The sequence below is a fragment of the Ovis canadensis genome, chromosome 3 (assembly GCF_042477335.2).
Source record: "Ovis canadensis isolate MfBH-ARS-UI-01 breed Bighorn chromosome 3, ARS-UI_OviCan_v2, whole genome shotgun sequence".
Lineage (NCBI taxonomy): Eukaryota > Metazoa > Chordata > Mammalia > Artiodactyla > Bovidae > Ovis > Ovis canadensis.
In genome coordinates this window covers 204,967,738-205,111,916 of record NC_091247.1, presented here as the reverse complement: position 1 = coordinate 205,111,916, position 144,179 = coordinate 204,967,738, and the positions used below count along the sequence as shown (strand labels likewise).

The window sequence follows — 144,179 nt, the reverse complement described above, 5'->3', positions numbered from 1 at the left end:
TCTGGTCTCTTGGTCCTCAGTCTTTCTAAAGCAATCCTGCAGTATAACCCTGAATTATGCATTGCACTGATGAACCTCAGAAAGGAAATACATTCTAAAAAAATTATCAAGGGATGAACTGTCTATGTGAGCTTTGTACTCAAGGTGAATGTGAATGACAGTAGGGTTAAGTACCACACATGCAACATATGATTTGTGGTTGTCAAGCAAAATTTAGTATTTTGAATGCCAGGATGTAAGTCTTCATTTTTTCTGATTAATTTTAATGGTTAAGAGTTAGGATTGGACTTTTTTTTGGTGGGGAGCACACCACATGGTTTGTGGGATTGCGATTTCCTGACTAGGGATCGAACCTGCGCCCCCTGCAGTGGAAGGGCAGAGTCCTAACCACTGGACAATTAGGGAAGTCCCAGGATTGCTTTTATCTGTAGCTGCGAGTGTATAAAACTCTGAGCTGGACAGTTAAACTCTTGGATGAAATTCCAATATTGGAAGCTATTTCTTTGTGATCAGGCATTGTCTTCTATGGGGAGAAAATTCTTCTGGAGGAATAATACTGGCAACCAGCATCTGTCTTTCATCTTTACATTTCTAAAGTGTTATCAGCTTCCCTTCTTATTAGGAACACTGGCCTGGGAGCAGAGTCCTGTGACTGCGCCGTGGTTAGTTTTGGTAGTGGATGGAAAGGTTAAGTAAGGTTGGAGAATGGCCCACAGGGCAAGTGTGTTGAGACCTGCAATGAGTGTTGTAGAAAACAAGGGTTTGGACCAAGACTGAGAAATCTGACATACCTATTAGACATACCTACTCACAACTTGTTTGAGGCCGGTTGCCCCTGAGTAAAGCAACTTTCAGAGCAGATACAACAATGTATGTTCCAAAGATTCCATGATGGGAATTCCCTGGTCCTTGATCTGTTTGTCTTGTTCTCTACCTTGAGCTGTTCTATTCAGTTACAAATCTGAATGCTGAGTTTTAAATGGTTTTAGAATTTGCCATGTGATGAGAAGAAAAAAAAAAAGGGCATAGTCATTAAACTGCATTCTAGAACAATATCATGTGCTTTTTTAAAAATTGGCCAAACTATTTCATCACATGGCAGAACAACATCAATGCCTTTCAATAATATTATTCTAGGGAGGTTAAAAGACACATATTCTGGACTTCCTTGGTGGTCCAGTGGTTAATAATCTGCCTGCTAATGCAGGGGACACGGGTTTCCCTGGTCCAGGAAGATTCCCCATGCTGATGGGCCACTGAGCCCCATGCACCACAACTATTAAAGCCCGCGTGCCGTAGAGCCTGTGCTCCACAACAAGAGAAGCCATCACAGTGAGAAGGCCAAGCATCACAATTAGAGAGTAGGCTCTGCTCACCACAACCAGAGAAAGCCTGTGCAAAACAATGAAGACCCAGTGCAGCCAAAAAGAAATTAACTAATGAATTTTTAAAAAACACGTGTTCCTTCCTCACTAAAAAACTTCAGTTTCAAAATTGCACTAGCTGAACACTGAAATGTCTTGCTCCCTCGAACTGTTTCATTTCCCTTCATACGGAAAGGAAGACTGCATCCAATGTTTGTGTACAATGCCTACGCTGAGGCCAGGCGGTCATCCATGTAAATGGACCGAGTCAAAGAGTCTATTGAGTGCTCAGTTGTGTCGGATTCTTTGTGACCCTATGGGCTGTAGCCCGCCAGGCTCCTCTGTCTATGGGATTTTCCAGGCAAGAATCCTGGAGTGGGTTGCCATTTCTTCCTCCAGGGTATCTTCCTGACCCAGGGATCGAACCTGAGTCTCCTGCATTGGCAGGCGGATTCTTTACCACTGCACCATCTGGAAAGCCCCAAAATTCAGATATTTTGGGAGAAGAGTTAAGATCATCATGTACTTTGGTTCGATGTGGTTGATAATTTTGAGCAGTAAACTATGACCTAGGCATCTGAAAAATAAGATTATTTGGGGAGATGTACTTGTCAATTGAACTCTAAATACAAGTTTGAGGGCTACCAAAATGTCCCTTTTGCAGTAATTTAAATTTGTTGAAAACAAAAATCTTTAAGAGCTTTTGCAGTTCTAGAGTTTGTATCAAGTCAGAAGATATCACTGTAGTGATAATTCAGTTGTTATCAACCGACATGGCCACTGGATGTCCCCACTCTTCCTCAAATGCAGTTGAGGTATCATTTAACTGGCAGTTATAAAAGCAATACATTTTGCAGGGAACTTTTAGAAAGATCCTACAAGAGTTCTGGTGTGCTTAGCAGTACTGCTTGCCCCTGGCAACAGCAGGATGTACTAGAAATGGGAGACTTAGAGACTGGGTTCGGTGGGAAAAATTATTGGGTTCATGTCACTCTGTGTCATTACATATTTACTTCTGTAATCCTCTATAATGGCCAGTTTTCCCAAAAAGTTCTAAAAAGAAAGTAACTCAAGATCCAGCTATTATAATTCCTGCAGGGGAAATAAGTATGAGCTGGAAAGGGTGAGAATATGGGAGCATGCCAGTGTTACAGAACATGTGAGAACTTTCCTCACCAGAGTTAAAAATACAAAGTACAAGGGATTCTTTAGAAAGATAGAAGCTCTGAATTTTGGTCACTTGGGTTTTTTTTTTCTCATCCATTGTACCTACCTTGGTAATAGCTGTAGGACAACTAGCCTGACATTGGACTGAGAGTTAAGAGACCAGAATTTGAATCTTATTTCTATTTCTTACTTGCTCTGTGACATTAGACACATATGCTTTGCTTTTCTAAACCTCAGGCTCTTGTGTGTAAGATGGGTATCACAGTCCTGTCCTCAGATTTGTTGAGAAACTCAAGTGATATTTGAAAGAACCGAGGACACAGTGGTTACAGAATAAATGTCAAATATATTAGAAATTTAGGAAGCAATTAAAAGCCAAAAAAAAAAAAAAACCTTCCAGAGATCTTTGGTCTAGTTAAAATGGAAAATAGAAGGATTTAGTTTTATTCACAATATATTTTATTATCTACTCAGAGGTGATGAAAATGTATTTAACCACATCAGCTCCCTCTTTGCAACTGTCAGGAACAATGCACAGCTCCTGAAGTCTTCACCAAAAAAAAAAAGAAAAAGAAAAGAAAAGAAAAGAAAAAAACCTAGGAAAGTGGAACAGTCTGAAAAGAAAGGTGCTACAGATACTTACTTAGTCCTTAGGGTTTATGAAGGGACTCTTTGTGACTCCATGGACTGTAGCCCTCCAGGCTCCTCTGTCTATGGGATTTCCCAGGCAAGAGAACTAGAGTAGGTTGCCATGCCTTCCTCCAGGGATTCCTGGTTGGATCTCCTTGCAGTCCAAAGGACTCTCAAGAATCTTCTCCAACACGACAGTTCAAAAGCATCAGTTCTTTGGTGCTCAGTTTTCTTTATAGTTCAACTCTCGTATCCATACATGACTACTGGAAAAACCATAGACTTGACTAGATGGACCTTTGTTGACAAAGCAATGTCTCTGCTTTTTAATATGCTGTCTGGGTTGGTCATAACTTTTCTTCCAAGGAGTAAGAGTCTTTTAATTTCAGGGTTGAAGTCACCATCTGCAGTGATTTTGGAGCCCCCCCAAAAGATGTGAGAGTTGGACTATGAAGAAAGCTGAGCGCTGAAGAATTGATGCTTTTGAACTGTGGTGTTGGAGAAGACTCTTGAATGTCCCTTGGACTGCAAGGAGATCCAACCAGTCCATCCTAAAGGAGACCAGTCCTAGGTGTTCATTGGAAGGACTGATGTTGAAGCTGAAACTCCAGTAATTTGGCCACCTACTGGAAAGAGCTGACTCATTTGAAAAGACCCTGATGATGGGAAAGATTGAGGGCAAGAGGAGAAGGGGATGACCGAGGATGAGACGGGTGGATGGCATCACCGACTCAATGGATATGGGTTTGGGTGGACTCCGGGAGTTGGTGATGGACAGGGAGGCCTGGTGTGCTGCAGTTCATGGGATCGCAAAAAGTCGGACATGACTAAGTGACTGAACTGACTGACTGACTGAAAATAAAGTCTGCCACTGTTTCCATTGTTTCCCCATCTATTTCCCATGAAGTGATGGGACCGGATGCCATGATCTTAGTTTTCTGAATGTTAAGCTTTAAGCCAACTTTTTCACTCTCCTCTTTCACTTTCATCAAGAGGCTCTTTAGTTCTTCTCTTTCTACCATAAGCGTGGTGTCATTTGCATATCTGAGGTTATTGATATTTCTCCTGACAATCTTGATTCCAGCTTGTGCTTCTTCCAGCCCAGCGTTTCTCATGATGTACTCGACATAGAAGTTAAATAAGCAGGGTGACAATATACAGCCTTGACATACTCCTTTTCCTATTTGGAACCAGTCTATTGTTCCATGTCCAGTTCTAACTGTTGCTTCCTGACCTGTATACAGATTTCTCAAGAGGCAGGTCAGGTGGTCTGCTATTCCCATCTCTTTTAGAATTTTCCACAGTTTCTTGTGATCCACACAGTCAAAGGCTTTGGCATAGTCAATAAAGCAGAAGTAGGTGTTTCTCTGGAACTCTCTTGCTTTTTCAATGACCCAGCAAATGTTGGCTATTTGATCTCTGGTTCCTCTGCCTTTTCTAAATCCAGCTTTAATGTCTGGAAGTTCATGGTTCAGGTACTGTTGAAGCCTGGCTTGGAGAATTTTGAGCATTACTTTGCTAGCGTGTGAGATGAGTGCAATTGTGTGGTAGTTTGAGCATTCTTTAACGTTGCCTTTTTTGGGGATTGGAGTGAAAACTGACCTTTTCCGGTCCTGTGGCCACTGCTGGGTTTTTCAAATTTGCTGGCTATTTGAGTGCAGCACTTTCACAGCATCATCTGTTCGGATATGAAATAGCTCAGCTGGAATTCCCTCACCTCCACTAGCTTTGTTCGTAGTGATACTTCCTAATGCCCACTTGACTTCACATTCCAGGATGCCTGGCTCTAGATGAGTGATCACACCATCATGATTATCGGGGTCATGAAGATCTCTTTTGTATAGTTCTTCTGTATATTCTTGCCACCTCTTCTTAATATCTTCTGCTTTTGTTAGATCCATACTTTTTTGTCCTTTATTGAGCCCATCTTTGCATGAATTTTTCCCTTATTATCTCTAGTTTTCATGAAGAGATCTCTAGTCTTTCCCATTCTATTGTTTTCCTCTGTTTCTTTGTATTGATCACTGAGGAAGGCTTTCTTATCTTTCCTTGCTATCCTTTGGAACTCTGCATTCATATGAGTATATCTTTCCTTTTCTCCTTTGCTTTTCACTTCCCTTCTTTTCACAACTATTTGTAAGGCCTCCTCAGACAGCCATTTTTCTTTTTTGCATTTCTTTTTCTTGGGGGTAGTCTTGATCCCTGTCTCCTATACAGTGTCATGAACCTCTGTCCATAGTTCATCAGGCTATCAGATATAGCATAGTTTACACTGTCTATCACATCTAGTCCCTTAAATCTATTTCTCACTTCCACTGTTAGGGGTTTGATTTAGGTCCAGTGAATAGTCCTGAATAGTCCAGTGGTTTTCCCTACTTTCTTCAATTTAAGTCTGAATTTGGCAATAAGGAGTTTATGATCTGAGCCATAGTCAGCTCCTGGTCTTGTTTTTGCTGACTGTACAGAGCTTCTCCATCTTTGGCTGCAAAGAATATAATCAATCTGATTTTGGTGTTGACCATCTGGTGATATCCATGTGTAGTCTTCTCTTGTGTTGTTGGAAGAAAGTGTTTGCTATGACCAGTGTGTTCTCTTGGCAAAACTCTATTAGCCTTTGCCCTACTTCATTCTGTACTCCAAGGTCAGATTTGCCTGTTACTCCAGGTGTTTCTTGACTTCCTACTTGTGCATTCCAATCTTCATAGAACCGTTCAACTTCAGCTTCTTCCGCATTACTGGTCAGGGTATAGACTTGGATTACCGTGATATTGAATTGCTTGCCTTACAAAGTTGAGGAAAAGTTACTTTGCACCATCAACCCCATGGCTGTGCAGAAATCAAATACAGGACAAAGTGCCAAAGGAGTTACATCACTGGTTCTGGAACCTCTGTCTGAAACATTCATCAAATATGGAAAACAGGCCTCTCCTCAGTCTCCAACAGTTTCCATCAAGCTCCCAAATGGAGTCTCGTATCTCTAATTCCATGCTACCAGGAGACTATGTTATTTTCACTTAGGGGAAAAAAAAAAAAAAAAAGCTTGCAGGTAACTAAAGAGCATTCATGGCACATGGTTCCTGCTGGACAAATGATATTGGTGCTCATCTGCTAGGAGAACGTGCATGTGCACTTCTGAGCATAGACCACCAGGCTGCCAATTAGTTTTTCTGCAAGGAAGAGGCTGACTCCCTTTTTTGTTATGTAGCCTTTGCAATAACACCAATGTTTCTATGCAGTTTATAGTATTATCATTTTATTTTGAATGGGTAGAAAGGTTATTTTTATTTTATTTTTAATATAATTTTTATTTTATCTTGAGGTATAATTGGTTTACAAGGCTGTCTTACTTTCAGGTGTACAGTGAAGTGATTCAGTTATATATATATATATATATATATATATATATATATACATACATATATATATATATGTATATACTCTGTTTCAGATTTTTTCCTCATATAGGTTATTGCAGAATATTGAGTAGAGTTCCCTACTACTCTACTACTCTGAGTTCCCTCAGAATATTGAGTAGGTCCTTGTTGATTATCTGTTTTATATATAGTAGTGTGTCTATGTTAACCCCAAACTCCTAATTTATCCTTCTCCCACCCATATCTTTCCCCATTGTGGTTTAGTATTTCTGTCGTTAGTGTTGGTTCAGAGACACTCCTAATATGAATGACTGAGTAAGAGTCAGAAGTTTTTATGAGCTTTATCTTGGTGGAGAGTGATTCTAAACTGTTGAGAGGTTTGATGGTACAGGAGTTGTGTTGATGAAGTTATCTAATCAGGGTCCACGGCCAAGACTCAACTCTTGTCCATTGGTTTCGCCTAGCCCACTTAAAGCCTTTATTGTCCTTACTTTGTAAACATAAATCTACCCACAGTGTAACCTTGCAAGATGCTGGATGCAGCAAATTACAGGTTATGCTCTTTAAGATCCCTGGATCTAAGAAGCAGATATGTCAAGCAAGAATTGGAGTATAACTTATGTTTTCCTTTTTCAGAAACTATTATTGTATCTCCATTGAAAATTAGGCATTGTATTCATTCAAGAAATTGAGGGAGAGGGTGGGATGATTTGGGAGAATGGCATTGTAACATGTATACTATCATGTAAGAATCGAATCGCCAGTCTATGTCCGACGCAGGATACAGCATGCTTGGGGCTGTGATGCACGGTGATGACCCAGAGAGATGTTATGGGGAGGGAGGTGGGAGGGGGTTCATGTTTGGGAATGCATGTACACCCGTGGTGGATTCATGTCAAGGTATGGCAAAACCAATAGAGTATTGTAAAGTAAAATAAAGTAAAAATAAAAATTAAAAAAATAAAAAATATTGTCCATTTTGGATCAAAATAACACCCTTGAAATTAGTAGTTTCAGTTTTGGTAATAAGTTTGACTTTATCTAGACTATTTCCCCACGTTCCCATGTTGTTCAGCTGTTTGTAGTTTGGAAGAACATTAAATAAATAAGGAAAGGGTAAGAGTAAAACTGCCAAGCAAAGTTGACTCTTCTGTCTGACAACTGAACAGCCTCGATATTAGCTATAACTTGCTGAGCTAGCCAGTCACAGAAATCTACATGGAACTGACTCATTGGAAAAGACCCTGAGGCTGGGAAAGATTGAGGGCAGGAGGAGAAGGGGGTGACAGAGGATGAGATGGTTGGATGGCATCATCAACTCAATGGGGCATGAGTTTGAGCAAACTCTGGGAGATAGTGAAGGCCAAGGAAACCTGGTGTGCTGCAGTCCATGGGGTCGCAAAGAGTCAGACTTGACTTAAGGACTGATTAACAACACATGGAGCTCAGCCTTTGTGTTCATCAGAATCCTCTGAGCAACTTGCTTAGAGACTTGTGCTCTAAGGCAGTTTTAATTTTGGTCGAGATTCTATCTTTATTTATTTATTATTTATTTTATTTTTGGCTGTGCTGGGTCTTCACTGTGGTGTTCAGTCTTTAGTTGCTGCGAGGGGGGCTGCTGTTTGTTGTGGTACACAGGCTTCTCATTGCAGTGGCTTCTCTTGTTGCGGAGCATGAGCTCTAGGGCTCATGGACTTCAGTAGTTGCAGCAGGTGGGCTCAGTAGTTGTGGCACATGGGCTTAGTTGCTCCTTGGCATGTGGAATCTTCCCAGACCAGGGACTGACCCTGTGTTCACTGTGTGGGCAGGTGGGTTCTTATCCAGGGAAGAATTAATTACGTGGTACCACCTAGGAAAGTGTCTGTCTACAATGCAGGAGACCTGGGTTCAATCCCTGGGTCGGGAAGATCCGCTGGAGAAGGAAACGGCAATCCACTCCAGTACTATTGCCTGGAAAATCCCATGGACAGATAAGCCTGATAAGTTGCAGTCCATGGGGTCGCAAAGAGTCGGACAAGACTGAGCGACCTCACTTTCATTTTCTTTCACTTTCACCTTCTTTCACTTTCACCACCAGGGAAGTCCTTTAATCAAGACTTTAATTCAGTGGATCTATGGTAGGACCCAAGAATCTGCCATTTTAATAAGTACTACTGGTGATTCATCCTCGGATGGTTCTTTGGCCAAACTTTGAGAACTAATAGTAAGTGATACCTGAATCATCTGAATTCACAGGAGATTAGTCAGGATGCTATGAGGAAACAAAGCTTTACTCTCTTAGGGGAAGAGAGGTGATAAGAAGCAGAGAAATTGTAGGAGAAGCGAGGGGTAAGGAATAAAAGAAGTTGGCCAGGTGTTGTAAGTGTTGATTGCTATGGCAATATAACCTAGGAAAATATATGAAGATCTTGTCTCACCATATATAACTGCTTCCCATTGTCCACTTAGGACTGTGGACCACACATTGTTTGGAGGACAGGGAGGCCAAAAACATGGACTCTGGGACTGGTCTACGATTAACTTTTGCTTCTGCCACTTATTAGCTGAGTGACTTTGGGAAAGCTACTTAATCTCTAAGTTTCCTTATCTGTAAAATGGAAATAATCATAGAATTTATGCCATGGAGTTGTTGTGAGGATGACATGAGCAAATATAAGTAAAAGTACTCCGAACGTGCCTGGCCTTAGTAAGTTAATGGTGGCGATTGTGTTAGTCACTCAGTTGTGCCTGACCCTTTATGACCTGATGGACTGTAGTCTGCTAGGCCCCTCTGTCCTTGGAATTCTCCAGGCAAAAATACTGATAAGTGGGTAGCCATTCCCTCCTGCAGGGGATCTTCCTGACCAAGGGATTGAACCCCAGTTTCCTGCAATGCAGGAAAATTCTTTACTGTCTGGGCCACCAGGAAGCCCCTAAGGTCTTTAGTAAGTTATAGGTAAAAGTGAAAATCATTCAGTCATGTCTGACTCTTTGTGATCCCATGGACTGAGGCTTGCCAGACTCCTCTGCCATTGGGTTTTCCAGGCAAGAATACTGGAGTGGGTAGCCATTCTCTCCTCCAGAGGATCTTCCTGGCCCAGGGACTGAACCTGTCTCCTGCACTGCAGGCTAATTCTTTACTGTGTGAACCACTGAGGATGGTGGTTATAAGCAAAAGTTATCTATTACTACTCTTACTTCTAACTCCATGCTTGTCTGGGAAGGAAGGGGAGAGCTGAAAAAAAGCAATGAGATGAGATCACTCAGAATAGAAGGAAAAACGTAGAGCTTGTGAGTCCTTAAATTGTTCCAAGCCTTTTGTAAGGTGACTTTAATTATTTTAAGATATCTCTTTCTTGTAAAACTTGTCTGTCTTTGAACGTCTACATTTTTAGTACTTTCCTTTTATTTTCTTTTTGCTTGGCTTCTTGGGAAAGTCTTGTATGAAAAACTCCAGTGTCGATGTAAAGAAAAGGGTGCCCTAGAGCATTAATTTTTCAGCTGGAGGGAGTTTTTGAAGTAAAATTTGACCATATGTACTTAAGTGTATTTGTGGATATGAGATGAAAGAGTTCCTCACTGGATTCTGTGCGAGTACTGAGATGCCAAAAAGGTTAACAATCATCTTCTGAGAGCCAGCTTACCTGTGACCTCTTCCTGACCCATTTCTATGACCCTAGATAAGTGGTTTTCAACTCAGAGTAGTTTTATCCCCTTCCCCTCTGGGGGCATATGGCAATGTCTTCAGATATATTTTCTGTTGATGGGCAGGGCTGTGTCTTCTCCCTGTTGTTTGACCTGAGACCAAACTATGGTGGAGGTAATGAAGATAATGGTGACCTCCTTCAAAATGTCCCATGCATGCACTGCCACACTCAATGCCCCCAACCCTGCAGCAGGCCACTGCCAACCCACGCCACTGCTGGAGACTCCTGGCCACTCACAGGCAAATCTGGGTCAGTGTCTTGTGGGGTCACTCCTTTCTCCTGGGTCCTGGTGAGCACAAGGTTTTGTTTCTGTTCTCCAAGAGTCTGTTTCCTCAGTCCTGTGTAAGTTCTGGTGGATCATTGGTTGGGTTAATGGCGACCATCCCCAAGAGGGCTTATGGCACACCCAGGTCTGAAACACCCAGAGGCCCGGCCACTGCTGACCCGTACCTTTGCAGGAGACACTCAAAGGCAGGTCTGTCTTAGTCTCTGTGGGGTCTCCTGGTGTGCACAAGGCTTTGTTTGAGCCCTCTGAGAGTCTCTGGTGAGTATGGGATTTGATTCTAAATGTGATTTTGCCCCCCTTATCATGGAGGACATGGAGAACATGGAACAACAGAATGGTTCCAAATAGGAAAAGGAGTACGTCAAGGCTGTATATTTAACTTACATGCAGAGCACATCATGCAAAATGCTGGGCTGGAGGAAGCACAAGCTGGAATCAAGATGGCTGGGAGAAATAATAACCTCAGATGTGTAGACGACACCACCCTTATGGCAGAAAGTGAAGAGGAACTAAAGAGCCTCTTGATGAAAGTGAAAGAGGAGAGTGAAAAAGCTGGCTTAAAACTCAACATTCAGAAAACTAAGATCATGGCATCTGGTCCCATCATTTCATGGCAAATAGATGGGGAAACAATGGAAACAGTGAGAGAAATTATTTTTTGGGGGCTCCAAAATCACTGCAGATGGTGACTATAGCCATGAAATGAAAGGATGTTTGCTCCTTAGAAGAAAAGCTATGACCAAACTGGATAGTGTATTAAAAAGCAGAGATATTACTCTGCCAACAAAGGTCTGTCTAGTCAAAGCTATGGTTTTTCCAGTGGTCATGTATGGATGTGAGAGTTGGACTATAAAGAAAGCGGAGTGCCAAAGAATTGATGTTTTTGAACTGTGGTGTTGGAGAAGACTCTTGAGAGTCTCTTGGACTACAAGATCAAACCAGTCAATCCTAAAGGAACTCAGTCCTGAATATTCTTTGGAAGGACTGATGCTGAATCTGAAACGCCAATACTGTGGCCACATGATGCGAAGAGCTGCCTCATTTGAAAAGACCCTGATGCTTGGAGGGATTGAAAGTAGGAGAAAAAGGGGATGACAGAGGATGAGATGGTTGGATGGCATCACCGACTTGATGGACATGAGTTTGAGCAAGCTTCAGGAGTTGGTGATGGGCAGGGAAGCCTGGCGTGCTGCAGTCCATGGAGTCTCAAAGTGTTGGACATGACTGAGTGACTGAACTGAACTGAACTGAGATATATTTGGTATATAATCTCAGGAGTGGTTCTACTGGCATCCAGTAAGTAGAGGCCAGGGATGCTGCAAACTATCCTACAATGCTCGGGGCAGCCACTTAGACCATTGTTGTTGTTCAGTTACTAAGTCTCATCCTACTCTGTAACCCCGTGGACTGCAGCACACCAGGCTTCCCTGTCCATGGGATTCTCCAGACAATAATACTGGAGTGGGTTGCCATTTCCTACTCCAGAGGACTTTCCCAACCTAGGGATTAAACCAACATCTCTTGCATCTCCTGCATTGCAGGCAGATTCTTTACCGCTAGCACCACCTGGCAAGCCCCCAGGGTTGGGTATTAGGCACACTTAGAATTTGGATGCTTGACTGGAAGCAGGCAAATTTGAATTTCTTTTTCTGTAGCATTGACTTTATCAGGGGAGACATTTCCTCACTTGGGTAATGGAGTCCCTATAATAATTAGCATTAATTGAAATCCAGGTAGGCAGCTTTACTGGAAAGGCTGACAACTAAATCACTCATGGTGGTGATGACCTAGGGGACTAGTCCTGTAGGTCCTTGTTTATTTGCATAAATAAAAAAGTGGGAGGAAGGACTGGGTGAGGTTATTAAGTTCATTTTCATGAAGCGTATTCATTATAAATAGTCAGCAAATGATTTGGGCTAAATGCCATGAACCAAACACACACACACACACACACACTTCTCTCAAGGTATATCTGATCTCTATCTAATTGTGGACAGGGATCAGAGTCAGCAAGATTATTCTTTGAATAATATATAGATCCTATCTAGTAGCCCAGGGTCAAGATCGCATGTGTCCCAGTCGTGTCCCTAGAGTGTCTTTGTGTGACTCTGAACTTTTCTTTTATTTTTCCATCATGAAAGTGACCCAAGCCTTTATTGTTTTCTGTTCTGTGAAAACTCTTTCTTACCTCTGGAGAACTAGTTTCGGAGCTGAGGCCAACTTCAGAGAGAGCTATGATATTTCAAAGAGATCTGAGTTCCTTAGCTTTCTAGAGTTGTATCCTCATTTTAGGGGGAAATAGAGTGGGTGTCTGAGAGCCAAAGTCATTTCGATGACATCATTCCTTTTAGATGGGTCACTGATGAGAAAAAAATCATGGAAAAACTGGAAGAGTCAGGATACCTGCTACGGAACATAAAATGGAAAATAAGATATAAGACTCTGGCTTTGTCGTACAGACCTTGGAAATAGATGCCACTTAAAGTCCATTGGACAGTTTCTAAGTTTGACAGTTTATCTCTATTCTTTCTCATGAAAGTACAGAATAAGAAGTGGTCTGGATTATATGAGGGTATATTCTCTATGGAAAGAAAGAAAGTGAAGTCGCTCAGTCGTGCCCAACTCTTGGCGGCTCCACTGTCTGTAGCCTACCAGGCTCCTCTGTCCATGGAATTTTCCAGGCAAGGATACTAGAGAGGGTTGCCATTTCCTTCTCCAGGGCATCTTCCCAACCCGGGGATCGAACCCAGGTCTCCTACATTGCAGGCAGACACTTAACCATCTGAGCCACCAGGGAAGCCCACATATTCTCCATGATCCAGGACAAATGTGGCGGATGCCAAAGCTTTAAGAATACCTGAAATCTTTTCCCTGTTGTCCTTGTGATTTTTCTGTGAGGAAAGAAAACAAAGAAATCTCTGGATTCTAGTTCCAGCTTTGTCACTCACCAGCTGAAAAAAAAAGTTTCCTCAAATGCCAAAAAGAAGGAATTGTATTAGATGATATCAAAATTCCCCCTCAGAGCTAAGTTCCTATGAAATCTGTCTCTATGATGTGTCAAGAACACTACATTCAATTTCAAGCAACACTCAATCATAGAAGTTTCTGTGAGAAACAGAATAACATTTCTGTAATCTGTACCCCCCAGAACTCCCTAGTTATGGACAAGTTGTCAGGCTCAGACTTTATCCTGACCAAATTCATAATCAGACTGAATTTACTGCTTGTGAGTTCCACACTTGAGTTTAAGCTGCTGTCACTCCAGACAGCTGGACACATTTACTCCTTTGGACAAAACCAAGACAGTGAGGTTACCCACCAGGAGCCTGTTTGCCCAAAGGACTTGTCAACTCCATGTCAACTCTACTTGTCAACTCTCTGTTCAGGAGAGAAATTCTTGGAGACGAGAGCTCCAGGCACCCAAGCTTGCTCTAACTACTACTAGCCTTGTAGCTGAAAGGGTTTAGAATACATGACGGTGTCTATTATTTCCATTTGGCTGTTGCCACTAAGATGTTCACAAGACCTAAAGGTGCCTGGCTACTCTGCTTTGGTATTTGTGTGACAGAGTGGAGCTCTAAATGGGAAAACCCTTTGGTAGGGGAAGAAAATGTGGCTTCATTAAATTGAGGGCTTCAACATGTGGAGTCTAAGAGACTGTAGCAGAGTTACAGTGTCAGGGGCTGTCAAGATACGTATAAGCTCTGACAAGGATAATGGCAGTGGTGGTACCTGGGGGGTCTTGGGAGTCCTGGCATGCAGAACCTTTGTGATTGGTAGCCTCATTGTAGGGACACACTACAGCTGTGCCACTGCTATCCTCCTGAGTGACTCTTTAGGGAGTATGCATGTGAGGGGAGGTGTGACACAGCAGAGGCTACTTATGCACACAGGGTGGAGAAGGCTCTTCCAGGAGACCTTGTGAGCCCCTTGGGGTGAGGTTTTGAGTATGGCAGAAGCTCCAACAATCTCAGGTCCACCTAAATGATCTCGTTTAACTTTACTTACAACTTCAAAGACACTATTTCCGAATATAGTCACATTCAAAGATACTAGGGGTTAAGGATTCAGCCTATACATTTGATGTAATCCAAGTCAGTCTAAATTCAGCCAGTAACTAGACTTTTCAATGGCATTAAGCCCATAAATTTCTGTTTCCTTTGTGTAATCTGGGCTTCCCTGCTGGCACAGCTGGTAAAGAATCCACCTACAATTGGAGACCTGTGTTCAATCCCTGCATTGAGAAGATCCCCTGGAGAAGGCAATGGCTACCCACTCCAGTATTCTGGCCTGGAGAATTTCATGGACAAGTCCATGGGGTCACAGAAAGTCAGACACAACTGAGCGACTTTCGCTTTCTTTTGTGTAGTTTAGGTTGACTTTTTTCGTCACTTAGAACTTAAAAATTTAAACAAGATGGCTTCCCAATGCAACGTCTCAGCTCTTGCTTCTCAATAGGCTTTCTCTCCATAGACAAAATATTTTTAGTGCTCTTAAGAAACTTGGAAATGAGGGAAGAGAGACAGATAAGGTTGCCACGAAGTGCAATCAGATGCTTATGAAAATATATCCTCATACCTTGCCCATGAAGCCTGAAAATATTAGTGATATTGAAGATCAGGTGTCAGCCCCTTCATGTTCACACATAAAAGGAGCTTGGGGAAGTCTTAAACCCACATAGCTTGGGAGCAAATACATAGGCCTATCACCTATCCCTAGATCAGAGTTCTTTCTATCCTTCTCTTTGGTATTAACTCCAGTTGTCCATAGTTCAGAGATAAAGAGCCTAAGTTTGATTCCCAAACTGACTCAACTGTGTGATAAAAAGATTCACTTCCTAGGTGATCTGTGACTACAAAAATTTTAAAACAAAGTATTATTTATATGAAATATGTACCATTACACCAAGGTCCCTGACTAAATTTAAACTGGCAAAACATATGTGATAAAAGACCATTTTCTCACTTGCAAACAAATTCTTTTATAGAAATAATGCAAATAAATGTACTTCTCATTCAGGAAAGATTCACAAATGCTACAATCTAAACTGAGATCTTTGTAGATGTGACTTCAATTCCAGTATGTGAGTAATCAATAATTATAGAAGGAAACTTCTCTAAGGCAATATTGGGCTTCAGAACCAGGACTGAGATTTGAAATTTAGAACACCCTCTACCTATTCCTGGAGTCAATTCCACATTCAGGGCATAGGCTTTGGTCTCAGCAATGAACAGGGAGCAGAAAAATGCTATTTTATTGATACTTGCACAGTTTTCTAAAGAGGAATCACGTTCAGGGTGGATGGATATTTTTTATTTATTGAATGTTCTCAGCATTTCTCATTGGTGTCTCTAAGCAGCAGAACTAAGATCAATAGGAAGGCATAAAGTTGCAAGATGGGAATGAAAAATGAGATTAAGAGTAATGCTTGTAAAAATGCAAAGATACCTGTGTGAGAGACAGCAGAGGAAGTGTGACTCAGACTCTCACAAGCTCTCTTCTCTCCTTGTGTGGCAGCATTGATGTTGTGGCCCCCTTGAGAAAGCTCTTTCTAAAGTGTTGAGAAATTTGAGGCATGTGGAGCTTGAGACAGTGACAGAGAATGTGGTATTTCAAGGGGAAAGACCATTCAGTCAAAGTTGAGTTTTTCATCACTGCTGTTAATACCCAGGACTATAATGAAGTGTAGCTGTTTTCTAGGGGTTGGATCTTGTCTTCCGCAAATATACTAATACATTCAAATGAATGTTTTCATTGGAAAGAGTCACCTTGATAGAACATGTATTACAACACAGTAGCCATTGCTCAAAGTATCTTTGCCATTGCTTATATTTGTGAATATTCAGAGCCAATAAACATATATCTGTTGAATTTTGAAAACTGCCAGAAGCCTGCAAGTGCCAAGATTGGGAAATAAAACCTTGATTTAACTGGATTTTTTTTTCTTTCTTTCTTTTACAATTGGTAATCAAACAAGGAAAGTCAATATGAAGTAATGGAATTGATTTTCTTGTATGGTTTATAAAATGATCCTGAAGGCTTAAGAAAGGGTTGAACAATGACAATACCATAAATAGAACCTCCCAAGGTGGCTATTCTGAAAGGTCCAATGTTCAAGTGCATTTGGTTTGTGTGTAAACACACATGTACACAAACATACACACACACACACACGAAGCTTGTGTATATGTTGCCATATTTTCAAGTGTCTCAGTTGTGTAGAAAATAAAACTTTATATAATTCAGCTAAGTACACATTCAAAGACACTATCACTCTCTGGTTATAAACCACATGCTCTAAGTCAGTTCTGAGTTTTCCCTGTTTCTGGTTTAAATTCCATCAAATCATGAAAGACGAAAATGAAAGTGTTAGTCACTTGGTCATGTCCAACTCTTTGCAATCCCATAGCCGGTAGTCTTGTCAGGCTTCTCTGTCCATGAAATTCTCCAAGCAAGAATAATGGAGTGGATTGCTATTTCCTTCTCCAGGGGATCTTCCTAACCCAGGGATTGAACCTGGGTCTTCAGTGTTGCAGGCAGATTTGTTTACTGTCTGAGTCACCAGGGACTTAAGTCATAGTTTCTGCTTTTTCTGGGTGCTCACAGGAGCTCACAAGACCTTTTAGAACTAACACCCAAAATAGATGTCCTTTTCATTATAGGGGACTGGAATGCAAAAGTAGGAAGTCAAGAAACACCTGGAGTAACAGGCAAATTTGGCCTTGGAATGCGGAATGAAGCAGGGCAAAGACTAATAGAGTTTTGTCAAGAAAATACACTGGTCATAGCAAACACCCTCTTCCAACAACACAAGAGAAGACTCTACACATGGACATCACCAGATGGTCAACACCGAAATCAGATTGATGATATTCTATGCAGCCAAAGATGGAGAAGCTCTATACAGTCAGCAAAAACAAGACCGGGAGCTGATTGTGGCTCAGATCATGAACTCCTTATTGCCAAATTCAGACTTAAATTGAAGAAAGTAGGGAAAACCACTAGACCATTCAGGTATGACCTATATCAAATCCCTTATGATTATACAGTGGAAGTGAGAAATAGATTTAAGGGCCTAGATCTGACAGATAGAGTGCCTGAGGAACTATGGACTGAGGTTCATGACATTGTACAGGAGACAGGGATCAAGACCATCCCCATGGAAAAGAAATGCAAAAAAGCAAAATGGCTGTCTGGGGAGGCCTTACAAATAGCTGTGAAGAGAAGAGAGGTGAAAAGCAAAGGAGAAAAGGAAAGATATAGGCATCTAAATGCAGAGTTCCAGAGAATAGCAAAAAGAGATAAGAAAGCCTTCTTCAGCGATCAATGCAAAGAAATAGAGGAAAAAAACAGATTGGGAAAGACTAGAGATCTCTTCAAGAAAATTAGAGATACCAAGGGAACATTTCATGCAAAGATGGGCTAAAGGACAGAAATGGTCTGGACATAACAGAAGCAGAAGATATTAAGAGGTGGCAAGAATACACGGAAGAACTGTACAAAAAAGATCTTCATGACCCAGATAGTCATGATGATGTGATCACTAATCTAGAACCAGACATCTCGGAATGTGAAGTCAAGTGGGCGGTAGGAAGTATCACTACGAATGAAGCTAGTAAGAGGTGATGGAATTCCAATTGAGCTGTTTCAAATCCTGAAAGATGATGCTGTGAAAGTGCTGCACTCAATATGCCAGCAAATTTGGAAAACTCAGCAGTGGTCACAGGACTGGAAAAGGTCAGTTTTCATTCCAATTCCAAAGAAAGGCAATGCCAAAGAATGCTCAAACTACCGCACAATTGCATTCATCTCACATGCTAGTAAAGTAATGCTCAAAATTCTCCAAGCCAGGCTTCAGCAATACGTGAACTGTGAACTTCCAGATGTTCAAGCTGGTTTTAGAAAAGGCAGAGGAACCAGAGATCAAATTGCCAACATCTGCTGGATCATGGAAAAAGCAAGAGAGTTCCAGAAAAACATCTACTTCTGCTTTATTAACTATGCCAAAGCCTTTGACTGTGGATCACAATAAACTGTGGAAAATTCAGAAAGAGATGGGAATACCAGACCACCTGACCTGCCTCTTGAAAAATCTGTATGCAGGTCAGGAAGCAACAGTTAGAACTGGACATGGAACAACAGACTGGTTCCAAATAGGAAAAGGAGTACGTCAAGGCTGTATATTGTCACCCTGCTTATTTAACTTCTATGCAGAGTACATCATGAGAAACGCTGGACTGGAAGAAGCACAGGCTGGAATCAAGATTGCTGGGAGAAATATCAATAAGCTCAGATATGCAGATGACACCACCCTTATGGCAGAAAGTGAAGAGGAGCTAAAAAGCCTCTTGATGAAAGTGAAAGAGGAGAGCAAAAAAGTTGGCTTAAAGCTCAACATTCAGAAAACGAAGACCATGGCATCTGTTCCCATCACTTCATGGGAAATAGATGGGGAAACAGTAGAAATGGTGTCAGAGTTTATATTTTTGGGCTCCAGAATCACTGCAGATGGTGACCTCAGCCTTGAAATTAAAAGACAGTTACTCCTTGGAAGAAAAGTTATGACCAACCTAAATAGCATAGTCAAAAGCAGAGATGTTATTTTGCCGACTAAGGTCCGTCTAGTCAAGGCTATGGTTTTTCCTGTGGTCATGTATGGATGTGAGAGTTGGACTGTGAAGAAGGCTGAGCGCCGAAGAATTGATGCTTTTGAGCTGTGGTGTTGAAGACTCTTGAGAGTCCTTTGGACTACAAGGAGATCCAACCAGTCCATTCTGAAGGAGATCAGCCCTGGGATTTCTTTGGAAGGAATGATGCTAAAGCTGAAACTCTAGTACTTTGGCCACCTCATGTGAAGAGTTGACTCATTGGAAAAGACTCTGATGCTGGGAGGGATTGGGGGCAGGAGGAGAAGGGGACGACTGAGGATGAGATGGCTAGATAGCATCATGGACTCGTTGGATGTGAGTCTGAGTGAACTCCAGGTGATGGTGATGAACAGGGAGGCCTGGCGTGCTGTAATTCATGGGGTCGCAAAGAATCGGACATGACTGAGCTACTGAACTGAACTGAACAGGAGCTCATAACACAGTCTCATAGCAATGCTAATGAGGCAGTACCTACTCCCTGGTCTTCACCTGTCCTGCACTGGTTGATCCTGAGATAGATAATTCTCCCATTTGGTCCACCATGGTGTTTTATGCTTCTGTGACCCCTCATCATGACCTCAAAACACATTCAAGGGGCACTTGTTTGTTCCCTGTCTTTCTCTCCTCTTTTTCAGAGTTATAACTTCTGTATCCTGAAGAGGGCAAGTGGGAGTGCAGGAGACTTGGACATGCTGTGGACTCTCTGCCCTAGGCATCCCATGAAGCGATTCATCTCTACTACTGCCTTGCTTTAGTGATATAAGCAACAATGAAAGCCCTGTGGAGATATGTCTGGCACAGAACAAGGATCACTATGAATGTTTGTTGATTGAGTGACTGGAGTGAACATGGATGCTGTCTTCCTGACTTCCAGAAGAACTCGGAGTTCTTTTGGATTCCCCCAATCATCCCAGGATTCTATTCCCTTCTTCACTTTCTTTGAAACTAATCCTAGAATGAGAGTGGAGAGAAGAACATGAGGCCCCTTCTAAGAGACTTTATAAAAATAATGCTAGGTCTCCAAGGACTTCCTGTATGAACACTATCACTTGAGGGCTGCCAAGTGTCCCCCTTGTTTGATTAAGTTATATTCATCTTTCAGCTTCCCTGATAGCTCAGTTGGTAAAGAATCTATTTGCAATGCTGGAGATGCTGGTTCAATTCCTGGGTCAGGAAGATCCCCTGGAGGAGGGATAGGCTACCCCACCCCAGTATTCTTGGGCTTCCCTTGTGGCTCAGCTGGTAAAGGATCCTCCTGCAGTGTGGGAGACCTGGTTTTAATCCCTGGGTTGGGAAGATGCCCTGGAGGAGGGAAAGGCTACCCACTTCAGTATTCTGGCCTGGAGAATTCCATGGACTCTATAGTCCATGGGGTTGCAAAGAGTTGGACACAACTGAGCAACTTTCATTTCACTGTATGTCTTTCAGCATTTAGATGAAACCTACGTCTTGATTCTTCCCTAGACTGTCCCATGAGGAATCTTCTCTGTCTTCCTCACCTTTGTATTAGTAGGTACTATATGGGCAGGGCAGCAGTCAGTACGTATCTTTGAAATAATTAATGTGAGCATGAAAAGTTGAACAATTTGAACCAGGCTATTTTGGCATTTCAGAGGGTTGCTGGTGTTTTCTAGATTTTGCTAGTTGTTATCTCAGAAGAATTAGAAGTATTCTTTTAATCCTGGCTGCACTTTTGCAGATCTGGATATAGTGGGTTAAGAGGGAAAGGGTACTAATCTCAAGTAAACATCCCTTACACAGCCACAAATTTAAGGAAATAGTTGGCTTTTAAAATGTCATTTATCTAACTTTTCAGATAGTTGGTTAAATTTTTTTTTTTTACACATTCTTTAAGCACACTAAAGTGTGCTTTCGTGTCCCAAAGCACACTATTAGAGTGCCTTGGGACAACTTGAGATCTGACAAAGTCAGTTATGACATGTAAAATTTTGGTTATATGATGAACAGTCCATTTCATACCGTTCAGACTCTTCAGTGAACATAAATGACTTTGAAAGGAAGAATAATTCTCACCAACTAGTACAGGGAAATCTTCCAAGGACACTTTGCATAGCTGGGAAATGGCTGGTAAATCTTTAATGGACAATTGGCTCCACTTTTCATGGGTTTATGAGAACAGCTGCACCAAACTTACTAAATTGAAATGTTCTGCACTCTAAGGAGAAGGGTCAACTTCTCTCTTCCTTCCTTCCTTCCTTCCTTCCTTCCTTCCTTCCTTCCTTCCTTCCTTCCTTCCTTCCTTCCTTCCTTCCTTCCTTCCTCTCTCTCCCTCCCCTTCCCTTTTCTCCTTATTTCATTTCACCCTTTCTTCCCTCCTTCCCTCTCTTCCTTCCTTCCTTCTTTTCATTTTTCCCATTACATTTATAGCTACCATGTCTTTAGTTAACTAGTTCTGCTCGGAAGTAACTTTACTTGTGATTGACACATGTGAGGGTGAGAAGAGTGCTCCTTTTCATTTTTTTTTTTCTCATTCATATCCAATTCAGCTGTACATAGGAGCTAAATTGTTTCTAGGGATGAATAATAAAGTCCAAGGTAGATACTAGTTGTCTGGGATTTTCTTTGGACATATGTCTTCTTATAACGGATACCAAAGACAGAGAGTTATTATATACCCTCAAAGTCAAGACAAAAATTTAGCATGTCTGTGATATTTGATCTTTATTAACTTGGGTTCATCACAAGGAGTGGCACAGTCAATGGGAAGGTGGGAATTAGAAGATGTTAGTCCTTTTCTTAGATTTAGGGCAAACTGTTTAACCATAGCTTTGAAATTTGAAATTTTAGATAGATTGCCTTTTCATCTTGTTGTTAGTTCCTTTGGTGTGCAGACACTTTTTAGTTTTATTTAGTCTTACTTGTATATTTATGTGTTTGTTGCTTGTGCTTTTGATGTTGTATCCATACAATTATTGCCAAAAGCAATGTCATGAAGCATTTTTTTGTTTTATGCTAGGAATTTTACAGATTCAGGTCTTATGTTTAAAATGTTTAATCCATTTTGAGTTGATATTTGTGGATAGGGTAAGACAAGGGTCCTGCTTCATTCTTTTCTATGTGGAGGTCCAGTTTTCCCAACACTGTTTTCTGAACAGACTATCTTTTATCCATTGTGTATTCTTGGCATCTTTATTGAGGATCAGTTAACCCAATATGTGTGAGTTTATTTCTGGGCTCTCTACTCCACTTCATTGGTCTCTTTGTCTTTATGCCAAAACCATACTGTTTTGGATACTATAGCTTTATAGTATATTTTGAAATCAGGAGATTTGATTCCTTCAGGTTTGTTCTTTCTCAAGATTGATTTGGCTATTCATGGCATTTTGTGGTTTCAATGAATTTTAGGTTTTTAAAAATTTCTGTAAAAATTGCTGTTGGGAATTTGACATGGGTGACATTGAATCTGCAGATCACTTTGGGCAGGCAGTATGTATGGGTATTTTAAAAATATTAAATCTTTCTATTCATGAACATGGGATGTCTTTAATTTGACTTTTTTGTAATAAATAAATGAATTTGTCTCTTTAAAAAAATTTCTTCCATCAATGATTTGTAGTTTTAAGTGTGCAAATTTTTCACCCCTTTGGTTATTCCCAAGTATTTTATTCTTTTCCATGCCAGACAGTAAATCGATTGTCTTAATTTTGGATAGTCCATTCTTTTTGTATAGAAATGCAGCTGGTTTTTATAGGTTGATTGTATATCCTGAAATTTAGTGAATTTGCTTATTAGTTCTAACATCAGAAAAAATGGAGTCTCTGGGTTTTTCCATATGAAAGATCATACTATTTGCAAAGAAGGACAGTTTCACTTTTTTCTGATTGGGATGCCTTTTGTTTTTTCTTATCAGTTTGTTCTGGTGAAGATGTCCAATATCATGTTGAATAGAAATGGTGAGACTGGACATCCTTGCTTTGTTCTGATCTTAGAGGAAAAGCTTTCAGTTTTTCACCATTGAGTTGATGTTATCTGTGGGCTTTTCGTAAATAGTCTAGGGCTTCACTGATAGCTCAGTTGGTAAAGAATCAGTCTGCAATGCAGAAGACCTGGGTTTGATCCCTGGGTTAGGAATATCCCTTGGAGGAGGGAAGGGCTACCCACTCCAGTATGCTGACTATATACTCCAGTATATAGTCTTAATTATATTTTAAAAACTTTTCATATATAGTCTTAATTGTGTTGGGATGATTTCTTTCTATTCCTACTTTGTTGAAAATTTTTATCATGATATGGTGTTGAATTCTGTCAAATACTTTTTCTGCATCTACTGAGATAATCACGTGATTTTTTCATCATATATTCTATAATGTGTTATATCAAATTAACTCATTTTCATTGTTGAATAATCCTTACATCCTAGAAATAAATCCCACTGGGTTATGGTAATACTTCTAATGTGCTGTTGGGTTTCAGTGTATGTGTCAAACCTACAGTGAGTTTCTTATAGATAGCATATAGTTTGATTTTTTTTTTTTAGTCCATTCAGCCACTCTATGTGTTTTGATTGGGGAATTCAAACCATTTACCTAAAATAATTACTGATTGGGAAGGCTTTATTATTGCCACTTTTTTTTGTTTGTTTCCTGTTAGTATTGTAGTTACTTGGTCCCTTCTTTCTTTTCTTGCTGTCTTCTTTTGTATTTTTTTTTATTTTTTTTATTGATACCTGTCCTTTTCACAGTTCAAGTAGAAGACTTAAATGGGGTTTGGTGGAAAACACCAGACCCATATCTTTCAAGCCCTTGATGGTTGGTACTAACTTCTGTAACCTCTCCAGAAATATAGTATTGCTTTTGGTTTCAGTTCAGTTCACTTCAGTTGCTCAGTCATGTCTGACTCTTTGCGATCCCATGAATCACAGCACACCAGGCCTCCCTGTCCATCACCATCTCCCAGAGTTCACTCAGACTCACGTCCATTGAGTCCGTGATGCCATCCAGCCATCTCATCCTCTGTCGTCCCCTTCTCCTCCTGCCCCCAATCCCTCCCAGCATCAGAGTTTTTTCCAATGAGTCAACTCTTCGCATGAGGTGGCCAAAGTACTGGAGCTTCAGCTTTAGCATCATTCCTTCCAAAGAAATCCCAGGGTTGATCTCCTTCAGAATGGACTGGTTGGATCTCCTTGTAGTCCAAGGGACTCTCAAGAGTGTTCTCCAACACCACAGTTCAAAAGCAGCAATTCTTCGGTGCTCAGCCTTCTTTACAGTCCAACTCTCACATCCATACATGACCACAGGAAAAACCATAGCCTTGACTAGGTGGACCTTAGTCGGCAAAGTAACGTCTCTGCTTTTGAATATACTATCTAGGTTGGTCATAACTTTTCTTCCAAGGAGTAAGTGTCTTTTAATTTCATGGCTGTGGTCACCATCTGCAGTGATTTGGGATCCCAAAAAATAAAGTCTGACACTGTTTCCACTGTTTCCCCATCTATTTCCCATGAAGTGATGGGACCAGATGCCATGATTTTCATTTTCTGAATGTTGAGCTTTAAGCTAACTTTTTCACTCTCCTCTTTCACTTTCATCAAGAGGCTTTTTAGCTCCTCTTCACTTTCTGCCATAAGGGTGGTGTCATCTGCATATCTGAGGTTATTGATATTTCTCCTGGCAATCTTGATTCCAGCTTGTGTTTCTTCCAGCCCAGCGTTTCTCATGATGTACTCTGCATAGAAGTTAAATAAGCAGGGTGACAATAGACAGCCTTGATGTACTCCTTTTCCTATTTGGAACCAGTCTGTTGTTCCATGTCCAGTTCTAACTGTTGCTTCCTGACCTGCATACAGATTTCTCAAGAGGCAGGTCAGGTGGTCTGGTATTCCCATCTCTTTCAGAATTTTCCACAGTTTATTGTGATCCACATAGTCAAAGGCTTTGGCATAGTCAATAAAGCAGAAGTAGATGTTTTTCTGGAACTCTCTTGCTTTTTCCATGATCCTGTTTTCCTATGTAGAGGCTATTCTAATGTGTTCCAATGGTCTTTCCAACCATAACACAGTAAGTTCCCTACATATGAACAAGTTCCATTCTGAGAGTGCATTCATAAAGCCAACAATGTTAACCTAACCACTCAACACCATTGGCTATACAGTACAGTACCAGTTACATCACCACTGCTTTTATGCTTGCTTCCAGACATCCTGGGCTGAAATAAAGACACTATGCTACTGTACTCATACAGTACTATAGAGTACTGTACCATAAAGTGCACGAAAGCACAACCACTTGTAGAGGATGCACACATGTGACAGTATATGTCAGATAGCTGAACTAACTTATGTGATTGGACATGTGAAAACTCCACTGGTCATCTGGTCTTTATAAGTCTCTACTCTAACCTGTGTGCCATAGTGATGTTCTGGGTCTCATGGAATCAGTGTCAGTTCAGAGCCTGAATCCAGTAATTCCCAAATGCTCTGATCATTTCCTTATGCACAGTGTACAGGTACTCTAGTAAAAGACAGCAGATCCCTTTTGGGGAGGCCTGGGAGAAAAATTGACAGTATATTTTTGCAGTGTACTGGGATCTTTTCTCAAGGGGACCTGGTTCCCTTTTATCCAAATTGTTCTGGAAAGAGGCTCAAGTCTCTTTGATTAAGTGGCTGCAACTCCGTTTCTATGATCAGGTTAAACTTGCCTTCATTTGATCTAGAACTTTTTCTGCCAGTACAGATTAAATAAGAATTTAGCATCTTACTTCCAGGAACACCATGGTCAACTAGTCAGTGCCACAGGTCTGCATGAGTCAGGCTATTCTGCTTTGACTCTGCTGTCCAGTATAGTAAGAAGGCTCACTTTGCCTTTGGTGGTTGAGTGCTGCCATTGGCCTCAGCCACTCTGGGGTCCAATCACGCCCATCGCATTTAGGTTTCCCAATTCAGTGACTGCCATTCCCACTGTAAGGTCTGGCCTACAGAGAACCTACCAGCATCTCTGATGTATAGCAAAGAATACCAGTGCTGAGAAGTATTCTCTGAGTAAAGGATTGAGTGGTCACAAGAATTTAGAAAACACTGAATAGCAAATCCATTTCTCAGAAATTCCCAGTATATATAATAAAGTTTCTGAGAAGTCCTGAAGACATCAAACTAAATTGCTTGTTAAATCCAGCATTTGATGATGGACACTTCTTCCCTAATAATTCTTTTGAGAATTTATACTCTATGGAGCCAGACTGAGTGTCAGAACTCTTGGAAGCTTTCTCAATGAAATAGGGGTTTCTATATGGGCAAATTGCATCACCTCTCTGGACCTAGATTTCTTCATTTATAAAATAAAAAACTTGATTAGCTGTTCCTTAAGGTCCTTTTTAAGTATAACTGCTTGATGATTCAGATTCATTTCTATGTGAACAAAATCCATTATGCCTTGTATAGATCACCAACAAAGTTTTAGAAATCTCCACTCAATTTCCTACAGTCAGTCAGTTCAGTCACTCAGTCATGTCCAACTCTTTGTGACACCATAGACTACAGCACACCAGCCTTCTCTGTCCATCACCATTCCTGGAGCTTGCTCAAACTCATGTCCACCCAGTTGGTGATGCCATCCAAGCATCTCATCCTCTGTTGCCCCCTTCTCCTCCTGCCTTCAGTCTTGCACAGCATCAGGGTCTTTTCCAGAGAGTCAGTTCTTTGCATCAGGTGGTCAAAGTATTGTAGCATCAGCTTCAGCATCACTCCTTCTGATGAATATTCAGGATTAATTTTCTTTAGGATTGACTGGTTTGATCTCCTTGCTGCCCAAGGGACTCTCATGAGTCTTCTCCAATACCACAGTTCAAAAGCATCAATTCTTTGGCACTCAGCCTTCTTTATGGTCCAACTCCCACTTCCACTGACTAGACATTGACCAGACATTGACATTGACATCCATTGACTAGATGGACCTTTGTTGGCAAAGTAACCTCTCTGCTTTTTAATATGCTGTCTAGGTCGGTCAGTTCCCTACAGATGCCTCAAACTCATTTTATACAAACATGTTTGCATCCTTTCTACTATCCTAGTCCCCCATCCTCCTGTATTTTTCTTTAGATGAGTGACATTAACAGTCAATTTGTTGCTTGAATCAGAAACCTGGTGATGATCTTGAACTCTTTTTCATCACCACCACATCCCATTACTATAGCTTAGTGATTAAATGTATGGGCTTCCATGTTGGACTCTATGAATCCAAGGTCTAATTGTGGGGAAAATGGGCAAGCAGCTTGGCTTCTCTCTGTTTCAGTTTCCTTATCTACAAAATGAAGACAAGAATAATTCCTAGATCATAGAGAGGTTGTGAGAATTACATGAGATTACTCAGTCCCAGTGGAAATCCAATAGTTTCTTCCTATTATTCTGCCTTTGAATCTCTGATGTTTTCCCCATCTCCCATTCACATCTTGCTACGCTAACCTCAGATCTCCTTATCCTTTATAAAAAATTAATGTATTCACCTTTCATTGCTCTGAGTCTTCATTTCTGGGCATGAGTTTTCTCTAGCTGAGCCGAGCTGGGGCTGCGTTTTGTTGCAGTTCACTGGTTTCTCATTGTGGTGGCTTTTCTTGTTGTGGCTCCCAGGCTCTAGGTTCGTGGACTCAGTAGCTGTGGCAGACAGGTTTAACTGCTCTGAAGCATGCTGGATCTTCCTGGACCAGGGATCGAACCTGTGTCCCCTACATTAGCAGATGGAGTCTTAACCACTGGACCACCAAGGAAGTCTGGATCTCATTATCTCTTACCAATATTCACTCACACATAGTGACTATCCTGAGCTAACTTTTGTCTAGCCCCTACCAATTGATCCTCTACATTTTTTGGACTGAGTGTTCTTTTTGAAGCACAAATCTGTCATGTTATTCTGCCCTCGAATCTTGTGCTCCAAACAACTGCTCTTGTCAAAAGTCCAAATGACTTGCAGTTTTCAGAATAAGCTGTGCTGTTTTGTACTTTTCCATGTTGCTTATGCTACTTCCCAACGTTACCTGAAATGCTCCTGCTTCTTCCCTTTGTCTAACAGATATCTGTTCCTCTTCAGAAAAAAATGTCCATACTGACATTTGGGGTCCCACGTGCATTTCTAAGAGTCTTGCTACTTCTTATGAAGAGTTGGATCCAGTTTCCCCTCTTCACATCTAGACAAGGTTCTCTGATTACTTCAACAAACAGAAAGCAGTAGAAGTGATGCTGTGTAGCCCCTGGCTAGGTCACAAAAGACGATATTGTTTCTGCCTGGCTTTATTTCTTTCTGGGGATGCTTGCCATAGGGCACCAGCCATCAGGTTTCAAAGAAGCCCAAAGGAGCCTATGTAGAAAGACACGGAGAAGCCCAAAGGAGAGGCATAGTAGCATCAGCTACTAACTGGAATGCTCCTTCTGTACATGGATGTAACTATATGTATTTGTGTATAATTGCTCAGTTGTGTCCTCCTCTTTGAGACTCCATGGACTATAGCCTGCCAGGTTCCTCTGTTCATGGGATTTCCCAGGCAAGAATACTGGGGTGGGTTGCCATTTCCTTCTCCAGAGGATCTTCCCAACCTAGGGACTAAGCCTTTGTCTCCTGCTTGGCAAGCAGATTCTTTACCACTGAACCACCTCGGAAGCAAGTATATGTATATGTATATGTATATGTATATGTATATGTATATGTATATATGTATATGTATAATGTGTACTCAGTCTCTTCAGTTGTGTCTGACTCTTTATGACCCTATGGACCATAGCCCACTAGGCTCCTCTGTCCTTGGGACTCTCCAGGCAAGAATACTGGAGTGGGTTGCCATGACTTCCTCTAGGGGATCTTCCTGACTCAAGGATCGAATCTGCATCTCCTGTGGCTCCTGCACTGCAGGCAGATTCTTTATCACTGAGCCACCAGGGAGGCCCATATGAAGATGTATACATACATGTACAGGTGGAGATGCAGTTCTCCACAAACATTTCTGTTTTCATGGACCACATATTCTCTATAATCTTATGGCCACATCTAGAAAATAAAGATCCTGTAATAAAATAGGTATCTTCAACGAGGCAAATATCCTTTTAGCTAGACTGACTTATTAATGTGAAAAATCATTTATGATGTAGCATGGATTAGCAGGGAAAGCTGAAAGGAGAGAAGCCCTTGGATTTTTTGCACCTGCTCCTCTAGCCAGTGAACTTTATGGAGAGTTACGCATGTAAGCTTCTTGGTGATTTAAGCCTTCTCTTGTGTGCTGCATACGGTGATCTGGGCCAGCCGTCTGGGATGTGACTCCTGCTTTGAGAGTAATGATAAAGTTTCTAGCAGTCACTGTTGTTGTGGGAGGCAGACTGTCATGGAAGTGTTATTATTAATGAGCATTACTACTGGACAGCTTGAATGAGGGGATAATTTATTCTCTGTGAACTTCTAATTGCAGAAAAATGGTTCATTCACTGCCACACTTGTCCATCTTGTTTGTTCCTGTCTTTCAGGCATGGTTGGCTGCAAAGAAATAAGGCAGAACTGTACAAGCTGCATGAAGACAGAAGTCTGCATTTCTGGAGATATGGTAGAAACAAGTCAGGAAGGTTTAACCCATGTGAGTGAGGCGTGGGAATGCATTAGGAAGCATTTGGTTATGCTCAAGGGGGCCCTCATCAATTCAGGGAAATTAAGGCACTTACTCTGCAATGCATCCCACCCCAAAACGGGAGTTCAAGCTGTCCAGTAGTAATGCTCATTAATAATAACACTTCCATGACAGTCTGCCTCCCACAACAACAGTGACTGCTAGAAACTTTATCATTACTCTCAAAGCGGGAGTCACATCCCAGACGGCCTGCCCAGATCACCGTATGCAGCACGCAAGAGAAGGCTTAAATTACCAAGAAGCTTACATGCATAACTGTCCATGAAGTTCACTGGCTAGATGAGCAGGTGCAAAAAATCTAAGGGCTTCTCTCCTTCCAGCTTTCCCTGCTAATCCATGCTACATCATAAACGATTTTTCACATTAATGAGTTAGTCTAGCTAAAAGGATATTTGCCTCATTGATGATACCTATTTTATTACATGGGAAATCAGTGTCTTCAGATGATGTCTTACTGCTCTGGCTTCTAAAGCTCACCCTTCCTCTCTGGCATTTCTGACAGAGAGCTCTTTCTCTTCCTTAAAAATCCAGCATGGTCTCTTGACTATCATTTTGTTTCCAGAGATGGCTTTGGGAAAATGAAAACTGTCCATGATGATGGTGCATGTGCTTTCTTGATAGTTTCTTCAATGTTCTGGAGACTTCCCTGTGCTTCTTGCCAAATTTCTGCCTCCCACTGATTCCAGTTTATGGCTTCTTTTATCCCTGTTAGCAGTGTTGCCTTGCTCTTGGCATCAGTGTCTTGAAATGTGCTTCCGACTTGCTGCTACCATGATAATTGACACATGTTATCAGCTATTGACTCATTACTCTGTTTAGACAAGGTTTGGTCACTTGTGGCTTAGCAGGCTTAAGTATTATAACAACCTGATTCCCAGCCAGTACATGGATTCAAACCTGTTTAAGGTGGATGATTGACAGAATGATCTCTGTTCGTTTCCAACAAATCATTCAATATCTCAGTAATTCAAGTCTATGGCCCAACCAGTAACGCTGAAGAAGCTGAAGCTGAACGGTTCTATGAAGAACTACAAGACCTTTTAGAACTAATACCCCAAAAAGATGTCCTTTTCATTATAGGGGACTGGAATCCAAAAGTAGGAAGTCAAGAAACACCTGGAGTAACAGGCAAATTTGGCCTTGGATTACAGAATGAAGCAGGGCAAAGACTAATAAAGTTTTGCCAAGAGAATGCACTGGTCATAGCAAACGCCCTCTTCCAACAACACAAGAGAAGACTCTACACATGGACATCACCAGATGATCAACACCGGAATCAGACTGATGATATTCTTTGCAGCCAAAGATGGAGAAGCTCTATACAGTCAGCAAAAACAAGACAGGGAGCTGACTGTGGCTCAGATCATGAACTCCTTATTGCCAAATTCAGACTTAAATTGAAGAAAGTAGGGAAAACTACTAGACCATTCAGGTATGACCTAAATCAAATCCCTTATGATTATACAGTGGAAGTGAGAAATAGATTTAAGGGCCTAGATCTGACAGATAGAGTGCCTGAGGAACTATGGACTGAGGTTCATGACATTGTACAGGAGACAGGGATCAAGACCATCCCCATGGAAAAGAAATGCAAAAAAGCAAAATGGCTGTCTGGGGAGGCCTTACAAATAGCTGTGAAAAGAAGAGAAGTGAAAAGCAAAGGAGAAAAGGAAAGATATAAGCATCTGAATGCAGAGTTCTAAAGAGTAGCAAGGAGAGATAAGAAAGCCTTTTTCAGTGATCAATGCAAAGAAATAGAAGAAAAGAGCAGAATGAGAAAGACTAGAGATCTCTTCAAGAAAATTAGAGATACCAAGGGAACATTTCATGCAAAGATGGGCTCGATAAAGGACAGAAATGGTCTGGACATAACAGAAGCAGAAGATACTAAGAAGAGGTGGCAAGAATACACAGAAGAACTGTACAAAAAGATCTTCACGACCCAGATAATCATGATGGTGTGATCACTCACCTAGAGCCAGACATCCTGGAATGTGAAGTCAAGTGGGCCTTAGGAAGCATCACTACGAACAAAGCTAGTGGAGGTGATGGAATTACAGTGGAGGTATTTCAAATCCTGAAAGATGATGCTGTGAAAGTGCTGCACTCAATATGCCAGCAAATTTGGAATACTCAGCAGTGGCCACAGGACTGGAAAAGGTCAGTTTTCATTCCAATCCCAAAGAAAGGCAATGCCAAAGAATGCTCAAGCTACTGCACAATTGCATTCATCTCACATGCTAGTAAAGTAATGCTCAAAATTCTCCAAGCCAGGCTTCAGCAATACGTGAACCGTGAACTTCCAGATGTTCAAGCTGGTTTTAGAAAAGGCAGAGGAACCAGAGATCAAATTGCCAACATCTGCTGGATCATGGAAAAAGCAAGAGAGTTCCAGAAAAACATCTATTTCTGCTTTATCGACTATGCCAAAGCCTTTGACTGTGTGGATCACAATAAACTGTGGAAAATTCAGAAAGAGATGGGAATACCAGACCACCAGTTTCTTGAAGAAACTGTTAGAACTGGACATGGAACAACAGACTGCTTCCAAATAGGAAAAGGAGTACGTCAAAGCTGTATATTGTCACCCTGCTTATTTAACCTATATGCGGAGTACATCATGAGAAACACTGGGCTGGAGGAAGCACAAGCTGGAATCAAGACTGCCGGGAGAAATATCAATAACCTCAGATATGCAGATGACACCACCCTTATGGCAGAAAGTGAAGAGGAACTAAAAACCCTCTTGATGAAAGTGAAAGAGGAGAGTGAAAAAGTTGGCTTAAAGCTCACCATTCAGAAAACTAAGATCATGGCATCTGGTCCCATCACTTCATGGGAAATAGATGGGGAAACAGTGGAAACAGTGTCAGACTTTATTTTTTGGGACTCCAAAATCACTGCAGATGGTGACTGAAGCCATGAAATTTTAAGATGCTTACTTCTTGGAAGAAAAATTATGACCAACCTAGATAGTATATTGAAATCAGAGACATTACTTTGCCAACAAAGGTCTGTCTAGCCAAAGCTATGGTTTTTCCAGTGGTCATGTAAGGATGTGGGAGTTGGACTTTGAAGAAAGCTGAGCACTGAAGAATTGATGCTTTTGAACTGTGGTGTTGGAGAAGACTCTTGAGAGTCCCTTGGACTGCAAGGAGATCCAACCAGTCCATTCTGAAGGAGATCAGCCCCGGGTGTTCTTCTGAACGAATGATGCTAAAGCTGAAACTCCAATACTTTGTCCACCTCATGTGAAGAGTTGACTCATTGGAAAAGACTGATACTGGGAGGGGTTGGGGGCAGGTGGAAAAGGGGACGACAGAGGATGAGATGGCTGGATGGCATCACCGACTTGATGGATGTGAGTTTGAGTGAACTCCGGGAGTTGGTGATGAACAGGCAGGCCTGGCGTGCTGCGATTCATGGGGTTGCAAAGAGTTGGACACGACTGAGTGACTGAACTGAACTGGCTGAACTGAAGGTGGATGATAGATTAAAGTTTGGGTGCTGTTATGTTATTTAATAATTAGTAAGGTCTCTGAGTAGACTTGTGACAATGTATCACTTCAGGAAAAGATCTTGGCTCTCAAATAGCATCGATTAGACCATAGACAATGGATGCTAGACCATAGTCCATAGTCCACCTCAGTTGAACACACAGCCAGAGAGAAGGAGAAGATAGATACAGAGAGAGAGAATGAGTGTGTGTATGTATGAGAGGGGTCGCATAGAGTCGGACACGACTGAAGCGAGTTAGCTGCAATGTATGAGAGACAGAGATAGGCAGAGTGAGACAGGGAGACTGGGTCTCATCATCACAGTGCTCCATTATCTTCGACACTTTTATTAAATTTACTTGAGGAATCCCAGGAATGTCCATGTAGAGGCTAAGGAAATGGAGACTAGTTGGCCTAGGGTTCCATCTTGATCTAACAATGACTGTCAATTGAGGAACAGACAGCTTAAATTGTAGATTAAGAAAACTCCAAGAGGACCCCTACAACAATGGCCACAGAGCCTGAAATTCTGCCCTTAGAGTCATGCCTTTGGGTTTAAGCAGAAGAGCAATAATTATTCACAAAAGAGAGGGAGGGGCAGTCCCTGGGGTTGTTAAGAGTTGATATTGTTTGCATCCAACAATTACTGATGGAAGAAGTCCTGTTCTTTTGTACTGGGACAGAAGATACTGAAATGCATTGGGCCAAGGCACTGTCTTCCCTGGAATTGCCCTGACAATATCTATTGTAGGCGACAGCTCTACTGAGGGGCAGTTCCATCTAAAGGGCTTGCCCCTGGAATTTGTCATCAGGCTCCCTAGGTCCAAATTTTCACTCTGGCCATGCTGCTTGTACAACCTTTGTAAAGTTATTAACTCCTCTGTGTTGCATGCTTTGTATCTGTAAAATGGGATTTACCATTGTACTTACAGAGGTAATTGTACTTACAGAGCAATTATTGTGATGACCAAATGCTTGTGCACATGCTCAGTCACTTCAGTCCTGTCTGATTCTTTGTGATCCTTTGGATGCAAGCCTTCCAGGCTTCTCTGTCCATGAGATTCTCCAGGCAGGAATACTGGAACGGGTTGCCATGCCCTCCTCCAGGGGATCATCCCAACCTAGGGATTGAACCCACCTCTTTTATATCTCTTGCATTGGCAGGTAGGTTCTTTACCACTACACTACCTGGGAAGCTGATGATTAAATGAGTTAATATTTTAAAAAAACAACAACAGAGCCTTGTATTTAGTAGTACTATAGGAGTTTTCACCATTATTAATTATATTTTGGAGAGTAAATTTGCTTTCCTTAACCTGTTCTTTCCTAAGGCAGTTTGGAATTGACTATAGCTCATCTGAGGGCATTTTGTTGCAAGGGGAAAGAAAGGATGCTTTTGAGCCCAAGACCCTCTTTCCCAACCTCAGGGTGGTCAGTCTGGGGGCGTCTTTTCAGTGCAGCGCTCCTGAAAGCCTAAGATCCACACAAGGACAGTGGCTGGCTCCATAGAGGGAGCTAAGGGCTGGGGAAGAGATGTTAGAACAATGCTATTCTGGGTAACCATTCTGTCAGGGTCTATAACCCTAGTGGGGCTTCCCAGGTGGCTCCATGGTAAAGAATCTGTCTGCCAACGCAGGAGACATGAGTTCAATCCCTGGGTCAGGAAGATCCCCTGGAGAAGGAAACGGCAACACAATCCAGTATTCCTGCCTGGAAAATCCCACAGATAGAGGAACCTGGCAGGCTACAGTCTACTGGGTCATAGAAGAGTTAGACACAATTTAGCAACTAAACAACAGCGAACCCCCATGTGGTCTTTCCTTTCATTCTTGTTCTCTTTGGGATGATGTGGAGAGTGTTTCACCCAAGTGGCTGGGAATCATCTGGTGTTGGTGACTATTGTGAGTGTCTTTTGTAGAAAGGGCTAGCACTTTAAAAACAGTGAACATCTTGAGACATCCACTGTCTCTGTGACTCTCGATTATTCGCTCTGTCTCAGAGCTGCAACGTCTCCTGTATGAAACGGGCTTGCCAAAATGTGTCTACTTCCCAGGGTGGTGCCAACCAAATGTGATGATACAAGTGACAGCAGCTTGTAAACTATAAAGGGTGACACAGATATGAGTTGTTATTATGAGTGGTTCCTCTAATTTCCCTGTTCTCTACAAGCAGACCTGAATGTTAGCAGCACCTGCGTGCTGTCATCACTCAGCTGTTGATTTCATTTAAGGACCTTATTTATAAGTCTGTGGCTGGTGATTGTATGTCGGCTTTTCTAGCAGTGGTGATGGGCTATGCCCACCACTGGACTGGTTCAGGGTGCTAAGGCTGAAGCTGTTTTGTCATACAGCAAAGGGATCCTATGGTTTTTAGAAGCCTCCCTCCTTCAATTTGTAAATCATGTAATATTAATAGGAAGCGTTTTGGAATCATAAGCTGTTTTTTGGTGATACTGTTACTCTGATATTCGATAAAAAGCTTTCAGAATCCAGGAGAATTAGATTTTGGCCAGAGTGGAACGAATGCTATAAATCAAGATTACCTGAAAGGGATATGAGAAAGGATTAAGTTGAGTCCAAGAGATAATGAGGCGAGGGACTTCCCTGGTAGTCCAGTGGCTAAGACTTAAGGGGCCCAGGTTCAATCCCTGGCAGGGCAACTAGACTCTACATACCGCAACTAAAAATCTGGCATGATGCAACTAAAAACATCATGAGTGAAGCAACTAATACCTGACCTATTAATTAATTAACAATTAATTAATAAAAAAGAGAGGGACAATGAGGGGAAATATCCAAGAAGCTTGAAAAAATTTACTAACTTCCAGGAGCAGATTTCTAACTGTTATTTAAAAAGTCACTCTGATGGGAACATTTTCACTGGCAGATTCACATCACAAGAAAGTGGTTTTCTTAATTTTGTATACAGTTCAATGCAGGGACTTTTGGCTGCATTGCATTGAAGTGTTACAAGAAGAAAAGAAAGAGGAAAGAGACGTAGCTGTCAGTTGTGGACAGAGTCAGCTGGTCTCAGATGTGTGCTCTGCAGGTCACAGAAAACATTTTCAAGTCCCTCACCTTTCAGGTCTCGGTCATGGACAGAAATAGAGCACAGAAGGTGATTCTTAGGGAAGACTTCATCTTCCCCATCTTTTACAACTGAAAAATGGAGCAAACGAGTGTCTGGGTTCAGACCCTTGGCAACAAGTGACTGGGAGTCAATGCAACACTGCGGGGACACAGAACTTTGCCTGCCACTGAGCATATTACTGGAGAAATACTGTACAGAACCCAGCAGGCTTCTGCAAACAACACATCCCTTTAAGTTAATTGGTGTTATAGAGAAGCTGAAATGCTCTGCTTATTTACAAAGCTACAGATTTATGTAAAGCAAAACCAATTACACTTAATGCCTAAACTATTCCAGGTGCTCAGTGATAATGTTGCTAAGCACTAGACAAGAAACTAGTGTGTGAATGCCTCCTGCTTCCAATGCAAGTGTGTGTAGTTCCTGCAATTTAGCTAATCACGAGTGTCATCCCCAGTGTGAGAATTCTAAGCTCTTTTGGTGTTTGCTTGGGGTCATTTTTATAATTCTGGAGATCTTTTTTTCACCTCTAATGACGAGTGAAAGCATAATGAGCACTTTTTCCTATCATGATGTAGAAATTAAGAAGACAAAGGCAAATTTGGGAGGGGCGGACAACAAAATAAAGCAGACCCTATTTCTAACAGTGAGAGGGACTGTTGAAGCTTCTGACTTGTTCTGAGATGAGGTGTGTTTAAAGGTTTTTTGATCTTTGGAGCATTGATTAAACCCAAATCACAAACCCAGCATTTAACCTTTTACAACAAAGAAAGATTTTAAGGCAGATCAGGGATCAGCCTCACTGTTTCATCAGAGAACAAATGACCCCCCAAAAAGAGAGAAGGATTTGGAAAATGTTACAGGGCAAGAATTTTTGTCTGTAAGGGTTTGTCTTTTCACTGTCCTCAGAACAAACAAATGAAAATAGTTTGAGTAAGAGAAACACCTGGCGCTTTACAGCTGCTCTTTTGCAATTAAAAATGCATATCATACCTCATCAAGATGTATAAATCTTTTATTCTGAAGATCTAAAATATTTTAGATATACACAAGGGAGGTGCTTTAACTGCAGAATCATTTCCAATCAACTGATAAAACCCACCTCTTCTATACAGCTTGAACTGTCCCGGAAAAGAGTGGTACTCAGATTTTAGAGAGTGTTAAGAATGATTTGGGTGGGTTTGTTAGAACCGTCAATTCCTGGGAAAAGTTTTGCCTTAAAGCAGTCTGTGGTTGGGGCCAGAAAGATCTGCCTGAAACTGGGGGTCCTCAGCAAAACCTTGATAAACACTGCTACAAAGATTTGGGACCCTAGTTGTATTTGATTTTTTTCAATTAATTTTTTCACATTTATTTGCTTATACTGGTAAAATCTCTTTTGGAAAACAGTTTTCTGAATGCATCTGAACTGGTACCAGTGGAAACCAGGTTAGGGAATCTCTTTAAGCATCTCTTTGATTTGATCACTTGCCCTTCCTCCAACACTCATTTAACCTCCTTAATTTTCTTCTTTCCTTTAATCTCAATAATTCCACCACTTATATTTATTTTACAATTTCTTCAGTATGTGAATATTCACTTTTGGGTTAAGGATCTCTATTTTAGTAATGCTGTTTTTTAAAAAAATTTTTTTTTAAGAGGACCATTTTTTAAAAGTCTTTATTAAATTTGTTACAATATTGCTTGTGTTTTGGCTTTTTGGGATTTTACTTAGCTCCTCAACCAGGGATCAAACCTGCACCCCCCTGCAATGGAAGGCAAAGTCTTAATCACTGGACCCAGTAATGCTGCTGTTTAATTCAGAGAAAGTTTCCTTCACTCATAACTTGATAGTGTAATAGCAAGATGAAGTACAGTAAAACTGTATAGGCTTATTATTTATGTATAAGATATAGGTTACTTGTGTTTAGGGTTATTATTTACTCTGACATAAACTGTGTCTGATTATTATGCCTGGCATGTAATAAGGGCTCAATAAATGTGCTGAAGGGGAGAATACTAACGTACTATTATTTCAATTCTAAAGACTTAAAACTATGACAACTAAGAAGTGTCATAGACATTGCTTTAAACGGCTGAATCATTAAAGTACACAGATAACGTTCATAAGGCCACTCTCACCAATACATACATATTAGCTCTTAAACTAAAAGGCATAGCAGCCAGCTGAAGAAAACAGTGAATACTCTGCTCATATGATGGGTTGAGTCGAATAGTTTCACAGGGCTGTTTCCCAAAGATCAATACTTGAAGAAAATTCCTGTGTACCGCCGTAAAATTTCAAAGACTTTTCCTGGAGGGGAAGGGTTTCTTCGAGATTACTTCCACTGGTGTTCTGGGCATTAAAATGATTTAGATTACAATACCTAAAAAAGAAAGAAAGAAAGGTTTTTTTTTTTTTTTAAGGCCAGATGTAGATGACTTGATAAATCATTTGCTTTCTCCCCGTGCTTGTCTCCCTTTTATTACAGTCCCATAGATACTGGCACAACGGTGATGATTATTTAAGAGCCCTGCTCCCCAGAAGAGTCTGGATAAAACGACAAAGGGAGTTTTAGGACGTGTGAAGGTGTCTCACAAGGACCTTTAGGTGGTGCTGTTTTACAGTCTGCCATGAGTCCGATGGTGAGAAATGTTAAAGTCTGGAACTACCGACTTTGTAGACTTAATGGCGGGCAGGACTGGAAAGATTGATCAGATATACTGTGTGTGTTAAGTCACGTCAGTCACGTCCGACTCTCTGCAGCCTTATGGTCTGTGGTCCACTAGGCTCATCTGTCCATGAGATTCCTCAAGCAAGAATCTTGGAGTGGGTTGCCATTTCCTTCTCCAGGGGATCTTCCCGACCCAAGGATTGAACTCCTGTCTCTTACATCTCCTGCATTGGCAGGTGGGTTCTTTACCACCAGCGCCACTTTAGAGTGGTCAGATGCACTGCTGTTAAGTCGCGTCAGTCGTGTCCGACTTTGTGCGACCCCACAGATGGCAGCCCAACAGGCTCCTCTGTCCCTGGGATTCTCCAGGCAAGAATACTGGAGTGGGTTGCCATTTCCTTCTCCAGTGCATGAAAGTGAAAAGTGAAAGTGAAGTCGCTCAGTCTAGGGGTTTGTAAATTCAGCGCTGAGACTGTGTGGAAAATACCACTGTTGAAGAAGAAATCTACAAATGTGTTTCTAAACTGTATCCCCTTATCCATGATGTACCCCAAATCTGGATTCCCCATCTTCTAAATGCCAGACAGTAAGCCAGGGCCCAGTACTCACCTTAACTAACCAAATTCTCACTACAATCTGGGAAGGATGGAACCATTCCCATTTCACAGGCAAAAAAGACTGACGTTTTAAGAGGTTACATAATTTGCTTAGGTTCACATGAGTAAGAGTTGACAGAGCTTAGGTTTGAAACCAGAACCCTCTGAGTCCTGACCATTTTCCTCTATAGCATGCTGCCTCTGAAGACCAATTGTTTCTTAAACATTTTGAAGAAGCTCTAGGAGGAGAGGAGTTTCAGCCTATTTTATTCACTGCTGTATGCCTACTGCTTTGACCAGTGCCTGGTACATGTTGTTGTTTAGTCGCTAAGTCATGCTTGATCCTTTTGCGAACCCATGGACCGTAGCCAGCCAGGCTCCTGTCTATGGGATTTCCCAGGCAAGAATATTGGAGTAGGCCTCCTCCAGAGTACATATCAGATGTCCAATAAATATTGGTTGAATGAACAAATGAATAAGAACCATAAGTTCAATTTTATCAAAGACACATAAGTCTCTGAGGTTAGGCTTTTTTTTTTTAATTTGCGAAGGTTTCTGATGCTAACTTTGCCTTCTTTCCCTTCTCAACATTGCTAAAAATACCTGTAAGAAAAGGATATGCTTTGAATAACTAGTCCTTTGTCTCTGATTTAGGTCTCTTTCACTAATTGTTACAGGTTAGGTACAAAAGATTACTGGTATCGTTAACAAATTAAGCACAATGATATTAACTTTATGTGTTTTACAATATTAGAGGGATGATGGTGTCAAGTTGTAATAATAAATACCCTTCTATTTTCCTCCACTATAAACATCTGTGCGTGCACTCTAAGTCAGTTCAGTCATGTCCAACTCTGCGACTCCATGGGCTGTAGCCCGCCAGGCTCCTCTGTCCATGGGATTCTCCAGGCAAGAGTACTGGAGTGGGTTACCATGCCCTCCTCCAGGGGAGCTTCTCAACCCAGGGATTGAACCCGTGTCTTCTATATATCCTGCATTGGCAGGGGAGTTCTTTACCACTAGTGCCACCTGGGAAGCCCAATAAACATCTATAATATCCTTTATTATTATCTTAGCATCTGATGTAGGATGCATATTTCTATTAAGGTCTATAGCGATATTTGTATAATACTTTCCAGCAAGGGAAAACATTTCATCTACCTACTTTCTTCAGCCCCAACCTGGAGAGCCTCAGGTGTTCATGTCACTATTTCAGATGTGATTGAAGAGGACTCTAATACAGACAGAGGCAGGGGACTATTTGCTTTTGTTTCTTCTTAGAAATGGGAGGTACACCTGGTCTGACTCTCTGGAATATTCCTAACTACACTTAGCTAGGGCTTCCCTGGTGTCTCAGAGGTAAAGAATTCCCCTGCCAATGCAGAAGATTCGGGTTCGATCTCCTTGGGTTGGGAAGATCCTCTGTAGAGGGAAATAGCAACCCACTCCAGTAGTCTTGCCTGGGGAATCCCACAGATGGAGAAGCCTGATGGGCTATAGTCCATGGAATTGCAAAAGAGTTGGACATGACTTAGAGACTAAACAGTAGCATACCCAGTTAAGTGATTTTCCACTGACCTCAACAAGATTAGTTTGGTTCTAGGACTTACACCAGGATTGTAGCACAGTAATATAAACTTGATGGTGGAGTGCCCTTGTATGCTAGCACAGACCTAATTCCACTTGTATATTAGTGAGGGTGCTGTTTCATCATTAATCCACTGGCCTCAGGATCTTTGGGACAAGAATAGCTTGGGACTCTCCTTGATACTTGGGACTGACATTGATAGATTTATCACCAATATCTGGCTCTGACCAGATATACCTTTGGGTTTGGTAAGAACTAGATTGTGTTTGGAAGTATATTGAGATAAAACATCATCTCTCTCATAAATAATGTTTCAATAATACTATCCCTCAGACATCTGTGTTCTCTCCTGTTTCCATCCTTATTGTTTGTTGTTGTTTAGTTGCTAAGTCATGTCTGATCCTTTTGCAACCCAATGAACTGTAGCCCACAGGACTCCTCTGTCCATAGGACTGTCCAGGCATGAATACTAGAGTAGGTTGCCATTTCCTACTCCAGGGGATCTTCCTGACCCAGGGATCAAACCCTTGTCTCCTTTTAGGCAGTCAGGTTCTTTACCACCGAGCCACCAGGGAAGCCCCTTATTTTTTGCCAGTGTTTGACAAAAGCAATCAGTATAGAAATAAGCTGGAATCCTGCACTCTCACTGCAGAGACTGATCTAATCACTTATATTCCATACTGTTTCTCGCTTAATGCTTTTGGTTAGGCCTCTCCAGTCCCAACTGGGAATAGACACCCAAGGCAATGTGTTCCTTTGAACTAATGTAGTTGGTTTTAGCTATTTAATCTCTATGGGCAAATTTTTTAGACTCTCCTTTCTTCTGAAATGGGACAAGCATTCTTGTGGAGGGTGATCAACAGGTGGTGGTGAATACAGTTACTTGAGCTGAAGGGACAGTCTCCGTCCCCATAGAGTTAAGGAGTCATCAAAGCAGGAAGACGGCTCCTCCGTGGCACCTAAAAGCAGCACAATTTACTCAATTAGGTTTTCACTTCAGTGTTCTCATGTATTCAGTTCAGTTCAGTCACTCAGTCATGTCCATGGACTGACACTCATTTGCTCTTTGTGACCCCAGGGACTGCAGCACACCAGGCTTCTCTGTCCATCACCAACTCCTGGAGCTTGCTCAAACCCAGGTCCATTGAGTTGGTGATGCCATCCAACCATCTCATCCTCTGTTGTCCCCTTCTCCTCCTGCCTTTAATCTTTCCCAGCATCAGGATCTTTTCCAATGAGTCAGTTCTTCACATTAGATGGCCAAAGTATTGGAGTTTCAGCTTCAGCATCATTCCTTCCAATGAATATTCAGGACTGATTTCTTTTAGGACGGACTGGTTTGATCTCCCTGCAGTCCAAGGGGCTCTCAAGAGTCTTCTCCAACACCACAGTTCTCATGTATAGAGTGATAAGATCAGAGAGGTGGACAATCATGCTGCTTAAGACAGAAATGCTCAACATATAGAAAATTAATTTCTTCTCATCCTGCTTTATTTCATCCTCTCTTTGTTTCCTTCCCTCATAAAGGATGCAAGATAAAAGAAAGCATACAGGAGATGGAGAAGATTTGGTAAGAATCCAATTTCTTTCTGAATAAGCCCTACATTGGGGCTTCCTCGATGGCTCAGTGGTAAAGACTCTACCTGCAATGCAGGAGCTGCAGGAGACATACCTGGGGTTGGGAAGATCCCCTGGAGGAAGGTATGGCAACTCACTCCAGTATTCTTGCCTGGAGAATCCCATGAACAGAGGAGCTTAGCAGGCTATAGTGCATAGTGTCGCAAAGAGTAGGGCATGACTGAAGTGACTTAGCACACATGCACAAGCCCTGCCTACATTATCTCTTGGTCCTTTTATCTTTGGTTCCCCCAATCTCTGGTGCTTTGTATATTTTTATTCCTGCCTCCTTCTCTGAACCCTGCTCTAGCATCTCTCACTTTATAGTAACTCACTTGCTCAACAATCACAGAAGAATAATCACACTTATATATTTTGAGTGCTACATGCTTGCTCCATGTAGACCAGTACTTTGCTTTCTTCAATTTTATTTTTCAAGTGCTTGGAACAATGCTTAACACATCGGTTGAATGAATGGATAAATGAATAAATGTGTGAGTCAGTCCCAGAGTCATAGAGTTTTGGTTCCCGTGCTAGTGATACGTGAATTTAGACCACAGTCATGGTCATCTTGGCCACATCTCAGCATGAGTCTAGGAGAAAAATAAACAGGAGGAAGAAGAGAGCATAAAGCATCACATGAAGCCATTATTATTATTATTGCTAACATTTTTGAGTCTTTTCTTATCCTTACAATAACCTTATGGCACAGTTACCATTCTTATTGTTTCCTTTTGACAAAGAAGAAACTGAGGCTGAGCAAGGTTAAGCAACTTGCTGAGGTTTGTGCAGCTAAGCTGTGGGACTGGATTCAGCTGGGCTGCCTCTAAAGATTGCTTTTTTTTTTCAACTTTATCAACATATATGTATTTTTAATTAAGATATAGTTTCTTTGCAATGTTGTGTTAGTTTCTGCGGTACAAAAAAGTGAATCGGCTATATGTATATATATATCCCCTCCCACCCCCACCCGTTCCACCCCTCTAGGCCATCACAGAGCACCGCGCTGAGCTTCCTGTACTATACAACAGGTTCCCACTGGCTATCTATTCTACGCATGGTGGTGTATATATGTACATTCCATTCTCCCGATTCAGCCTGCCCTTGCCTTCCTCACTGTGTGTCTGTGTGTCCATTCTCTGTGTCTGTCTCTATTCTGGCCCTGCAAATAGGATCATCTCTACCATTTTTCTAGGTTCCACATTTATGTGTTAAGATACAATTTTGTTTCTCTTTCTTCACTCTGTAGACAAACTTGAGGTCTGTGCACGTCTCGACAAATGACCCAAACTACTTTTTGAAACACAGGGTCAAATCTTACAGTGGGAGAGCACGTGAAATTGAGAAAACAACACAGATTTGTGAGAATTAGCTGATGGGTGACACTCATGTGTTTGGAGGCAGTGGCCGGAGGGGAAAGCAGCCTTGCCTGCAGTTTCAGGTTTTATTGCTGACTCTGTTTTGCTGCAGAGACAGGGACATTGCTGTTGAATCCTTCTGCAAGAATCTGACTTTCTAATGTGGTGGTCAATCTGAGAACCAGGCAGACGTTTTTAAGGAGATTTTACAGTACAGAGGGTCACTTTGGTAACATATACTTTGGAAGGTAAGAAATTTTAAAATTCAGGAAGCGCTTAAGACTTTTAATTTTTATTTGTTTGTTTTTTTTTATTTATGTCATTAATTCTGTCTCACATGAGGTCTCAGTGCTTCTCTTATGCTGGACCATAGGCTCCACTGACTGATACCGACTGCATGTCCTTCTGATTGACCACTTCCCATGACTGATGTTCCAAAAGAGATTTATTAGAGGAATAAAAGAATGATTCAGGCAAGGAATAAGTGGTACTAGACGAGAGACTAAGTGACTAAATAGATAAATGAATGGAAAGAAGTGAGGAAAATAAAGACATATTTAGTTCCTGCAACATGGCAGACATGCTTGGTCTTTTATCAAAATTCATCTCCACAAAAAGCCCACAAAAGGTTGGAATTATTGTCCTTGTTTTACATGTGTGAAGACAGAGGCTCAGAGAGGTGAGGCACTTTGCTCAAAAGCACACAGCCATCCAAGAAGACGTCACTGAGAGAGAGGGCCTGGCAATGGACGGATGGTAGATGATACATATTAAGCCACTTGAATGGTCTCAGGTGACTGGCTAAATGATTTTGCACAGTTTGTTATTGACCTTGAAATGGTCACTGCTGATTTAAAGGCCTGAATGGAATCCAAATCTTAAGGCTCATTAGATTTCTAGCTATTTGTTTAATGATATTTGCTTTTAATGATAATGACTCATTCATTCTTATTATCGATATGGTTATTTCTAATTCTAAAATGGCACTGGATGTTGGAGGAAAAATATCTTTTTTTAGAGTTGAGCGAAGAACTTTTTATTATAAGGACTGATGGAAAAAGTGAAGTCTAAATGAAATTTTCTTGCTCTGAATGTCTGTTAAATTTCTCTAATATGCTAATTTGTCCAGTCATGGAATACAAGATTCCCATTGGCTCAGTGATGGCTCCCAGATCAATATTTCATGGACTCAGAAATTGTTCATCTTACCACACACTTACCTTTGTGAAACACCCCAGAATCCCAGGACGTTCAACAATGTTAATGATGCCAAGAAAAAGAAGAAGTTTTCTAAATTGCCTTTGTTTAATGTGTTTGGAAACCAATTGCCTGTTTGGAACAAATGTAATTGTTATTCAACTGCAGAGTTGTAAGTTTCTGTGAATATTTTATCATTCCACAATTCATAGAGTTTTATTCGCTTGAATAATATCTACAGAGCAAAAAAGCACATCTGAAACTCAGAGTTAAAATTCATTTAATTCTGTAATTAACAGTAAAATAATAAGCAAAGCACGCCAAATGTTTTGAAGGTCAAAAAACTTGATTTCGATAGCACAATATAGGTATCAGAAGAACCTGATTATGCTTCTAATTTGCAAGAATCACATTTTTAATTTATTCTTATATGTTTAATATATAGAACAGTGCTTGGGACCCCCATAGGGATTGTTTGGTAAAATACATTGATGTATGAAAATTATTTGTCATCACCAGATAGCCCATTGTATGTGCTAATTGTAAGGTTGTGAATGTGAAAGTCACTCAGTTGTGTCTGACTCTGTGATCCCATGGACTGTAGCCTGCCAAGCTCCTCTGTCCACAGACTTCTTCAGCCAAGAATACTGGAGTGGGTAGCCATTCCATTCTCCTGGGGATCTTCCCAACCCGGGGATCGAACCCAGGTCTCCTGCATCGTAGCTGGATTCTTTACTGTCTGAGCCAGCAGGGAAGCCCAAGAATACTGGAGTGGGTAGACTATCCCTTCTCCAGGGGATCTTCCCGACCCAGGGATTGAACTGGGATCTCCTGCATTGCAGGAGGATTCTTTACCAGCTAAGCTACCAGGGAAGCCCAATTGTAAGGTTAGTGAGATAATACATGTAGATGCCAGATGTTACTTTATTTTGATAACTGAGATAGGATAAATCCAGTGTTACTTTAATACCACAGACCTTATTGGTCATATTGCAGTCTGTGGTTCATGTGAAGATTTTCTTTTAACCTGATGAGAATTCCTCAATTTAATACCCTTAAGTAAGGAATCTTCACCTCCTTTTGATGTCACACTGAGTATGTGCTGTGGTGTGTTAAGTTGCTTCAGTCATGTTTGACTCTGTAACCCCATAGACAGAGGAGCCTGGTGGACTGCAGTCCATGGATCGCAGAGTCAGACTGTAGTCCACCAGACTCCTCTGTCCATGGAATTCTGCAGGCAAGAGTACTGGAGTGGGTTGCCATTTCCTCCTCCAGGGGATCTTCCCAATGCAGGGAATGAACCCGCATCTCTTATATCTCCTGCATTGGCAGGCGGGTTCTTTACCACTAGCATCATCTGGGAAGCCCCAAACTGAGTATACAGGAAATTAATTAGGGTTCAAGGTCATTGCTTTCACTACACTTCTAAGTTGTGACTTTTGCTTTGGATCTTTGCTAGAACTCTCTTTTCATACCTAAATCTATATATCTATATCCATATTATCACTATGACTTACACACACACTCAGTTTTTCTTCAGTGGGTGTTGAAATTTAATATTGAATATATTCTATGAAATATGATGTATTCTATCATATACATTATACATGTAGCACTTATTTTTATGCACTACTTTTAAAAACAGCAGTAGGATCTTAGTAGTAATAATATATCATAGATATATAGCATTATGGAAGTTTAAAAGATTACTTAAAAGGCAAAATCTATCTTCAGAGAGAGAATTTAAATTCAATTGCAGTTCTGATTGGGCAAAATAGTCAGTTCAGTTCAGTCACTCAGTCATATTGGACTATTTGCAACTCCATGGACAGCAGCATGCCAGGCTTCCCTGTCCATAACCAACTCCCAGAGCTTGCTCAAACTCATGTCCATCCAGTCAGTGATGCCATCCAACCATCTCATCCTCTTTTGTCCCCTTCTCTTCCTGTCTTCAATCTTTCCCAGCATCAGGGTCTTTTCCAATGAGTCAGTTCTTCCCATCAGGTGGCCACCCCGCAAAATGTTATGCATTATGAGACCAGGAAGAGATCATCTCTGAATAGTCAGCTCCTACAATGGGTTGTGAGCAATATGTCTATGTTCCAACTGACTTGATCTTCAGTGTCATCTCTGGCACACGGGTTATATGTTGCTTCCTTAACTAGTATATGGGTTTTGGCCTCTCTCTTGACAGTGTATACTTTTAAATGGGGTTTGAATTAAATGCTTTGTTCAAGCTTGATAGTCAGCAAGTGCACAAGCATGACAGCTGTGAAGAATTGTGCCATTTCCCACTTAAAGCTGCTGCTCTTCTGTCATTTAACTTCCCAATGACTATTATTATGGATCAACCATGAAAATTATCTTGTGTCCATTATAGTCTAGGACCCATAATGAAATCTGGTATTGAGTTTAAAGCTATTTTGTAAGTTCTACTTCCCCATTTTATTAATTTGTGTTCCATTACAATATAAATTTACGGTTTTATTGCTACATTGGTATGCTGCCTTTATCTGATATTTAGGAGAAGTTTCACTGAATGTCTGTGTCTGTCTATTGGGTACTTTGTAATCTTTTTAATGCATGTGTTTGTGTGTGTGTTTAGAAACTAAACGTTTGGTTGTACCTGAATGTGGGAGTCAGGGTAGAGGTCAAGGTAAGTTGAGATGGCATCACACTTATTTTCAGGAAGAACTAAACCATCCTGCTAAGCCTATTCAAACAGTCCCATTTCCTTATTTCTCCCGAATTAATATCTCAATCATATTTCTGTCCTTTTCATTTCACATCAGCACTTTGCATGTCATGCGATTATACCATTTTATCACCGTGTTTCTCTGGCTAGAGTAAGAGGAGTTTGCACAGAGTAGGCAAAGCCTCAGAATTAACATGACATCAATTCTTCTTGGAGCATGAATTTTACTCCATAATAAGTAATTGAAAAGACTATCTTTATTGCATAACAAAGTCAGATGAGGGAGAAGAATATAAATTTTATAAGATCTTTAAAGGTAAAACATAATATTTCTAAGAAATTGTGCAGTTACAGCAAATACCAGACCATCAGGGCTTCCTAGGTACATAAGAGACAGAGGTTTGATCCCTGGGTCAGGAAGGTCCCCTGGAGGAGGAAGGGCATGGGAACCTACTCAGTATTCTTGCCTGGAGAGTCCCATGGACAGAGGAGCCTGGTTGGCTATAGTTCATAAGGTCACAAAGAGTTCGACACAACTGAGAGACTGAGCACGCACACATGTGCCCGGTGTGGGGTTAGTGTGCATACATCTCTCTCATTGGAGGTGCTGGGGTGGGCACACAAGAGAAACAGTGTCACCTGGTATCATGTGCATGGGGCTGACAGGAGGATGTAGTACTTGAAAAGTTAGAGAAAGGCAGTGGAAATTTATGAATAACACAGGATATTTGGTGACTGGAATTATTTTGAAAATAAAAGAGAGAGAAATTTAAAAAAAAAAAGAAAATAAAAGAGAACCATACCACCTAGTTAAACTCCTGATCATACTCCTTTGAAGTGAAGTGAAGTGAAGTCGCTCAGTTGTGTCTGACTCTTTGCGAGCCCATGGACTGTAGCATACTACGCTCCTCCATGCATGGGATTTTCCAGGCAAGAGTACTGGAGTGGGTTGCCATTTCCTTCTCCAGAGGATCTTCCTGACTCAGGGATCGAACCCAGGTCTCCCACACTGCAGGCAGACGCTTTACCATCTGAGCCACCAGGGAAGTCCTTTATTCTTTCTTTTAAAACTTTTATTAGGGTATAGTTGATTTACAATGTTTCTGAGCTTCTGCTGAACAGGAAAGTGAATCAGTCATACATATGCATATATCTACTCTTTTTAAAGATTCTCTTCCCATACAGGCCATTACAGAGTATTGAGTAGAGTTCCCTGTGCTATACGGGAGGTTCTTATTAGTTTTCTATTTTATATATAGGAGAATTCTTTCTAAAATTTGATTTTTAATGTCCATCTTTCTTCCTAATGATGATCTCATTCTAGTTCCATAGTTTTGCCTTTCCTTCTCTAGGGGATCTTCCCAACTCAGGGATGGAACCCGGGTCTCCTGCATTGCAGGCAGATTCTTTACCATCTGAGCCCCCAGGGAAGCCTTTGATTGTGTAGCTAATTTACATGGTGCACTTCATGGTCAAGAAAACCATCACCTGAATTGATTACATGGAACAAACACTAGCATCAAGTTGGAGAGAGAGATTCTTTGTGAAGCTTAAATTTGCTTTTTATGAGATTACATGTCTATGTATTACATGCCTATGTATTACATGTCTATGTATGCTCTTTAGAGCTAGCATTGCCTATAGAAAGATATAGAAAAAAATATAGAAACAGCATTGCTGGAATCAGAGAGACTTTTGAAGTCTATTATTTAATAGTTTGTTTATTGAGGATTTGCCCAAATGGATGGCTTCAGCCTTGGTTTCTCCTCTCTAAAATGATAGCAGTACCCCTTCTCACTGAGCTGGTATGAAAAGAAAAAGAGATAATAGATGTTGAGGGTTGGGCACAGAGAGGGTACCCCCCATAAGCATTAGGCTATCCCTTCTTGCGCCTCACTTGAGAGGTGCTCATATAAACTCATGGAGCCTGAGCTTGATCTTGAGCCCATCTCCTGTCAGATATTTCATGTTCTGTGTGCCCTTTTTTTTTTTTTTATCATTATCCCAGGACTGGTTGTAAAATGTTCCATTTAACATTGTCAGTTGACTCAGCTCTTAGGTACTATAACTTTATTTTAGTAGCTTATAAACTTTTATTGTCGTAATTCACATTTGTGCCATTTTTCATCTGACATTTCTAGTAGCTGATTGAAATCAGGAGCATCCTTGCAAAAGGAGACAAAATGAAGGCTTTAGGTCTCGAATAGGACTAACGAGACTTCTCTAGGTCTTAGCTGGGGTGGACAGGAAGGTTAACAATGTGAGAAAAAATAGCCACATGAAGAATCTGGGAGGTGACACAGTGCTGTTTGTTAATGCTAACAGTTAAGCCTTGGTGACGTATTTTGATATTGTAACCAGCTTGTTAGTAATGAGTGTTAGACTACTGACTAGAAGAACACTCACAAAATATTTGGCATTGTTCACCGCTCCCCCAAATCATCTCTCACTCAGCTAGATTTATTTGTTCATTTGAAAATCATTTAAGAAATTTTTATGTACCAGGAAATGGGCATTCCATCTCTTAAGCAAAGGAGCTCATGGATTAGTAACATGAAACATACAAACAGATATACCACATACCTTGTTTTATTGCACTACACAGATCTTGCATTTTTTACAAACTGAAGGTTTGTGGCAACTCTTGTCAAGCAATACTATTGGTGCCATTTTTCCAACAGATTTTTTTTTTTTTTTGGCCACACTATGTGGCATGTGGGATCTTAGTTCCCCAACCACGGGAACTACTACGGACCCCCAGCAGTGGAAGTGCAGCATCCTAACCAGTGGACTACCAGGAAACTTCCCCCAAACAGAATCCTTTTTTGATTATGGTATGTACATTGTTTTTTTTAGACATATGTTACTGGGCACTTAGCAGACTTATAGTGTAAACATGTTTTATGCTATACCATCTTAATAGACAATATATGAAGTCACTTCAGTCGTGTCCGACTCTGTGCGACCCCATAGATGTCAGCCCACCAGGCTCTCCCATCCCTGGGATTCTCCAGGCAAGAACACTGGAGTGGGTTGCCATTCCCTTCTCCAATGCATGAAAGTGAAAAGTGAAAGTGAAGTCGCTCAGTCGTGCCTGCAGCCTACCAGGCTCCTCCGTCCATGGGATTTTCCAGGCAAGAGTGCTGGAGTGGGGTGCCATTGCCTTCTCCAATAGACAATATAGTGTCTTAATATACAATGTCTTTTACACATACTGTCTTAATAGACTGTATGGTGTAAACAGCACTTTTATATACCTTGGGAAATGAAAAAAATCCACGTGACTTGCTTTATTGCTATATTTACTTTACAAATCTACGGTGTCTCTGAGGTACGCCAGTAATTATTCTTGAACATTAGACTTTATAGGCACTAAATAAAATGTTTCTGTTTATCTTAAATTATCATGGTCATTTTAGAGATAAAAGGACTATAGACTTATCTAAACTAGTTCTTGTATTTTATTAATGAAAAGAAGAAAGTGCAGAGAGATAAAGCGAAGCTTCACTCAGTAGACCCTCATTTCTTTTCTATTTTGAGCTTTTTATTTCTCTTTTTCTTAAATATTTATTTATTTGACTGCATCGGTCTTAGTTGCAGCCTGCGGGTTTAGTTGCCCTGCAGCCTGTGGGATCTTACTTCTCCGACTAGGGATCAAATCTGTGCGCCCTGCATTGCAAGGAAGATTCTTAACCACTGGACCATGAGGGAATTTCCGGAACCTTCATTTCTTACTCTTAAAACTGCACAATTACAGCTCCCTGTTGGTGCTAATGTAATGATTAATTATGATTTTCCTTAGAATCTTGTCAATAGTCTAAAGACATCTGGACAGCAGTCTTTGAAATAGCTTGCTCCAAATAACATCCAAAATATCTAAGACGGTATCTCCACCTAAATCCTGGGATTGACATTCAACTTATTATGAGACTCAGAATAATTTACACTAAATTTAAGGTTTTAGGAATGGGCTTGAGAAATACATATAGTGAGCCACACATGCTATGATGCTGTAAACAGCACAAAACTGCTGATGTGAAAGAAAATACTTTTCATCTATTAAACGAAAATCCTATTGCATCTTATGCCCTGTGATGTGAAGCCTAACATTTCATGTAATGCCTTTGTGTCTTGAGTGTCGCAGAGCCCTAAAGGCCTGACCACACATTTCCCTGCTTCATCAGACATGTTCTCCACTCAGGGGCATGTTGTCCCCTCCAGCTAGTTCACTATCAGCCAGACCAGCTACACTCCAACTGGTCCTCAACAGATTTCACTTCTTACCAGTCCTTCACCATTATTCAGCCCAGCAGTCACATTCTCCTATTGGAAGCAGAGATCACATCACTGTTTGTTGCTGTAAGTCTGTCCCTCACAGACCCTGATTGTATACTCTTTCCCTGGGTGCAGCCCCATACAGCCAGGCACAGCATGCTCTCGTACCCTAACATGAGCACAGGTGATGGATAAACTTCTGTCAGTCTCGTCTTCCCACATGTTCATCTTATGCTATTTAGGTAGGAGGATCCCTCTCTCGCCAACATGGTGAATAGGAGGTGACTGGGATATGCCCCCACCCCAGAAATCAAGGTCAGTCCTAGACAGAAAGATGGTATTTGTTGTTGAGCTAATGCACAGTTACTGTTTTGTTTTGTTTTGTTTTGTTTTTTGGTGATGGTGGGGGAAGCCCTTCCCTATACCCCTCTAGCCAGCACCCAGCACCAAGTACCTCTGCTTCTAAACTATTATCAGAGAGCGGAACTTCCATAAACCATTAGACAAGAAGTAACGGGGGCACAGCACAGTCAGGGGACATTGCATCCCAGAAGTGTAGTCTTCAGAAGTATTATAGGTGAACATGAGTTCTGGGAGCACCTGAAAGTCAAGTACGCTTGAGACTGAAGTTTATAATCACACTATATGATCAGAGTGTTGAAGAACTAGAAAATGGGGGTAGATAACGTTCTTATGTCAGTCTGCTTATTGTTGTAACTTGGATTTTATTGGGGATATTTTTAACATAAGACTTTGGCAAAAATAGGGAATGTGACTGTACTGTGCTCAGTTGTTTCAGTCGTGTCCAACTCTGCAACACCATGGACTATAGCCAGCCAGCTTCCTCTGTTCATGGGATTCTCTAGGCAGGAATACTGGAGTGGGGTTGCCACGCCCTCCTCCAGAAGATCTTCCTGACCCAGGGACTGAGCTCGTGTCTCTCACGTCTCCTGCACTGGCAGGCAGGTTTATTATCACTAGCGCCACCTGGGAATGTGACTGGAGGTAAGGAAATCCATATACATTTTCAGTTAGTAGATACTGCCTCTCAGTTAATCTGTTCCTTGAGCTTTCCTCAGTAAATCTGTTCCTCAGTAAATCAGATGGTAAAGACTCTGCCTGCAATGCAGGAGACCCAGTCTCTACACCTGGTTGGGGAAGATTCCCTGGAGAAGGAAATGGAAACCCACTCCAGTACTCTTGCCTGGAGAATGCCATGGACACAGGAGCCTGGTGGGCTACAGTCCATGGGTTCACAAAGAGTTGGACACAACTGAGTGACTAACACACTTTCACTGAGATGAGTAAACAGAAAAAAATCCATATGAGGGAGGAAATGTGATGATAATACATATTATTGCTATTGTTTACAAAATACCCCAACACAAAACGACAAAGGTTAAAATAATAATGATGAAATGAGAAACTCATACAGCAAAGGAGAAGGAAATGGCAAGCACTCCCGTGTTCTTGCCGGGAGGATTCCAGGGACGGGGGAGCCCGGTGGGCTGCTGTCTATGGGGTTTCACAGAGTCGGACACGACTGAAGCGACTGAGCAGCAGCAGCAGCATACAGCAAATGTAAAAATAAAATAGCAGAAAAAACTAGTTTCAGGAAAAACTGAATTCAAAGGAAAAACCATGTCAAAGGGACATCGAGGATCTTTTTATATTGATAAAAAGCTCAATTCAAATTGCAGATATGTCAATGAATATCTCTTAGGTAATGAAACATAACAAAATCTGTTGGAAATGCAGAGATTAAAAAAACAGACAGATAAATAATTCTGCAGAATGATTACATCATAGTTTGATTCTTTTTTTTTTTGATAGAGTAGGCAAAAAGGAACATAATGTAGAGAATTAGAATAATGTAATTGGCACTTTGCTGTACACCTGAAACTAATGCAATACTGTAAATCAACTATACTTCAATAAAAAGGAATAATATGATTGGTAAGAGTTTAATTAAGATTACAATATTGTTGAGTACAAAGAAAAATGTTAGAGGACTTATAGAAGTTTAGATAACATTAATGACAAACCAAATTCCTGTAAATTGAAGATTCTGCTCCTAAATAACTAGCTGGTCAAAGAGGAAATGAAATTTACAATCACAATGTATTTAGAAAATAAAAAATGAGAAAATTGCATTTACAAATTAAAGGAACAGAGTTAAATCCTATTAAGAGACATTTAAAGGCACACTGTTTTCACTTTTAGAGTAAGAATAAGCATATATGAATTAAATACTGAACGTGAAAATCAGAAAATAAATAAATCTAAGGAAAGTAGGAGGAAGGAAATAGAATAGAAAGTCAACATCTTAAAGTATATTAAACAGTTCTAAGAGCTGATTCATTGCAGGAAAATGTAACAACAACAACAAAAAACTTGACAAATCCAATCAAAATATACAACAAATGAATCAGACGATATAACAGTGTTAAGTTATGAGTATGCTAGGTTAGTGTCAAAAAATGTTCTGGAAACAGGATGATTATCTAAGAAAACGCTATTTGCCAAAATAGGACCTAGAAGAAATGAAAAATCTTAATGGCAAGAAATAGCAGGGAAAGAAACATTGCAAAGAATGATCCTCAAAGACACATGAGGTCTAAATGCACCTTTTCATTTTCATGGAAGAAGTGAGTCTTTCCTCCGGATCTTAAAGAGCAAAAGATCATCAAGTATTGATGCTACTGAGGATTGTTTATCCCATGTAGTTAAAATGATTTAATATTGAAAAGTCTATTAATTAAATATACTGTAATGTCAAGAGCATTAAGAAAAATCAAAAGGTGATCTCAAGAACTGCTTAAGAAGCATTCAATAAACTGGAGCCGATTATACAGAGTGAAGTAAGCCAGAAAGAAAAACACCAATACAGTATACTAACACATATATATGGAATTTAGGAAGATGGCAATGACGACCCTGTATGCAAGACAGGGAAAGAGACACAGATGTGTATAACGGACTTTTGGACTCAGAGGGAGAGGGAGAGGGTGGGATGATTTGGGAGAATGGCATTCTAACATGTATACTATCATGTGAATTGAATCGCCAGTCTATGTCTGACGCAGGATGCAGCATGCTTGGGGCTGGTGCATGGGGATGACCCAGAAAGATGTTATGGGGAGGGAGGTGGGAGGGGGGTTCATGTTTGGGAATGCATGTAAGAATTAAAGATTTTAAAATTAAAAAAAAAAAATTTAGCCTGCTTCATTTAAATCTTAGAGAACAAGAAACAGAAATGTTCTTATGATAACATCCTTTAAGATTCTCTTTATAAACCTATAAATATGTTTAATAGAAAATTAAGAAAAATTCCTGTTAAGGCCATGAGAAAGATAAAATGTGACTGTATTCTGTTATTAACATTGCACTGAAGTTCTGTGTCCTGATGAGGATGCAAAACAGAGGAGTTAATATTGAAAATAAGGATGAAAACTGTATTTATCTTAAGATTAGAGAATTTAGCTGTAAACTTAAAAGGATCAACTAAAATGCCCTCATAAATTTACTAAGAAAGTTTAAGAAGTTAGATGCAAGATGAAGACATAAACATTAATAATCTCCCGATATAATAGTGATTATCTCAGTGAGTTGTAATGAGGGAAAATGATTCAGTTCATAATAGCAAAAAGAAAAAGAGCATAAAATGCCAACAATAACTCTAAGAAATGTTCAGGATATATGCAAAGAAAAAAATATTCAGTTCAGTTCAATCACTCAGTCGTGTCCGACTCTTTGCGACCCCATGAATCGCAGCACGCCAGGCATCCCTGTCCATCCCCAACTCCCGGAGTTCTCTCAGACTCAAATCCATTGAGTCAGTGATGCCGTCCAGCCATCTCATCCTCTGTCGTCCCCTTCTCCTCCTGCCCCTAATCCCTCCCAGCATCAGAGTCTTTTCCAATGAGTCAACTCTTCGTATGAGGTGGCCAAAGTACTGGAGTTTCAGCTTTAGCATCATTCCTTCCAAAGAAATCCCAGGGCTGATCTCCTTCAGAATGGACTGGTTGGATCTCCTTGCAGTCCAAGGGACTCTCAAGAGTCTTCTCCAACACCACAGTTCAAAAGCATCCATTCTTCGGCGCTCAGCCTTCTTCACAGTCCAACTCTCACATCCATACATGACTACTGGAAAAACCATAGCCTTGACTAGACGGACCTTAGCTGGCAAAGTAATGTCTCTGCTTTAGAATATGCTATTTAGGTTGCTCATAACTTTTCTTCCAAGGAGTAAGCGTCTTTTAATTTCATGGCTGCAGACACCATCTACAGTGATTTTGGAGCCCCCCAAAATGAAGTCTGACACTGTTTCCACTGTTTCCCCATCTATTTCCCATAGAGTGATGGGACCGGATGCCATGATCTTTGTTTCCTGAATGTTGAGCTTTAAGCCAACTTTTTCACTCTCCTCTTTCACTTTCATCAAGAGGCTTTTTAGCTCCTCTTCACTTTCTGCCATAAGGGTGGTGTCATCTGCATATCTGAGTTTATTGATATTTCTCCCGGCAATCTTGATTCCAGCTTGTGTTTCTTCCAGTCCAACGTTTCTCATGATGTACTCTGCATAGAAGTTCAATAAGCAGGGTGACAATATACAGCCTTGATGTACTCCTTTTCCTATTTGGAACCAGTCTGTTGTTCCATGTCCAGTTCTAACTGTTGCTTCCTGACCTGCATACAGATTTCTCAAGAAAAAAATCTTACTAAACTGAATTTTCGAACACTAATAAATTAAAAATGTTACACACCTAGATGGAACACTATTATAAAAACTTTCCCCACTAAAATTTGCTATTGACTTCTACTTATTTTTTTAAATAACAGGATTTGGGTAAAACTAATAAAATGCCTTCAAAATTCATATGGAGGTATAAACCATAGGGAATATAATTTTTACATTTAATATATTTTTATAAATGAATCACCACAAGAAGTATGATTAGTAATACCTGATATGCACTGCATGCATGCATGCTTAGTTGCTCAGTCGTGTCCGAATCTTTGCAGTCCCATGGACTGTAGCCTGTCAGTCTCCTCTGTTCATGGGATTTTTCAGGCAAGAATACTGGAGTGGGTTGCCATTTCCTCCTCCAGGGGATCTTCCTGACCCAGGGATCGAACCTGCATCTCCTATGTCTCCTGAATTTGCAGGTAGGTTCTTTACCCATTGAGCCACTGGATGCATTATATATCATAAAACTGTATAATTAAAAAGAGAGTGGTACTAAGCTAAACTCAAGAGGCATTGGAAAGGAACAAGACAGAAAGACATCCTTGAAACAATGCTAAGACCAGCTGAGAACTAAGTCTATATTAAAGTACATATCACTAACTGGTTTCATTTCATTTATCCTATAGTTGTGGAATATTTTTGGTTTAACTAACTTTTCTCAAAATATATCAAATTATGTTGTGAAACTTGTTTATTTGAATCAAATAAGTGTTATCTTCACTTAATACAAAAATTAAGTCCACATGAATAAGTCTGTTCTACTAGAATTCCATAGGGTTTCCCTGGTAGCTCAGTGGTAAAGTATCTGCCTGCAATGCAGGAGACCCAGGTTGGGTTCACATCCTCTGGAGTAAGCAATGGCAACCAGCTCCACTATTCTTGCCTCGAAAGTCCTATGGACAGAGGAGCCTGGAAGGCTACAGTCCATGGGGTTGCAAAGAGTTGGACATGACTGGAGTGACTGAGCATGCAAAATTCCATAACCATAGATAAATGTGACGAAGTTAATCACAATGAAAAAGGTTGATAGATTTGATTATTAATATATATCAACAAAACACATGTAAAACACTCATCTATAAAATGAAATGTTTAGTTAAAACTGGGAAAATATTAGCAATAAATGGCAATGATATAATAATATCCCTAAAGTTTAAAGAACATGGAAAGCAATAAGAAAAAACACAGATAGATTAAAAGAAAAATGGGCAAAGAATATGATATGTCATTTTATGAAGAAAAAAAGCAATGTTCATCACATTAAAAACTTCAATTTCCTGTTCTTAAAAATACAAATTAAAGTAACAATGGAATATAATTTTTTGCTAATCAGATTGATGAAGATTAAAATAGTAATATGCTCAGGGCTGAAATTAATACATTGAGACAAGCATTATCCTACCACACTGGTGGCATAATTGATTGGCCTTTTAGAAAACAATTTGGCTTTACTTCTCAAGAGTCTTTAAAATATTTAACTTCATTGAAAGAGCAATCACATTTCCAAGATTCTATTCTAAGGGGACAATCCTTATCTGATGTACTTTAAGATTATATAAAATATGCACACCTTAGTAATATTTATTAGCATTAGAAAATGGGAAAAGTCTAAACATTCCTTAAGAAGGAAAAGGCAAATTAATATATAGTATACATGTATATGATATATATTAAATTAAATCAATATATATCCCCATCCACGCAATAAAACGTATCAAGTAATTGTTAAAAGTAAGCTTTCCTTTTTTCTTTCAGAGAAGAGTTTCAAATAACATGGGACGATCTCTCAATATTTTTAAGGAAAGACTAAAAGGTAGATACTTAATACAAATTTGTGTATTGAGCTTTCAGCAGGATTAATTCAGGCACTAATTTTGTTTAAAATAGATACCCATAGGGCTTCCCTGGTGGCTCAGTGGAAAAGAATTTGCCTGCCAATTCAAGAGAAATGGGTTTGATCCCTGACCCAGGAAGATCTCACACGCTGCGGAGTAATTAAGCCTGTGTGCCTCAACTATTAAGCCTGTGCTCTAGAGCATGGGAACCACAACTACTGAGCCCATGGGCCACAGCTTTTTCTCCATTCCTTTATACTTTGAATTTATTTCATCATATATGGCAGAATAATAATATTTTAAAACATATATGGGCACCTTTATGGGAGAAAAATATTTTTAAACCACTTCATCAAACACACTTTTGAGGATATTTGACTTCTAAAAATTATTTCTGATTTATTATAAAAGACCAAAAATGGCTGGTTTTCCACTACAATCAACCCTTTTTCAGCAGTCAAAGTCTGGATGATAGCCTTGATATTGTAAGTTGCAAGTTATGTGCTATTTATGAACCTATCCTAAGATTTTATTTTGGAAATTATAATACCCCAAGTAACAATAACCAGTCGAGTCTGAACCCTTCAGTGACATTTCACTATATTCTGTATTGAAATCCTAGATTTACCCAATGCCTCAGGTATACCTGACATTATTTTAAGTGCTAAAATATATTGGGTGTTTTTTAAAATTTTATTTATTTTTTAATTGGTGGAAAATAGCTTACAATTTTGTGTTGGTTTCTGCAGTACAACATACACTATATATATATTATAGTGTATACAACATACATTATATATATATATATATATAATGACAAGCATATTGTTTTTGATTCCAGGCATATTTCAGTTATGACAAGCATATTGTTTTTGATTTAAGGCAGATTTCAACTATCTCTTTTTGGAGGAAGAGGTAGTATTTCCTCTTTTTACTAACATTTCATTCTGAATGTTATGGAGCTGTGAAAATATTTAAAATTTTTTATTGAAGTATAGTTGATTTACAATGTTGTGTTTATTACCTATGTACAGCAAAGTGATTCAGTTGTACATATAAATATTCACTGTTTTTAAAGTATTCTTTGTCATTATGATTTATCATAGGATATTGAACATAGTTCTCTGTGCCATACAACAGGACTTGCTGCTTACCCATTCCACATATAAAAGCCTACATCTGCTGACCCCAGTCTCCCACTCCATCCCTCCCCTAAGCCCTCTCCTCCTTGGCAACCGAGGTCTGTTCTCTATATCTGTGATTCTGTTTCTGTTTCATAGACCCATTTGTGTCATATTTCAGATTCCATATAAGTGATATTCAGTTCAGTTCAGTTCATTTCAGTCATGTCCGACTCTTTGCGACCCCATGAATCGCAGCACGCCAGGCCTCCCTGTCCATCACCATCTCCCGGAGTTCACTCAGACTCATGTCCATCGAGTCAGTGATGCCGTCCAGCCATCTCATCCTCGGTCGTCCCCTTCTCCTCCTGCCCCCAATCCCTCCCAGCATCAAAGTCTTTTCCAATGAGTCAACTCTTCACATGAGGTGGCCAAAGTACTGGAGCTTCAGCTTCAGCATCATTCCTTCCAAAGAAATCCCAGGGCTGAGCTCCTTCAGAATGGACGGGTTGGATCTCCTATATCATATGGCATTTATCTTTCTTTCTGACTTACTTCACTTAGCATGATAATCTCTATTATCATACTACGTTCCAATGTTCCAAATGGCATTATTTCATTCTTTTTTATGGCTAAGTAATATTTCATTCTATCACACACAGATGTTCAGTAATTATTGCCAGCTTCCCTGGTGCCTCAGATGGTAAGAATCTACCTGCAATGCAGGAGACCTGGGTTCGATACTTGGGTCAGGAAGATCCCCTTGAGAAGGGAATGGCATGGGAACCCATTCCAGTATTCTTGCCTGGAGAATTCTATGGACAGAGGAACCTGGTGGGCTACAGTCCATGAGGTCACAAAGAGTCAGACATGACTGAGTGACTCACACACACAATATTTCATTGTGTGTATATATATATATATATATATATACACACACACACACATATACATACACCACATCTTCTTTATCCATTCATCTGTCAATGAACATTTAGGTTGTTTCCATGTCTTGGCTGTTGTGAACAGCATTGCTATGGACATAGGGGTGCATCTATCTTTTTGAATTACAGTTTTGTCTGGGTATGTGTCCAGGAGCGGGATCGCTGGATTATGTGGCAATTTTATTTTTAGTTTTCTGAGAAACCTCCACACTGTTTTCCATAGTGGCTGCACCAACTAACGTTCCCATCAACAGTGCAGGAGGGTTCCCTTTTCTCTACCCTGCCTCCAGCATTTATTATTTGTGGACTTTTTAATGATGGCCATTCTGACTGGTGTGAGGTGGTACTTCCTGGTAGTTTTGATTTGCGTCTCTCTAACAATTAGCAGTGTTGAGCATCTTTTCAAGTAACTATTGGCCATCTGTATATCTTCTTTGGAGAAATGTCTATTTAGATCTCCTGCCCAATTTTGGATAGGGTTGTTTATTTTGTTGTTGTTGAGTTGTATGAGCTGTTTGTATATTTTGGAAATTAAGCCCTTGTCCATCATATCATTTGCAAATATCTTCTCCTATTCTGTAGGTTGTATTTTCATTTTGTTTAGGGTTTCCTCTGGGTGTGCAAAAGCTTGTAAGTTTGACTAGGTCCTATTTGTTTATTTTTATCTTTATTTAAAAGTCAAAAGATCAGAAGCTCAGTCCTGGGTGTTCATTGGGAGGACTGATGTTGAAGCTGAAACTCCAATACTTTGGCCACCTGACTGCGAAGAGCTGACTCATTTGAAAAGACCCTGTTGCTGGGAAAGATTGAGGGCAGGAGGAGAAGGGGACGACAGAGGATGAGATGGCTGAATGGCATCCTCAACTTGATGGACATGGGTTTGGGTAGATTCTGGGAGTTGGTGATGGACAGGGAGGCCTGGCGTGCTGTCAACTCATGGGAGCGCAAAGAGTTGGACACAACTGAGCGACTGAACTGAACTGAACTGAAAAGTCAAAAACCTTAAAATGTGCCTTTTGAAATTTTTCAAGGACTTCAGTTGGGCACAGGGAGCAATTATTTCCTTCAAACTTTGTTAGATTTTTTTAAAAGTTATTTTATAATGGGAATGGTTTAGCAAATATCCAAAATGGTTGAGGCAAAACTGAAATGGGTTTTACACCTTACTTTATTTTAGGCACATCTATAACTTCACTGTCTGCTTTTGGCTTTGGAGCCAAGAAGTAGGCAATTAAAAAGATGTAACCATCATTCTCCAGGGTGTATGTGCTTCTGCATCTCGAGAAATAAACCCTATGCAGTAAAAAGAGCTTTCCAATCAGGAATCCACCGCTATAGGATTTGGGTACCTTGTATAGCTTTCTGAGCTCATTTCCTTCTTATCCGTGATGGGGCTACAAATACCTACCCCCAAAGAATTGTTGTGAAGATTTAATGAAATAATATCCTTGTGAAATGCATGTAGCAAGGTCTGCATATAACTGACACTTAATAAATGTTAATTTCTTTCCTTCCTCCTTTCAGTAACCTGATTTAAATGCTTCATTTGAGATTCATAGCTCTCCTACCTGAGTTAATTTTTAAAACACATTAATTTTCATGATACCTGAAGGAAATAATATCTAACAACTATATTCTAACTTTGGCTTTTCTACCACTTTTTTCATATTTATCTAATAACTACTCAAATTATTATTACCCTCAATTTACAGACAAGGAAACAGGCACAGAGAGGCTGAACTGTTTGCCTAAAGTCATGTAAAGGAGATTGAATAAGTATTTGTTGAATGAAGGGGTGGTTGGAGTTTGGTCCTGAATCTACACATGCTCAATACTTTTTTCTCATAACAATGTCTGCATGGAGACTTAAATTTGCATTTCTACTTCTTGGGAATTGTGGATAAAAATGAAATCAGCTTGCTGTTTCCAGGAAGGGACACAGTGTCTTTCAAAACTGTAGAGAAATCTCTATGCATTGTTCACTTGAACTGCAGGAGAACGGGCCTGGGTACTATTTGGGATAACAAGCTTTCTTAGAAGGGTGAGTTCATTCTTTTGAAGAGCATTGGGAGGTAAAAACCCATCAAGATAGTGTGTTCTCATGATGATTTCAATGAATTATCATGGAAATGAGTTTTAGAAGAGAGGTAATGCTTTGTGATAATAGCCCGATAATGCCATTAGCAATGAACTGTAATTGTAATAGCATTAGTCAAATGAATATATCTGATATTAATTTGAGTGTCAAATATTTCTATAAGATTCTTCTTGTTAATTAAACATCAGCCTTGGTATTATTAATTCAGTATCTAGCCAGTACTTGCACATAGTAGGAACCTAATATGTTTTTGTGAACTGATTTAATAAATCCATCTCTAAGTGGAGCTATTTCAAAGAGTGAAATATTGAATTTAAATAACATCATGGCTATAGCAGGAACTGATTTTTGTCCCAAATCTGCCTGCTGGTACAGTCTGTTCACTCATTTGCAGCTTCAATTAGCTAATGGTGCAGACATTAATTTCAGAATTTGAGAAGAAAGCTTTCTCACTTTTTTGCATATTTATGAGAAAATAGCCTATAAGATTTACCCCCAGAGTACTTAAAGTCATGAATAGAGTTTGTGCCTTTCTCCCTGTGTCTTGTGATCTTTAGACCATTTTAAAATCTACTGGACAGTCTCGTGACTGCCTTGAGCACCTGAATATTACTGAGTAGAATCATGCTTTAGGTGGTTTGAAATCGCCCTTCATGATCACCAGTGTCAACTATGCCTTCAACACTACCGCCCATCTTAACACTTTTCTTCTTCTTTTTATTTATTTACTTTTGGCTGTGCTGGGTCTTTGACGCACACGGACTTTCTCTAGTTGTGGTACATGGGCTTCTCATTGTGGTGGTGTCTCTTGTTGCAGAGCGCGGGTTCTAGGCACATGGGCTCAGTGATTGTGGTGCATGGACTTAGATGCCCTGCGGCATGTGGAATCTGTCCGGACCAGGGACTGAGCCTGTGTCCCTTCCACAGCTTCTTAACCACTGGACCACCAGGGAAGTCCAGCACTTCTCTTCTAAATCATCTTTTCTAGCTCTCGAAATAACATTCTCCTATCTCCCATTCTTCTTATTCTTCATTCTCATCCTATTTCCTTTTTGCTCTCATGAATGGTTTGCTGCCTACTTTATGAAGAAAGTTGGGACCCGTGAAAGGAAGACTCCAGTATATTTCTAATACGAGAACTATACATCTGCTTGCACCTGCACACCCGCTCTCCTTTCTTCTATTTCAGTAGAGGAAAGAAATATCTACCCTTGATAAGAAGTCCATCTCCCTTTCTTTCTTGCATTTTTTTTTGCTTGCATATATTTCTTTCTTTTTAAAAAACTTTCTTTTTATTGGAGTATAGCCCATTGATAATGTTCTGATAATTTCAGGTGCACAACAAAGAGACTCAGCCACACACATACGTGTATCCATTCTCTTGCATTTTTAATTTCTCCACTTGTACCAGATATTTTCATCAGTTAAACATGCTCAAGTATCTTTCAAGATTAAAAAAAAGTATCTTGAACTCACATCTCAGTTTCCCAGATAAAACACAGGACCCATAGTTAAATCTGATTTTAAGAACAACCTTGAAATATTTTTTTTAGAAGGAGCATGTCCTGAATATTGCCCTGGTAACTTTATAAAGTATAATTTATGCAAAGTACGTCCATATTATTGCACGGGATATATTTATTCTAAAAAAAATTTAGTTTACTTGAAATTCAGATGTAACTGGGTGTCTTGTATTTTTATCTGCTTAAGTTGGCAAATCTACCCACAGCTTCCTCCAGCCACCACTTTATTTTTTAAATATTCAGAGAAAGTTCTTCAAAAGAGACACAGATGTATAGAACAGTCTTTTGGACTCTGTGGGAGAGGGAGAGGGTGGGATGATTTGGGGGAATGGTGTGGAAACATGTATAATATCATATAAGAAATGAATCACCAGTCCAGGTTCGATACAGGATCCTTGGGGCTGGTGCACTGGGATGACCTGGGGGGGGGGTGTGGTACGGGGAGGGAGGTGGGAGGGGTGTTCAGGATGGGGAACACGTGTACACCCGTGGTGGATTCATGTTGATGTATGGCAGAACCAATACAATATTGTAAAGTAAAAAAAAAAAAAAAAAAAAAGAGTGGTTTTAAATGTGATGCCTCTATTTCCTCACTTAGTAGCTATTTTTGACCCTGTTCCAATCTGGTTTGCTTTCCCTTTTCACTGCTGAAATGACTCTTGTTACAGTTATTAAGGATCGTAATGTTGCAAATCTAAGGATACTTTCCATTCTTCATTCTATTATTTGATCTCACAGTAGCATTTTTTTATACATAAACATATATTGTTTGTATAAAATACAGGGAATATAAGGGAAAGGACCGCTCATTATCAAATGATGTTAATGACTATTTTGCTGCTGTTAAATAGAAATGTGTTCTATATAGACATTTAATATCTGGCTTCATTTACTTCATCATATTTAATCATCATATTTAATATCTGACTTCATTTCCTTCATCACTGAGCAGCATTTCTGAAACTAAAAGATTGATGAATTTTCTGAGTTTTATACTTGCTATTTCTTCCTTTTTGACCATTCCTTACATTACTTGTTTGAGCTATTTCACCCTCAGAGCATCTTTAGAATTTTCTTTTTCATTTCTTACTGATCCTTGTTTTTTGTTAGATATTTTATTTTGTATTGGAGTATAGCCGATTATCAATGTGGTGATAGTTTCAGATCTCACAGTAGCATTTAACACAACTTACTATTTCCTATTTTCAGTGAACACACAGCACGCAAACATGCATGCACGCACATACACATCCATGCATGAAAGCATGTATTTCCCCCTACCTCTCTGCTGTCCTCTTCCTTCTCTAGCCAGCCATTTCTCCTCCACCCAACCTCTAATATCTAGGTCCTTCTCTCCTTCTCTTCTCCTTCTTAATACTCACACTAGATAATTTTGTTCACTTCCTTGGATTCAAATGCTATTTTTGTGCCACAGATTGTCATATTTATATATCTAACCCAGATCCTTTTTCTGAGCTCCAGGTATTTCCCTTTGGATGTCTCATAGATAGGTCAAACTTAATGTGTTAAAGGTGATAAGTTTTTCAACCTGTCTTCTAACGTTCTCCATTTGGTGAATAGACTCTTTGTCCACCCAGTTATCTTTTGGCAGAATCTGGACCACTTCCTTGACCCCACTTCTACATGCTACCACCTCCTAACTCAAAAGCTTCACTACCCTACCTCTAAAATCAAGCTCACATCCATCCATTTCTCTCCATCTGCCTACTTTGTCACTAGTTCATCATTACTAGACTTGCCTGAGTTTTACTTCAGTTGAACCCATCCTGCTTCTCCCAAGCCATTCTCCTTTCCTTTTCAAATTACACTGCATCCGCAGTGATCTTAAAACACAAGGAGATGTGACTTGCTTAGTGCCTTTATACATTCTTATTGCATATAGATTTTTTAAAATTAGAGGGAAACTGTTTTACAATGTTGTGTTGGTTTCTGCTGTACAACAACATGAATCAGTCATAAGTATACATAGATCCCCTCCCTCTTAAGCCTCCCTCCCACCCACCCCATTCCATTCCCTGTAGGTCATCACAGAGCGCTGAGCTGAGCTCCCTGAGCTGTACATCAGCTTCCCACTATCTGTTTCACACATGGTAGTGTATATATGTCAATGCTACACTCTCAATTGGTCCCACCCTATCCTTCCCCCGCTGTGTTCACAAGGCCATTTTCTATGTCTCTATCTGTTTCTATGTGTCTCTATTTCTGCCCTGTAAATGGGTTCATCAATATCATTTTTCTAGATTCCATATATATTGCATACAGCTTTTTAAAAAATATCTGTAAGCCGAAGTTCCTGCATGATTTTACTCCTACTTCCTTGACCTGACTTCACGTGATTCCCCCTGAATATTTTCAGGCTACTGATCTTTTCTGAGTTCCTCTGATGCACCAGGTGACTCCTTACTTCTAGGCTTTGATATATGCCTGCTTCCCTGGTGGCTCAAGTGATAAAGTATACACCAATGCAAGAGATGTGGGTTTGATCCCTGGGTTGAGAAGATCCCTTGGAGAAAGTGTGGCTACCCACTCCAGTACTCTTGCTTGGAGAATTCCATGGACAGAGGAGCTTGGCAGGCTATTGTCCATGGGATCAAAAGGAGTTGGACATGACTGAGCGACTAACACTTTCGCTTGTTATATATTCTCTCGACCAGAAATTCTTCACCCTTATGCTTACCAAGGCAAATACCATTCATCTTTCTAGAGCCAACTTCAACACTGCAGGGAGGAGCATAGATGTGTGTCTAACTCTATCTAGATGTATAAGTTTGCCTTGCAAAGGGTGTACCACTAATGACATGGGTCCAAGAGGGCCAAGAAAAATCTCAGAACATAGCTTTATTTCATCTCATCCCAATCCAGTCCTAGAATTGAAGCTGACTAGGACACCTGTGCTCTGCATTTATGGAACATATTCCTGAAGAATTATGAAAGTGCCAAACTGGAACATCATATCCATGATAATCCTAGCCCACTTGGAAAATGTTGAGATCCCACTCAAATTACAATAACAACCACCCCAACAACACAAATCACTATTTTTTGTGTGCTTTACTGATTTGGTGCTTTATATCTATTTCCTCTGGTCGTCCAAGATATCTTGGAAGTTGTTAGTGACACCATTTAGAGAAGGAGAAATTGAGACTCAGAAAAATTAAGTAATGCGCAGTCAGGGTTGCAAAATCCTTTCTTCTGTCCCTTTAGGTTCTTCTGGCTGGTCTAAGAATGAAACTGACCTGAGACAGATTGACAGGAGAAAATAAAATTGAATCTTGTACTTACAAGGACCTCCCCCCACATGACAGGTTCAAAGAGAGAAAGATACAATGAGGTATATATGCCATCATGATGTAAGAAATGGGGTAGGGACCTGGAGCTTCCAAGAAAGGAGGGTCATTTATAGGATGATAAGAAAGACAGCAGATGTTTGATAACTAGATGTCTGCCCTGCCATATAGATAAATATAATAACATAATAGTGTAAGAACCTTGTGGCTTCCTAGGTGGCTCGGTGGTAAAGAACCTGCCTGCCATTGTGGGAGCTGTGGGTTTGATCCCTGGGTCAGGAAGATCCCCTGGAGAAGGGAATGGCTACCCATGCCAGTATTTTTGCCTGGAGAATCCCATGGACAGAGAAGTCTGGTGGGCTGAAGTCTGCTGCTGCTGCTGCTAAGTCATGTCAGTCGTGTCTGACTCTGTGCAATCCCATAGATGGTCCACCAGGCTCCGCCATCCCTGGGATTCTCCAGGCAAGAACGCTGGAATCTAGAGGGTTGCAAAAAGTTGACACAACTGACCGACTGAGCACATAGGCCTAGGTAAATACAGACGTTTGGTAATTAGATGTTTGCCCTGCCACCTTAGATAAAGTGTATCTCTGATGAAAACTCTTTTTTTTTCTGGGGAAAACTTTCCAATTTAAATTGTTTCAATGAATCTAAGGGAGAGGCAGTAGGGTCTCCACTGCCTTTCACTCAAAATAATCCACATGCCAAAGGAACTCATCTTGGGAAGACCTGTTCTGAACCCCTAGAGCTAAAAACTTCACAGCTTATTAAGGGCAGAGTTCAGTTTGAATTCAAGTGCTCTGACTCCAAATTCTGCCCTTTCTACCTCTCATGAGCCAGCAGCACTGGATACTTGCTGTCCATGTTGGAAAGGTATTTTGAGCTTTGACATGATACTGTTGTGAACACTTAAGGTCTCGGGGCAATGCCGAGGGTCTCTGTGGAGCCAAACGTTGAGGATGTAGAATAAATTGTTTCTGGAACATATAATCCCATTGGATGAGGGGGTCTCTGCACCTGATTCTGACTGAGAAAGAAGAGCACGGTTTGCTCGTGAAGCACTGGGGGCCTGCCATATCATCCATGGGAATGGGGGCACTAAACTACTTGACAAATGTAGAATATGGCCTGGCTTCCCAGGTGGCGCTAGTGGTAAAGAATCCGCCTGCCAATGCAGGAGATGCAAGGGGCACAGGTTCGATCCCTGGGTCAGGAAGATCCCCTGAGAAGGAAATGACAGCCCACTCCAGCATTCTTCCCTAGAAAATCCCAGGGACAGAGGAGCCTGGCAGGCAACAGTTGGACACGACTTAGCGACTCAATAACAACAACATAGGTGAATTCCTGGGTAGCGAGCCACTTTTCCCCTCTGGGTCTATCATTTCAATACCCATATGAAGTTGGACCTTAGGCACTGACCTGAGTTTGAAGAAACCCATCTCCAAGAAAATAGGCGCGGACCTGTGAAATCCAGCTGAATAGCTTTCCAGATGCATAAATATTTCCTTCTTTCAAGTTTACTGCAACTGCAAATTCCCATTTCAAGAACAACCCAGTGATTCATGCCGACAAGGCTGTCAGTGGTCTCAATCATCAGAGATATTTAAATGAGAATTTTAAAAGATCACAGTTTTATTTTAAAATGGCTCTTGATGGGCGTTAAACTGCTACGTGCTCTGCCCCTTTGCTGAACTCTGAAAAGGAAGGGCTAACGGGACAGGAAGATGTATACCTTGACCTCTTGATTCTGCCCAATTATCCTTTTTTTCTTTGAGACATTCTGCTTTGGATCTTTCAATCACCTCCACGTCTGTAACTAAGATGTCACTTTTCACTGAATTCCCATTTTGTTATTTTTGTCAGAAGGTAAGCTTGTGCTCACGCATGTGAGAAAATTGATCTGGTTGCTAATGGCACAGAGTCGAAATAAGCAGTTTGACTGACTTCTTCACTCCCTTTTTATTAGCATTGCTACTTTTAGATAAACTATTCCTGAAATGATTAGTGTAGGAGGATGGGTTTAGTCTTGTATCTTCTCCTTTAAGGCACTTAGAGTTAGAGATCCCAGAAGCATCAGTTTTCTCACTTGTACTGAAAATGTCACTCTAACAGCTATCTGTCTGCACCGTCAAGTTTTGAGAAATCTTTTGAATTTACCGCATTCACACCATTCTCCATCATGGTGCTAAAAATGACTAATGCAGCTTGGAGACTGTGATAACTGATCATCTTTTCAAATCATATGCTAACACTCACACACACACGCTCACATACACACATGCTCTGCTGACATGAATCCTTAAAGATTTAAAATATCCTATATGCTAAATGGAATGTGGAGGCTTGTGGGATGCTTAAACATAGAGCTATAGAGTTCTTTTTCATGATGCTCAGTTCTGTCAAAGAAATTGGTCTGGCTGTTTGATTAAACAGACTGATCTTCTTTCTAACTGAATGGGCCACTATGGCTTTATTCTATATTTAAAATAATCTCTAACATTAAAATGCTCGAATATATTATTTAACTTTATCTTCTCATCATCTCTGAGAACAGTGAACTGCAGCATTTCCTTTTTTTAAGCATTCTTAACAAGATGTTGTCCTACCTGAAATCATGCAGATAGTCTAAGGATCACTCTCTTTTAGAGGCCCTAATTAGTCACCATAAGCCAGTTTAGGGTCACTAAAATCAAATCATCTAAATGAACTTCATTGCCTTTCTTGATGAATGCTAATCTGATGGCTAAAGTGACTGTCACAAACTCAGATATATCTTCTCCCAGAAAAAAACTATTTGACAAAAGTCTCCTGTGATGTCATTCTGGGAATGATGGAGAATCGTGTGGGCTCAATGATAGTAACTAGGTGAAGAGGCAGCTGATTATATCCAAAAGGAGAGGATTAGTTGATTACCATTAACTTACAGTGAGGTCTCTAGGAATTTTCAACAAGGCTCTGCTTTTGGTCCTGTCCAATTCAACAATTTTATCAATTACCTGAAAGAAGTCTAGAAACTTGCTTACTAAATTTGCCAGTGACACAAAGCTGGTAAAGAAGTAAAGACCCGTAATTCACCAGATGACAGAATCAAGTTTTTAAACTGTCCATTATTTAGAATGATGGGTTGACATTTATTAAGGATAAGAGATAAAGTCCTGCATTTAATTAGACAACGAAATTGTGATAAGATGATTGGAACTGAACTGAGAGAAACTGCTAAAAATAAAAAAAGAAGCCTCAGGTTTTAATTGAACATAGGTATGATGCAACTACTGAAAAAGTAACTACAATCTCCATTGGCATTCTATTAAAAATGCCAAGAGAGAGAGATTGAGAAGGTTGATAAAAGTAACATATCTATCTTGGATGTACCCATTTTGAGCCTTGTGATTGAGTCTGGAAACCATATTTTAAGAACAATACTGACAAATTGTTATCTATCCATCAAGATAGAGGGGTTTTGATAATGAAAAATCAAGGAATCATGTACTATGAAAAAAATTGGAGTGGTTTGTCTCTATGTTAGAAGGGGGTTAAAATAGCTATCTTTATTGAATACTTATTATGCATATTAACTACTTAATCCTCTAAGCAACATAATGAATTATTTATTGTTGCTATTGACATGAAAACTGAAGACACAGAGCTAGACTACCTGGATTGGAATCCGTGGAGTTTGACTATAGAACCTACTCTTTTAACATTGTACATTATTGCCCCAAATATTTATTGAATGTTTTGAAGAGTTGCTATGTGGACAGAAAAAGTAGGTTTATTCTGGGAAATATATTTATCAACAGTTGGGTTACTTCTCAAAGTAAAGAACATTTCCTGGGTACTAGAAGAAGATTGTGCATATTCTAGTTTGGGGTATAGTGTTAGATTAGATGACCTCAACAGTGACACCCAATTGCAAGATTCTAGATGCTTTGGAACTGTGGTGTTGGAGAAGACTCTTGAGAGTCCCTTGGACTGCAAGGAGATTCAACCATTCCATTCTGAAGGAGATCAACCTGGGGATTTCTTTGGAAGGAATGATGCTAAAGCTGAAACTCCAGTACTTTGGCCACCTCATGTGAAGAGTTGACTCATTGGAAAAGACTCTGATGCTGGGAGGGATTGGGGGCAGGAGGAGAAGGGGACGACAGAGGATGAGATGGCTGGATAGCATCACTGGCTCGATGGACGTGAGTCTGAGTGAACTCCGGGAGTTGGTGATGGACAGGGAGGCCTGGTGTGCTGCAATCCATGGGGTTGCAAAGAGTTGGACACGACTGAGCGACTGAACTGAACTGAACTGAACTGATTAGGATATGACTTGATGTAACACAGTATTAGTATGAATAGAAAAACATTTTAAAGAAGTAAATTAAATCAATTAGCAATAATTTAAATGATGTTCTTTTCAATATAAGTTTAGAGACTGCTCCTCCCCTCTGCCTCGCATTGCATGATGCTAAGATGTACTCACTGTGTGTTCTTGGTAGACCTCCTTTAATGGGCACCAAACTCTGCCAAAACTGTATAAACTCTTGGGCTTTCATGGTGGCTCAGTGGTAAAGAATCAGCCTGCCACTGCAGGAAACGTGGTTCCATCCATGATCCGGGAAGATGTCACGTGCTGTAGAGCACCTAAGCCCAAGTGCCACTACTATTGAGTCCGAGCTTAGAGCCAGGAGGCCACAACTACTGTGCCCATGTGCTGCAGCTACTGAAGCCCATGCACCCTAGAGCCAGTGCTCCGCAAGGAGAGAAGCCACTGCAATGAGAAGCCTGTCCACTGCAACTAGAGAGTAGATGCTTTGTCAACTTTATACAATTGTTGTAATAGACCCAGTGATGTTATATAGCAGATCCTATCATACTGTGCAGATTCTCAGTAAAAATAGATTTTCAGTAAAACATATTTGCAAGAACAGTTGTGTGTAATAAGAAAATTGTCTAGCCTTTCTTCCTGGTTCCTGGGAGGTAAACTCTAAAAATCTTTGAATTTCCTAAGGGACTGAAGTGTCTCTGTTATTCATGGTTGGCTCATTAAGCCCCACCTGATGGTTTTTCTTAATGGCATGACTCAGAATGGGAGCTGGCAAGCCTGGAAGACCAACCACAGGGTTAGAGGGTTGGCATTTTGAGCCACAGAGTGGGTATCAGCCCAGTTTTGGGGGAGAGAAGATAGACTGGAGACTGAGTTCAACTATATGGCCAATGGTTCAGTCAATCCTGCCCACATGAGACAGAAGTGTTAGTCACTCAGTCGTGTCCAGCTCTTTGGAACCCAAGGATTGTAGCCCACCAAGCTCCTCTGTCCACGGGACTCTCTAGGCAAGAATACTAGAGTGGGTAGCCATTCTCTTCTCCAGGGCATCTTCTGGACCCAGGGATCGAACCTGGGTCTTCCTGCATTTCAGGCAGATTCTTTACAGTCTGAGACACCAGGGAAGCCCCTACCTCGATAAAAACTCTGCATACTGAAGCTCAGGCAAGCTCTGCTGGGTGACAGTGCTCTGTGTATCGTCACACTGCTGTGACACTGTCACACTGATGCCATTTGGGTACCACATCTCTGAGGATGAAACAAGCTTTGTTTCTGGAACCCTCCTAGACCTTGTTTTATGCATCTCTGCCTTTATCTCATTCCGATTTGTACTTTTTTGCTATAATAAACCTGTAATCACACGTATTGTGCTTCCTAGCAAATCATCAGTTCTGAGGGGGAATCTGTGGGGAATCTCCACATTTATAGCCAGCTTGTCAAGAGATGTTTAGGTAGAGGTATTGGTAAGATTTTTCCAAGCTATCTTATAAAATCCTAATATCAGTGTTCTAGGCTTTGTTTACACTTAAAGACTCTGATCATCACAGATGTCAACAAATTCTGTTGTTCACACTTAGTTATGACAATTTGAATGTGAGCTCTTAAGAACTGGAACCATGTCTCACATAATTCCATGTATTAATAACGTAGAGCCTGGCACATGGTAATTACTCATTACATACTTTGGCTTAACTTTCTCAGTTAACTAAGAACAGGGTTTGATCTTAACAATCAAAGACTTTAGATTCGTTTCTTAAACTCTACTATACCTATCATTTAATTTATTACTCAATTTTATTGCTTCCCTACACCCTTAGAAATTTTGTGAGGATCTGGAAGTTAATATTCTTGGCATGGTATCTCTAGTACCTAATATGGTATCTGAAACAGAGTGGATCCTCATAAATATTTTTTGAATGGATACCTAGTGTTAAAAGGAGTTTCTTTTTCATAGAATTTATTTTTTCCATAGTTGGAAGGTAAGTAAATTAAATTTATTTGTAAAGAATATGAATATTTGTTTACAATTTTAAAATGCTTTTTTGAAAGGAGAGAACAATAAGCCTTCAGTATTTCCCATAAAATATCACAAGCAAATTTAATAAATTTTAAGCTGTATTAACATCTCAGAATAAAGGAAAAAGTCTGTAGATTTAAAATACAGCCAAAGACATTTTGTCATGACAGCTAATTTTTAATGTTATTCTGTTTGATTTTTCTACCAGTCCATGTAAGAGAAGTACTTTTTATGCAGCATGTGACTTTTTCAGATTGGTTGTTTCTTCTGACCAAATATCTATTGTGAAATGTTTCCAGTTCAACTCACAATTTCTCTTTGGTTGCAGGCTATATTTCTGGATAAAGGATCATCCAGATACCCCCATCCTCCTATATTTACACAGGACTTACCTTTTCTGAGGGTTATCTATGACCCATTATTGAAATAAGAACATAATGACCAGTTTGCATTAAAGTACGATAAAGAAAGACAGCAGACAGGGTCTCATGAGAAGTGACATTCTGTAATTACCTCCTCCTATCAAAAGAAAAACAATTCCCAGAAATTAATGAATACAGCAAGAGTCTATTTCCTATCTTAATTCTATCTTAATTGCAAAAGTGGATCAATTAAAAAAAAAGACTATGCTGGCAAAGCCTCTCTTAAGGTTTTGTCTCTCAATTCTCTAGTCATCAAATCAATATATATATATATATATGTATATGTATATATATATATATATAAGCAAACCATTTTTTACCTTCTGAGATGAGGTAGACCAACTCCAACAGCAGTGCCCCCATGAAACAAGCAAATCCATTGATCAGTGTCAAGCAATTCATAAAGGTTCTTCTGATGGTACTTGGAACAAATCTGTATATTACAGAGACTGAGAAGACAAAATTTAGACAGAATTTAGAACATTATTCCTTTTTAAAAAATTTTTATTTTATATTGGAGTATAGCCAATTAACAGTGTTACAATAGCTTTAAATGAATAGCAAAGGGACTCAGCCATACATATACATGCATCCATTCTCTCCTAAATTCCCCTCCCATCCAGGCTGCCACATAACCTTGGGCCAAGTTCCCTGTGCTAATCAGTAGGTCCTTGTTGTTTATCTATTTTAAATACAGGAGTGTGTATATATTAATCCCAAACTCCCTAACTAACCCTTCCCTCCATTCTTCCTCCCAGCAACCATAAGTTCATAGAAAATTCTCTCTAAAGTAAAAGTACGGATACTCTTCAAATCGGTGTTGATCATACCGCCAAGAAAGTTTACTGATGCAGGTAAAATTTCTGTTGGGCCTTGTTAACACTGGGCTTCCCTTGTGGCTCAGCTGGTAAAGAATCCACCTGCAATGCAAGAGACCTGGGTTTGATCCCTGGGTTGGGAAGATCCCCTGGAGAAGGGAATGGCTACCCATGCCAGTATTTTTGCCTGGAGAATTGCCTGGACTGTATAGTCCATGGATTGCAAAGAGTCAGACATGACTGAGAGACTTTCACTTCACTTTTGTTAACATTACTAGAGTAAGATATATTATGATGTTAAAAAATGCTTGCTCCTTGGAAAAAAAGTTATGACAAACCTAGACAGTGAATTAAAAAGCAGAGACATTACTTTGCTGACAAAGGTCCATCTAGTCAAAGCTATGGTTTTTCCAGTAGTCATGTATGGATGTGAGGGTTGGACCATAAAGAAAGCTGAGTGCCAAAGAACTGATGCTTTTGAATTGTGGTGTTGGAGAAACTCTTGAAAGTCCCTTGGACTGCAAGGAGATCCAATCAGTCAATCCTAAAGGAAAACAGTCTTGAATATTCACTGGAAGGACTGATGCTGAAGCTGAAACTCCAAAACTTTGGCCACCTGATGCGAAGAGCTGACTGACCCTGATGCTGGGAAAGACTGAAGGCAGGAGAAGAAGGGGACGACAGAGGATGAGATGGTTGGATGGCATCACGAACTCGGTGGATAGGAGTTTGAGCAAGCTCCGGGAGTTGGTGATGGACAGGGAAGCCTGGAGTGCTGCAGTCCATGGGGTCACAAAGTCAGACAGGACTGAGTGACTGAACTGAGCTGATACAATGTTACAGTTTACAGATATCTACAAGAAATAAAATGTGGCAAAATACAGTTCTATATAGCTCTAAGGAAAATTTAACTGCTAGGTGGTTGAGTGTCCCAAAGTATTCACCCAAGTTATACATCAATTTGAATATTTCTTATGGATTTTGGATTGAGCTAAGGCTTGTATTGGAGAGTATCATGTATGCATGCTAAGTTGCTTCAGTTGTATTCGACCCTTTGTGACCTCATGGACTGAAGTCCGCCAGGCTCCTCTGTCCACAGGATTCTCCAAATAAGAATACTGGAGTGGGTTTCTGTGCCTGCCTCTAGACGATCTTCCTGACCCATCCTGTGCCTCTTACATCTCCTGCATTGGCAGGTGGATTCTTTACCACTAGCACCACCTGGGAAGATTGTAATGGATAGTATCATGACGATATCAGTAAGTTCTATGATTCTGTTATTTATATACATCATTAGATTCCCCATGGAAAACTCAATCTGTCATAGAAAACTAGCATGGCAGCGACCAGTGTGAGCTCTGACTTAGATAAGCTTATGATAAAATCCTGGGTCAGATGTTTATTACCTCTGTGATTTTAGGTTGTTGTTTAGTCAGTAAGTCATGTCCAACTCTTTGCAACCCTATGGACTGTAGCCCGCCAGGCTCCTCTGTCCATGGGATTCTCTAGGCAAGAATACTGGAGTGGGTTGCCATTTCCTTCTCCAGGGGATCTTTTCAACCCAGGGATTGAACCCATGTCTCCTACTTGGTAGACAGATTCTATACTTAAACTTCTCAAGTCTCAGCCTTCTCTATGAAATGGTAGTAAGATCATTATGTACTTGTTTGAGGTGTATGACTGTTACTTGCTATGATGTATACAAGAACTGAATAAGGTTAGCCATTTGTAATGATATCAATTTTACCAAATCAAATATCCCCTATTTGTGCAAGTGAAGTTGTTCAGTCGTGTCTGACTTTTTGCGACCCCATGGACTGTAGCCTACCAGGCTCCTCTGTCCATGGGATTTTCCAGGCAATAGTACTGGAGTGGATTACCATTTCCTTCGCCAGGGGATCTTCCCAACACAGGGATTGAACCCAGGTCTCCTGCATTGTAGACAGATGCTTTACCATCTGATCCACCAAGGCACTGTATGAATCCTTTCATATGCATTACAAAATTTGTTTTTTGGCTGCACCTCATGGTTTGCGGGATCCTAGTTCCCCAATCAGGGATTGAACCCAGATCCTCATCAGTGAAAGTGTGGGGTCTAAACCACTGGACTGCCAGGGAATTCCCTTTTATTTATTTTTATATGCATTTAAATATCCCAATTAAGGAAAGGCAGTAGCTTAAGTATTCGGTCTCCAGAATGGTTATCTTTTCCCTCCCAAGTCATTGTTTGAATAGTAGTAATGATGGTGGTAAGGGGTGAAAAGAAAATTACGGAGGAAAGTTTTTATTTTAAATTTCAATTAAACATAATTTTTTATATTAGAAATAAATGAAGTAAGCATATATAATTGTATACATTCCATATCAACATAACTATGAATAGCCATCTTAATGATACAAACTAAAATCTTTACAGTATTTATTACAATTTGATACCTATGGTTTGCTTCATAATTATACCATGAAGAGGAAGACATTATGTGAATGAAGGTAGAGAAGAGACAGTTTGGGCCATGTGTAGAAAATTATTAGAGCTGGAATGTGAATACATGGGAGTTTATTGTACTCATCTCTCTCTTCTGTATATAAGTGGCAAAAAATTACAAAGAAACACATCAAATAATATAAATGGTTTTAGCTCTGAGTGGCTGAATGATTGGATTTTTAATTTTTTTTCCTACTCTTTTGTACTTAGCAAATTTTTCTGCAATGAGAGACTGTAAATAAATATTGAAGCTCTTTTTCAAAAGAAAGGTGGTGATAGAAAATGGATATGCCACGAACACTAAACTTTTAGTTTCACTCTCTCTACAAAGAATGAAATTTAATTATCTTCCCCCTTTCCTTTCACGAAGACTTCACCCCTAGTTTCCCCATACTTTACCCCAGTAAAACTCTGCATTTGTCCAGCACTTTTTAAAAAATTTAATTTACTGTCATTGTTGGCTGCCTGGGTCTTCATGGTGGCGAGTGGACTTAGTCATCCCGAGGCATGTAGCATCTTAGTTCCCAGACCAGGGATTGAATTCACATCCCTGCATTGGAAGGCAAATTCTTATCTGCTGGACCACCAGGCAAGTCCCTTGTCCAGCACTTTTAAATGAACTTATTAATACTTAATGTAAATGTATTACTATTCCTTCCTATATTTATTTAACGTTTTCATTTTGCTTTCTCTGTGTTCTCCATGTGTTTTTATTTATAATTCAATAAACATTTAAAGGAATCTCTGTGCTTCAGATGTGCTGAAGTACTAAGGCTGAGGGTGGGAGAAAGTATCAGTACATCTTCCCTGGATTTTGAACTCTGGGAGGGCAGAGAGCAGAGATATGCATAATACTAAGGGCAGCACTAACCAGGTGCTTAACATCACAAATATTGTTATTGGAAATTAAGGTAATGATGATGATAAGTAAAATACTGTGAAGAAAGGCTTCAAATATTGGCAGCAGGAGACGTGGGTTCCAGAGCTGAATTGTGCCCTGCAAATTACTTGCAGGAGTTTGAGGCCAAGCTTGCAAGTTTTCTCAGGAAAAGCCAAAGGAAAGTGCAAGAGAAATGCTGAAGAGGCTTTGGGCAGGAATGACTCAGTTACAAAAAGGATTTGGCTGATGAACTTTCCTCTTTCTAAATACAAGGAGACAAACAATGGGCAGGAAGATGAAGTAGGACGATTTCTTTCAGTGAGAAAAAGTGGAAAATTTGGGCCCATTATTACTTTGCTAGTTAATTATTAATCCTGTGCTTTTCTTTTGCAAGAACTTCTGGTACAGTATATAATTCATGAGCACACTTTGCCAGCTCTCTGCCTGCTGGTTAATCTCTCTTTGGTGTCATTTTCCTCATTTTGAAAACTTCTGGTTCTCTTTTATAGGACTTGGCTTTTCAAGTCCTCCGAACTCCAATTTCAGGAGTGTTCTGATCTTTTTTGACTTTGGTGATCATCGACTTGATTTTTTTAGGTTTCATAATATTTCCTTTAGCATACTGTAGTATAGATGTAATCAACAAGTCTGCCACTATTCTAAAATCCTAATTTTACTGTGAAAAGTGTTAGTCGCTCAGGTGTGTCTGACTCTTTGCTACCTCATGGACTTTATACCCCAACAGGCTCCTCTGTCCATGGAATTCTCCAGGCAAGAATACTTGGAAAGGTAGCCATTCCCTTCTCCAGGGGGTCTTCCAGATCCAGGGATCGAACCTGAGTCACCGGCATTGCAGGCAGATTTTTTACTGCTTGAGCCACCAGGGAAGATCATTTTACTGTGAAGACACAGTAAAAAATATACAGTGTATGGGAAAGCTGGTCTTGTTGCCAAAGAGAGAGTTGAAATTTGTCTCCAGGTGGAGACTGTAGTGTTCTCAGAGATGCCCCATCACAGTTTATGTGGAATCTACAAACTATAGAGCCATAACTGCCTTCCTCAGGCAGCTAGTACTGGAGACTCATTCCTGGAAATTTTTTTACTTCACTTGTTCTTAAACAGTTAAAATGTGTTTATTGCATTTGGTGAGGGGTTTGTTTTGAACATGTGGAGAAGTATGGCAGAACTAGAAAATGGAACTTTATGCTATTACCATTTCAGATCATTATTCCTCCCTCATCTCTACAAAATCTTCAACTTTGAATCTCATGTTTCCTGGTTAGATCACCTAATATTTCTTTTCTTTGCTGTCAGCTGCCAATCTCTGTGACATTTTCTTATATTTTTTCAAAGTCATCAGCTCCCCTCTCATTGTTATGCTCTCTGGTTCCACTTCTGTCTTAATTCTTGGCAGTTTTTAAAAAATATATATTTTTTGATGTGTACTATTTCTGTCTTTATTGAATTTGTTATACAATATTGCTTCTGTTTTATTTTTATTTTTTGGCTTCAACGCATGTGGGATTTTAGTCCCCCAGTGAACTCAACCCTCCTGAATTGGAAAATGAAGTCTTAACCACTGGACCTCCAGAGAAGTCCCCTGGCAATTTTAACACACACATACATATAGATCATCTTTCCAACCTTCCATTCTGTCATATCTTGGAATGGCCCAAGATATGACAGTTCCATGACCCTCTTTCTAATGTCCTTGTCCACTATTTGACCTTAGCCACGCACACCTATGGACACATGCTGAAACTTGTACCTCAGACCAGGGGTTGGTGAACTACGGTCAGGTAAGGTCCAGCTGCCACCTATTTATAAATAAAGTTTTACTGGGACACAGCCGTGCCCATTCATTGTATATCATGTCTGACGGCCTATACACCACAATGACGGAGTTCAGTAGTTGCACCAGAAACGAGTGCAAAACCGAACCACTTACTATCTGAAAGTTTTAAGAAAAAGTTTGCCAACACATGCCCCAGAGTAGTGATCATCACTGATCCATAATCTCAACTTTGTGAACTGGCCTCTGACTACCACCTTCCGTCTTCCCAGCTTGCTCTCGATGACCCAACCATCAAAATGCCTGTCCTCCTTCAGGGCTTCCACTCCATGACTCCTTTCATTATTTTCACCTCTTTCATGCCCTACGTGTTCTCACTACTTTTTTTTTATCCAAGCTAAGTTCCATGGTCAACTATTAGAATCATATTCTTCCACATTCCCTCATGTCTTTGCCTGTCTCTTGCCTTCTGGAAATTGACAGGCAAGACAATTCACTATCTGGTCCTAGATCCATGCAGTCTGATGTAGCTAGAGAAAACCACATAACCCTGTTGACCAATTCTTTTTTTTTTTTTTGACAATTTTTATTTATTTATTTGGCTGTGCCAGGTCTCAGCTGCAATACGGTGGTGGTGGTTCAGTCTCTAAGTTGTGTCCAACTCTTTGCAACCCCATGGGCTATAGCCTGCCAGACTTATGTGTCCACGGGATTTCCCAGGCAAGAACACTGGAGTGGGCTTCCATTTCCTTCTCCAGTTGCGGCATGCAGGATTTTTTAGTTGTGGTATGTGAATTCTTAGTTGAGGCATGAGGGATCTTGTTTCCCAAACAAATGATTGAACCTGCCCCCGCCCCCTCCCCCATCCCCCTGGAGCAAATTTAAGTTTGACAGTTTGACCAGGTTATCTCTTCCTCATGCCTCCAACTGCATGAGACTCCTTGTATTTTCTTGCCAGACACACTCCCACCTGTGTGTTTACATACCACTTTTCCAGCAGTGATGTTTATTAAAAATATTTTAAACAACTCACACCTAAGTCCACTATATCCCTGGAATATTAAATCTTTTATTTTATTTTTTAAATAAGAAGTGTGCATGGGGAAAAAAAGAACTGGGATTAGAAACTAGGTGAATAGAAAAGGAGATGATGAGACAGGACCAGATTTAAATTATATTTCAGAGTAAAGACTAAGACTTGCTGTTGGATTGGAGGTGAGAAGTAAGAAGAAAAAAGGAACTTTGGATGACTGGTGACAAAGACACAATACTGCTCCCACTATCAGATCTCCTGGTGTTCAAGTTGTGGGAGGTGTGGTTTTTACTATGACTTGTGAGCCGGACATCTGTGCTTGAGCCCTGAGTCTTGGACTATTAATTTCCCTGAAGCATAGGAACAATAATAGCAGCACACATGTGCTGTGCTGTGCTTAGTCACTCAATCGTGTCCAACTCTTTGTGACTTCATGGACTGTAGCCCACAAGGCTCCTCTGTCCTTGGGGATTCTCCAGGCAAGAATACTGGAGAGGGTTGTCATGCCCTCCACCAGGGGATCTTCCCAATCCAAGGATCAAATCCAGATCTCCCCCATTGCAGGCAGATTCTTACCATCTGAGCCACCAGGGGAAGCTATGCAATTGTTAATGGTAAGTGCGGTCTATCCTATATATTGTCTATGTACACGCTGCTTCTTCCTTTACATGAAATATTTCACTTAGTCCTTACAATGAGAAAGCCTCAAAAATGCAGAATAATTTTGCCAAGTTCACACAACTAGTCAGTGGCTGAACGGGTTTGAATTCAGTTCTGCCCGACTTTATGGATATTAACAACTATGCCATCCTGCCTTTCAGAAGGATGATTCTTGATTTGATAGTTCAAAACACCCTCTCACATTTTATGTCATTTAATTCTCAGGAGTAGGTTTCATTCCCATTGACTGTTACACCGATGCTGTGATATGAGGAAGAATTATAAGTATTTCCATTTTAAAGGTCTAAAAGGTGAAGCTTAGTGGCTAAGTGGATTTTTAAGGTCACATGTGTAGTTAATAACAAGGCTGGAAATTAAAATGAAATCTTCTGCTCCCTGTCCCATGAGCTCTATAGAGGAAAAAGTCAGTGGACTTAGTTGGACCTCAGTTTTCAGATGGGAAATCAGGGATGGATGGACTAAGTGCTTAATATGACATGATCTGCCTTTTTAACTCTCTGGTTAAAAGTGCCTCTCTAGCTTTCAAATGTTGAACCACAATTGCTTAGCTGGCTGGGAATTTCCTGATTGTATTCACTCATCACCCTCATTGATTCCTTGATGACTCAAGCAGTAATGAGTTCACCTGCATTGCAGGAGACAGGAGATTCGGGTTCGATCCCTGGGTCAGGAAGATCCCCTGGAGGAGGAAATAGCAACCCACTCCAGTATTCTTGCTTGGAAAACCCCATGGACAGAGGAACCTGGCAAGCTATAGTCCATGGGGTCGCAAAACAGCTGGACGTGACTTAACAACTGAGCACATAAGCATTCACTCATCACCTTCATTCATTACCTATAAAATGTCAGCTGACTACTTCCAACAATCTTCTGGAAACATCAGGGAAGTCACAAACATTTGTGTGGTGATATCCTTTTATACGTTTTTTGTATTTCCTCTAGTATCAAACAGTGATAGCCACATCTTAGAATCTCATAAAATTATTTATTTCATGTGAATGAAATGACCTAAAATTATAAAAAAGAAGTCTAACATACATATATGGCTGTAATTACACATTTAATTTTATTTTGATTTTTTAAAAGAACTACCTTGATGTCATATATGTGTATATGTGCATATATATTAAATACATATATATATGTATATTGCTTTGAGAAATTTAAGAATAATTGAAGATTTTAGCAAGAGAATTAGAATTGTCATCTATGAAAATTACTTAAAAGGTTGAGTTGAGCAGATAGAATGGGAGAGACATTAGAGGCAGGAAGAGAGTCAGGAAGTTATAAAAATAATTTTGGTAAAGTATAATTGGCTTGAGTTACAATTAAGATCCTCTGTGTGGGGAACTTATAAGGAAGACAGAAATATAAGACACAGTAGATCACACTGATAAGTATACACACACACACACTCACACATACATATTGCAGTTTTGTAAGAAGTCACTGAAATACTTTGATGAATTTTGAAGTGGCTAGTTTAATTAATATCAGCATCTAGATGATACAGAAAACCCTTGATACTTAATAAAGTTATTTTGAACCTGTCTTATGAAACATTCGTGATCACACTTAATTTAGTGTCATTTAATTTAAAGACACTGAGTTGTCTGGAAAACTGGCTTAAACTTTCAGTTCATTTGCATGTTTATATACTCTCAACGTACACTACAAATGTCATTTTTGGAGGGAGTATATAAGTGAGTTTATCTATGAATTAGAGGGAGAGGGTGGAAAGAGGGAAGGGAGAAGATCAGAGGAAAGATTACATATCAGTCTTGTCTTCTAGGTTTTAGCAGAATTTTCTCCTGTTGTGTATCTGACCAAATGATTGCTACCTTCAACCAGATTAGTAAATCTTCCATTCCATCCTATTAACATTCAGGTTGAATTAACAATTGTCTGTATGTGGTAAAAGAACGAAGAGAAATTGTAATTTCTTTTTAAATGAGGATGATGCATAAGCTTGTTCTGAAGCATTGTAGGAAATTTCTGGGGCAGGATCAGATTTCCAACCACTTGAGGCAATGTACTCCAAGTGAAGACTCAGTATGTTCCAACAGGAGGTGAAAAAAATTATTACTCACAGGCTGGGTTGACCAGGGTTTCAGCCACTCCGAGTAAAACGTATTGAAGAACCAGCTGGGACCAGGGCATGGAGGAGACGGTGACAACTTTGCCTGAAAGAGGTTGCTCCACTGGTGGGAAGTGCTTTCTGTGTATTTCAAAGAAGCCAGCTACCAACACAGACAAGGCAGCTGAAAGATTGCCAGTGACTGAAGAAAACGAATGCAAAGGAAAAAACCAAATTTTAAAAAGTCACTGAAATGGAGTATCTCCTGTCATATCTATAAACAAGGATTTCACAGCTATCTATGATTCTGGCCCTCCAAATGGGAATTTCTCAACCCAGAGGGCCCCCAAAAGGAAGAACCATCCCTGTGATATAGCTGCCAACACGACGCTCCCTACAGACAGGAGTGAGGGGGTGGGCAGCTGGGGATGTGAAAATGCAGGATTACTGGCCCCAGATAGCTGAGGTGCATGTGAAAGGAATGAATTCAGTGAGTCCAGACGCTTGCATCCTCCCAGGCATGCATGTGTGCCTGCTAAGTTACATCAGTCGTGTCCGACTCTTTGCAACTCCATGGACTGTAGCCTGCCAAGGCTCCTCTGAACATGGGGTTCTCCAGGCAAGAATACTGGAGCGGGCTGTCATGCCCTCTTCTCCCATACATAGAAGAGCGCTAATTTCCTTACTGTGCGATATCTGGTTTTCCTTAACTACCAGTAATCTTTGATGTTCAGACTATCTGCTCTCTTTGTTGCAAACTTCTATATAATCTGACTCCATCCTCCACCGTCTCAGAGCAGTTTCTCAGGGCTACTTGAGATGCTGCCTCCCTGGCTTGAAGTCCTAAAAATTCCCATTGAATGGAACAGCTCTCTACTTTCAGGTTGTAACTATATTTTTTTAGTCAACACCCCCGATCAATGTAATAGGCCACAGTATTTCTTACACACTGACACTAGAGGATGTATCTTCAACATTTTGTTATTGTTATTCTGGGGATGTCCAGATGTCAGCTGACTGTGTTATGTGATTTTACTATGCTTAGGCTTTGGTCTCTCAGAAATGGTTGCTTTAGTTCCCTGTTTACTGTTCAAGCTGGTTTTAAAAAAGGCAGAGGAACCAGAGATCAAATTGCCAACATCTGCTGAATCATCAAAAAAGCAAGAGAATTCCAGAAAAACATCTATTTCTGCTTTATTGACTATGCCAAAGCCTTTGACTGTGTGGATCACAATAAACTGTGGAAAATTCTGAAAGACATGGGAATACCAGACCACTTGACCTGCCTCTTGAGAAACCTATATGCAGGTCAGGAAGCAACAGTTAGAACTGGACATGGAACAACAGACTGGTTCCAAATAGGAAGAGGAGTACCTCAAGGCTGTATATTGTCACCCTGCTTATTTAACTTACAAGCAGAGTACATCATGAGAAACGCTGGGCTGGAACAAGCACAAGCTGGAATCAAGATTGCCAGGAGAAATATCAATAACCTTAGATATGCAGATGACACCACCCTTATGGCAGAAAGTGAAGAGGAACTAAAAAGCCTCTTGATGAAAGTGAAAGAGGAGAGTAAAAAAGTTGGCTTAAAGCTCACCATTTAAAAAACTAAAATCATGGCATCTGGTCCCATCACTCCATGGGAAATAGATGGGGAAACAGTGGAAACAGTGTCAGACTTTATTTTTTGGGGTTCCAAAATGACTGCAGATGGTGATTGCAGCCATGAAATTAAAAGACGCTTACTCCTTGGAAAGAAAGTTATGACCAACCTAGACAGCATATTCAAAAGCAGAGACATTACTTTGCCAACAAAGGTCCGTCTAGTCAAGGCTATAATTTTTCCAGTGGTCATGTATGGATGTGAGAATTGTGCTGTGAAGAAAGCTGAGCGCCAAAGAACTGATGCTTTTGAACTGTGGTGCTGGAGAAGACTCTTGAGAGTCCCTTGCACTGCAAGGAGATCCAATCAGTACATTCTAAAAGAGATCAGTCCTGGGTGTTCTTTGGAAGGACTGATGCTAAAGCTGAAACTCTAGTACTCTGGCCACCTCATGCGAAGAGTTGATTCAATAGAAAAGACTCTGCTGCTGGGAGGGATTAGGGGCATTAGGAGAAGGGGACGCAGAGGATGAGATGGCTGGATGGCATCACTGACTCAATGGATATGAGTTTGGGTGAACTCGGCAAGTTGGTGATGGACAGAGAGGCTGGCGTGTTGCGATTTATGGGGTCGCAAAGAGTCAGACATGACTGAGCGACTGAACTGAACTGAACTGAACTTACTGATTGACTATTCAGATGGCCTAAGTCATTTAATCTCACTATCATTTTTCCTTGGCTCTGTGTGTGTGTGTGCTTAGTCTCTCAGTCATGTCTGACTCTGCAACCCATGGGCTATAGCCCACCAGACTCCCCTGTCCATGGGGATTCTCCAGGCAAGAATACTGGAGTTGGTTGCCATGCCCTCCTCCAGGGGATCCTCCCAACCCAAGATTGAACCCAGGTCTCCTGCATTGCAGGCATATTCTTTACCATCTGAGCCACCAGGGAAGCCCTTCCTTGGCTCTAAAAGGTGGTTACTTTGTAGGATGGCTATGAGATTTAAATAAGATCACATACAGGTAATATTGGGCTTCCTTGGTGGCTCAGAGGAAAAGAATCCACCTGCAGTGCAGAAGATGCAGGAGACGTGGGTTCAGTCCTTGGGTCAGGAAGATCCCCTGGAGAGGGCATGGGAATCTGATCCAGTATTCTTGCCTGGAGAATCCCATGGACAGAGGAGCCTGGTGGGCTACAGTCCATGCGGTGGAAAAAGTCAGACATGACTGAGGTGACTGAGCACGTCCAGCTATTATTGTAACAGTTCCTGGTAGCAATTAGCAGCAATTATTGTTGAAGCTAAAGCAATGGTTTTGAACTTTTATCCTCTGATCAAATATACTATTCTGAAAAAATTTAAAATCTATGTCTGAATAAAAAATGATTTGGGAAAATTTAAAATAAATGATCTCTTCTAAAGATTGTAATTCTTATTTTAAAAAAGGTTATGAAATAAACTGTAAGCATTATCAGTTCTTGGTTTTCTGACATTTCTCTAATCCTTGCAGAAAAAGTAAAGAAGCTACTACAGAATTAAAGATTAGGAACTTTTGCTTAGGAAAAAATATTAAATGTAATTAAGTGGATAGAGAATATAAATGGAAGGAATTATTCCGATAGCAGTCTAACTCTTCTCTTATTTTTAAGGAATTACCTAGGATATTTTGGTTGAAAATGAGAAGAGATTTTGTTACAGTTTATATCTACTGTGAAAGTGCTACACTCAATATGCCAGCAAATTTGGAAAACTCAACAGTGGCCACAGGACTGGAAAAGGTCAGTTTTCATTCCAATCCCAAAGAAAGGCCATGCCAAAGAATGCTCAGATTACCACACAATTGCACTCATCTCACATGCTAGTAAAGTGATGCTCAAAATTCTTCAAGCCAGGCTTCAGCAATACGTGAACCAAGAACTTCCTGATGTTCAAGCTGGTTTTAGAAAAGGCAGAAGAACCAGATATCAAATTGCCAACATCTGCAGGATCATCAAAAAAGCAAGAGAGTTCCAGAAAAACATCTATCTCTGCTTTTTTGACTGTGCCAAAGCCTTTGAGTGTGTGGATCACAATAAACTGTGGAAAATTCTGAAAGACATGGGAATACCAGACCACCTGATGTGCCTCTTGAGAAATCTATATGAAGGTCAGGAAGCAACAGTTAGAACTGGACATGGAACAACAGACTGGTTCCAAATAGAAAGAGGAGTACCTCAAGGCTGTATATTGTCACCCTGCTTATTTAACTTATATGCACATTACATCATGAGAAACGCTGGGCTGGAAGATGCACAAGCTGGAATTAAGATTGCCGGGAGAAATATCAATAAGCTCAGATATGCAGATGACACCACCCTTATAGCAGAAAGTGAAGAGGAACTAAAAAGCCTCTTGATGAAAGTGAAAGAGGAGAGTGAAAAAGTTGGCCTAAAGCTCAACATTCAGAAAACGAAGATCATGGCATCTGGTCCCATCACTTCATGGAAAATAGATGGGGAAACAGTGGAAACAGTTATTTTTTGGGGTTCCAAAATCACTGCAGATGGTGATTGCAGCCATGAAATTAAAAGATGCTTACTCCTTGGAAGGAAAGTTATGACCAACCTAGACAGCATATTCTAAAGCAGAGACATTACTTTGCCAACAAAGGTCCGTCTAGTCAAGGCCATGGTTTTCCCAGTAGTCATGTATGGATGTGAGAGCTGGACTGTGAAGAAAGCTGAGTGCTGAAGAATTGCTGCTTCTGAACTGTGGTGTTGGAGAAGACTCTTGAGAGTCCCTTGGACTGCATGGAGATCCAACCAGTCCATTCTGAAGGAGATCAGCCCTGGGTGTTCTTCTGAAGGACTGATGCTAAAGCTGAAACTCCAATACTTTGGCCACCTCATGCGAAGAGTTGACTCATTGGAAAAGAGTCTGATGCTGGGAGGGATTGGGGGCAGGAGGAGAAGGGGACGACAGAGGATGAGATGGCTGGATGGCATCACGGACTCGATGGACATGAGTTTGTGTGAACTCAGGGAGTTGGTGATGGACAGGGAGGCCTGGCGTGCTGCGATTCATAGGGTTGCAAAGAGTCTGACACGATTGAGCAACTAACCTGAACTGAACTGATATCAACTGCAACCATTTCATTTCTCAAGTTATCATTCATATTGCTGGACTTAATCCCATTGTTACATCAGAGGCAAACTTTAGCTTGATGGAATTTACTTGAAATTTAGAGATAGTCACCTTTTGCTAACTTGCATAAAATTTCAGATAAGCAAACTTTCAATTTAGAAAAATCAATCTAGTGTTTAAATAGCTTAGTGTTTGTTTTAGTTGATAGAGAAACTGGTAGGTAAATTTTTTGATTGTATCTCAACATTTAAATGTATCCATAAGGTCTGCTCTTTCTAAGACCTCAAGAAACAGAATGCATAAAAAATGAGGAAATCTGAGTAACAGAAAATTTAAGGAATTTTAAAATATAGTATTACTTTAAATTAGATTCCATGAAAGCCCATTCATAATGAAGTAGAGATTTTGGTTCTGTTAACAGCTCATATTGAAAAAAGGAATTTTAATATTACCTGTCTTGAAGATATGACTTCCCTGGTGGCTCAGAGGGTAAAGAACCCGCTTTTGATGCAGAAGACCTGGGTTCGATCCCTAGGTCAAGAAGATCCCCTGGAGAAGGGAATGGTAACCCACTCCAGTATTCTTGCCTGGAAAATCCCATGGACAGAGGAGCCTGAAGGGCTACAGTCCATGGGGTTGCAGAGTTGGACACAACTGAGTGACTAACACGCACATACCTTGAAGATAAAATTCATCACAGAATTTATCTATACTTAGCACACTAAAACTCGCTAGAAAGAGACCTAAAATGTCAACTTGATTTAATATTTACTCTATTACTGCTATATGTAAAGTTGTCTGTTAGGGCAGTTGGGGAGGTAACATCAAAAAAAAAAAAATTGTTCTCAGTTTTTGTGGACTGCCTGCAGGGTGGGAGACCTGGGTTCGATCCTTGGGTTGGGAAGATCCCCTAGAGAAGGAACTGGCAACCCACTTCAGTATTCTTGCCTGGAGAATCCCATGGACGGAGGAGCTTGGTGGGCTACAGTCCATGGGTCGCAAAGAGTCAGACATGACTGAGCGACTTCACTTTCACTTTTCACTTTCAATGCTATTCTAAAAGGAGAAGAATTTACTTCCAGCTGGAAAAGTGAGAGAAATCCTATGATTTAAAGAAAGAAGGACTGAACTTCCTTCCAGTGGTTAAGAATCCTCCTGCCAATTCAGGAGACATGGTTCCATCCCTGGTCAGGGAAAATCTCATGTGCCTTGGAGCAATTAAGCCCATGTGCCACAACTACTGAGCTCACGTCATAAAGCCTGTACTCTGCAACAAGAGAAGCCACCAAAATGAGAAGCCCTCCAAGTGCAGCCAGAGTAGCCCCTGCTTGCTGCAACTAGAAAAAGCCTTCATACAGCAATTAAGACCCAGTGCAGTGAATACATAAATACATACTAAAAAATAAAGAAAGAAGGGTTTCAGTAGGAAGAGGTGAGGGCAGCATGAATTGCCTGAGCAAAAGCACAAAGTCATGAGAGTATCAGACAAATTTTCAGAATGGTGAGAAACTCAAGTTATTTAGGTATCAGGGGAGAAGACAGATTGAGGTCAGATCACAAGAGGCATTTCATAAAATTTTAAGGAATTTTCAAATTACTCTGAAGAAAATGGAATCATTGAAGATATTAAACACAAGTGAAAAGATTAGAATTGGCATTTAGGATGATAACTCTAAGAGCCAGGTGCTGGTTGATAGGATGGGAGTGATACTGAAGCTGGAAGATAGTTAGGAAGTTAAAAGTGGCGCTAGAGGTAAAGAAGTCATCTTCTAAGGCAAGAGACAGTCGTGGGTTTGATCTCTGGGTCGGGAGGATCCACTGGAGAAGGAAATGGCACCCCACTCCAGTATTCTTGTCTGGAAAATTCCATGGACAGAGGAGCCTGGTGGGCTACAGTCCATGAGGTCACAAAGAGTTGGACACGACTGAGCAACTGTGCAGAAACCAACCTATTTATTAAGTACAGAAAAATAAATTATTTCTTTGGTTTTGCAATGACATACATATTATTACTGTTTAAAAATGTTTTTATAATCATATTATTCAACAATATTAGACAAATGACACCTAAAGATTTAAAAAAATGGTTTGCCTCTGGGAATTATGACTGACTGGATATAAAGAAAGCAACGGTTGGAGACTGTTACTTACTGTTAAAAAACTTTCAGAACTATTGATTTTCTCACCTACCATGCTTCCCTGAATCTAAGATTAATTTAGCTATATGAGGAAACATTCTTTCATACCACTGAGAAAAGAAAAAAAAATGCTGCCAATCTAGCATAATATACAACCCAATTTCATGCACACATACAATGAACTGAATTGTGTTCCTTCAAAATTCATACATTTGAAGCCATAACCTCCAAAGTCATTACTTGAAGACAGAGCCTTTAAAGAGGCGATTAAGGTTAAATGAGGTCATAAGAGTGGGACACTAATCTAATATGGTGCTCAGTTGCTTCAGTCATGTTCAACACTTGCAATACCGTGGACTGTAGCCTGCCAGGCTCCTCTGTCCATGGGATTTCCCAGGCAAGAATACTGGAGTGGGTTGTCATTTCCTTCTCCAGGGAATCTTCCCAACCAAGCAATCAAACCTGGGTCTCCTACATTGGCCGGCAAATTCTTTACTGCCTGAGCCACCAGGGAAGCCCTGTATGGCTGTTATCTTTGTAAAAAGAAGAAAAGATACCATGTCTATACAGACACAGAGGAAAGGAAGGGTGAAGACAGCAAGAAGTTGGCCATCTACAATCCAAGGATAGAGGTCTTAGGGGAAATTAAACCTGCCAACACCTTGATCTTGGATTTCTAGCCTCCAGAACTGTAAGAAATAAACTTGTTGTGAAAGCCACCTAGTGTATGATATCTTGTTCTGGTAGCACTAGCCAACTGATTACAGGTATGTTCAGATATTACGTGAAAATTAAATTGTTCAAGAATTTCCCTGGCAGACCAGTGGTTAAGACTCTGAGCTCCCCAATGCAGGGGGCATGGGTTCAATCCCTGGTCAGGGAACTAAGATCCTTCATGCAAAAAATTAAGTTGTTCAAATATTGTGCAATTAAATTGTAAGATATTCCCATGAACCTCAAAGAAAGGATCGAGGTAGACAGAATAGATTTTTAAATTTTCTTGGCTTTCTTATTTTAGAATTTGAATTCTCTGTGTATCTTCTACAGTACGTCTCATTCTAACTAATTTAGTATAATTTAGATAAAAAGATATCATGTCTACTCCCCCCCCACCTTTTTTTTGTTGTTATCACCTGTTGTATATAAAAAGGCTTATATTGTATTTTATCCAGAGAAGTTTATAGCTTTAGAGGCAATAGATTAGACAAGAGATGGGCAAATATTTTTTGTAAAAAACCAGTAGTAAGTATTTTTGGTTTTATGTGACAAAAGGCAACATTTTGAAGCTATGTAAGTATTATATAACAAGAAATAGAATACATTTTATACAATTTTTTTATTGATAAGATTCAAACTAATAATGCTCTTTTGAGGGTGTAATGTAATTTCACTTAATTGATATTCAAAGTTATCATTTCTTATCAAATCAATTGCAAATGTTCATCAGTGAAAACAACTTTTAGCTTGCAGATAATGTAAAAGCAAATGGAAAGCCAGATTTGGCCCATGAGTGTAGTGGCTGGCCAAATTTTGGTTGACTTGTCAGCTTTTATTGCCTACTGCTGAATTTTAGCTCTGACCTGATGAGAAATTGTAGCATTTTTTTTTTTTTTTTTTACCTAAGCCTCTGCTGGCAGTGTACAAGCATGAAATGTGAGAGAGCAGTCTCTTGGCTTTTTGCTCTGTCCTTGAAACTTAAAGTCTAGTCTTTGATCAACAGCATAGGAATCACCTGGCAGCTTTCTAGACAGAATTTCAAGCTCCATTCTAGTAGGTTTGATCAGACCTACATTCAACCAGATCCAAGAAGCTCTGAGACCTGTTCTAGGAAAATCCAACGAAAGACAGTTCTCCAAACAATTTCAAGCAAAGCACAAATATTTGGTTTATCTACCTAGATATTTTAGGGCAAAGCATATTTTACCTGAAAGATCAAACTAACTGCATTTGCTTTTTATTTGCTACTGCACTCTGGCGCAGATGAAAAATGGCTTTTTTAAAAATTCAAAACAAAGCTGCATTCCAACCTAAATTAAATCTGCTCCAATTTTATCGTTAACACCTATGAGATCATAACTTGTCCAAAGCAGAGTGTAGTTTATCAGAAAGTACACATTTTAAACCTCTAGCAGATCTGTATTTTCAAGATAAAGCACATGGTTCCAAAGGAGATCTTATATTCAGATAAATAATGTATGCTTTAATATTGGCTATGTCATTATAGGGGCTTCACTGGTGGCTCAAATGGTAAAGAATCTGCCTGCAATGTGGGAAACCTGGGTTTGACCCTGAGTCGGGAAGATCCCCTGGAGGAGGGAATGGCAACCCACCCTAATATTCTTGCCTGGAGAATCCCATGGACAAAGGAGCCTGGTGGGCTATAGTCCATAGGATCGCACTGATTTGGACATGACTGAAGAGGCTGAACACACACGTGGTTGTAGACAACTCTCCAAAAGTCTTAAATGGCTTAGAGTTTATTCTAATATCCCACCATGTAAGACTTTTTCAAATCAGACCACAATGAATTTTTTAAGTCAGAATTTATTCAAACATTTTAGTTGTATTTGCTGCTTCCTGTTGAGGCAAAATCTAACACTACAATATAAATATGTAAAGATGATTCCAACGTTGGATAAATTTGCCTCACTGAGAAAACTATGGATTTTTTTTTTAATGTGTCATTTGAGGTATGAGCCTCCGATATGTAACACAACTGAAAGGATGAAACTGTACTGAGTCCTTGAGAAATTGTCCTCAGATCCATGATTTTGGCAAATTTCAAAAACAAGAAACTGGCTAATGTAAGAACACACTTTCTTATAAAGATAGCTATGATTTCATCATCGTATATGTTTCTGCCTTTGTGGAAGATCTTTCTCACCTGCTACTTGGCATATGTTTTTTGCTTTGTTTCTCCTGTTAGTGGCATGTTCCTGTGTTTGAACTGAGCTATCCACATTCTGTCTCTTGTTTTTGTTTAGACCACTGGGAACTCATTTCAGGAAGTTCAGCTTCAGTTTGTGTTTTAACTTCTGAATCTGGAACAGGTCATTCATTTGCATGGAGATCAGTTACACAAACATATCTGTAAGGCATAAAATATTGCTTCAGTTGACTTACTAAATGGTCTAATTTAGGGGTCCCCAACCTCCTAGATCTAATGTCTGATGATCTGAGATGGAATTGATATAACAATAATAGAAATAAAGTGCACAATAAATGTAACACTCGAATCATTTGGAAACCATCCCCCCCTTCAACCCATGGAAAAATTATTTTCCCTGAAAAAAAACTATTTTCCTTCTGGTCTACTTTACCTCAAATTTAATTCCAGTGTTGACGTCAACGTTAAAAGTAAGAACCTAAGAACATCGATGTGCTTTTATTAAACAAATGAACAACTGAATGAACGAGTTATTCAGGCTAGATATTTGCATGTTACTTTTTTTAGTGTTTACAAAACTTCCTGTCAGGTATTTTGCAGAAGGTATACACCATGATGTTTCTTGGTGTCACAGTTCTGAAAACTATACTAGGGAAAAAGTAGTTTTGATGAAATAATCCTACTTTCAATGAAGGTAACTGGATCCCTGGCTTGGTTTTTTAATTTAGCAAGCACTTTGATTCCAACCAAAAAGAAACTCTGTCAATTATTAAAACTAGCAGAAAGTACATATACTATATATAAACTAGTAGAAGGTATATATATAAAAAGGGACCAGCACCTTGGCTGTACCTGAATCATAAAGAACTTTGAATTAGGATTTGAATTTTCAAGTTTTATTTTAAAGAGGAAGGCCTGGAAGACATTTGGATATACTTCATCTGCATTTCAATATCAATGTTACTTAAAAGCCAAGATAACAGCTACCTACTGGGTTGTGCACTTCTGCTTTGCACAAGGCTTAATGACAATCTTAATTAGGCTAATTTTAGTCAGATTAATACTGGTGTGTGTCAGCACTAGCTACTGAATGCCACATACTGGATTTTAACTAACGGTAGGAGAGGAAATACTCATGGTGCAAACATTTTTGAACTGAAAAAAGCTAAAACAAAGTATACTCAGCTATGACAGAGGATACATCATAATATCACTGACTCTAGATTTTTGGTGTATTAAGGCTGACTTTTAAATAGATACATCTGTCTCGTGTAATGTTAGGAAAATACAGTCTTGGTGAAACACTCTGTGTGTATCAAACCTTTGCCGTCCAAGTTCTAAAAGATTACTTGTTAATTTCTTTAGCTGATAAACTCAAGAATGTCCTATCTTCAATCAGAAACCCCTCTTTCCTTGCATTGTTATGAGCTAGATAAAAGCAAGCTCATTTTTTTTTCCTTTGTTAAATTTCTACTTTGACCAACCAAATGAGATTTCTCTACCTCTCTCACTCTTGGCCTGGGCTGTCATTATCCTTGTCAAACCCTAGGCATATCAGTGTTGGCACCATCTGCCTCCTTAAACATAACAGTCCTTGGACAGGGAGTGACTGACTGTGAAAGGGGCTGGGAGAACCTTAAAAATCAACTCATTGTGATGGCAGAAGGATTTTTCGTTTACTTCATAGCCTTGATTAGAAATAGCAGTAAGGATTCCAAATTAACACTAATAATGTCTATAATTTAAATGTTCAAAACAGCACTGTTTACAATAGCCAGGACATGGACGCACCCTAGATGGCCATTGACAGACGAATGGATAAAGAACATATGGTACATATATACAATGGAATATTGCTGCTGCTGCTGCTACTAAGTAGCTTCAGTCGTGTCTGACTCTGTGCGACCCCATAGGCGGCAGCCCACCAGGCTCCCCCATCCCTGGGATTCTCCAGGCAAGAACACTGGAGTGGGTTGCCATTTCCTTCTCCAATGCATGAAAGTGAAAATTGAAGTCGCTCAGTCGAGTCCTACTCCTAGCAACCCCATGGACTGCAGCCCATCAGGCTCCTCCATCCGTGCTTTTTTCCAGGCAACAGTACTGGAGTGGGGTGCCATTGCCTTCTCCAACAATGGAATACTAGTCAACCATAAAAACGAACGAAATTGAGTCAGTTGTAGTGATGTGAATGAACCTAGAGCCTGTCATACAGAGTAAAGTAAGTGCGAAAGAGAAAAATGAATATTGTGTATTAATGTATATATACGGAATCTAGAAAAATGGTTCTGATTAATCTATTTGCAGGGCAGGAATAGAGGTACAAAAGTAGAAAACAGACTTGTGGACAAGGTGGAGGAAGAAATAGGGGTGATGAACTGAGAGAGTGGCATCGACATATACACACTGCTGCTGCTGCTGCTGCTAAGTCACTTCAGTCGTGTCCGACTCTGTGCAGCCCCAGAGACGGCAGCCCACCAGGCTCGCCCGTCCCTGGGATTCTCCAGGCAAGAACACTGGAGTGGGTTGCCATTTCCTTCTCCCATATATACACCACCATGTGTGAAACAGATAACTAGTGGAAGCTACTGTATGGCACAGGGAGCTCAGCTCGGTGCTCTGTGATGACCTAGAGGGGTGGGATTGCAGTAGGAATCGGGGTATGGGAGGGAGACGAGAGAGAGTATATATGTATACATATGACTGATTCACGTTATTGTACAGCTGAAACTAACACAATATTGTAAAACAATTATACTCCAATAAAAAGGAACTATAGATGGCTAGTAAGTGGAATAATAATAACAAATAATAAAACAACGGCCTTAAAATTAGAAGGTCTGAATTCAAATAAGACATTATCTTTGAGATCCTTGACCTAGTAAATGATGACTTATCATGAGATTAAGTGGGATATGCATAGGAAGGTGCCTAGGTTCAAAGAGGAATTCATAAATATTTGTTTGTTCATAATTTATATACTTACATACTTCACTCACATTTTCAAGGCACTTAGGTTCAAAGCAAAAGTAAATTTTAATGTTAGATTGATTCAGTTATGTAAATCACTATCAAAAAGTACCCTAGGTTTATGCTTCTATGTCCTGATAAAACTTATTAATCTTCCATAATCACAAGCCCGATATGGAAAACTTAAGCAAACATCTAGTTAAAAAGATACATATCATCACACCTCTTTATTTCCCCAGAGCAAAATATTATGCAAATAAGTGAGCAAGTATGTAAATGAACAAATGAATGGAGTCTGGCTTAGAAACAATTGAATTCAGTAATTTGTACTCAGAAGGATATAGCTCAGATTTTTTAGATGAATCTAGTTTTTTCCTTTTCTTCCTGCCCACTAAGTCTGTTACCAACCTTCCCAGGGAATATTTAGTTCATTAACATCAAACAATATATCAGATAACTCTACCTAACCTTCCTTCCTCCAGAAAAACCACATACACTTCTTTAAGAATAGGCATGCTTTCAAATATGTGAGACTGGAGAATTGTCCAAGAGAAAGTGCTCATATTTCAAGTGAATTTAAGATTGCTTATACTCAGGAAAGATTTTATTTTATTTTATTTTATTTTGGCCACGCCATGTGGCTTGCAAGATCTAGTTCCCCAACCAGAGAATGTACTTGAGTCCTCACCCAGGCCCTCGTTAGTGAAAGCTAACCACTGGACTGCCAGGGAATTCACAGGAAGGATTTTAAAAAGTAGTTCTTTCATTCATATTGTATACCATATTTCTCTAAAGTAACCCAATTTAAAATTTTTTTTAGTAAGAAAGCATAATTCAGAAGCTTAGACTGAATTTTCATGATTTTGTACTGGACTGCCAAGAATTCTGGCATTTTGCAATATAAATTTATCCCCACGTTGTTCTGCATTCATTATATTTTAATAGTACACTTGCTGAGGGTATGTACAAAGTCTTACTCTTCTTTTGCATCCTCAAACAGTGCTGGACATTCACTAAATACTGGTTTGGATTTCTATACTAGCAGACCAAAAAAAAAAAAAAAAAAGCAGTTTGTAAGATTTAAGGATTGTTAAAACCTATTAAGTTTTATAGTTTGTCTAAACCTATAACAATAAATAATGTCAGGGTTACTGGCTTACAGAATAAATCAAAAAATATTTTGTACTGAAGACCTCTACAATTGAAGATAAAATAAACTGAATTTAGTCACTTTGAGTTCTTTCTAAAAACAAATCTACTCTGTGATGTGATCTGGAGTGATCTTGTTGATGGCTCTGGTAAATAACAGGAGGCACATATGCTAAAATGTAACTTCTATAAACAGAGAAACAGCAAAAAATATATATATATATATCATAATGGGTTACCAGAAGACTGCATTGTCTTCACAGATCTCTACAAAGGAGGTTTTAAGAATAACAACCAGAGCACCAAAGAATTGATGCTTTTGAACTGTGGTGTTGGAGAAGACTCTTGAGAATCCCTTGAACTGCAAGGAGATCCAACCAGTCCATCCTAAAGGAGATCAGTCCTGGGTGTTCATTGGAAGGATTGATGTTGAAGCTGAAACTCCAATACTCTGGCCAACTGACATGAAGAGATGACTCATTTGAAAAGACCCTGATGCTGGGAAAGATTGAGGGCAGGAGGAGAAGGGGACAACAGAGGATGAGATGGCTGGATGGCATCACCGACTCAATGGACATGGGTTTGGGTGAACTCCAGGAGTTGGTGGTAGACAGGGAGGCCTGGCGTGCTGCAGTTCATGGGGTTGCAAAGAGTCAGAGCAACTGAACTGAACTGAACCAAGAGAAAAGAAACTTCCAGATGCCTGGCCTTGACTCTCAATGAAATTATTTCTCAAGTAGATGATAAGACATAATGTTGCCATTGTATGCTATTTCTTAAGAGTTTCAAACTTCCTCTGCTCTCTGTTTATCCTCACCAAACAATCAGACCTGCCCATGCAACGAAGACTTAGTATTAGCTAATATTTATAGAGCTTCCACTCTGTGCCCTAACTGTGCTCTAGGCGCTATTATCACCTTGAATGATTTCAAACGTTTTACAGAACAAAGGGTTCCAACATTTATCTCAGGTACGGCCCTCAATTAAAAAAAGTGAACTAGAAGACAAAATTAAGTGGCTTTCCCAAGTTACCCAGGAACAGCTCAGCAGCAGAGCAGGGGCTGAGACCCCAGTCTCTGGTCATCAGATGAGCTTGGGTTTCCTGTTTCTTATCTTCTTGGTCCATGGCAGTGCCTGGCGGACCCCAGCGAGGCAGAGGAGAATGTCACCAGGATGCTCCTCCTCTCCCATTTCATTGGCAGAAATTTTACTTTACCCACTATAGATTGTGTTCTGAGTAAGAAGTCCTACATTTTTTTCACTTTAAAAAATTGAGAGTAGACCATATCATCAACAACAACACGATAATAATGAGGTCAGTGTTCAGTCATGTCCAACTCTTTGCCGCCCTATGAACTGTAGCCCACCAGGCTCCTTTGTCCATGGAATTTTCCAGGCAAGAATGCTGGAGTGGGTTGCCATTTCCTTCTCCAGAGGATCTGCCTGATCCAGGGATGGAATCTGTGTAGGATGTCCTACATTTTTTTCACTTTAAAAATTAAGAGAGGACCATAACAACAACAAGGTAGCAATTATATGAGGTCAAGGATGCGTTTACTACCCTTATTGTCATAAATATTTTGCAATATAGAATGGTATCAATTTATAACATTGTGTACCTTAAACTCACACATTTGATGCTTTTGAATTACGGTGTTGGAGAAGACTCTTCACAGTCCCTCGCACAGCAAGGAGATCAAACCAGTCAATCCTAAAGGAAATCAACCCTCAATATTCACTGGAGAGACTGATGCTGAAGCCGAAGCTCAATACTTTGGCCTCCCAATGCGAAGAGCTGACTGATTGGAAAAGACCCTGATGCTGGGAGAGACTGAGAGCAGGAGGAGAAGGGATGTCAGAACATGAGATGGTTGGATAGCATGGCCGATTCAGTGGACATGAGTTTGAGAAAACTCTGGAATATAGTGAAGGACAGGGAAGCCTGGTGTGCTCCAGTCTACCAGCTTGCAAAGAGTTGGGCACAACTGGGAGACTGAATCTTTATTTTTAAAATGGAAGGATAATTCTTTAAGAACATGTAAATAGACACCCAAAGGAATAGAGAGAATATACGAACATAAGTAGACCTTATTTGTACATGGGCTTCCCTGGTAGCTCAGACAGTAAAGCATCTGCCTACAATGTGGGAGACCCAGGTTCTATCCCTGGGTGGGGAAGATCCCCTGGAGAAGGAAATGGCAACCCACTCCAGTATTCTTGCCCAGAAAATCCCATGGACTGAGGAGCCTGGTAGGCTACATTCCATGGGGTCGCAAATAGTCGGACACGACTGAGCGACTTCTTTCTTTCTTATTTGTACATGAAATTTTATATCTATGAAACTATTTACGATTTTTTAAAAATTAAAATTTTAAATGAAAGACAGGGAAGCTTGGCGTGCTGCAGTCCATGAAATCCCAAAGAGTTGGACATGACTTGGCAACTGAACAATGTCAATTATATCTCAAGGTGGAAAAATTGTTTGAAAATTATTGTTGCATACCTTACTAGTGGAAGAAGTACTGTACTGAAACTGAATCACAGTACTAACTTCTAATAATTTTTTTTGGTGGTTCAGAAGTTAATTCCTCCCAAGTATTATTGCTTACCTGTGTTAATTTTTTAAAACATTCTCAGCATCAACTTAGGAGTAGAGACTGTTTTACATGAAGAGGGAGACACCATTTGGTGGCACTGAAAATTTTGCTGAGTCTTTATATCAGGTGTGTCTTCTGAGAAGCAAAGAAGGATAGGAAGAAAATGGAACACTGATGTCCATGTAGAGACTTGAGAAAATGGACATCAATACTCTTGAATGTACCTTCTTCCTAATTTGTCAAAATCAGACTCTACTCCAGAGCACATAGATAACTTAGAGCCTTGTACAGTGTTTCTTATTTTAGTGTGGGATGGAGAGGGTGGGACGAATTGAGAGAGTAGCACGGAAACATACACTGTACCATACGTAAAACAGACAGCCAGTGGGAATTTGCTGTGTGACATAAGGAGTTCAACCCAGCGCTCTGTAACCACCTTCAGTGGTGTGGAAGGTGGCAGGGAGGATCAAGAGGGAGGGGACATATGTAGACCTGTAGCTGATTCATGATGATGTGTGGCAGAAATCAGCACAATATTGTAAAGTAATTACCCTCTGATTAAAAAAAAGTTACAAACCACTTACTAGAAATGGTAAGTTGTCCTTACGAATGCATGCTGACAGAAAAGAGCCATCTCTCTTAGAGGGAAGCAAGCAGGTGCTGAAATATACCATAAAAGGGGCCAGAATGAGCAGTGGGAGGATACTGATGACATTCATGATGAAACTGGCAGAAGCGATCCATGCAGATTGCGACTGGAATTCACGGTCTGCAGATAATATTCTGAAGGAACCTGCTTTTCAACGGGAAAGAGCCATGCTTTAAGACAGTGGTTTAAGACTTCCCCGGTGGTCCAGTGGTTAACACTCTGAGCTTCCAGTGCAGCGGGGGTGTGTGGGTTTGGTCTCTGATTGGGGAGCTAGGATCCCACGTGCCCCATAGTGAGGCCAAAATAAATGAATAAATAAATAAAATGATTTCAAAAAAGAAAAAAAAGACAGTGGTTTAACTTTAGAGGAAGATTCCTGTGGCAGATGCCTTGTCCCTTGCCTGTACTCTGTGAGAGATAAGCTGGACATTCCCCATGTCTTTGAGGTCATGATTATGAGCTGACAAAGGTCAGTAGGAGCTCTGTTTAGTCTATTGACAATGCTACTGATTCTTTATGATGAATCTTTGGTCATCTAGTCTTTCTTCTTAATTTTCCTTGGAAAAGTAACAAAGACCCTAAGTTTGTGCCTCAGATGACACATAAGAAATCAAGTAACAAATATTCCATATCAGCAAGTAAAGGTTTTGTTTTTCCCAACAATAAAGCGAAAGCCAGCAGGAAGTATTAAGACTTTCTTTTCACTCATAAACAATAGATTGTGGCCAGTATATCCTTTAAATTGCACTGAGTTTGGTAGCAAAATAAGTAAGAATGATTTTTCCCTAAGAAGAGGGGCCCAGTGTAGAAACCCATTGCTTGATGTAGGCTATATTTATAGGCTCCCTGGACTGGTCTTGGTTTTAATATGTCAAGTAAAATGAAAAAAAAAAAAAAAAGAGAGAGAGAAAACAGACTTGTTTCTATACTCTCCTTTTAAACTAATTGTGAAGCACTAGAGGACCAAAAAGGTAATTCCATGAAAAAAGTTGCACAATAAAGTAGAAGAAATTAAAAACAAACATGCAAAAGAATCTACAACACAAACAATACCTCTGCCCCACTGCAAACCCTCAACATAGTGTCCGAATTTCATTTGTACAATAAATCCTAATACTAACTGAAACTCTGACATTAACTTGGAGTCTCTTCATGTGCTCCAAACCCTTTGTTAGGTTATAACTGTTAGGTCAGAACTAAAGCACAGTGTCACAGGAAAGGTGTATCTTCTCACTTCATGAGCTTTGTTGCAATAATCACCTCTTTGTCATTATCATTAGCAGCACAGAGTATTTCTTTAATTCCCAGTGGCACACAAAGCTACTAATTGGCTTGGTGAGAAAGTCAACCCAAGTTTTGTCCTTAAGGGATGGAGTCTCCATATATATATATTTTTTCTTACAGTGTGTGAACTTCATTAGGATTCCAGCTTTACCCCCATCCTGGGAGAGCAACCTGGCTCAAACATCCAGATGATAACTTCTTGTTTGAAACCTTCAGTATCTCCTTCTCTAATTATCAGGTTGTGCAACTTGAGAAGCATAAGGAGAAGCAGAGTCATAAGTCAGTACAGTTGCAAACAAGTCCACCAATTACAGAATGAGCCTTTTGCTCTATTAACTGCCTCCATCCAGGGATGAACTACATTTTCACTAAGATTTTTTTTTTAATCTATATAAAATATGTCCTGGTGATAATTTATTTTCTGATCTTGAATTTGACCCTTGGGATAGTAAACAGGATTGTTATAGTTGGGTAAAGACAGCAAGAGAGAAGGGAACATTAGCTAGTTCTGCCCTAGTTCCATCAAAATATTAAGTTTCTTCCTTAAGCAGAGGAAAATGAATGATTTTTTTAAGAAAAAGTGCTGGCAGCAGAGCTCCTCTAAGACTGAGAGGCTCACAGCACAACTTGGAAGTTTCTGTTACTGATTTCAAACGAGAATTATTGTTAATAGGAATAGTTATTATCAGCATGAATCACAGACACAGAAACCTGCTAACTTAATAATGTGGCAAATGTATGATTAATCTTTAGTGAAGCAATATTCATATATTGCCTAATCTAAGAAAAGGCTCTGATGTCTTGAAAGCTTGAAATCATTTCTGCTTCTGCCTCAAGTTCTGAAATCATCTCCTTTTAAAATTTTAAATGCTCTTATTTCATACAAGCTTCTGAGTATTCAGGAATAATTGCTGTCAATAGAGATTCATTTTCACCTCTGAATGGCCAGTAATGTCAAATGGCAACATCATCGGCCTTAATATCAACATATTTTAAATGTATGTCTTGGAACTGAAGGTCAATAATTGCTACTAAATTTAAAATATGGCATGCTATGATGTTTTATTCTTGGTGCTTTGATCTCCTTTATACTGGTGATTATTTCATCTGGAGGCAAAAATCTAACACCAGCCTATCCCAGCGGAAGTTTCATCGGCCCCCTTGAGAAGTATATTCTAACCATTTTCTCTGGAGTTTCTGGCATAACATTACTGTATATGATTTTGGAACCTGTATAGTCTGTACAGGGTTTTTTTTTTTTTTAATTAATTTTTGGTTGCACTGCCTGGCATACAGGATCTTAGTTCCTTGACCGGGGATCAAACCCATGACTCCTGCAGTTGAAGCACAGAGTCTTAACCACTGGACTGCCCAGGGAGTTCATTGTACAGGGATTTTTTAAAATACAATTTTACCTATTCATCTATCATATTCCTGGCTGCTCTGGGTCTTCGTAGCTTTGTTGCTTTTCTCTGGTGCCATGAGCAGGGCTACTCTCTAGTTGCGGCGCTCGGGCTTCTCATGGCAGTGGCTTCTTCTCTTGTTGTGGAGCATGAGCTCTAAGGCACCCAGGCTGAGCCACCGAGGCATGTGGGCTCAGTAGCTGCGGCTCCTGGGCTCTAGAGCACAGGCTCAACAGCTGAGGTGCATGGGCTTAGTTGCCCTGAGGCCTGTGGGATTTTCCCTGATCAGAGGTCGAATCCACGTCGCCTGCATTGGCAGGCAGATTCTTCACCACTGAACTATCAGGGAAGCCCTGTATACGGGTTTTTAACCCAAAGGCAAGAGCGGTATAGTTGGTAACAGCAAAGTGTGGGCACTGATACCAGCCCTGGGTTGGGACAGCCATGTGGCCATATTGCTAGTAGGGCAACCAAGAGCAAATTGCAAGCCACTTAATGTCTCTGAGACTCAGATCTAGGATAACAAAATCAGTTCTGAGACATGCTGTGGGGGTTGACTTAAGACACTGTGAAGTCATCCTTTAGCGGCTATATAGGTGATCAACGATATTAGTGTTTGTTCTTTGCAACAGAGTAGGCATCTAGATTTGGTGATATGCTTAAAAATTAGTTTATCAAAGTTTATTATAATTTATGTCAAATTTTAAAATATATGACAGTTTTCCGAGAAGGGTTAGATTTAGTCAAAAGAAACAGTAGGAGTCACTAAATTATGAGGGTAAGAATCAAGAATTTGTGCTATTCACCAGTCAGAATGGCTGCGATCCAAAAATCTGCAAGCAATAAATGCTGGAGAGGGTGTGGAGAAAAGGGAACCCTCCTACACTGTTGGTGGGAATGCAAACTAGTACAGCCACTATGGAGAACAGTGTGGAGATTCCTTAAAAAATTGCAAATAGAACTACCTTGTGACCCAGCAATCCCACTGCTGGGCATACACACCGAGGAAACCAGAATTGAAAGAGACACATGTACCCCAATGTTCATCGCAGCACTGTTTATAATAGCCAGGACATGGAAACAACCTAGATGTCCATCAGCAGATGAATGGATAAGAAAGCTGTGGTACATATACACAATGGAGTATTACTCAGCCATTAAAAAAATACATTTGAATCAGTTCTGATGAGATGGATGAAACTGGAGCCGATTATACAGAGTGAAGTAAGCCAGAAAGAAAAACACCAATACAGTATACTAACACATATATATGGAATTTAGAAAGATGGCAATGATGACCCTGTATGCAAGACAGGAAAAAAGACACAGATGTGTATAACGGACTTTTGGACTCAGAGGGAGAGGGAGAGGGTGGGATGATTTGGGAGAATGGCATTCTGGCATGTATACTATCATGTGGGAATTGAATCGCCAGTCTATGACGCGGGATGCAGCATGCTTGGGGCTGGTGCAAGGGGATGACCCACAGAGATGTTATGGGGAGGGAGGTGGGAGGGGGGTTCATGTTTGGGAACGCATGTAAGAATTAAAGATTTTAAAATTAAAAAAAAAAACTAAAAAAAAAATTAAAAAAAATTAAAAAAAAGAATCTGTGCTATTTGCACAGAAGGTTTAAGGCTGCCCATGGGTCAGTTAGCAATTTTGCACTCATGATTAATTTCTTCATCCTAAGATTTTTTATAATATTAATGTTCATATATAGAGGTGGTACTTTTGTATTTTTGCACCATCTATTATTGTAGAATCAAGAGAGAGGTTGAATCTACTAAATCAGCCTAGTTTTCATGTATTGTTTAGAACAAGGGTCAGCAAGCTTTTCTGTAAAAGGCCAGATAGACAATATTTCCATGTGTGGATTCTGTTGCAACTACTCAACTCTGCTGTTTGCAGGCGTAAACAGACATGCTATTACAAATGAACATAAGACTGTGTTCCAATAAACTGTATTTATGAACGCTGATTTTTTTTTTTCTTTTAAAGAAGAGGCTTTTATTCTAGTTGCTGGCAGGATCCTTCTAAACAAGGAGAAATCCTATGCTTATTCTTCTCTAACAATTGTACTTTCTTTTTTTTTTTAATCAAAGTAGAGTTGATTTATAACGTTGTGCTACTTTCAAGTGTACAGCAAAGTGATTCAATATATATACACTCAGTATATGGGGGCGCTCTGATAGTTCAGTTGGTAAAGAATCTGCCTGCAATGCAGGAGACCTCAGTTCGATTCCTGGGTCAGGAAGATACACTGGAGAAGGGATAGGCTACCCACTCCAGTATTCTTGGGCTTTTGCTGTGGCTCAGCAGGTAAAGAATCTGCCTGTAATGTGAGGGATCTGGGTTCGATCCCTGGGTTGGGAAGATCCTGTGGAGAAGGGAAAGGCTACCTACTCCAGTATTCCAGCCTGGAGAATTCCATGGACTGTATAGTCCATTGGGTTGCAAAGAGTTAGACATGACTGAGCGACTTTCACTTCACTTCATACTCTCTCTCTCTCTCTCTCTCTCTCTCTCTCTCTATATATATATATATATATATATATATATATATATATATATAGGCTGCTGCTAAGTCACTTCAGTCGTGTCTGACTCTGTGCAACCCCATAGACAGCAGCCCACCAGGCTCCCCTGTCCCTGGGATTCTCCAGGAAAGAACACTGGAGTGGGTTGCCATTTCCTTCTCTAATGCATGAAAGTGAAAAGTGAAAGTGAAGTTGCTCAGTCGTGTCCGACCTTCAGCGACCCCGTGGACTGAAGCCTTCCAGGCTCCTCTGTCCATGGGATTTCCCAGGTAAGAATACTTGAGTGGGTTGCCATGCTCTCTTGTGGGGGATCTTCCTGAGCCAGGGATTGAACCCATGTCTCTTACATCTCCTGCACTGGCAGGTAGGTTCTTTACCACTAGCACCACCCAGTAGAGTGTATATGTTAATCCCAAGCTCCTAATTTATCCTTACTGCCCTTTCCCTTTGGTAATCATAAATTTGTTGTTTGTTTTCTATGGACACCTCATTTTGAATTTCATACAATTTATAATTATAATTGTGCACCCAATTATAATTATAATGTGCTGCAAAATATTATTCTTTTTTTATTTTTAAAAATCATGTGAAGATGCAAAAACCTTCTTACCTTACAGGATATATGAAAAAGGCAATGGGCTGGATTTGGTTTGCAGGTAGTAATTTGCTGACCCCTGGTTTAGAGGAGTAAGCGTTTTACTAAGAGTCAGAAGATAAGATTCTGTCTTTTCTTTCACTGCTATTCACTGACCTACTTACCCCAAATCACTTAACTTTTTTCAAGCCTCAGTTTCCTCTTCAACAAATGAAGGAATTGAGTAAATTAATCTCTAAGATTTTTTTCTAGATCTATAGATTGTAGAATCTAGTATTCTATGATTTAACTCACTCATTAGCCATCTAATTCCAAGTTAGATGTTAGCTATGAAGAGTTTCAAATTTCTTCAAAGATTTTTATAATCATTTATATTTCTTCATAACTGAATCAGCCAATTTAGCTACTTGTTAATACCAATTTTTAAAAGCTTGGTCAAGGAGGAAAGCAAAGTTAATTTATCTCCATTTCTATTGCTCAGACGCTCAGTCATGTCTGACTCTTTGTGACCCCCTGGACTATAGCCCACTAGGCTCCTCTGTCCATGAGATTCTCCAGGCAAGAATTCTGAAGTGGGAGGCCATGTCCTTCTCAAGGGGAACTTCCTGACCCAGGGATCGAACTCTTTATCTCTTACATCTCCTACATTGGCAGGTGAATTCTTTACCACTGGTACCATCTGCGGAGAAGGCAATAGCACCCCACTCCAGTACTCTTGCCTGGAAAATCCCATGGATGGAGGTGCCTGGTAGGCTACAGACCATGGGGTCACTAAGAGTCAGACAAGACTGAAGCCACTTAGCAGCAGCACCACCTGAGAAGCCCATAATTGCCCATAGAGCTCATATTTTTCCAAGTTACTCACAAGCCTTGGAAATTCTGTAAAGTATTGTCTGCCATGTCTGCACCTAATGACAGACTCTTGCAGTTCAACAGGAAAAATGCCACACTCAGATCCTCCTCTGGAATGCTTATATCTGACTCCACTTAGTCCTTAAAAGCTAGAGCCTGTAATGATTAGAAACATTTATAGGTTAACATCCTAACGAAGTATATGGGAAACACTTGTTGGGGTGAAAAGAAATGTCTACTTGTAATGTTATCATGCAATCATTTTACTGTTTCTGTGGGTAGTATTAGTTATTTTTCCTCACTTGCATAATGCACATTTTGTAGAGGAGCTGAAAAATAAAGAGTGGCAGAAGGTTGAAGAAAAATTTTGGGTCTTCCACAAGGAGCTCACTGTAAAGACCGCTATTTTTTTCCTTGGCATGGTCCAACCAGCTTGTCACACCTCCACCAAGGTGGCAATACTGCAGACAACATGTTTTCAGTGCATTAACAAACGCCTTGAATGTTGTCAGGAGGGAGCAACCTGCAAATAATCGGAAATATTATGTATTTAGTAAAGGAATATTTTTCAGTTTTCCAAAATATCTATCAGAAAGATAACAATGGAAAGGATGAAGGGCAGTAAGTGAGAAGGTTTTAGCACCCAAGAGGCTGAATTCAAAGGAACAAGCTTCTGAAGAGGGTTCTGGCATCCTGGTGACCAGCCCAAGGTGGTGCCTGACAGCCGATGTAAAAAATGAAAAAGGTAAGATCAACGGGAGCATATTAAAAAGGGAAGAAAGGTGACAAAATATAGCACCAAAGTAAAAGATTTCAGCATCTCTCAGAAGCCTCTAACTTTAACACATTAATGAATGAGACACCCTGAACTTTCTTTTACAGGCTTAACACAAAGAACTGGTACTGTTTTTTTTTTTTTTAAATATAAATTGCCATATAAATAATCCTCACTTTCCTTGTCAGGTAGAAGGTGGTTTCTTATTTTGACATGTAGATGAAAGGAAATATATTCTCTGCTTTGACTTTATCCTTGAATTTCAGACATAAGGTTAAACTTTGAACTCTTCAAATGACTTTATATATGTTGATAGTGTCACCAAAAGTTCAGATTAGATTAGCTGGCTTTTGACTTTTCCAGTAGTTTCCTCTGGGTTTATATGGCTGTCGCTTAGCATCAGAAGCATTTTATTGCTTTAGGTATTTGCAATCACTTAACTGATAGTGATTTGCAACCTCATTGTTGCTTCTTTTATGATCTTTCAAACTTCACCTTTTCATTGACTCAGTTAGGACTTCCTAATCCAATGACAGATAAGAGATCCTGGTTTAGTTAGCAGTTCAGAGGTGCCATCATGATTGTTACAATGTTTCATAGCACTCCCTTAGCACTCCCTTAGACCAGATAAACCTTGCCTTAAATTACAAAGACACCAAACCATGGTTGCAGGATAAACAGTGAAATAAACAGAAACATGCTTGAGTTTCTCCAAAGAAGGCTGCTTTAGAAACTCAAGAGTATATAGTTTGATCATCATTTTAAATACGTTCAAGTTTCCCATAGTAAAATTCTAGATGAAATGCATTGTAATCAAGTTCATTTAAATGCCACAGTGTTGGTTTTCAGATTTAAATAAAGAATATTCATTTCTTTTTATGGTTATAGAGTGATGATATTGATTGGATCTGGTCTTTTCCTTAAGAGTTGTAATAGACCTATTATGTCAGTCTTTGATTAATTGAGGAAGCTGGGGGCCTGGTAATTGAATATGGAGCCTTTCACCTCTAAGTCACTGAATCAAATCCAGCCCAAATTGGTAGTGACCAAGAATGATTACAGCAGAGGCTCTTTGGCTGCCTCTGCGAAGTGTGTTGAGGTCAAGTAGAAGTATGTCGGGATAATTGCTGACAGGAGACAGGCTCATATCTACTGTCACTCTTGCCTCGTAGTCACTGTGGCCAGACTTGGATGAAAGGCCCTCAAAACTGAGAAGTCCAAAGGAGACAGACGTCCCTGTGAGTGGCCACGGTTTGTGTCCCTTAACAATGAAATAACTGGGACATCTCTTTACTATTGGAGGAAGAACTGCTCTATAAGGAAACTTTCTCAGCTATTTCAATTAGTTTACTTAAGGTTTTGGTAAGATGAGAACTAAAAAATGTCTTGATGAACAGTCTAGAGACTGAATATGGACAGGTCTGGGCTTGGAGACTTAACTTCCTGACATTTCCTTCTGATCTTGTTTCAGTTGCTCATCAACCTGTTCTCTGTCCAACTCTTGTGAAATAGTACCAAGTAGTCAGAAGGGTGATTACTGGCGTTGATCCAACTTACTCTGTGCTTTCAAATAGGCTTTATTATTAAATGATAACTATTTGAAGGATAAAAGATTATTTCCAGAGGTATTTTCCCTAATTTCCTTCGTATGTTTTAAATTCAGGACTTTATTGAATATAATGTTTTAAACTCACTATTTCTTCTTCACATAAACAAATCACTATGTCTTAAGGAAAATTGGGATCTGCTTTTATGTGTGATAAATTGATATCTCCAATCTTATTAAATAATTAATATTGCTATCTTATTATTTCTAAAGAAAGGGAGTTTGAATTAGTGCTTCTGAAATTAGCTGTGTTAAAAGATAAAAGTTTAAAAAAAAAATTTCTCAACTATAATAGTCAATACATTTGTGAAGTATGATAAAATGAAATACCTAAGAAATAACATAAAAACAAAGATACAAAATATAAAACCTGATCATCTGATTATTAAATACAACAGATATATGATGTAACTTTCCATAATACTTCTACTGTGTTTTCTCCCAGTGACTTTATCTTCTTTGTTACACACTAGTAACAATTTATGATAAGCATTGCTTGATGGACCAAGTTTTCAGTAGCCTACCTTAAATACACACTTTGAAAAATGAATTTATTTAAACAAGTAAAATTGTATCTGATATGGCGATATGCAACAATGAAAACAAAATGATTAAGAACAAGAAATGATTAAGTATGAAGAAGGTCTAAAATTTTAGCTAGCCCTTCAAGTGTGCATCAGTTCAGTTCAGTCGCTCAGTCGTGTCCGACTCTTTGCGACCCCATGAATCACAGCACGCCAGACCTCCCTGTCCATCACCAACTCCTGGAATTCACTCAGACTCACGTCCATCGAGTCCGTGATGCCATCCAGCCATCTCATCCTCCGTCATCCCCTTCTCCTCCTGCCCTCAATCTCTCCCAGCATCAGAGTCTTTTCCAATGAGTCAACTCTTCGCATGAGGTGGCCAAAGTACTGGAGTCTCAGCTTTAGCATCATTCCTTCCAAAGAACACCCAGGGCTGATCTCCTTCAGAATAGACTGGTTGGATCTCCTTGCAGTCCAAGGGACCCTCAAGAGTCTTCTCCAACACCACAGTTCAAAAGCATCAATTCTTCGGCACTCAGCTTTCTTCATAGTCCAACTCTCACATCCATACATGACCACAGGAAAAACCATAGACTTGACTAGACGGACCTTTGTTGGCAAAGTAATGTCTCTGCTTTTTAATATGCTATCTAGGTTGGTCATAACTTTTCTTCCAAGGAGTAAGCGTCTTTTAATTTCATGCCTGCAGTCACCATCTGCAGTGATTGTGCATAAGTGATGCCAAACAAATGTGAATGCCAACATTCATTCACTCATTTAACATATTTTATTACATACCTACTAAGTTCCAGTAACTTTTCTGGTCCTTAAGAATATAGTAGTGAAGAAGATTTACAGGTCCCTGAGAAGACACTAAACAAGCTGGGAAATGCTAGGTGAGAAGTAAGGTGTGCATGTCTGTGCTCAGTCATGTCAGACTCTTGGTGATCCCATGGACTGTAGCCCGCCAGGCTCTTCCATTCATGGCATTTCCTAGGCAAGAATACTGGAGTGATTTGCCATTTCCTTCTCCCGGAGATCTTCTCAACCCAAGAGTCAAACCTTCATCTCCAGTGTCTCTTCCATTGGCAGGCAGATTCTATACCACTGCTTAGCTGGGAAGCCTGGGGTAGGGTGTAGACAACACCTAAAGAGTTGAAATTTGAATTGAGAGTTGAATACATTGGAAATAGGCAAAATGACCCAGAGGAAGCATATACAAAGCATGTCATGAAGTAGAAATTACCTGGGAGAGGCTCAGAAACAGTAAAGGTCAATGAAGCTGTAGTTCAGAATATTGGAAGGAAATAAGATCTAAGAATTGGTCAGGGTCAGACTTTACAGGCCAAGGTAAGGAACCTGGAGTTTATTTTTCATGTTATGAGAAACTATTAAGAAATTTTACACAGAGTAGACATAAGATATGATGTACGTTTTAAAAAAAGTTACTCTGGAACTCTGGTAGTTGTGTGCATAATGGATTTTACCGAACAAAAGACAAAGATGGAAGACAGTTAACAGGTAATGACGACTTGACCACAGACCAGGAAGGAGAGAAGTGAACCGAATGGGATGCGTTTACATGTCAATGCCAACCCCCTAACTACCCCCTCCCCAATCCTTCCTCCCTGGTAACCATAAATTCACTCTCTGTTTGTTAGTCTGTTTCAGTTTTATAAATAAGTTCATTTGTATCTTTTATTAGTTTCATATAAGTGATATCATTATGATATTTGTCTTTCTCTTCTGATTTATTTCACTCAGTATATACTGACAATCACTAAGTCCATCCATGCTGCCATAAATGGCATTATTTCATTCTTCTTAATGGCTGAGTTTTCATCACATATAATGGACACACTGCTATATTTAAAGTGGATAACCAACGGAGACCTACTTTATAGCACAGGGAACTCTACTCAATATTGTATAACTACCTAAATGGGAAAAGAATTTGAAAAAGAATAGATAGCTGTACAACTAAATCACTTCACTGTACATCTGTAACACAACATTGTTAATCACCTAATCACCTATACTTCAATATAAAATAAAAAGTGAAAAAAAGAATGAGAAGTGTTATTGAAGAATCAACAGGATATTTTGACATGGGGAGAGGGTGAAGAAATGAGAAGATTTAAGGATGGTACTTCTGTTCCCCTTACATGAAAATGGAAAAGATAAGCACATTTGCAGCGGGATGAATTAAGAGTTGAGGTTTGGTCAGCTTAAATTTGAGATGACCCCTGGATAACCAAATGAAAATGAATAGGAAGTCAGGAATGTGAGTTTCAAGATGAGGAGAGTTAAATGAGATGGAGTGTTTGGTGTGGATCACTTAAGGAAAGAGGGTAAAGAGAGAAGAATGCGATCCTGGAATAAATTCCAGGGCTCTGTTCCAATTCGCCATCTGATGTGAAGTGCTGATTCAAGACCCTGATGCTGGGAAAGACTGAGGGCAGGAGGAGAAGGGGACGACAGAGAATGAGATGGTTGGATGGCATCAATGGACCTAAGTTTGAGCAAGCTTTGAGAGATAGTAAAGGATAGGGAACCCTGGAATGCTGCAGTCCATGGGGTTGCAAAGAGTTGGACACAACTGAGTGACTGAACAACCACTCCATTAAGAGACTATAAGAATGAGAAAAGGTGGCCAAGGAGAAAGAGTGGACAATGAACTAGATGGACTGTTAGTCAGAGGAAAGAGGAAGCAATAAACCTAATTGACAAGGTGGACTGAGAGGGAGCCAGTAAGGAGGCGGGAAAAGGAGCTATGCTGTATCTGTCTATGCAGAGGGAGCATTCATTATCCATTCAAACTGTAACTATCCCCGAGTGTCAGGAGGGAAGCCCCATTGAAAACATCTGTATCTAAACATCATACCACATTCCTGGATTAATCTATTAGGCTTAATAGGAAACTCAAGCCTTCTGTACAATAAACTCCAAACCCAAGCCTTCTGTATAATATTGTGTGTCATGTAGACTCAGCCTTTAAAAAAATCCATTGTCATTATAATCCTCAAATTGCTTTTCTACACCAGGAGCAGAAACTGGGAAGCTGAAAAAAAAACACCTGAAATGAAAATGCAACCGAGACTTCAAGTTCCAGTTTAAACATGCATGGCAAACACACCAGGTGTGCACATTTTAAAATAAAACAGATGAGCTATTTTAAATGTTTATTGCCAAACTTAAAAGATCATAACCATTACTATTTTTTTATTTTTTATTTTTTTATTTAAAAAAAACTTTAGAAAGCAATTTTTAAATTCTTTGCACCTTTAAGTTCTTGGCTCTGATGGTCTGCTCCTCTGACCTTGATCTAATCATGAACATCTACTCTACTTAATTATAATAAAAAATCCTACATTGCACTCTAGATGGTAGATGCACTTTTTCCCCTTCTTCTTTGGTCACCTGCCAGTTCTCAAAATTACAGCAGTGGGAAGAAATGCAAATGAAGACTGTGCTTGACAGCTAAACATAATGTAATGCATAGTCCACATTTGAAAAGTTACCTTAAAATAAAAGGTAGCATATAAAAAATCATTTCTTTAAGGTCACCTATGGCTTTGAATTACAGCTTTGAGGAAGTTCCAATTTAGTCATCAGAGAGGAAGAAGCCAAAATAAGGATGATATACTTTTCTAGAGGGAAGACAGAGTTTTACTTCACCATAGTTGGGTGACTGTATAACTTTGAAAAAGAAAACAAAACAAAGCAAAACAACTCCAAAATATTCATTTTATAGAGTATTGTGTAAAGTAAACTGCTGGTGAACATTTTGTAGTTTTACCCGCAGCTAATATAATTTTTTCTTGTGACTGTCCAAAGAAAGGTTACCTTATCACATGTTAAAATAGGTAGCATATGAACTGCAGTAGTCTGGCAGTAAACAGAGCTGATCAAATAGATTTGTATTACATGAAGAATTGTAGTTCTTTATTCAGATGAATTCAGATGAATATATACTTTCAGATAGGAGATTAGGAAGCAAATGGTTGGATGCTGAATAGTTATATAGAAAATCTGAATGTAAAAATTATGTATAAGCTTCTCTGTTGGCTTAGTAAGTTAAGAATCTGCCTGCAATGCAGGAGACCCAGGTTTGATCCCTGGCTTGGAAAGAAGCCCTGGAGTAGGAAATGGCAACCTGCTCTAGTATTCTTGCCTGGAAAATTCCATGGACATAAGAGCCTGGTAGGCTGCAGTCCATGGGTTGCAAATAGTCAGACACGACTGAATGACTAACACATTCACAAAAGCAGAATTACTTGACAATTACATACTCCAGAATATGCCAAAGTGGTCTTTTGACAAAAGCTTATACTTCCTTTACATTTTCCTCTTTTTTGCCTTTTGGGGCTGACAGAGAGGATCTCTCAGACATCCTTTTGCATAATGAACCCATTCCACAGACTGCCAGGAGGCTGTGTACTGCCCAGCTGTGACTGACAGAACACAGATCTCTGAGAAACAAGGCAGAGGCTTCCGGGGTAATATTTCCCCTGTCTCACTGCCTCAGTTCATGGTGTGAAAAAAACAAGCTCTAGCCTGAGAAAAGTAAGATCTGGGTTCTGGTTCCACATCAGCCACTGCCTGTGACGTCTTGGGCAACTCATTAAATTCAATTATGTCTCATCTTCTACACTCAGCTTAACAATAACAAACACTGAACATTTACTATATTCCAAATATGTATACGACTCAGGAATTTTCTTTTATAATTGAATTTATTTATTTTTAATTGAAGGCTTCCCTTGTGGCTCACCTGGTAAAGAATCTGCCTGAAGTGCCGGAGACCTGGGTTTGATCCCTGTGTTGGGAAGATCCCCTGGGGAAGGAAAAGGCTACCCACTCCAGTATTCTGACCTGGAGAGTTCCATAGACTGTATAGTCCATGAGGTCGCAGAGTCGGACATGACTGACCGATTTTCACTGATTTTTAATTGAAGGACAGTTGCTTTACAGTATTGTGTTGGTTTCTGCCAAACTGACACATGAATTTTTAACTGATCAGAAATAGACCATTTCAGCACAACATGCTAAGTGGAAAAGTAAAGCTCGGGATGGTACAAGAGCAGAAATAAAGTCCATGGAGTATAGTCTGTAAAAGGAAACCCTGTGCCCTTCTTGCCCACTTCACTGATATGGGGTGAAATGAAGTACCAGTGGTGAATGTGCTTAATTTTAAAAAAATGTAACTTCTTGCATTGCTATTAGTGGTAGCTGTATAGATAAGGGGTAGAAATAGGGGTAACAGTGAAGGTACTACTGAAAGTAAAATATGTTAGAAATCAAGATAAGAGTTTCTTTAAACAAGAGAGATAATATGAACAGAGTGACTGATCAAAGGAAGAAAACAGAAATTCCAGAAATGCAAGTGGTGGTATACAGGAAGGTGGCATCAAAGCAGTGGGAAAAAATACACTTTTTAATAAAAGGCTGGATAATATGACAGTCATATGGAAAAAGATGAAATTGAGTTCACTCTTAAAACTTATTATAATACAATTTCCAAATGGGTCACAGATATAAAGGTAAATATATATATATATATATATATATATGCCAAGAGAAATATGAATGAATTCTTTTATAATCTGGAAGTGAGGAAAACTTATGCACCAACATTCAAAATCTAGAAACATAAAGAATATAGGTAAATTTTATTTCAAACTATGCAAAAGACAAAGCAAATAGACAAAAGTCTTGTGCATGGAAGGGCTCTACCAGTGGCTCAAGGGCAAAGAATCCACCTGCAATGCAGGAAGTGTGGGTTCAACCCCTGGGTTGGGAAGATCTCCTGGAGAAGGAAATGGCAACTCACTCTAGTATTCTTGCCTGGGAAATCCCATGGTCAGAGGAGCCTGGTGGGCTACAGTCCACAGGGTCACAAAGAGTCAGACATGACTTAGCAACTCAACAACAGCAACCTTGTAGTGCTGTTCATCTCAGCACTATTTATAGTAGTAGACCATGGAAGCAACCGAGATGTCCATCAACAGATGAATAAAGAAATCGTAGTACATATATAAAATGGACTATTACTCAGCTATAAGAAGGAATGAATTTGAGTCAGTAAAGAGTGAAGTAAGACAGAAATACTGTATATTAATGCATATATATGGAATCTATGGGCTTCCCAGGTGACACTAGTGGTAAAGAACCCACCTGCCAATGCAGGAGACATAAGAGATGAGGGTTCAGTCCCTGGGTTGGGAGGATCCCCTGGAGGAGGGCATGGCAACCCACTCCAATATTCTTGCTGGGTGGATCCTGTGGACAGAGAAGACTGGTGGGCTACAGTCCAGTCCACAGGGTCACTAATAGATGATCTGTTAGTTGTTTTTATTAATAGGTTAAAAACAACTAATAGATCATCTTTGGAAGACACTGAAGTTCATCTCATTAATTTGAAAATCTAAAAACAGAGGGAAAGAATTAGACATTTATCTTCTTTTCCTTATACAAACTACTTCTGTGTAATGAAATAGTTATTGAGAATATATTTCAGCTAATAAAATTTCTCTTTATAGAATTTCTTTATAGAATTATTTCAGCTAATAAAAGAGGAAGAAACATAGAATATCACCAACTTGCAACCCCCAATGGGATCATAGATTTAAACAAAAATTAACAATGGGTACTGACCCTGCAAAAGCAGATAATGAGATAGTGTGAAGTACCTAACACCATCTGTGAAGGAATTTTGCCAAAAATGAAAAATCTGAATCTGATCAAGGATCTATGTCTGTCAGACATTTTAGGGGAAATAAAGAGGGAAAACCTTTTGGATGACATTAAATGGATATAATCAGCAAAATTCAGATTATGTGAAATGTTCAGATTTCGTAAGGAAAAAAATATTGAAAGGCGAGAAATAGAGATGAAGGGGGAGTATGTATGGTTTAAGGGACATGGCTGCCATTTAGAATATATGGGCCTTATTTGGATTTCATTTGAATAAATTATAAAACAAAACAAAATAAACAGATTTTAAAAGGGAAAAATATTTTTTAACAGATTCTTGATCATCTTAAGAAATTCTGTGTGTGCATTAATGACATTGTGATTATATTTTTAAAGTATTGGGCATATATATAGCTTCTTTTTATACACACATATGAAGCACTGTAATATTTGGTTCTTGCTTCAGAACTACCAGTAGGGATGGGGCAAAAGTGAGTAGAAATGAATTGAGAATTGCTGAAGCTGAGAGCTAGATAGAAGGGTTCATATATGATTTTTTTCTACTTTTGTTTATGTTTAAAATATTCCATTGGTAAAACTCTTTTAACAAGGGAAAAATAAGATAGAGATTACTGATATTCTTATAGACTCTGTTGCTCTCAAGTGAAGTAAGTGACAGACTCTACAAATTCTCTGAGTTGAAAGTGAAATTATACGGAACCTAAGAGGAAGAAGACGTGTCAAGAAAACCATAAAAACAAACAAAAAAATGTAAAGTGAGATTTACTTACATTTTTCTGGCTGATAAATCAGGTTATAGTGCATCATATAAAGAGTTATCAGAGCCATAAGTGTAGACATAAAAGGAATAAGTAAAACCAGGGCCCAGGCCCCTGAGTATTGGATATAAGATATTCCCAGAAAGACCACAGTTGCATTCAGGTTCATGATCCAATAAAACCTGGGAATCAAAAACAAAAATAAAATTTCCATTGAGTAGCTTCATATAATAGCTGCTAATTCTTTAAATAAACATACGCTATAAAGTAGTAGCATATGCGGCAAACTAGATTTGGCAAATACTGTTTATTAGCTTTCTTTTTTCAAATTCCATTTTTAAAAATTTTTATAAAAATTTTCAAGGTCATTGCCCATCTATAGTTGTTACCAAACAGTGGCTCCATTCCCCATGGTGTACAAATACATCCTTGTGGCCTGTCTTACATACAACCGTGTGTACCTCCCACTCTCCCAGCCTCTATACTCCCCCACCCCATAACCACTAGCTCATTCTCTATATCTGTGAGTCTGCTTCTCCTTTGTCATTTCACTAGTGTGTTGCATTTTTTAGATTCTGTATATAAGTGAAGCCATAGAGTATTTGTCTTTCTAGATCTGACTTATTTCACTTGACAAAATACCCTCCACTTCCATCCATGTTGCTGCAAATGGCAACATTTCTTTCTTTTTTATGCCAAGTAGTATTCCATTGTATGCATATACCACATCTCCTTTATTCATTCATCTGTTGAGGGACACAGGCTGTTTCCATAACTTGGAAACTGTAAATAATGTTTCTATGAATACTGGGGTGCATGATTCTTTTCAAAATTAGTGTTTTGGGTTTTTTTTTTTTCAGATATATATATACCCAGAAGTGGAATTGCTGGGTTATATGGTAGTTCACAGTCTTCTTTTTGAGAAAGCTCCATGCTGTTTTCCACAGTGGCTGTGCCAACTTACATTCCCACCCACAGTGCACAAGGGTTCCCTTTCTTCCACATCCCCACCAACATTTGTTATTTGTGTTCTGTTTGATGATAGATGTTCTGATGGGTGTGAAGTAATATTAATATCTCATTGTGGTTTTGATTTGCATTTCCTTGATGATTAGACATGTTGAGCATCTTTTCATATGCCCGTTGACCGTCTACATCTTTGTTTATTAGCTTTCTTATTAAGTACATACTTATTAAGTGGGGTCTGGTTGCTCACTATTCAAAAGCCAATAAAGAGGCAAAGTTGGCAGAAAGGAAAAATTGCTTTGTTTTGGGTGCCAGCAACTAGGGCAGAGGGCTTCCCTGGTGGCTCAGTTGGTAAAGAATCTGCCTGCAGTGCAGGAGACCTGGATTTGATCCCTGGGTAGGGAAGATTACCTGGAGATGGAAATGGCAACCCACTCCAGTATTCTTGCCTGGGAAATCCCATGGACAGAGGAGTCTGGTGGGCTAAGTCCATGGGGTCACAATGAGTTGGACACGACAACCGGGACAGGGGGAGAGCAGACTCCTGTCCAAAGGCTGACTCCCCTCCACTGACAATCAATGGGTGAGAGCTTTTATTGGCAGAAGAAGGGGGCTACGTATAGAAACAGTACAGTGAGTCTGACAGTCATCTTGAAATTGGCCATATGATGGTCTGACCAATGTCATCCTGTCAATTTAAGTTTTGAATATGTATGCACCCATGAAATGATCACCCCATTCAAAATCTTGAACATCTACTCTCCATAACTGACCTAGAAAAGTAATCAAATGTCAAGCATGGTCATGCCGAGTAAGCTGACTGACTATAATCTACTAATAATGATTGATTTATCACCATGCAGTTCAGTTCAGTTCAGTCACTCAGTCGTGTCCGACTCTTTGCCACCCCATGAATTGCAGCACACCAGGCCTCCCTGTTCATCACCATTTCCCGGAGTTCACTCAGACTCACGTCCATCGAGTCCATGATGCCATCCAGCCATCATCCTCGATCGTCCCCTTCTCCTCCTGCCCCCAATCCCTCCCAGCATCAGAGTCTTTTCCAATGAGTCAACTCTTCGCATGAGGTGGCCAATATGCTACTGGAGATCACCATGCAGGGGAGGTACAAAGTTAGAATTTTCTAGGACAATGGGATAGAGTCCCTTGGCTCTACCTCAGGTCATCTTTAATGCTTCTACAAGCCGGACACTTGAACTGTGGCTGGTAGTAACAAAGAGAAGCTGGAGCTGCAAGCAATGTTATAGTCCTTTTAATTTTTAAGAAACCCTGTTTCAAATGCTAAGTATTGCAGAGAAAACCAAGAGGACTCCCTGAGATTCTTCAGTACACCACTGGGGAATGTAAATGGAATTACTCTAAAGAGGGTCAAGGAAAATTACAATTCTTCCAAGACTTACATCTTGTGAAATATAGTTATAAACCAAAGAATTATAGTGCTGAATATCTCTGTATAGGAAGAGATTTCACATAAAATACTAAGTATATTTTAACAAATGTCACCCGACCTATTTGATTGTATAATTTTCTAAAAGAATTACCTAGTACAATCACGCTTTATATATGTCTTTGTTGATCCATGGACAGGACAAGCCGTAGATAATTAAAGGTGAAATTATATATGTATCAACTGTAAAAAAAAAAGAAAAGAAATAAAAATCCACAGTCTTCAAACTCACCATTAAGACTCCTTTCATCTCATAGCTCACTAGCAAATTGAATATATAAAGCACCTCTCGCACAGAAAGTCAGAGAGCAAAGCACTAAAGAAAAATAAATACCAGTGATTAAGGAAAATTGAAAGCAGCAGTAAAAATATGTTTCTTTAGTCTACTTTTAAACACAGACTGGGAACTGCAAATAATTGTGAGTACATATAAATGGTAATTTTTTCCTTTTTTTTCTTTTTTTTTGGTCTTCGTGATTACACAGTGTTGAATACAAATAAAGGGGAAAAACCTTATCGCCTCAAAATTTAGCAAATCTTTTGGGATTAATAACTTTAAAATTTCCCATAATTTATTTAGTAATCCTGAAATCAGATTGATTATATTCTTTGCAGCCAAAGATGGAGAAGCTCTATATAGTCAACAAAAACAAGACCAGGAGCTGACTGTGGCTCAGATCATGAACTCCTTATTGCCAAATTCAGACTTAAATTGAAGAAAGTAGGGAAAACGGCTAGACCATTCAGGTATGACCTATATCAAATCCCTTATGATTATATAGTGGAAGTGAGAAATAGATTAAAGGGCCTAGATCTGATAGATAGAGTGCCTGATGAACTATGGAATGAGCTTCGTAACATTGTACAGGAGACAGGGATCAAGACCATCCCCATGGAAAAGAAATGCAAAAAAGCCAAATGGCTGTCTGGGGAGGCCTTACAAATAGCTGTGAAAAGAAGAGAGGCAAAAAGCCAAGGAGAAAAGGAAAGATATAAGTATCTGAATGCAGAATTTCAAAGAATAGCAAGGAGAGATAAAAAGCTTTCTTCAGCGACCAATGAAAAGAAATAGAGGAAAAGAACAGAATGGGAAAGACTAGAGATCTCTTCAAGAAAATAAGAGATACCAAGGGAACATTTAATGCAAAGATGGGCTTGATAAAGGACAGAAATGGTATGGACCTAACAGAAGCAGAAGATATTAAGAAGAGGTGGCAAGAATACACAGAAGAACTGTACAAAAAAGATCTTCATGACCCAGATAATTACAATGGTGTGATCACTCATCTAGAGCCAGACATCCTGGAATGTGAAGTCAAGTGGGCCTTAGAAAGCATCACTATGAACAAAGCTAGTGGAGGTGATGGAATTCCAGTTGAGCTATTTCAAATCCTGAAAGATGATGCTGTGAAAATGCTGCAATCAATATGCCAGCAAATTTGGAAAACTCAACAGTGGCCACAGGACTGGAAAAGGTCAGTTTTCATTCCAATCCCAAAGAAAGGCAATGCCAAAGAATGCTCAAACTACCGCACAATTGCACTCATCTCACATGCTAGTAAAGTAATGCTCAAAATTCTCCAAGCCAGGCTTCAGCAATACGTGAACCATGAACTTCCAGATGTTCAAGCTGGTTTTAGAAAAGGCAGAGGAACCAGAGATCAAATTGCCAACATCCGCTGGATCATCGAAAAAGCAAGAGAGTTCCAGAAAAACATCTATTTTTGCTTTATTGACTATGCCAAAGCCTTTGACTGTGTGGATCACAATAAACTGTGGAAAATTCTGAAAGAGATGGCAATGCCAGACCACCTGACTGCCTCTTGAGAAACCTATATGCAGGTCAGGAAGCAACAGTTAGAACTGGACATGGAACAACAGACTGCTTCCAAATAGGGAAAGGAGTATGTCAAGGCTGTATATTGTCACCCTGCAGAGTACATCATGAGAAACGCTGGGCTGGAAGAAACACAAGTTGGAATCAAGATTGCCAGGAGAAATATCAATAACCTCAGATATGCAGATGACACCACCCTTATGGCAGACAGTGAAGAGGAACTAAAAAGCCTCTTGATGAAAGTGAAAGAGGAGAGTGAAAAAGTTGGCTTAAAGCTCAACATTCAGGAAACAAAGCTCATGGCATCTGTTCCCATCACTTAATGGGAAATAGATGGGGAAACAATGGAAACAGTGTCAGACTTTATTTTTTTGGGCTCCAAAATCACTGCAGATGGTGATTGCAGCCAAGAAATTAAAAAATGCTTACTCCTTGGAAGAAAAGTTGTGACCAACCTAGATAGTATATTCAAAAGCAGAGACATTACTTTGCCGATTAAGGTCAGCCTAGTCAGGCTATAATTTTTCCTGTGGTCATGTATGGATGTGAGAGTTGGACTGTGAAGAAGGCTGAGTGCCGAAGAATTGATGCTTTTGAACTGTGGTGTTGGAGAAGACTCTTGAGAGTCCCTTGGACTGCAAGGAGATCCAACCAGTCCATTCTGAAGGAGATCAGCCCTGGGTGTTCTTTGGAAGGAATGATGCTAAAGCTGAAACTCCAGTACTTTGGCCACCTCATGCGAAGAGTTGACTCATTGGAAAAGACTCTGATGCTGGGAGGGATTGGGGGCAGGAGGAGAAGGGGACGACAGAGGATGAGATGGCTGGATGGCATCACGGACTCGATGGATGTGAGTCTGAGTGAACTCTGGGAGTTGGTGATGGACAGGGAGGCCTGGCGTGCTGTGATTCATGCGGTCGCAAAGAGTCGGACATGACTGAGCGACTGAACTGAACTGAATAATTTGTATTTTTTTATTTTTTTTTGTTTTTAATTTTTTTTTTAATTTTTTTTTAGTTTTTTATTTTTTAAATTTTAAAATCTTTAATTCTTACATGCGTTCCCAAACATGAACCCCCCTTCCACCTCCCTCCCCATAACATCTCTCTGGGTCATCCCCATGCACCAGCCCCAAGCATGCTGCATCCTGCGTCAAACATAGACTGGCAATTCAATTCTTACACGATAGTGTACATGTTAGAATGTCATTCTCCCAAATCATCCCACCCTCTCCCTCTCCCTCTGAGTCCAAAAGTCCGTTATACTCATCTGTGTCTCTTTCCCTGTCTTGCATACAGGGTCGTCATTGCCATCTTCCTAAATTCCATATATATGTGTTAGTATACTGTATTGGTGTTTTTCTTTCTGGCTTACTTCACTCTGTATAATCGGCTCCAGTTTCATCCATCTCATCAGAACTGATTCAAATGAATTCCTTTTTATGGCTGAGTAATACTCCATTGTGTATATGTACCAAAGCTTTCTTATCCATTCATCTGCTGATGGACATCTAGGTTGTTTCCATGTCCTGGCTATTATAAACAGTGCTGCGATGAACATTGGGGTACATGTGTCTCTTTCAATTCTGGTTTCCTCAGTGTGTATGCCAAGCAGTGGGATTGCTGGGTCATAAGGTAGTTCTATTTGCAATTTTTTAAGGAATCTCCACACTGTTCTCCATAGTGGCTGTACTAGTTTGCATTCCCACCAACAGTGTAGGAGGGTTCCCTTTTCTCCATACCCTCTCCAGCATTTATTGCTTGCAGATTTTTGGATCACAGCCATTCTGACTGGTGTGAAGTGGTACCTCATTGTGGTTTTGATTTGCATTTCTCTAATAATGAGTGATGTTGAGCATCTTTTCATGTGTTTCGAACTGAATAATTTTTAAAGTCACTCAAATGTTTTGTCATTTTTTAGACTGACCAATTTTGACATGGTTCAGACTTTTTTTAGGTGATTTTTTTTTTTTTAAATTTTAAAATCTTTAATTCTTACATGCGTTCCCAAACATGACCCCCCCTCCCACCTCCCTCCCCACAACATCTCTCTGGGTCATCCCCATGTACCAGCCCCAAGCATGCTGCACCCTACGTCAGACATGGACTGGCGATTCAATTCTTACATGATAGTATACATGTTAGAATTCCCATTCTCCCAAATCATCCCACCCTCTCCCTCTCCCTCTGAGACCAAAAGTCCGTTATACCCATCTGTGTCTTTTTTCCTGACTTGCATACAGGGTCGTCATTGCCATCTTCCTAAATTCCATATATATGTGTTAGTATACTGTATTGGTGTTTTTCTTTCTGGCTTACTTCACTCTGTATAATCGGCTCCAGTTTCATCCATCTCATCAGAACTGATTCAAATGAATTCTTTTTAACGGCTGAGTAATACTCCATTGTGTATATGTACCACAGCTTTCTTATCCATTCATCTGCTGATGGACATCTAGGTTGTTTCCATGTCCTGGCTATTATAAACAGTGCTGCGATGAACATTGGGGTACATGTGTCTCTTTCAATTCTGGTTTCCTCGGTGTGTATGCCCAGAAGTGGGATTGCTGGGTCATAAGGGAGTTCTATTTGCAATTTTTTAAGGAATCTCCACACTGTTCTCCATAGTGGCTGTACTAGTTTGCATTCCCACCAACAGTGTAGGAGGGTTCCCTTTTCTCCACACCCTCTCCAGCATTTATTGCTTGCAGATTTTTGGATCGCAGCCATTCTGACTGGTGTGAAGTGGTACCTCATTGTGGTTTTGATTTGCATTTCTCTAATAATGAGTGATGTTGAGCATCTTTTCATGTGTTTGTTAGCCATCCGTATGTCTTCTTTGGAGAAATGTCTATTTAGTTCTTTGGCCCATTTTTTGATTGGGTCGTTTATTTTTCTGGAGTTGAGCTGCATAAGTTGCTTGTATATTTTTGAGATTAGTTGTTTGTCAGTTGCTTCATTTGCTATTATTTTCTCCCATTCCGAAGGCTGTCTTTTCACCTTGCTTATATTTTCCTTTGTTGTGCAGAAGCTTTTAATTTTAATTAGATCCCATTTGTTTATTTTTGCTTTTATTTCCAGAATTCTGGGAGGTGGATCATAGAGGATCCTGCTGTGATTTATTTCTGAGAGTGTTTTGCCTATATTCTCCTCTAGGAGTTTTTAAGATAAACTGTTTGAAATGGGCTTTCCATCCTACTTGCGAACATAATGAAAGAGGGGAGGAAAACTTCCGGGACTCCCGTGCCTTAGTGGACAATTTTAAGAGTTCAGAAAGAATATGTTATTCTTCATGGAATGATACTGAGATAATTCACCAGGATTATGGTGGCTCTTCACCTGGATTTGCCTAGTCAAGGCTATGGTTTTTCCTGTGGTCATGTATGGATGTGAGAGTTGGACTGTGAAGAAGGCTGAGCACCAAAGAGTTGATGCGTTTGAATTGTGGTGTTGGAGAAGACTCTTGGCAGTCCCTTGGACTGCAAGGAGATCCAACCAGTCCATTCTGAAGGAGATCAACCCTGGGATTTCTTTGGAAGGAATGATGCTAAAGCTGAAACTCCAGTACTTTGGCCACCTCATGCAAAGAGTTGACTCATTGAAAAAGACTCTGATGCTGGGAGAGATTGGGAGCAGAAGGAGAAGGGGATGACCCAGGATGAGATGGCTGGATGGCATCACGGACTCGATGGACGTGAGTCTGGGTGAACTCTGGGAGATGGTGATGGACAGGGAGGCCTGGTGTGCTATGATTCATGGGGTGGCAAAGAGTCGGACACGACTGAGTGACTGAACTGAACTGAATGGGTTAAAATTGAACTATTTAGAAGAGTCAAGGAGAAGTCAATGGCACCCCACTTCAGTACTCTTGCCTGGAAAATCCCATGGGCAGAGGAGCCTGGTAGGCTGCAGTCCATGGGGTCGGGAAAAGTCGGACATGACTGAGTGACTTCACTTTCACTTTTCACTTTCATGCATTGGAGAAGGAAATGGCAACCCACTCCAGTGTTCTTGCCTGGAGAATCCCAGGGACGGGGGAGCCTGCTAGGCTGCCGTCTCTGGTGTTGCACAGAGTCGGACACGACTGAAGTGACTTAGCAGCAGAAGAGTCAATGTAACACTGGGGCTCTGATTTCATGGTGGATGCTGTTGTCCGTCACTGCTTCTTTTAGCATGACCACCGGCCCATTGAAGTACTTCAAAGAATAATCTAGCGGACATGAACTTGGAGAAAGAGAGACCAGAGGAAGTTTTGCAGTTTCTACTTAAAATTACTGGAGTATAGTTGATTTACAATGTTTGTGTTAGTTTCAAGTATACAGCATAGTGAATCAGTTAAATAGTACATATATGCATTCTTTTTCAGATTCTTTTCCCTCATTGGGTTATTACAGAATATTGAGTAGAGTTCCCTGTGCTATACAGTAGGTCCTTGTTGATTATCTATTATATAAATATAGTGGTGTGGGCTTCCCAGGTGGCTCAGTGTCAAAGAACCCGTCTGCCAATGCAGGATCCAGATTTGAGCCTTGGGTCAGGGAGATCCCCTGGAGAAGGAAATGGCAACCCACTCCAGTATTCTTGCCTGGGAAACCCCATGAACAGAGGAGCCTGGAGGGCTACAGTCCTGGAGCTGCAGAAGAATAGGACATGACTGAACAGGTAAACAGTAGAAATAGAGTAGTATCTGTGTGTTCATCCCCAGCTCCTGGTTTATCCCTCCCTGCTAAGTTTCTCCTCTTTAACCATAAGTTTGTTTCCAAAATTAGTGAGTTTATTTTTGTTTTGTAAGTAAATTCATTTACATAATTTTTTCCCTACTTTTCATCTATAAGTATTTTTCAACAATGCTATTAAAGAAAAGACAGCTTAATAAAAGAAGGTCATCGATTTTGGTGAACAGGCAGCACAATTAAAGTAAAAGATTTATTTTTAATTAAGAAATTCAGGGGGGGGGCGCTTTATTCTCTTTCTCTGCTCTCCCTGTCTCTCACTCTTCTAACTAGCTCTCATTCCCTTTCTGTCTTTATTTCCCTTTCTTCTGTTAACATCCCAATTTTAACAGTTGCTAATGTTGTTGAAGAGAAAACCAGGCCCAAAATGATGTCATTTGGGCTAAAGTTCATGATACCAAACCTAGACTTAGATACAGGACTTACTTGAAGTTTTGAGCCTCCCCAGAAATGTAATCAACCAGTCTGGAATTTTCAGATCAGCATCAATGAAGTCATCCGTCTTGTGAACCTCTCCATCCCTTGGGAGAAAAAGCAGCAATCTATGTGGTGCAACATTTGCCATTCCCTTCCCAACATCCACCCCCAAAAGAAGATCTCCTGACCCCAAAATAATGCTTTCTTTTCTTTTGCTAATAGCTCCCTTGCCTTACCCTTCTTCCTGCAAAAGCCTTCCATTTCGTACAACCCCTCAAAGCACCCTTCTGGTTGTTAGAAGAGATGCTCCCCAATTCATGAATGACCTTATAAAGCCCACTAGGTCTTCAAATTTACTCTGTTGCTTTTTTAAAAAAAGGTGTATCATTTTCTCATTTTCTGAGTTTAAGATCTTTGAACCATTGCATGTTTATTGATGACAGTAAGTCACTATTGATGCACCTACAGCTTAAAAGCCACCACACAGGCCTTAAGAAAAAGCGGGAGGCTGCAGGAACAGTAAGAAATGTAAGAAATTTCTTTTTTTTTCTTTTTCTCAATATTTTTTAGTTTATCATTATATGTCAGAGAGGAATTCTAAGTATTTTCTGAATGCTGACAATTTTGGCAAAGATAACGGAGGAGGTGCCTGTTGTTACTATGTTGAGTGGGTACATTTGTTAAACTTGGCTGGAGCCCAGGCAAATAGAATTTTGGAAGGTCTAGTGGTTTTTTAAAAAACTGTTTACAAGCTATTCCTCAGTATTCAACTTAGAAGATATTCTGAGTGCAAGCATATCTTGAAGATATCAATACTATGGGTCTGGTTTCAGACCACCAAGATATAACAGGGGGCATGAAGTTTTTGGTGCAAAAACTTTTTGGTTTCTCAGTGTATGTAAAAGTTATGTTTACACTATGCTATAATGCATTAAACATGCTATAGCATTATGCCTAAACAAATAATGTGCTTACCTTAATTTAAAAATATTTTGTTGCTAAATAATATTAACCATCATCTGAGCCTTGAGTGAATGGTGGTAGTAACATCAAGGATCACTGATCACAGATCACCATAATAAATAAAATAATAATAATGAAGTTTACACACTGTGAGAATTATCAGATGCTTCAGAGACACAAAGTCATCAAAGGCTGTTGGAAAAAACGGCACCAATAGACTCGCTACACACAAGGCTGTCGTTAACTTGCAATTTGTAAATTTTACAAAATTTACAATTCATAAAAATTTAGAAATTTATTAACTTAAAAATTCTATTCCCTGTGAAGCACAATAAAGCAAAGCAATAAAAAGAGTTATGTCCATGTTAATGAGTACTAATAAGAAATGAGTTCTAATAAGACGATGTCAAGAACTGTTTTGATTTTGTTAGCTGAAATGTATCTTGTAAATTATGATTTTAACCTTGCAGAATTGTGTAATTTCATATTTTGTTTTTCTCCTCAAGGATAGGATTTCTCAATCAGGTAGATTTCTGGAGTGGTAAAGAAAAACTGTTATGAATCATCAAAATTTTCTGAAGCATCTTGGTACAAAATAAGTGCTTCCATCAGTGTTTAGCTCCATTTCTTTTCAAAAATCCAGACCACATGTGGAATTCTCTTTTCTTAAGTCTCTCGAACTGTTTTCAAAATTCTGAAGCACTTGGTAAAAATGCACATTCCCCAGCTATGCTCCCAGGAAATTCTGATCTGAGAAGTTGGAGGTAGGGACATAGGCAATGTTTTTTGTTTGTTTGTTTTATTTTTTAATTAATTTTTATTGGCGTATAGTTACTTTACAATATTGTGTTAATTACTACTGTATCACAAAATGAATCAACCACACACATACATATACCCTCTCCCTTTTGAATTTCTTTCCCATTCAAGTCATCACACTGCATTAAGTAGAGTTATGGGGAATATTTTTTAACAAAATCCTCAAATGATTCTTAAAATCAGGCAACACTTCTTGAGAGCAGTGGTTCTCAAACCTGAATACTTAGGCAGCTTAAAAAAAAAAGCCTCTGGTTCCCACCTCAAATTAACATGATCAGAATTTCTGGTGGCAGGGTCCAGGCATCAGCATTTTTAAACTTTCCTGGACATCTAGGCTTGAGAATCACTTCTCTCAGATAATACTCCAATACTCCCTGGTGGCTTAGCTGGTAAAGAATCCACCTGAAATGCAGGAGACCCAGGTTTGATCCCTGGGTTGGGAAGATGCCCTGGATAAGGGAATGGCAACACACTCCAGTATTCTTGCCTGGAGAATCCCATGGACAGCAGAGTCTAGTGGGCTACAGTCCATGGGGTTATAAAGAGTCAGACACAACTAAGTGACTAACTTTCACTTTCTCTCAGACAATACTTTAGTAAAATATTACAACAGGTTTGAAAAAAAAAGGCTGTGGGATAATAATTTTTTACTTCTAGTATTTTCCTAAGATAAAAAATATTAAATTTGAGCAAGTATTTTAAATCAGAACACTTTAGTAGGAGACATATATTATGTAGAGTCAAACTGAGTACCAGAAAATCAAAATTTCAAGGATGGAATAATTCAGTCTCTAGACTTTTACAAGAAATTTACAAGTATACTATTTGAGCCTTTACAGCATGTAGAATTCACTCTAGTAACTGGTTCACAACAGACTATGATATGCAGACAGGATGCAAATTATCAGGTGAAGTAAGTAAAGATATGAGTGAGTGTTAGTCGCTCAGTCATGTCCGACTCTTTGCGATCTCATAAACTGTAGCCCACCAGGCTTCTCTGCCCATGGACTTCTCCAGGCAAGAATACTGGAGTGGGTTGCTATTCCCTTCTCCAGGGGATCTTCCCAACCCAGAGATAGAACCTGGGTCTCTTGCCTTGTGGACAGATTCTTTACCATCTGAGCCACCCAAAGTAGAGAGGTGAGGGAGCAAGACTTAAGTTTAACTGTGGTAGGATTTAAAATTACGGTCATGAACAGACTTAATTATTCACCATTCAGTTTGCTTCCAGAAAAGATTCTGCACAGGTGTATTTACTTATATGATCTCCAGTATGGTAACTCTTAATTGTACACCTCAGAGTTTGGAAAACACTGAAAGAGCCAGGTTCAGTTCTGGGTGATGGCACAAGGAGAAGTTGGCAGATTATCATGCCTTTTGATTTCAGGGAGCTTAGCTTTATTCTTTCAATGAGGTACATATTTGAGGATGATCCAGTACCAGATGGTGATGTTGGCTGGGAGAGGTTTTCTCACCTACATTTGGCAGCTCCACTCGAAAGTGGTGCTTTCAGTGCCTGAGACTTCCAGTCTACGCTATTTCACATGATCATTGGGAAGCGTTAGGTGGGAGAGATGCAATGACACGTCTCATTAAGGGTCCCGTAACTATGAACATCTGACATCTGTGCTGAAACCGGAACTGGATGCAACCTCCAAGTGGTTATGGATTCAAGTGGTATGTTGCTTTTTCAAAAGCCAGTACTGAAATTCATTACATTAACCAGGCTTGTGATTTCTAGGGGCATTTTTGACTTGAAGACATAGATGATAAGTCAATGGGCTGCTCATTTTAAAAATGACCTTCTCCTAAATGGCCTTCCTCTTTCCCAGAAGTTGGACAATGACTTTAGCTGATGACTTATTCGTCATTGAATAACACTGGTCATGGCTACCCTGATTTGCAAACCTGTAATGTGCCATGGTACTTTGCGTAAAAACTCCACAACAGCCCTCCAAGGCATCCACATTCTGTGGTTGAGGGACCCGGGGCTTTGAGAGGTGAAGAAACTTGCCGAAAACTGTAAGACACCTAAGTGACACAGCCAGGTTCCCACCAGCTGTCTGGCTGCCCAGCAGGGGTTCTATCCATCTTGCCACCAACCCCTGCAGTACGTACAAGAATAGAATGAACATTCATTCCTATAAACTGCAACAAGCAGCTGTTCATAAAAGTTTTTCCATAGTTTAGTATTTGATCTGAGAAAGAAAAAACAACCATCTTCAGCGTTCGAGGAGCTTATTATTTCCATAGTCTTTCATCATGTTAAAGAATAACACTCTGATTCTTTATATCCTTTTCTCAGTGCCCTTAATTTTAAAAATGTTGCATGATCCCTTTATCGGAGATTTTAATGAAATCAGAAAATAATAAGTAACCCAATCTAAAGGTGTTCATCTTAAATGTGGCCTGGCTCCAGAAATTCATTTTCACCCCATTTCTCATCCCCCTTTCCAATGTCCTAAAGCACAAACCCATTGGGTGTCCCCTCTGTTTCCCCGAGGAAATATTTCATTCATATAATGTCTCCTTTGTAATCAACGCTGAGAAATGTCACTTTGATTAAACACAATTCTGAATGACTAAGACCACAGTACAATAAATTCTCCAGAGCTATCTTTCAGAACAACTGATTGCTCTCTAGTCTTAATCCTCCAGAGTCTTATTTAATCAAAATGATGTTGCTAATTAAGGATTAAAACCTCCGAATAGAATAAAAAAGAAAGATTTTTCTTTCTCCTTTGGGCAGGTCAAGGAGGCAGAATTTGCTGTAAGGAAGTAAAGAGTTCCTTCCACCTTTGGTAAAATAGCATTATTCTCTTTCGTCTGGACTTAATCCAAAATAGGCCTGAGTGCTTTGTAATATTAATATAATATGGCAGCAGGGTGGGGAGAAGAAAAGGAAGGAAGAAAGAAAGACAAAGAAAAAAGGAACTGTCTCAGATAGCTACATGTAATAATACCTAAATAATATTTATTATAATTTTTTCATTTAATGCTTTAAATATGAGTTCTCTTTAGACATTTTGTCTGATGCTATTTCTGCTTTGCTTTTATCTATTGCTAACACTGGTGGAAAAGGCAATATTTTAGAAAAATGTTGCTAACTCATTTCACAGAGAAGAGGAAGAAAGACAACATATCTCAGATATATCTGATATCCACCAATGAATGACAATAACAACAAAGTTCCCTACTAAGTGTTGAACTACATTTTCTTAAGATCAAAATTTCAAGTTTTTTCTTGAATTTGCATTTGATAATTAAAATTGGTTCTTTAGAAACACATAACACTGTAAAAGAACTCACTGGGAGAAAAAGACTCATAGAAATGTGGTCTGATTTCTATGGACTAGAAATTCTGTCAGGTGCTGGGAGTGGAGTGAATGTGAAATAAGAGATGTTGGTTGATGCTTTAATGGATATTTAAGAAGTAAAATTCTTCTTCCATCCTTCTCATCTTCTTGCTGAATTTATAATCCTTGCTGAATTAGTCTATTACAATGTAGACATAACTAAGAAAAACAACTTATTGATTACTGCTATGTGCCATGTTCTCTACCAGCAATATACATATTATTACCTCTAAGAAAATGCAAGAAGAGGTATTATGATAACCCTTCAGAAATGGTTAAACTCATAAAGAATAAATGACATTACTAAGATCAGGCAATTGTGTAGAGCTGAGATTTCCACCAAGGCCTGTTTGGTTCCAAAACCATCTTCTATTCAATACAACACACCATCTCACACTTGTTTACATGGAGGACAAATTCATCAGTGTGTTTCAAGAAGGTGCTGGTAAGCTGTATTGGTCTATACCTGACTCATAAGCTCCTGGGACTACTGGCTTAATCACTGTCACAGGTATTATCTCACTGTCACCCAGCCTAAAAAATGGCAAAGGCTGAATGACTGCCATCAAAATGGACCCAGAGAGCAAACAATGAGAAATGCACAAAGGGAAAAGGATGTTATAAGCCTGTTTTCTCTCCTAGCTAGCTCTGCTGCTGCTGCTGCTGCTAAGTTGCTCCAGTCGTGTCCGACTCTGTGCGACCCCATAGATGGCAGCCCACCAGGCTCCTCTGTCCTGGGGATTCTCCAGGCAAGAATACTGGAGTGGGTTGCCATTTCCTCCTCCAGTGCATGCAAGTGAAAAGTGAAAGTGAAGCTAGCTCTACTTACCAGTTGAGGATGATCGTTTCTGGGATCCATACTCCTGAAGTCTGTAAGCACCCAATGGACAGACTATAGCTCTGATTCCTCCTGTGCCGAGGCAGATGGCCAACAGTGCTATGTGAAACAGCCTTGTCTGCTCTTTTTTGGGTACGTTGTTAATCAGATGGTGAGTGCCTATGTAGAAATCCTCCAAGGGAAAGGCAGCCACAGATAATAAAGCAGTGCCTGTAGATGGAGAAAAAGAGAAATAAATATGCATAGACCACTGACTCACCAAAGCACACCAGAAATAAAGTTTTTCTTCTGAATGTAGCCTCATCTTGTGATAGTCTTATTAAAATATTAATCATGGCAATTCGGGAGGCAATATCATTTTCCTAAAAGTAAATATTTCCCTCAATATGTGTTTTTAATGAATCCAGAGTCCTAGTTTATTTTTCCCTCGAACTCAAACCACCTCTCAGAATGGATAAACAAATCATGTCCATTTTTGAGGAACCTTTTATTTTGTATTGGAGTATAACCGATTAACAATGTTCTGATAGTTTTATGTGAATAGCAAAGGGACTCAGCCATACATATACACACTGCTATGTTTAAAACAGATAATCAACATGGACTTATTGTACAGCACATGGAACTCTGCTCAGTGTTATGTGGCAGCCCGTATGGGAGAAGGGTTTGGGGGAGAACAAATCAAGTCCATTTAAACAAAATTAAAACAATTCAGAAACACCTGATGTGACATACTAAAGATGTCTGCACTCCCACCCCTCAGAGAAAACCATCTTTCACAATGGTTATTTGTTCTTAATCAGTAGAGACAGAAAACGCTATGATCTTAGGCAACTCAGAAGCCTGCTAAAGAAAACTTTTGGGTTTTTTTTTTTTTTAGCATGAATTGCTTATATTTTTCTTTTTAAAATTTTTTGTTGGCGTATAGTTACTTTACAATATTGTGTTCGTTTCCACTGTATAGCCAAGTGAATCAGCTCTACGTTTATATATACATACATCCCCTGTTTTTTGTATTTCCAGATGTCCATCAACAGAGAAACGGATAAAGAACATGTGGTACATACTACACAATGGAGTATTACTCGGCCATAAAAAGGAATGAAACTGGGTCATTTGTAGAGGCACGTATGAACCTAGAGACTATCATACAGGGCGAAGTAAGTCAGAAAGAGAGAAACAAATACCATATATCAACACATATATGTGGAATCTAGAAAGCTGATATAGATGATCTTATCTGCAAAGATGACTGGTGTTGTATATGTACACTACTATGTAGTCTGACCAAGTAAATCATGCTTAAATGCCTCCTCATCAGAAAATATTCCCTGATACAGAAAAGCAGCCTTGTCACTATCTGTCCTGTCCACTTCCCCAGCTTTATCTTTCATCATTGTGCATTACCACCCAACAAAATAGCTATTTCCTGATTTTCTCGTGTCCCATTTGAGAAAGTTAGCTTCATAAGAAGAGACCGCCTTCTTCTCTGTTACATTCCAGAGCCTGGAACAATGCCTAATAGTCAATAAGAAACATTTGTGGAATGGCGAATGAATATTTGCCATGCAGTGACTTAGTTTATGTTTCACAGAACTGAAGCAGTTTACAAGTTTGAATCACACTCTGATTGATTCAGTGAACGGTACTTGGCCATCAGATAGAAATGTACACAGGCTGAGTGTCTGCTACCCATCACTTCCTCATCATCTTCCCTGTCACCCAAAACTGCATTTCTGTTGCACTGGTTGGTTTTGATGAACTACCTCCTAAGTTCCTTAACTCAGAACTTGGAGTTAATTTCTGTCTTTCCATCATATTTGTGCCCTTATTTAGTTGATGAGTTTTTTTGTGGTTTTATGTTCTTTCCTGGATTGATACTTCTCCAGCATCCAGACCAGCATCCAGAGATTTTCTGTTCTCTCTCTAACCTCTCACTGTGATTGTTTACTGGAAGATTTCCCAAACGTATTCATCTCATCTTCAGTAACTCCTTTGTGTCTAGAAGACCACCTTGAACTTCACAGTATAAATTTCTAGATTCTTCATCAACTTGGTCTCTATACCTTATCAAACAAACGATATTTTACCAACATTGCTTGGAATCACTTCACTCCCCAAATTTTAAAGGTATATTTCTTTTTTTGTTATGTAAAGTAGCACAGGATAGTGTTAAATTAACTCATAAAACCATAGCTCATAACATGGAAATCATGTATTCAAATGCAATCTTAATTACTATATGACTAATTAAAGGATCATTTTTTCATGAAAATGTTTCTCAGTTATTCTACATGAACTTCAAAACACCTTTTTAGCACATTTCATTTTAATTGTGAAGCAAATAAACATCACATTTCACATAGAATTTGTCACAAATTTGGGCTTGTGATAGGAAGGGGGAAAAGGAGGGCATTCTACAGAAGACAGACATTTGAAGAGATAATTAATATAAAATATAATCAGTGCAATGATAAAGGTATCAAAGCAACTTCTAACACACAGAGACACACATACACACTTACTAGTATCCCTCAAATTATACAGAGAATAAAATAAATTGAAACAACATTCTAGGATCATTCATTACACTTTATGCAAAAAACAAGGTGGAATAACAAAAATCAACCATTTTAATAAAAATCCACTAAAATGAGTTGTAAAACAATCCAGTCAGAAGTGGACACTCACCTAGAAAATGCAGAAATAAGCAAATATGGACCAGTTTGTTTCTTCCTAGGCAGACATCAGCAAGCCAACCTGAAAACACCTGGGTAAGGATTGACACTCCAATAAAACACAATTTCAAAATGGCGGCCTGGTAATTGCGATAACCAAGCTTGACAGTACAGAAGGGAATCATATTGCAGACGACTTCAAAGAAAGTGAACCTCTCACACAGCTCTACTAGAAACAAACAGATTCCAACCTGAATTTTTTTCACGGAGTATGAGGAAAACAAATAACCCATATGTCTTATGGTTTTCTCCTTCTCGATGCTGTGATTTAAGGGTATCCTCTCATCGGTGTTTTTAAAGGCTGTAACAGACATGACTACCCTCCTCGAATACTACTTAAGTTAGTGGTTTGAACTTGGTGATTTTTGCCCCCATCCCTCTAATGAAAAAATAAATAAGATCTTTGCTTTGAATTTCACAACTCCATGCTCAAGTGTCATAAGGCTTTTTTTGCACGCTAATGTTCATTTTGATGATCCAAGAGAACATGAGAAGAGACATGAGTATTTAAACCATGGTAGCTCAGTGTGGCTAAATCTGATTTGTTTGTCTAATTACTTAGAGGCTAAATTAGGCTTTTCCTCCAAAATTTATATTGAATTGCATGAATCCAGTTTCATACATGTGGAAACTCATCTGCCTCACACTGATAAAGGTTTAAATACGGAGGCAGAAGAAGCAGTTTTTCAGGAGAATTTGAGCACTAGATCAAGAAATAATTTGAGCCTAATAATTTCTGATACTTTAATTAAAACAAGCCAGAACAGTACCTAGAGATAAAGCACAAAAGGAAATCTGTTTGGAGGGGGCAGGATACCTTATCATTATTACATTTCTTGTTATTTTTGGTTGGAATTCTGATAAGAAAGCTAATTAGGTAACAAAAGTGCTAGCACATTTAGGTAACAAGCAGAGTTTGCAAGAAAGTAATTTAAGTGCACTAATGAAAGGAGAAATTTTTAAACAAAAACCCTGTCCCTTTAAGTTGACCCCATGCTTGTAGAACAGCCTCTCAGAGGAAATCAGAATGAAAAGGTGCTATTTGATTCATTATTAGTCAGCAAGAGGGGTACAGCAGCTATCCTACACATGCTTTGGGGAATATCGACTCTGGTATCACCCTGACCCTCCAGCTGGGTGAATGGATGTTAGCATTCTATTTTGGAAAGCAGAAGAGCACAAATTAAGCTAAAAAAGTGGCAGTAAAAAAAAAGAACATTTTAACAGTTAGGAGTTTAGCAGAAGGACATAGGAAGACAAGGGATTAGAATTATTGGGTCAAAGTCATAATAATTCAAAACGTAGGGGGTGAGTACAGGAATGGTATTTTCATATTGGAGTTGAAAGCAGAAGACTGATAAAGACTTTTGACTGTGATTCTTTGACCTGAGAGATTGGGTGCAAAACACTTTGTGTGGACCTCCTCTAAGGGTCTCATTGGAATGGTGGCTGTCTTCACCAGCTCAGCGCCGTTTCTCCCCCTTTGGTTAACAATGCCCTGTTTTTCCTTTGTGTGGAGTGATCATGCAATTTCTTATCCAAACTGACACATATTTGTGAGCGAAAGTCATGCTATTTATAGTTATTCCTGAAAAACAAGTACACACTGGGATTGTGTAGGGCAAACCCCAATGTGTGGTCCTCCTACCTTTGAGGAATGACTTCCTTCTATTCCACGACATCCTGGTGGGGCTTTCTTCTGGCCAAGGGAGATCAGCACAGGTCAAAGATGGTTGTTTTGCTGTTTCTCCACAAGGAATTTTAGTCATAAGTGGGTTGATAAGATTAGACCTGGTGGAAGCCGAGACTGATGGTACAACCCAATAGGGATTGTCCATGTGCCCCTGATGGAGAGCTTAGGGCTGTTCTGGTTCATATTCTTCAGGGGGACATGGTTAGTTTTTCCTTCTGTAAAGGATTCAATTTCTTTTCTTAAGAAAAATCTTTATTGAATTTGTTACGATACTGCTTCTGTTTTATGCCTTGGTTCTTTGGCGTGCCATGTGGGGTCTTAGCTCCCTGACCAGGACTTGAATCCACACCCTCTGCATTGAAGGCAAAGTCTTAACCACTGGACCACCAGGGAAGTCCCAGGACTCAATTTACAATCAATTTTGGTTTAAATTAGCCCCCTTTGATTTCTGTAGCTTACAAAGAACCCTTAGTGATAGCTTTTTTTTTTTTTTTCCCATTCCAGATGGAAGGGAAAGTGGTCCCCAGCCACTGGTTGATATGTTAATATTTAGCCAGTATCTGACAAAGAACTCCTGCAGTGTGATCTCACAAGCAGGGTAGCACCACCTCTTACTGGGGCCTGGTGATGATTGCTTGAATTCTTTGGCTCCTCTGTGCATTCTTGCCCAAGGACATGACTCAGGTGGTGGGAACCTGTCATCAGGGGATGGTTACCAGGGAGTGTGCGGTGTGTGCTCTGTCCCTAAGTTGTGTCTGACTCTTGACGACCCCGTGGACGGTAGCCCGCCAGACTCCTCAGTCCACGGGATTCTCCAGGTAAGAACCCTGGAGCAGGTTGCCATTCCTTCTCCAGAGGATCTTCCTAACCCAGGGATTGAATCCTTGTCTCCTGCATTGGCAGGTGGATTATTTACCACTGAACCACCTGGGCTTCCCCAAAGCAACAGTATTTGCTGAGTAGAGTTGAAACAATAGGAAAGCATTTCTCAATACTGAGCTCAGAATGAGTTTAAAGGACAAGTCCCAACTCCACTTGAGAATAACACTTGGCCGGAAATATTGAATACTGTCATTATAAATACACTTGAGTCCTTAAGTGGGAATTTAGGCACACTTTATAGCTTTATACAACCCTATCCAAACGCCAACACCCTCAGGCTTGTTTTCTGTCCTTCCCCCTCCATGCCACCCTTAATAAAGTGACATTTTCCCCCCATTATAGAAATAGGTACACACAATTTGGAAAATGTATAAAAATAGGAGGAAAAAGCAGTGAATCTTTTCGAAGCATTTCCTTTGATGTTGTCCCCTCATGGCTAGTCTTTATTAGCATGCTTTAAATATTTCAGTTGTATAATTGTATACAATTACTGTATAATATGTTTTCTACCCCTTTTGTAGGTAATGTTAACATGCCATAACAGTTTAACATGCCATTGTGAACTCCTTGTAAACATGAATTTTTATGGTTGCATTAATAGACAGATACATGGCTTACTTAACTAATCCTCCATTTGGGGTTAGTTACATTTGTCTCAGATCAGTTATGTCAATCTTTCTTTAACTTTGGACCTTGAGCCCACATTTAAAAGAGAAGGAACATTATTAGCAAAATTTTAATGAATATTTGTGCATAAAAGTTCTCATTCCCTGATTACAACCTTAGGCTAGTTTCTCAGAAATAACATCATTGGGTTAAAGTGTGGGAAAGTTTTTAGGCATCTTGATATTTAATGTCAAGTTATAATACAAATCAGGCATGTTTTAAAATTAAAGAGCCTGTATCATTTTTGGAGTGCAAAATTTTGCTTATCATATTTAGTAGAGGAAATATATTCTAATACATATTATAGATATTATTTATATTATATATTTATAATATACATATAATACATATTTAATGTATCTTATTTAATAGAGGAAATTAGTCAAAGGCCTATTTGATAGCCTAATGCCCACCCATGATTTTTACTAAGCACCCAGAGCCTGAATGTATCAGATTCCACAAGGGTTTCATGGGAAATGTATCAGAAATGTAAGCCCCACTTTTAAGGAGAATATTTTTAACAGTTTTACATTTTTAATAATTTAAAAAGTATTTCTATGAAATATCCCCAAGTTGATTATAAATTCTGAGAATACTGTGTTGTCTTTCAAAATGATTCTACAGTATGTTGGTATAATAATTTCAAATTTGATATGTACTTATGGAATAATTTTTCATAAGTCCTCTCTAAGCATTAAAATATTTTTTTAATTGAAGGATAATTACTTTACTATGTGTGTTAGAATAAGCATTTTTAAGGGAATGGTGGGAATGTAAATTGGTACAACCACTATGGAGGACAGTACAAAGTTGCCTTTAAAAAACTAAGAATAAACCTATCATATGACTCACTGATCCTACTACTGGGTATATACCCTGGGAAAACCATAATTCAAAAAGGCACATGTACCCCCAATGTTCGTAGAAGTACTATTTACAGTAACCAAGACATGGAAACAAATTAAATGTTCATTGACAGACGAATAAATAAAACTGTGATATATATATGCATGCGTGGATGTTAAGTTTCTTCTGTCATGTCTGACTCTTTGAAACTCCATGGATTATAGCCCACCAGGCTTCTCTGTCCAGGGGAATCTCCAGGCAAGAATACTGGAGTGGGTTGCCCTGCCCTCCTCCAGGGGATCTTCCTGACCCAGGAATGGGACCCAATCTCTTGTATCTCCTGCATTGGCAAGCCAGTTGTTTATCAATAGTGCCACCTGGGAAGCCACATATATATCTATTATATATGCATATATGCACACACACACAGTGAAATACTACTTGGCCATAAAAAACAAAAATAATGCTATTTGCAGCAACATGAATGTAACCAGAGATGATCATACTAAGTGAAGTAAGTCAGAAAGAGAAAGACAAATGCCATATGATAGCTCTCATATGTAGAATCTAAAATATGATACATAGAACTTGTTTAAAGACAGAAACAGATTCATAGACATACAAAACAATTTATGGTTCAGTTCAGTTCAGTTCAGTTGCTCAGTCGTGTCCGACTCTTTGCGACCCCATGAATCACAGCACGCCAGGCCTCCCTGTCCATCACCAACTCCCAGAGTTCACTCAGACTCACGTCCATTGAGTCAGTGATGCCATCCAGCCATCTCATCCTGGGTCGTCCCCTTCTCCTCCTGCCTCCAATCCCTCCCAGCATCAAAGTCTTTTCCAATGAGTCAACTCTTCGCATAAGGTGGCCAAAGTACTGGAGTTTCAGCTTTAGCATCATTCCTTCCAAAGAAATTCCAAGGCTGATCTCCTTCAGAATGGACTGGTTGGATCTCCTTGCAGTCCAAGGGACTCTTAAGAGTCTTCTCCAACACCACAGTTCAAAAGCATCCATTCTTCGGGGCTCAGCCTTCTTCACAGTCCAACTCTCACATCCATACATGACCACAGGAAAAACCATAGCCTTAACTAGACGGACCTTAGTCAGCAAAGTAATGTCTCTGCTTTTGAATATACTATCTAGGTTGGTCATAACTTTTCTTCCCAGGAGTAAGCGTCTTTTAATTTCATGCCTGCAGTCACCATCTGCAGTGATTTTGGAGCCCCCCCAAAATAAAGTCTGACACTGTTTCCACTGTTTCCCCATCTATTTGCCATGAGATGATGGGACTGGATGCCATGATCTTCGTTTTCTGAATGTTGAGCTTTAAGCCAACTTTTTCACTCTCCTCTTTTACTTTCATCAAGAGGCTTTTTAGCTCCTCTTCACTTTCTGCCATAAGCGTGGTATCATCTGCATATCTGAGGTTATTGATATTTCTCCTGGCAATCTTGACTCCAGCTTGTGTTTCTTCCAGTCCAGCGTTTCTCGTGATGTACTCTGCATAGAAGTTCAATAAGCAGGGTGACAATATACAGCCTTGACATACTCCTTTTCCTATTTGGAACCAGTCTGTTGTTCCATGTCCAGTTCTAACTGTTGCTTCCTGACCTGTACACAGATTTCTCAAGAGGCAGGTTAGGTGGTCTGGTATTTCCATCTCTTTCAGAATTTTCCCCAGCTTATTGTGATCCACACAGTCAAAGGCTTTGGCATAGGCAATAAAGCAGAAATAGATGTTTTTCTGGAAGTCTCTTGCTTTTTCCATGATCCAGTAGATGTTGGCAATTTGATCTCTGGTTCCTCTGCCTTTTCTAAAACCAGCTTGAACATCAGGGAGTTCATGGTCATGTATTACTGAAGCCTGGCTTGGAGAATTTTGAGCATGACTTTACTAGCATGTGAGATGAGTGCAATTGTGCAGTAGTTTGAGCATTCTTTCGCATTGTCTTTCTTTGGAATTGGAATGAAAACTGACCTTTTCCAGTCCTGTTGCCACTGCTGAGTTTTCAAAATTTGCTGGCTACATAGCACAAGGAACTATATTTAATATCCTCTAATAAAGCATAATAGAAAAGAATATGGAAAAGAGTATATATATAAAGGCATAACTGCATCACTTTGCTGTACATCAGAAATGGATACAGCATTATGAATCAACTATGCTTCAGTAAAAAATACTCCTTTGATTCTCAAAGATAGTTTTCTCTGTGTTCTTAGGACACTGTGTACATCTTTTTTTAAAGATAGTTTTTAATTAGTTTGCATTTCTTCACTGACCATGTGTCGAGAATAGGGGCAAATTCGTGTTTATCTTTATACCTCACTGCCTAGAACAGTGCATGGAATGTTATTTCACTCTGTGTCTAGTGGCTAAAAGTGAGTGAGACATACCAGATGGAAATAACATCTACTCATGCAGAGTTCTACAACAAGTGCTGCTTATTTGTTTTTTAAAATCTGCTATCAGATCTTGACGCTAGCAATTGGGTAGGATCCACCTGTTGTCTACATATGAATACATGACTAGTTGACTTCCTGAGTGAATACATGAAAAAACAGTTTAAGATGAGATATTCTTAGGATGTTCTGAAGGAAGCAAAGGCATGTTATGCACCTAATGAACCCTATCTGACCACTAGCAATATTTACTGAGCACCGGGTAGCTACCAGGCCCTGGGGAGCCCATGATGACAAAACAGCAAACTTGGATGGATAGGGGTAACCATACAGTGAGGAATATCAACAATTAAGCAAGAACTACAGTCCAGAGAGTTATGTGCTGTGGTGGAGGAAGAAGAGAGTGCAGCAGAGCTTATAGCGGCACTAGCTGTGGGGGAGCAGGGGGGCAGTATATGTATGCATATGGTTGATTCACTTTGCTGTAGAGCAGAAACTAACAGCATTGTAAAGCAATTATATTCCAATAAAAATAAAGTTCACAGAAAAATTTCCATGGAATCACGTGATACCTATGCTTGAATCTCCTGCGTGCATGCTCGGTAGCTTGAGTTGGGTCCATTTCTTTATGACTCTTTGTCCTGTAGCCTGCCAAGCTCCTCTGTCCATGGAATTCTCCAGGCAAGAATACCAGAGTGGATTGCCATTTCCTCCTGCAGGGGATCGTCCCGATTCAGGGATCCAACCTGTGTCTCCTGCATTACAGGTAGACTCTTACCACTAGCACCATCTGGGAAGTCCTTGAATCCCTTAGAAGGATACAATTCAACCTTGGGATATGTAGAAGATGAGGCTTGTTCCTAACAGAGGGCATACTTTCTATAATACAGATCACTTTACTTTTTTAAAAATTAATTTTTACTGCAGTATAGTTGATTTACAAGGTTGT

At 39.8% G+C, this 144,179-nt stretch overlaps 1 protein-coding gene across 1 annotated transcript; it reads right to left on the bottom strand.

Annotated features, from left to right (window-relative positions):
* Positions 1-37,999: 37,999 nt before the first annotated feature.
* SLC15A5 (solute carrier family 15 member 5) lies at positions 38,000-137,053 on the bottom strand. Its single transcript, XM_069586489.1, is given in 10 exon segments — positions 38,000-38,722; positions 45,390-45,498; positions 74,990-75,118; positions 84,449-84,637; positions 101,507-101,623; positions 101,626-101,692; positions 108,525-108,745; positions 118,618-118,787; positions 133,989-134,211; positions 136,693-137,053. Coding segments are annotated over 10 exon segments (1,734 nt in total). The 3' UTR covers positions 38,000-38,574.
* Between the last annotated feature and the right edge of the window lie 7,126 nt (positions 137,054-144,179).